A 144,179-nucleotide genomic window follows, 5' to 3' on the forward strand; every position below is an offset into this window, starting at 1 on the left:
TAGCAAGGACTTTTTCAGCCAGCCCTCAGGACAGCATTTGTAACACTAGATGGCGGTCATATTTTGATATTCTCCGTGCATTTTGGAGAAGGTTATTTGTGCATTTGGAGAAGATAAATGTGCTATTAAGATCACCACTTTCACCAAAAATGTATTTGTATGCCTAAAACATTTCAAGATGGATTCAAATGCAATATTCATTATACATGATGTTTTAAAACTTACCAAAAACTCAAAATTGGAACAAAGATTAGCATAAATGGTCACTTATATACATACATACACACATATATACATACATACATAGTTAATAATAGATGTGTAAATGCCAGGCACTGTGCTGCATATTTTATATATTATTACATATTATGGATCTAATTTTAAAAATAATTTTATGAGGATTATTACCCCCATCTGCCAATATGAGAAAACCAAAGTCTTAAAATACTAGATCATTAGTTTTCAAAATGTTGACTATGTACTAGTTTATTATGGGATAATTAATACATGCAAAACAACAAAATTTACCAAAGACATAAAGTTTAGGCGTCCCTGGGTGGCTCAGTTGGTTAAATGTTAGACTCTTGATTTCAGCTCAGGTCATGATCTCACGGTTCATGAGATCCGGCCCCACGTCAGGCTCTGTGCTGACAGAGCGGAGCCTGCTTGCGATTCTCTCTCTCCCCCTCTGTCTCTGCCCCTCCCCTCTGCTCGACTTGCACACTGTCTCTTTCAAAACTAGATAAATAACTAAAAAAATATGTGTACATATAACTTTTTAAAAAGATATAAATTTGAAAGCGTAATGAAAAGCATAATCAAAGTGAACACTCATGAATACATACCACGAACATCAGAACTAGAAGTTCATTCCTATTATCAAATACATCTATGTGTTCCTCCAGTGCTCTGTTCCTCTGCTTCCAGAGTAAATTACAATCCTAAACTCTGATTTATTCTTACAGTTAGAAGTGTAGTTATTTTCCAAAGCCAGCCTACACACTAATTTATTTGTAACTTTTTTTTTTTTAGTTTGTATAAAACTACATCAGTGTTTTAGCAATCATTGACTGGATACAAACACTGTAAGCATAATTCTCAGATTTTATACTCCCTGCTCAGAATTCATCAGTTGGCTTTGTGTTTTTAATTTAGCATTTACACATGATTTCTTGACAATCATTTCCTTTGTGCTGACTCAATGAGGAAAACTCAATTTAAAAATACACTTCAAAATAGGTTTCTTGAAAAGGTACAGAATTTGAGACTACATGAGAATAACATGAAATATGTTTTCTCATAATTTTTTACCAGTTTATTATGTTGTCAATGGGAATATTGAAAATATGATAAACCACACACAAAAAATTCTGCTGCTTATATCTCAGGACTAACAGGTTGCAGAAATCACTTTAGCTTTTACTTTGCTTACTCTTACAATATACCTGCTATTTGCCAGGCACTGGCTACAGGATTTATTAATGATAGTCTCTCATTCCATATTTTTTTATCTGGATTGTTGGTACAACTGATAAGATGGCCCTTCCTTCCTTTCCCTGATCAAATATTTATTAAACACCCAAGTTGCTGGAAACTATACTCAAATCCGGGGCTTCCATTATGAAAGAGTGTAATCCAAGATGTCCGGAGACCACACGGTATTAAGAGGATACAAACGAATGTGTTTATTTTTTAATTAATTTAATAAAACATTTGCAAAAGCAAATGGCATCCATTATGTAATGGAGTCTTCAAGAGTTTATGTAGGTGCCGTGGGTATCTGGAATTCTGGATTATGGCACTTTGTGATAGGAGCTGCTGCCTCAAGCAGATGTCTGTGGGGGGGTGAATGCTGGGCATGTCGTCTCTCCCATGTCATCCCTTATGGCTGACAATATCCACACACCAAATTACACAGATGAACGGCACTTTAAGGAAGTCTTGAGAACAGCTTCAGGCAAAGTACGCAGGGAGCCTGGAATAGCTTCTTCCAAGAGAAAGTGAGGAAGTGCTTAAAAACTGAGAGGGATTTGTTGAAAGGACAAACCTGAAGAAGAGGTCCTCCTGGGGAAGGGCAGGTACAAGCAAGATCTCAAGGAAGTGAGGAATTTAGCCAAGTAGATATCGGGTGGAAGAGAATTTCAGGCAGAATAAATATTCCTAGGGGCACCTAGGTGGCTCAGTAGGTTAAGCGTCCAACTTCTGCTCAGGTCATGATCTCACTATTTGTGGGTTCTGGCCCCACGTTGGGCTCCGGGGTAACAGTTCAGAGCCTGGAGCCTGCTTCGGATTCTGTGTCTTTCTCTCTCTCTGTCCCTCCCCAACTCACACTCTCTCTCTCTCTCTCTCTCTCTCTCTCTCTCTCTCAAAAATAAATAAGCATTAAAAAGAAAAATAACTTAAAAAAAAAGGATAAATACTTTTAAAATGGAAGCATGGCAGCTGAGTAAGGAGCCTTGTGTGTCTGGGGCGAGTGAGCAAGGGGGAAAACACTGCCAAAAATGCAGTCAGAGAAAGAACAGGACACACAGCATGTAACCCTCCCTGGCTCATTTCCAGGGACTTGGACATTAACTCTGAGAGAGGGGAGACAATGGTGGATTTAAACAGAGGGGAGTCCCGGTCTGGCATATTTTGAAAGGACTTTATTGGAAGCGCGTCAAGAGTAGACATGGGTCAGTTTACAGACACCAGTTAAGAGGTGACTGTCGTCGCTCAGGGGGCTGAAGATGGCAGTCCAGACCAGGAGGGTAGCAGTGCATGTGGTTAAACGTTGAAAGTGAACCAAGTTGTCCTGCTGTGTTGGCTGTGGAATGGGGGAGAAAAAAAGAACAGTTGAGGATAACGTCTAAGTTGGCTTATAATCATATTCCAGGAGACAGATACAGGGGTAGGGACAACGCAGCTGGGGTGGCAGGCGTGGAGCCAAAAGATGGTGAGGGGTAGGATTTATAAGAATTGGCGATTGAATCCTCCTTTTAACTTTAAAGGTATGTACTTATCAGTGTAGGGCATGTTTTACAGCATTCTACTCTATTTCAAAAGCTTCCTCATAATTAATCCTGTCCTGCAGATAGATAACTCTGAACTAGCTGTGTCATTTCTCCTACTCTGAACCATCAATTTCTTCTGGGCCTGTCTTGCAATATTGCATGATAATTACAAACGATAAACACTTGGGAATTATAAATCCTAATGTTTAAATATATTGGTAACTAAGGATGAGGGGGGGAAAAACGTATTTAAACACTCGTGAGGGGGGCGGGGTGTAGGAATATACACATTTGTCTCATTCACAACTCCTTTAAGTGAACCCCTTTCTTTTCCCAGTTGGGGACCGCACGTGACTGGGAAAACTGGGATGAATTGGTAGGGAGAAGTTTTGCCCTCTTTGTACTAACCTGGACATATTATTGTGAGTTCACCAGGCAAAAGTGCCAAGTCACAATTTTTAAACAGTTTTTCTGTGTAAGCCGTTTTGGCTTCCCCCTATTCCTTGCACCTCAGCTCTGCCACTGCTCTTTGGGAGACAGATCCTGCCCTCCAGAGCCTCTACTTCTTCCTCCAAATAAAAATTACCCCCACCCCCCTGCCCCGTCTCCACCCCCACCTCAGTGCTACAGATCAAATAAGTCATTGGTCTGATTATAGTGTTTGATGCTACCAGTGAATGAATAATCCAAAGCTGCTAGCAATGACCTTTAAAAAGAATTTGCCGAGGGCACCTGGGTGACTCAGTTGGTTAAGCGTCTGACTCCGGATTTCGGCTCGGGTCATGATCTCATGGTTTGTGGGATCACACCCCGCATCGGGCTCTGCACTGCCAGCACAGCGCCTGCTTCGAAGTCTCACTCTCCCTGTCTCTCTGCCCTTCCCCCAGCCCGGTTTCTCTCAAAAATAAATAAACAAACATTTTATTTATGCCAAAAGTAAAATGTCAAGAAATGAGCTTTCCAGCCACGGGCAACCCTTTCTTCCCATACTCCTCCTCCTCCCAGCTTATATTTTCATGCCCAGAGCCTTAGTGCAGGAAGGGTTCATGTGTCTGTTCTAATGGCATGGTCCTAAATGCCATTTTTCACTTCCCGGGGGTGTCCTGTAGATTCCGGCATTGTTTTACCCAAAGCCATGTATCCTTGCTATTAGAAGGCAACACAGTATTGGGGCGCCTGGGTGGCGCAGTCGGTTAAGCCTCTGACTTCAGCCAGGTCACGATCTCGCGGTCCGTGAGTTCAAGCCCCGCGTCGGGCTCTGGGCTGATGGCTCAGAGCCTGGAGCCTGCTTCCGATTCTGTGTCTCCCTCTCTCTCTGCCCCTCGCCCGTTCATGCTCTGTCTCTCTCTGTCCCAAAAATAAATAAACGTTGAAAAAAAAAAATTTAGAAGGCAACACAGTATTGATCGAACAGAAGGAGGTTCAGAAAGAGATGTTCGGAACTAGTATGCCATTCGGGATTTTAATGCTTTTGTTTCTCTCACTTAAAAGTAGTTTAATTTCCCTGTATCAGAATTCAATTACTACATGAAAGTGCGAAAGATTGTTTTTTCTTCTTTTGTCGTTAAAGCATGTTTCCAGCTACATCAAAATAAAACAACTGATGGAAATAATTTAGATAATAAACACAAGAAAGTGCAGTGGAATTAGGCCCTCTCCTGATTTCAGTATCCAAGAGGTCCTCAGGGCTATTAACTCTGTTCCTTTTAGTCTGGGATATAGTTAAGTGCTGGGTGGCCCCATCACAGATGATAAGATCGCCTAGGGAAGGCAGGAGATTTGTCAACATATTGATCAGAATCAAAAAAAAAAAAAAAAAAAAAAGGATTCATGGGCGTCTGACTCAGTCCAGTGGCAGACCACACTTAGATGTTTAAATTTGTAGTCAAAAATCTCCGACACAACTAACCACAGGGACTGTGAGGAAATCAGTCCCCTTGGGGAAAACGTATAAGAGCTGTAAGCTCTTGAGCAAGTGTTAAACATGTCCCAGAATTGAGGTGATATCTTAACTTTGTTTACTGTAACAGAGCAGTAAGGGAAGTGAGGGTCAGAGCATCGGGTGTTGCACTACCCCCGTCCTGAATTTGAACTGAGATGAGTGTTTGGGGGTAAACTTGCTATTTCCAAAAAGAGAAGACAACACGGGATCACAGAAACGCAAACCAAAGAACTCTAAAGTGAGCAATTAGATTCACAGAAAAAGAACTGGTTTTACAATCTATATCATACTTGGCGAGAAATGTATTTCTGTAGACCAAAGAATTTTTGGCACCCTCCCTCTTTTAAAGAATTGCTGTAATCTTCACCCTCCTAAAATCAGAACCTGAGACAGAGTCTTGGGTGCTGGTCGTTCTTCTATGGAGGGATCCAGAACCCCAGAGCGAGTTGTCCGAGCTTAGCATCATGAGTTCCAGAAGCACAAAATGAGCAAGTGGGTAGCTGGGCATGGTGGCAGAAGATGTCAGTTCTACTTCTACTCCTGATTTCCCCCATCCATGTGTGTATTCTAGCCAATGGCATTCCATATAATGGCCATTGTTTGAATACATATACCATTCCTGAAGGACAGTGCCCCAACCTTCGAGTGTCATCCCTGAGCCGGCACATTCCAGCTGGAAAATAGTGTTAGTACTTAACCAAAATCTGTCTGTAATGTCACAGGGAAGAATCACATGGTTTGGGTCAGAGCAAAACCTAGACATTTACTCCACTCAATTATATCCTGAAAACCCTCCTTATATTCCCTTCCCCCGAATTTCTTCTCCCTGCCAATCCCCAAAGCCTTATTAAAAAGTCTTTAGAGGGGCGCCTGGGTGGCGCAGTCGGTTAAGCGTCCGACTTCAGCCAGGTCACGATCTCGCGGTCCGTGAGTTCGAGCCCCGCGTCAGGCTCTGGGCTGATGGCTCAGAGCCTGGAGCCTGTTTCCGATTCTGTGTCTCCCTCTCTCTCTGCCCCTTCCCCGTTCATGCTCTGTCTCTCTCTGTCCCAAAAATAAATAAACGTTGAAAAAAAAATTAAAAAAAAAAAAAAAAAGTCTTTAGAGCTGGCTCAATTTCTTCTCAATTCTTTTATCCCCTTTTTAGCTTCTGAGTTTCAATAGGCTTTTTTGGGGATAAGCTCACTGCTCTCTTTACTGAAAAATAAATCTAGATTTTATTTCCTTCCAAGCCTCCAAGTACTTCTCCCTCTAACCGACAGAACAAAAATCCTGGAACAAGCTAGCTCCATCCTTAGGTAAAAGAGGAAGAAACACAGAGTACTATTCACGGATATGCTTCTTCTTGTCATACCTGTGTACATTGAACGAAGTCTCAAGTATACAATGAATTCTTATATTGTTCCTCTTCCTATCCAAGGAAATATTTTATATTCCTCTTCCTATCCAAGGAAATAGTGCTAACAGTTTATAAGAATGTCTATGGAAAACAGCATCTATACTTGTTCTGATACTTCGCTGAATGTTCCATGCTTCTGTCACACACTGTTTTTGCAAGAATGCCTATTTCCTGATTCAGGACCCATGCTAAGAATCCCTGATAATTCTTTGTCTACTGTTACGCATTTATTTACAAAGAGGTTATAAATAAGATTGGGCGAACGGGACGGAGATTGATTGGTATCTCAAAGACACGTCTAGTTATTCGAATGGCTGTTTCTGTTTTATCAGAACAGTAGCCGAGTTCTTACTCTGAAGAAGCCAAAGCTCATTCTCTCTAAACGTTTTTGATTTTGAAAATTTCTGCTGTCACTAGACAGATCCAAAAAAAAAAACACTGAATATTGGAGTAGCTGTGCAGGCCACCATGTTTGCTTAGCAGGGAGACCTTCCATGCGGTTGTACACATTTCATCATCAACTTTAAAATAGGGGCTACCTCTGGAGATGCGATCAGGGAGAGTTCACAGGGCCTTTGACTGCAGTGGAAACATTTTAGTTCCTAAAGTAGATGGTGGGCAAACAGCTACCTATTAGGTTATTGCTATACTCTTTCAAATTTCTAAGATATTTTATAATAATGTAACTTGTAAACTGATTAAAAAATTAAAGAACTCTGTATTTCTTCATGATTTTTCACCTGTCGCTATTCCGGTTGTCTTATTGGTTCTCTGTCCACTTACAAATGGTAATCAGTTAAACAGTATGATAGCGCTTGCAGAGATTACATTAGAGCTCTTCTATTCATTTATTTAAGAGGAAGGATTACATGATCAAGAACAGGAATTATTATGAGAGGATTTTTTAAATATGCTACTTTCTCCTTTCATACATTGTTTCCCTGGCCCCAGCCCTGAAGTGATAGGATAAACCCACAGGGCATTTCGAGGATTTAAAGATCAGACAAAATACTTGAAATGATTGAGATTTGAAAAGAGTAGTGGTTCCCACTGGGGTGATTCTGCTTATAGGGAACATTTGGCCAAGTCCAGACACAGTTTTTATTATTTGATTTGGAAAAGAGGGTATTCTTGGTACCTATTGGGTAGAGGTCAGGAATGCCGTTAAATATCCTACAATGCACAAGACAGCTTCTAACAACAAAATATTGTCTGAAATGTGAATAGTGCTCAGGTTGAGAAAATCTATTCTAAAGACAAGGAAAGTTTTCACTGGTGTGGAGGGGATGTGGATTGAAGGGGTGGGGAGCTCATGACAGTGTAGATACTGGTGAGTTCCAGAGAGAGGGACCCTGTGCTATCTCTACCAGAGGAGTGTTGGAGAAGTGGTAAACCCCAAAATGGATTTGCGAGATCCAATAAAAAGTGGTTTGCTAGAGAAGTGTGGGCAGAGGAGGCCTTAGATGGCCTCCCAGAACATAGGAATATGCCCTAGCAATGGCATGAAAGAAACATAATGATTTACTTCCTTTTGATCCCATCCCTGGAGGTGCGAAGAGAGCCACGTACCTGAGAAATTCAGGCAGATGGAAAATGTATACAGAATTGTGGATGCACACAAATGACATTGATGTGCCAAGGATTCCCATATGTTGTGTGCTGGTCCCAGCCTGTCAATAACTAATGTTGTAGCTGGACCGGCCCTGTGATTCTTAGTATGAATGCAAGATGCCCTCAGTAATGGACCATCAGGAAACTTTGGTAAAAAATAAAAGGTTTATTACTGACAAATCCTGGAAACTACATGGAGCACTTGGGGCCACACAACATACTGCCAGTCCCTTGGAAGATACTTGGCAGATAAGGTAACTCAATTACACCTGAACAGGGCATTCCAATCCAATGAAAGGGATTTCGTCTCCAGCATTTATAATGTAAATCCTACCACGCATAATAATGTCAGCTTTTCAACATCTCTTAGGTAGATGGCAACAATTTGGCAAGCATTTGGCAAGAACGATGTGTTGTTGCACACAGACACACGGACACACACATAAGGCTTGAGCCTTGGGTTCTGCTTTTATTGAGGTCAAGGGTAGGGGCTTAGGGTTTTGCAGGCTCACTCTGTATTGGTGAATTTAAAGCATAAGAACAGGAGTTTAGAGCACAGGAAGAGAAGAAATGAGTGGCCCAAACGGTCAGTTATTGAAATCAACCAAGATATCCAAAACTAGGGAGCCTCAGATTGGGGGAGGTATCTGGCTCTTTACCTAGTCATGTGGCTGGCCGCGTATTTATTGGAAACAGCCATCCCTGAAGTGGATGCCTCGCCGAAGTGGTTGCTAGGCAATCAAAGCTTCAGTCAGGCACTTGCATTACAAAAAATAAAAAACAGCTGTTAGGGTTTACACTCTACCCTGTCATCTCAGTTCTGTGTCTACCTCCTAATTTGTAAACAAGCCTCAGAAAAGGACAGAACCAAAGATCAGGTGAGATTGTGTGTCCACCACCCAGGCAGAATGGAATTAAAGGTAGGAATTGAGATGAACTACAGAATAATAGAGATATATTTATTTCTTGTACACCTGATCATGGACTAAAATTTGTTATCCATTTCACTATACATCGTGTTACCCAATTGATATTTTAATTGAAAATGTAACCAATGTTAATAAATGATGTGCATTCCCCCAAGCATTACTATACTTCTTAGTGCTCCATAGACCCCAGGTCTTACTCTTGTCTGCCTATGAGGCGTGTGCCCCTCCGGTAATGAGTGGAGGGAATGAGACTCCTCAGCTACCCGTAGTTATGTCTTCATGTGGAGTCCTTCTTTGGGGAAGTTCTATTTTTCTTGACTCTTGTATGACCTGACCATTTTCTTGACTCTTATAGTACCTGACCTCTTATATTATCTGACCAAGGTACCAAGTGAACTCTGTTTTTACAAAATCCATGCTGACCTCTCAGAAGTCTCAACATATGATTTGATTACCTCCAGGCTAAGGTTGAGCCCATGTCAGTGGGAAGCCATAGGTCACCCTTGGTTTTAGGAAGCTCAAGTTTATCCCTTAGGTTCCTGATGGATATTTTCCAAAAGAGGTGTTTGCAGAATATATGACTTCTCTTTAAGCTTCTGTCTGGCTGAGACTCCACACCCATTTTTTAAATTCATTGTGTAGATATAGGCACTTCCCCTTCCAAAGTAGCTCATTAACCTACCTTTGGCTGACCTGTCAGTATTTTATTTACTAATAGTTGGATATGTACCTTTGGACTGTCAGGAAACTATTTATATTCAAGATGATCCTCTTTGTTTATATATTTACAACCTTACCGGTCAGCTTGACTTGTCTAGAGTCATATCCTATATCAATCATAATCCTTTACTAATATGTGCAGGGCTATCTACATTCCATTATCTCTGACCATTTAATTTCAAATGTGAAATTGGCGGTCTATAATGAGTAATATTCCTACCTACGTTGCGTCTTCTTTTGAAGTTCTCAGGAGAGTGATGTGTTAATTATGGAGCATTCTAACAGGAAATGTGTAATATATTTTATACAGCCCACTCTCCCTGCCCTCTATCTTTCTGTTATAGCATCAGAATGAATATTTCACTCGCATTTATTTCAAAGTTATGTCAGACCCCTAAAACAGTTTAGCAAAAAGAAAGTGGTATAAATATTAACAGTTCTCGTAAATGACGCTCTAAAAGAAACCACTCTCTAAAAAAGAAAGGATGAATGTTTAATTCAAAGGAGACATTTCCCGGGAACCATTAGCATAGGTGCTGTGTCTTTAAATGAGGGTCATTTGGTATTACTGAAGAGCAAAAGTCTAAAGGAAATTAAAGGCTTTTCTAATGACTTCATGTCCCTGTTGGAATATAAAAACACATACCTGAACAACCACAGCATTTCCATAAGCCAGTAAAATGATGACTCTGAAAGTTAAATACCCAGGCCACAAACCACTTGCATATGAGTTTTAAGGTTATGTAAAAGTCCTATTTCTTAAATATTCATATTATTAGAAAATAGGTGTATTGTGCAAGAGTCATTTAATGCCCGATTCTTCCCTGAAATGTCTCAAGGACATTTCAAGAAATGCTGTTCTGCAGGAGATTTTTAGAGTTCCAACAGATTTCTTATGATGACAATAAACATTCTTTGCCATTTGCTTTCTTTGATGTCCTAATGCAGAAGAGAATTTAGAGAAGGACTTTTTATTAGTATGCATTCCAGCGTGCTGCTTGCAATTCAGAGATGTGTAAATCCCAATGTGTCTGACTTCATCCATATTTGTGGCCATTGAACCAGATTCCTCAGACTGTGATTTGTGTCTCTGGTTATTTCTATCGTCTAACGGTGGGTTCAAATTTCTACACATTTGAGTTAATTAATTGGGTGGGTACAGGCCTTGAGCAAAACCAGAAGAAAGGAATGAACTATGCTGTGGTTGATTCAATACGCTCATAGAAATGTCTGGAAGTGCCAGAAACACAATGTGAAGAGATCCATAGTAGCAGTATAATCTCTGACACCTAGAACACGATCTCTATTCAACGGTTATTCAGTACAAACTGATGAATGATCTTGATATTTACTATAAAACTTTGATCTCAAAATGTGTATTGTGAATGAAGAGGAAACAATTAATCTCTTCCTTTGTAGTCACTGAAATGTTAAATGAAATGAACTTCTGAACTGGATGTAGGAGTGATTTCCATCCTTGCAGGCAGGGAGGTTCTCTTCAAAATATACTTATTGTATATTTTCCACAAGCCAAGCACACCCGGGAATATAAAGATCTGGTGTTTGTCGTTGAAGAGAGAATTCATAGTCAAGAGTGAGACTCTTGACTCACTTGACCAGAGTAATTGACTCTTGTCAAGAGTAATACAGTTGCAAGGAACTCCAAAGTATCTCCAAACTACATTTCATATTCAGTAGCCTCATTATATACAAAACAGAGGAAATTGATATTGTGCAGATTAATATTGAATAGATTAATAATGTTACCCCGTCTCTAGGCTGTCGTGAAGATTAACTACGTTATTTAGGCAAAATGCTCAAACTAGTGCTGGACACATATTAAATGCTGGCAATTATTAGCACTTGTCATCATTATGGAAACTCTACACTTTCTTTGTTCTTTAGTTTCTGTAGTAGTGGCTATGATTGAATGGATGTATTGAATACATACCACACATCTTGCCCTAAGAAATATTTCATTAATCCTTCCCATAACTGTCTGAAGTGACTATTTATAATCCTGATTTATAGATGGGAAATTTAGTGTTCAGAAACTCAATAAGTTGCTCAACTGCAGCTCTAGTAAACCCAGAGCAGAAATCTGCTCTGTGGTTTGCTTCTAAACCACACCAGGAACAAAGATCATGAGTGGAGAGCTGGGATCATACTGTTTAGCTCTCTAGCAGTTTTATACTCGGGAGGACTGGCTCTTTCTGTCCACCGTTTGCCCCCTTTATGGTGAGGTAGAGATCTACTATAACTTGCCGGTACTGGGAAAATATACAGAAGCAATTCAATGACTGGGAAAGTATACAGAATGAACTCAACTCAGTTTTTCTAACATATCCTCCCTTTCTACAGTGGGCCTTTAGAGAAGATGGGAGTTTCCTTGGAGAATGAAGAAAAGGTATTTGAGCATTAGACTTCCCACATTCAGTGGTTCGTAGAAAAACCTCTATGTCACATCCATTCCAAAGCACAGAGCCATCAGGAGAGGACTGGACAAATGTGATCCATGAGGAGCAGGGATGAATGAAGTTACAGGGGAGAGGCATGCTTTGCAAGTAAACTAAGCAGGATTATAATGTTTTTTTTTTTTTTAACATTTATTTATTTTTGAGACAGAGAGAGACAGAGCATGAGCGGGGGAGGGTCAGAGAGAGGGAGACACAGAATCTGAAACAGGCTCCAGGCTCTGAGCTGTCAGCACAGAGCCCAACGCGGGGCTCGAACTCACAAACTGGGAGATCATAACCTGAGCTGAAGTCGGACGCCCAACCGACTGAGCCACCCAGGCTCCCCTATTTTTATTATTTTAAAACTTGAAAATGTATGTGTGAGTAGGTGTGTATACACACACACACGTGTTATTTGTTTTAATGACTAAAATATATGTTAACTATGTGCCAGGGACTGTTCATGAAATAATGTACTGAGTACATTATTTCATTTACTAATTTCATTTAATAATTTACATTAGGTCACTAATATTTCAAGCGGCTCTATGCGGTAGGTGTTATTATTCTCCCATTTTCACAGATGAGGAATCTGAGGCCACAAGAATTTTCAGTAAAATGCCCAAGATTACAAACCTAGTAGAATATATGAGATGGTAATGCTAGTAAAAATGAGAAGTTGGACAGCCAAATGCAGAGTTTTGATACATCATGTAAGACTGCTTCTCATGTTCTCTAGAAAATTTGGAAAGTAATTAAGAATAAATGTCATCAGCAAAAGAAAGAAATGCCACTCATAACTGCATTGTTAACAGATAATTATTATCTATATTTTTAAACTTTTGTGCACATAAAGAATATTATGCCAGTGCAAAGTTTTCATTTTGTTCATCTGATATATTGCAATGCACAACTTAAATATTTTAATTTGCTTGAATATTATGACTTTTCTTTTCTCTTTTCTTTTCTTTTCTTTTCTTTTCTTTTCTTTTCTTTTCTCTTTTCTTTTCCTTAATGGTTATTTATTTTTGAGAGAGAGACAGAGCATGAGCAGGAAGGGGCAGAGAGAGAGGGAGACACAGAATCCAAAGCAGGCTTCAGGCTCTGAGCTGTCAGCACAGAGCCCGAAATGGGGCTCGAACCCGTGAACTATGAGACCATGACCTGAGCCAGAGTTGGATGCTTAACCAACTGAGCAACTCAGGCAGCCCGTATATTATGACTTCATTTTCTATGGTATATTATATATTCAACTATTATCCTTTTTAAGTTTTTACATTGCTCTCATTTTTCACCATAAAAATATTACATTGCTATTTTTGTGTATAGTTTTTTATTCAATTATTTAAGATCGTCTTTTAGGATATATTCCTAGATATGTAATTCCTGTGTCAAAGGCATGATTTTGTTTTAAAGCTTGGATTTTCTTGAATGAAAATTTATTTAGACATTCTCATGAGAGTTTCTATGCTTTCTGCCTGTTGACTCCTTATTTTTTCTCGGTAGTGGCTGTTAACCCCAAAGAATTTCAAATTTCCATTCATTCATTCTTTCACTCTTCATTCATTCCTTTATTTTATTACAAGTTATATTTAAATTCCAGTTAGTTAACCTATTGTATAATACTTGTTTCAGGAGTAGAATTTAGTGATTCATCACTTACCTATAACACCCAGTACTCATCACAAGATGTGCCCTCCTTAATACTCATCATCCATTTAGCCCATCCCTCCGACTACCTCCTCTCCATCAACCCTTAATTTGTTTTCTATACTTAAGAGTCTGTTTCATGGTTTGCCTCTCTCTTTTTGTTCTTCCTATGTTCATCTGTTTTGCTTCTTAAATTTCACACATGAATTTCTTTGACTGACTTATTTCAGTTAGCATATTACACCCTAGCTCTATCCACATCATTGCAAATGGCAAGATTTCAAACTTTCTTATGGCTGAGTAATATTCCATTGTGTATATGCATATCTACTTTATCCATTCATCAGTCAATGGACAGTTAGGATCTCTCCATAATTTGGCAATTTGATAATGCTGCTATAGACACTGGGGAGCATTTGTCCCTTTGAATCAATATCCCTTTGAATTTGTGTCCTTTGAGTAAATACCTACTAGCGCAATTTCTGGATCATAAGGTAGTTCTATTTTTAACTTTTTGAGGAACCTCCATACTGTTTTTCTGAGTGGCTGCACCAGTTTGCACTCCCACCAACAGTGTAAGAGGCTTCCCCTTTCTCCACACCCTCACCAACATCTGTTGTTTCTTGTGTTAATTTTAGCCATTCTGATAGGTGTGAGGGGATATCTCACTGTAGTTTTGATTTGTATTTCCCTGATGATCAGTGATGTTGAGCATCTTGCCATGTGTCTCTTAGCCATCTGGATGTTTTCTTTGGAAAAATGTCTATTTATGTTTTCTGCCCCTTTATATCTGCTCTATTATTTGATTTTTGGGTGTTGAGGGTGTTTAAAAAATATTTATTTATTTTAATAGAGAGAGAGAGAGTGCACACCAGCAGGAGCAGGGGAGGGGCAGAGAGAGGGAGACAGAGGATCCAAAGCGGGCTCTGCACTGACAGCAGAGAACCTGATACAGGGCTCAAACTCATAAACTGTGAGATCATGACCTGAGCCAAAGTGAGATGCTTAACTGAGCCATCCGGATGCCCCTGGGTATTGAGTTTTATAAATTCTTTATATATTTTGGATACTAACCTTATCAGGTATGTCATTTGCAAATACCTTCTTCTATTCTGAAGGTTTTCTTCTAGTTTTGTTGATCATTTCCTTCACTGTGCAGAACTTCTTATCTTGATGAGGTTCCAATAATTCATTTTTGTTTTTGTTTCCCTTGCCTCTGGTGATGTGTCTAGTAAAAAGTTGCTGCAGCTGGGGTCAAAGAGGTTGCTGCCTGTGTTCTCCTCTAGGATTGTGATCATTTCCTGCCTCACATTTAGGTCTTCCATCCATTTTGAATTTATTTTTGTGTATGATGTAAGAAAGTGGCCCAGTTTCATTCTTCTGCATGTAGCTGTCCAGTTTTCCCAACACCATTTGTTGAAGACACTGTCTTTTTTCCATTGGATATTCTTTCTGGCTTTGTTGAAGATTGGTTGCCCATACGTCTGTGGGTCCATTTCTGGGTTTTCTATTCTGTTCCATTGATTTGAGTGCCTGCTTTTGTGGCAGTACCACACTGTCTTGATGAATACAACTTTGTAATACAGCTTAAAGTCCAGAATTATGATGTCTCGTGCTTTTCTTTTTTCTTTTCTTTTCTCTTCTTTTCTTTTCTCTTCCTTTCTTTTCTTTTCTTTTCTTTTCTTTTCTTTTCTTTTCTCTTCCTTTCTTTTCTTTTCTCTTTTCTTTTCAGGATTGCTTTGGCTATTCGGGGTCTTTTGTGGTTCCATACAAATTTTAGGATTGTTTGTTCTAGCTCTGCAAAAAATGCTAGTGATATTTTGACAGAGATTGTATTGAATGTGTAGATTGTTTTGGGCAGTACAGACATTTTAACAATATTTGTTCTCCCAATCCATGAGCATGGAATGTTTTTCCATTTCTTTCTTTTTTTTTTTAGAGTTTACTTATTTATTTCGAGAGAGAGAGAAAGAGCAAGTGAGGGAGGGGCAGAGAGAGAGGAGAGCATGAGAATCCCAAGCAGGCTTTGTACCTTCAGAGTGGAGTCAGACAAGGGGCTTAACCCACAAATCATGCGATCATGACCTGAGCTGAAGTCAGACACTTAATGGACTGAGCCATCCACGTGCCCCTCTTTTTTCCATTTCTTACTTTCCTCTTCAATTTCTTTCATATTCTATAGTTTTCAGAGTCCAGATCTTTTACCTCTTTAGTTAGGTTTATTTCTAGGTATCTAATGGTTTTTGGTGCAATTTTAAATAGGATTTATTTCTTGATTTCTCTTTCTGCTGCTTCATTACTGGTGTATAGAAATGCAACAGATATCTGTACATTGATTTTGTAACCTGTAACTTTACAGAAGTCATAGATCACTTCTAGTAATTTTTGGGTGGAGTCTTTCAGGTTTTCTACATAGAGTATCATGTTATCTGTGAATAGTGAAAGTCTGACTTCTTCCTTGCTGATTTGGATGCCTTTTATTTCTTTTGTTGTCTGATTGATGAGGCTAGGACTTCCAGTGCTTTGTTTGGACAAAGCAAAGCAAAGATAGTGTTTGGACATCCCTGTCTTGTTCCTGACTGTAGAAGGAAAGCTCTCATTTTTTTCCCCATTGAGGATTATATTAGCTGTGGGTCTTTCATTTATGGCCTTTATGATGTTGAGGTATGGTCTCTATCCCTACTTTGTTGTATGTTTTTATCAAGAATGGATGCTCTACTTTGTTAAATGCTTTTTCTGCATTTATTGAGAGGATCATATGGCTTTTATCCTTTCTTTTATTAATATGGTGTACCACATTGATTGACTTGCAAATATTGAACCACCCTTGCATCCCTGGAATAAATCTCACTTGATCATGGTGAATGTTCTTTTAATGTGCTGTTGGATTTGATTTGCTAGTATTTTGTTGAGAAATTTTGCATCCATGGCCTGTGATTCTTCTTTTTAGTGTGGTCTTTGTCTGGTTTTGGAATCAAGGTAATGTTGGCCTCATAGAATGAGTTTGGAAGATTTCCTTCCATATCTTTTTTTTGGAACAAAATTTGAGAAGAATAGGTATTAACTCTTCTTTAAATGTTGGTAGGGGTCTCCTGGGTGACTCTTGCTCTAGGTTCAGGTCACAATCTCACGGTTTGCGATTTCAAGCCCTGCGTCGGGCTCTGCACTGATAGTGCAGAGCCTGCTTGGGATTCTCTCCCTCTACCTCTCTCTCTCTGCTATTGCCTCCACATTCTTTCTCTCTCTCTCTCAAAATAAAGTAATAATAATAGTAATAATAATAATAATAATAATAATAAATGTTTAGTAGAATTTCCCTGGGAAGCCATCTGGCCCTGGACTTTTGTTTGTTGGGAGATTTTTTATTACTGATTCAATTTCTTCCCTGGTTATTTGTCTGTTCAAGTTTTCTATTTTTTCCTGTTTCAGTTTTGGTAGTTTATATGTTTCTAGGAATTTATCCATTTCTTCCAGATTGCCTGGTTTGTCAGCATATAATTTTTCATAATATTCTCTTATAATTGTTTGTATTTCTGTGGTGTTTGTTGTGATTTCTCCTCTCTCATTTGTGATGTATTTATTTGTGTCCTTTCTCTTTTCTTTTTGGTAAGTCTGGCTGGGGTGGGGGGGCGGTTATCAATTTTATTAACTCTTCCAAAGAACCACCTCCTAGTTTCCCTGATCTGTTCTATTTTTTTGTTTGCTTTTATGTAATTTATTTCTGCTCTAATCTTTATTATTTCCCTTCTGCTGGCTTTAGGCTTTATTTGTTGTTCTTTTTCTTTGAAATGTAAGGTCAGGTTGCATAGTTGAGATTTTCTTGCTTCTTGAGGTAAGCCTGTATTGCTATATACTTCCCTCTAATGACCACTTGTGTTGCATCCCAAAAGTTTTGGACTGTTATGTTTTCATTTTCATTGGTTTCCATGTACTTTTTAATTTCTTCTTTAATTTCCTGGTTAATTTATACATTCTTTAGTAGGATGTTCTTTAATCTCCATATTATTTTGGTCTTTCCAATTTTTTTCTTGTGGTTGACTTCAAGTTTAATAAACTTGTGGTCTGAAAATTTGCATGGTATGATCTCAATCTTTTTGTGCTTCTTGAGGTCTGATTTATGACCCAGTTTGTGATCTATTCTGGAGAATTTCCATATGCACTAAAAAAAAATGTGTATTCTGCTGTTTTTGGATGAAATGTTCTGAATAGACCTGTTAGGTCTATCTGGTCCTGTATGTCATTCAAAGTCATTGTTTCCTTGTCAGTTTTCTGTTTAGACGATCTGTCCATTGTTGTAAGTAGGGTGTTAAAGTCCTCTAATGTTATTGTATTCTGATCAATGAGTTCCTTTGTGTTTGTTATCATTTTATATATTTGGATGTTTCTAGTTGGGAGCATAAATATTTAAACATATTTTTTTAATGTTTTATTTTATTTTATTTTCGAGAGAGACAGAGCGTGAGCAGGGGAGGGCAGAGAGAGAAAGACAGAATCAGAAGCAGGCTCCAGACACCGAGCGCGTCTGCACAGAGCCGGATGTGGGGCTCGAACCCACAAACCATGAGATCATGACCTGAGCGGAAGTAGGACCCTTAACCAACTGAGCCACCCAGGCGCCCCGGGAGCATAAATATTTACAATTGTTAGATCTTAGTTTGGATAGACCCTTAATTATGATATAGTGCCCTTTGTCATCTCTTGTTACAGTCTTTGTTTTTACATCTAGTTTGTCTGATACAAAAGAAAGCTACTCCAGCTTTCTTTTGATGGCCATTAGCATGACAAATGCTCCATCACCTCACTTGCAACCTGCAGGCGTCCTCAGGTCTAAAATGCGCCTATAATAGGCAGCATATAGATGGGTCTTGTTTTTTTATCCATTCTGACATCCTATGTCTTTTGATTGGAGTATTAGGTCCATTTATATTCAAAGTGATTATTGATAGATACAAGTTTAGCCATTGCACTCCTTGTTACATCATTGTTTTTGCAGATTTTCTCTGTTCCTTTCTAGTCTTTGTTCCCTTTAGTCTTTCCCACTCAAAGAGTCCCCTTTAATGTTTCTTGCAGGGCTGACTTAGTATCATGAACTCCTTTAGTTTTTCTCTGGGAAACTCTTTATCTCTCCTATTCTGAATGACAGCCTTGCTGGATAAAGGATTCTTGGCTGCATATTTTTCCCATTCAGCACATTGAATATATCATGCCACTCCCTTCTGTCCTGCCAAGTTTCTATGGAGAGATCTGTCATGAGCTTTATTTGTCTTTCCTTGTAAGTTAGGGATTTCTTTTCCCTTGCTGCTTTTAGGATTTTTTTTTATCTCTATATCTTACAAATTTTACTACAATGTATCATAGTGTTGGTTTTCATTGGAGTTCTCTGTGCCTCCTCGATTTGGATGTCTGTTTTTTCCCCCATGTTAGGAAAGTTTTCAGCTATAATTTCCTCAAATAAACTTTCTGTCCTTTTTACCCTCTCTTCTTCTTCTGAGACTCCTAAGATATGAATGTTATACTTTGTGGAGTCACTGAGTTCCTTAAGTCTACCTTCATGATCCAATATTTTTCTTTCCCTGTTCTTTTTTGCTTCATTGTTTTCCATATTTTATCTTCTCTATCAATTATTCATTCCCTGCTTCTTCCTTCCTTTGTGGTCATTGCCCCAGTCGGTTTTGTATCTTGGTTAGAACATTTTTTATTTCAGCCTGGCTAGTTTTCAGGTCTTTTATCTCGGTGATAAGGGACTCCCTGGTATCTTCTATGCTTTTCTCAACCCCAGCTAGTATCCTTATTATTGTTGTTTTAAATTCTGAATCAGGCATATTAATTATATCTATTCTGATTAGATCCTTGGCTGTGAACTATTTTTGTTCTTTCTTTTTAAAAAAATTTTTTTTAATGTTTATTTATTTTTGAGAAAGAGAGAGAGAGAGAGAGAGAGAGAGTGCGAGCAGGGGAGGGGCAGAGAGAGAGGGAGACACAGAACCCGAAGCAGGTTCCAGGCTCCGAGCTGTCAGCACAGAGTCTGATGTGGGGCTCAAACTCATGAACCATCTCCCCTCATGTGTCCCAGGCACCCCTCAGACCCCTGCCTGCCTTCACCTTGTCTGTGTCCCAGCCATCTGCCTGCCTGGCAGTGCAGTGCACCTGTGTTTTATTCCAGGCAGGCCAAGTGATTTTGTTTGTTTGTTTATTTACTTATAAGACAGAGAGAGAGAGAGAGAGAGAGAGAGAGAGAGAGCATGAGCATGGCAGGGGAAGAAGGAGAGGATGAGAGAGAATCCCAACCAGGCTCGGGGCTCCATCCAAGGATAGATCATGACCTGAGGCAAAATCAAGAGTCAGATGCTTAACTGACTGAGCCCCTCAGCTGGTCCCTGATTGAGTTTTAAAACTCCAAACTTTAGAGGTGCCTGGATGGACTGAGTCAGTGAAGCATCAAACTCTTGATTTCAGTTCAGGTCATTATCTCATGGTTTGTGAGGTTGAGCCCTGTGACAGGCTCTGTGCTGATAGTGTGGAGCCTGCTTGGGATTCTCTTTCTTTCTCTCTCTCTCTCTCTCTCTCTCTCTCTCTGCCTCTCCCCCCTGTCAAAATAAATAAATGAACATAAAAACACCCTCCAAACTTTAGGGACCTAGTGTGGCATGGACCCATGCTGGACCTCTGGGGGAGGGTCTTGTCATGCTGGGGCAGGTTTGTCCCAAAAGGGAAGTCCCACCAACACCCAGGAGCTTGGAGTTTGGAATAAAGAGCAGCAAAAAGCTGGTGTCCATGTTGGCCACCCTCTGCAAGTGTCTCTGTATCTATATTAATGTGTGTGTGTGTGGGGGGGGGGAGGAGCATAATGTCACCCACCAGCTTTTTTGTCCCCAGAGAGGCAATACCAGCTCTCCCAGATGCACTTGAAGAAGGGTAAATTATCTCTCCCAGTGCATCCCAGGGCCTTCTCAGATAACACCGTCCACACCTGGGCCTCTGCCCTTGTTCCTCACAGGAGCACTGCAGTGCCTGCCAGGCTTAACATCAGCCCGGGTGTGGAATTCTAAAACCCCCATCTTTGCACTCCACTGTTTGTAAAAACTCATGAAAATCAGCTCCTCTCCTTTTCCCAGGCAATGGCCTTGGAAAAGTGTTTTCCTTGTGTGATGTTCTGTTCACTCCCTGCCCCTCCCCCCCTTCTCCTCTTCTCTCTACAATCAGGGCGTTCTGCCCTCCACAGCACCTGGGATCAGTTTCTTCCCCAAATCACATCTCGACAGCCCCTACCTTCCATGATGTGCTCTCTTCTCCTGCTCTAGTTGTGTGGTTTATTCTGTCAGTCCTCAGACCGATTTCTTGGGTGTTCAGAATGATTTGATATTTATCTAGCTGTGTTCAAAGGATGAGGCAAGTCTAGGATCCTGTTACTCTCTGCCATCTTAGTTCCTCCCCAAATTTCCAGTCATTTAGAGGACGAGTTATTTTCCAAATGGGAGCCAGCTACTTACTTCCATTGATATTAGTTTAACAAGTTAAAGTAGTGTTTGCAACTCTTGTACTGTGGTTTCTCCTAAGTCAACAGTTTTAGTCCTTAAACACGGGCTTTGGATTCTTTAGTGCTTTTCTAGATCCGGCGTTCTGTCTGTGCTTCCCCTTGCCCTAGAAAGTCCAGCTCTTCTTGGGTTCTTTCTAGTCTCTCTCTTCCAGGCTCTCATATTCTCACTGCCTCACAATATCATTGAAATATTCATTCATTCTCTATTTCCTCATTCAAGGGAGATCTATTGCTTTCCTAGATTCTCTGGCAGCTGAAAGGTTTTGTTTTTTTTGAAAATCAGATCTTACATTTGATGACAGTCCAAGTCCTCCCATGACTTCTTCTGGGTGCTGGGCCCTGTGGCCATGCTTTTACCTGGGATTGTGTAACTTACCACTTCTAGGCAGGAGGAAAAGGAAAAATCTTCCACCTACAAAACGTCTCTCAGGCATGACCTGAGAAGAATTCCAGATCCTGGAGATAAGTAGAACTGTGATGATTCTCAACACTGTAAGTCAAAACTTAACAAATTCACTGTGAAGAAATAAGCTCCACCTTTCTTTTTTTTTTTTTTTAATTTTTTTTTCAACGTTTTTTATTTATTTTTGGGACAGAGAGAGACAGAGCATGAACGGGGGAGGGGCAGAGAGAGAGGGAGACACAGGATCGGAAACAGACTCCAGGCTCTGAGCCATCAGCCCAGAGCCCCACGCGGGGCTCGAACTCATGGACCGCGAGATCGTGACCTGGCTGAAGTCGGACGCTTAACCGACTGCGCCACCCAGGCGCCCCAAGCTCCACCTTTCAGTTGCACACTGGGTCCTGAAGCCACATTGCGAACAGAAGGGAGGTTAGCACAAGTTAGTTAACTGGTAAACCAATCTCACCTGTTTAATGAAAGGACCAGAAAGTGCTCAATTTGCTGCAAACATGACCATGAAAGTCCGCAGGAGACCACTCAAGACTGACTGCATTGTCCACGACAGCTCGCATTTAGATGAGATACTGGTAGTGGCCTTATGGAAATAGAGAACACAGGAAATAGAGTCCTTACTAGATAAGCTGAGGGCCAGGAGAGAGAGATCAGAAACTTCAGGGTCTAATCCCAGCCGTGACAATGACTTGACATATTTGGACGAGTTATTTTAACTTTTGTTTCTCAATAACAAGTGATAATTTGAGGGGAATATCATTACAATACCAAGTGCTAACTGTGAGGAAAATTACAAAGCAATCCATCCAGGATATGTCAAGTTCTTGATCCGCAAACAGTAGGAATAGAACTAAGCCATTGTTCAATTTGCAAGTCATGTCATCTTTTAAGTGTGTAACATTTATAAGGTTTTTGAAATAATAAAATAATAGTTACTGTATTGTAGAATATAACACTTGAAATCATTCTAAAACGTTGGCCAAAACTGTAAGAGGCAGTAAGAGAGAACAAAGCTCTGTAAAAATATTAACTGGTGACATTGCCTCTCTTGGGTTTTTCATTTCCCGAAAGAAGAAAAATGTAGGCTCATTTCGTCAACTACATGTTGACAGATTTTTGGAAACATGGACAAAAGAGAAGCCAGTCTTTTTCAAAACACATTTTAACATTTACCTCTAGTCACTAATGAAATATCTTAGTAAAGAAAGTATTTTAACTGGGGCACAAGGGGTCAGGGAACACAGCAGCGAGATGATGGAATGCTTTAGGGACAGACAGCCAAGAGCTTGGCAAACTTAAGAATCACTGAAATGAATATAGTTTGATTGTCTAGGTCCAAACACTTGAACTTAGATAAGAAAAACTAGACTATAAAGTGGAATTAAGTGTGGGATATATTTTAATTTGAAGCCAAACAGATTAAGTATATTATAAACACCATTTTGTAATGAGATATTGTAACAGAAAGTTCCTTAGAAACTAATGCATTAGATAGCTTACCAAAGAAGCATGTCATTATTGACAGAGGGAATCCTCTTGCTTTTAGCATGCCAAGTAATTGCTATTCTAACGTGAAAGAGAAAATTAGAAGTATATCGGTAGATCTTCAAAGGTCTAGTAAATCACTATATGAAAAACTATACTGAAAAGAACATTCACGTCTTTTTCCTTGACAGAGAAATAAGGTAATGAAATATTAAGGCATGATGTCCAGTTTTGCATTTGATGTCATCAGTTTTTAACTTACAGGTAGATTATATTCTAAATTTTTGAACCACATTGGTTTGCTAGGATTTGAAATATTTTTCCTCTAGAAATAATGTTCTGAAGGCTGGATTACTTCACAGAATAACCCCTGTCCAGGCACACCCGAATACACGGTACACCGCCTCCCCACCCCAGGACACCCCCCTCCCAATCCACATTCTTTCAAATGTAAGGCAACATGATGTAGCACAGGCTTTGGTTAATGGAGCATGACAATAACCCACCTTAGTGGCCTTAGAAAAGCTGTTTAATTTCTATGAATTTCATTGTACTCATTTGAATGTAAAAATAATTATAACTTCCTCTTAGGGTGATTGGTTGTGAGCATGAAGTAAGGCAAGTTAAACAAAAGTTCTTTTTACCTTGCAATGTCCTGCAAAATGTTGATGATTAATGTACTCTAGTGCTCTATGGTTTAGTTACTCTTGGGATTAAATCGCCTTCGTAAACAATGTGGGACACAGATGCTATTTAAAAATGTCTCTATAGAAGAAAGTGCATTGTATGTCAAGACAAGCTGCAGTAGGAGTGAAAATAATGTCCCCCACCGAGCTGTGGTGTTGCCAGCCAGCCATCTGGCCAACAGAAACATTTCTTCACTGCCTCCCTTCCCTTTCCCAGCTGTAGTGATCACTGTTTCCCAGAAAGCAATGCCTGATGGCTGTTCTCACTCCTCTGGTGGGCCTTTGTCCTGTGTTTCCCATATTATCTTCTTTGTTTTCATAACCGCCATGAAACTGTCATGAAAGTTTCATAACTTCCTATTCTCTAGTTATTTCATGCATATGAGATTTGTTTCTTCTGTTGGGTTCTAAACTACTGGGAGGCCAGACCCACCTTTGTCCCTGAAGATCAGACACAGAATTGGTGCTTGGCAAATGCCAAGTAGAGAACAGGAGGGCATTTACCAGGGGATGAGAATGCTATCATAAAGAAGGTGATATGGACTTGTTGCCTTTAGTGGGTATTATCTAGATTATAATGACCACACTGACAAAGAAGGAAAGGCAGAAAGATCCAAATCACGGGGACGAGTGGTAATAAGTGGATAAAAAGATCCATGAGCAATTGTCAAGTCTGAAGACACTTGAGAAGCTAGTCACTTGATACAATTTTTTAGTAAGTAGCATCTCAAGGAACAAAGAAGTTCCATGTGGCAGAAGCTTAGAAAAAGAAAATCTTTTAAAAAATGGGAAAAGAAAGTGAAATCTAGTGGAAAAGTTATTTTCAGGAGAGTAATTTTAGGTTAATTCTAAACCAAATAAATCTATGGAATTAGGTGGTGCAGGTTTCCAGGTAGGTGTCTAACGCGTCTTGTCGTTTGCACTGCATACAGTAGATAGATAATTGCCTCCACGTTCCTGATTTTGAATGGTGTTGGCTCAGCTAAAAGAGCAAATCATGACCACAAACAATAAATATTTTTTAAGTTTATTTATTTTGAGAGAGAGAGAAAAAGAGAGAGTGAGAGTGTGTGTGTGCATGTGCAAACATGGGAGGGGCAGAGAGAGAGGGACAGAGAATCCCAAGTGGGGATTCGACATGGGGCTCGAACCCACAAACTGTGACATCATGACCTGAGCCAAAATCAAGAGTTGGACACTCAACTGACTGAGCCACCCAGGCACCCCAACAGCAAATATTTTTTAGTGTATACTATGTGTCAAGCTATTTCACCCGCTTTATATAGAGTATAATATTTAATCATTGCATTAATGATTAAACTTCAACTCAGAAATGAGGGAAAACTTCAACTCAGAAATGTTAAATAACTTGCCCAATGCTTATACCACTGATAAGTGGTGGGTCCAAGGTTTAAGCTCAATAGTCACTATTCCTAAAGCAGCTTTCTTAACCACTGTACCATAACACCTCCAAAATATGAAGAAAGCTTATTCACTTTTGGTAGTATAATTCTGTGTCTTTTGATGTGACAAAAAGAACAACAACAACAAAAAAAACCCTTTCTCTAAACTGATATATATGCTGGCCTCTGCCCCAAAGCCATTATAATCATCCATTATACTTTCAACCCTCAACTATCTCTTGGCCTTCCTTCTTTCCCAATTGTCCACATCGTATTCAGTTGAAAACATTGCACAATGGTTCACCCGGCCATTAGCGGTCTGTGGTTAATTTTGGTTAAACATCAGTGGGGAGTCAGATAACAAGAGGTCTGGCAAGGGGAGGGTTTGGGTTAGCTTGGTCCTACTTTTTTTCTCTGAGACCCATAATTCATGATGCAAAACAGTGGCTAATCTTCTGCCTGCCTTCTCACCATGATAGTCTTTGAGGCTGGACATGACACTGAGGGTCAGAATATGGCTTTGCCTCCTTAAGAGCAGATGTGAGAGGGAGTTCAAAAAAGACGGGGTGGGGGGCAACTTCTGGTATGTGCTTAGTGTGCACCAGTCTAGCTACTTCACATAAATTATTTATGACCTTCCCAACAGCCTTCTGAGATGGGCAGTATTCTAATTATCCCAGGAGAACACAGAGTGGCCTTAGTCTCAGAAAATGCCCACGTTCAGGTTTAAATGACGGAACAAGAAATCATTTTTGGTTCACCTGATTCCCAAGTTTGTGCTCTCCGTACTGTGTCAGTTGCATCCCAAGGGCTGGGAGGTGTCCGGGGTAAGGAGTTATGGGGTTAGGAGCTCTTCGCGCAAATACTTTTTGATAACAAAACTAGCCTTTTGTGAGGGATCACTCGGTGCCAGGCTCTTTGCTCAGCATTTTGCGGGTGTTATGTGCATTAATTCCTCACGACGCTACGAAATAGGTACTGTTGTTATTTCTAACTTACAGAGAAGGAAAAAAGAGTCTTAAAAAGATTAAGAGGAAATTTACCTGGGAGGGGCCCCCCGGGTAATTTGTTCCCAGCCTGCTTGCTCCCATCCCTCAAGTGCCCTTTATAGGTCTAGTGCACACTGGGTGTTTTTGTTTACCACCTTGTTACCATTTCTTTCCGAGTCCTATGTTGTTGTGTGTGTGCAAACATTTCTGTAGTGCTTGTTAAATGTCAGGCACTATTCTAAACCCTTGACATGGATTCCTTTTTTTTTTTTTTTAATTTTTTTTTTTAATGTTTATTTATTTTTGAGACAGAGAGAGACAGAGCATGATCGGGGGAGGGTCAGAGAGAGGGAGACACAGAATCTGAAGCAGGCTCCAGGCTCTGAGCTGTCAGCACAGAGCCCGACGCAGGGCTTGAACTCACGGACCGCGAGATCATGACCTGAGCCGAAGTCGGCCGCTTAACCGACTGAGCCACCCAGGCGCCCCGACATGGATTCCTTAATGCAATCCTTGCAGCAATCCTATGAAGCAGCTATCGTTATCATCCTTGTTTCATAGATGAGGAAAATAAGGCACAGTGTGGGTCAATCATTTGCCCCATGTCGCGTGGCTATCAAGAGGTGGGATTCTCTGCAGAGATCATGCTTCCATGATCCATGAGTTCAGCTGTCTGTTATCATTCACGTTGTTGCTGGAGCTCTGTTCCTAAAACTTGGGTCCAGTCTTGTCCATCCCTCTCTGAAAGACCTGCAATTTCCCACTATTTCCGACACAAATTCAAAAATATTTTGCCCAGCATTCAAGGCTCTTCACAATTTGGCTTTCGCTTGCCGTTCTACGTTCATCTCCATCTACCGTAGACCAGTTGTCAACCTTAAACTAGCCAATCGTGTTCAGCCACTCGTGGTTTTCTTCTCAGACTGGAAGACTCTTTGCCTTTCAGAATCCAAATCAGTGTTCAAATTATCTTAAATAACTCTCTTCCCTCAAAGCTTTCCTTGTTTCTTCTTCACAGAGCAACACTCATTGCCTTCTGCGCTTTTATACCTACGTAATATCGTGTCTTTCGCTCGGTGTCGGGATTACGCTGTGATGTTTGTTCTTCTCTCATTCAGATAAGACCCTGGGTCTCTGTCCCCTCACAGTTCCTAGTGTTTAGTGGAGACCATTGGCATTGTTGAATGAATGTGTATGTGTAAGTGAATGAAAGTGTTGAACACGTTTTAAACCTTGAGGGAAAAACAGTAGAATTTCTAAGTGTTGTGAAGCTGAATTAACTTTCAGAGTCAATAAAATTTACTTCTATGTTGCACGCATTGTCAGAGGCGAGTACAGCAGTATTTTCTGCTTTTGATCTTCCTGGCATGTCAGAACCGTCAAGTTGTTCAACGAGCCTTTACTGCAAAAGAGTTGTTCCTTAGTTGGAGAGATGAATAAAGTTGGTCCTCTGATGTTAGGTGGAGACAGAGAGCACTGTTTTTCAAGCTTTTTTTTTTTTTTAATGTTTATTTATTTTTGACAGAGAGAGAGTCAGAGCATGAGCAGGGGAGGGGCAGAGAGAGGGAGACACAGAATCCGAAGCAGGCTCCGGGCTCTGAGCTGTCAGCACTGAGCCCGACATGGGGCTCAAACTCACAGACCGCGAGATCATGACCTGAGCCGAAGTCGGACGCTCAACCAACTGAGCCACCCAGGCGCTTCCGTTTTTCAAACATTTTAAAAATAAAACTCAAGAAATTGATATCATATTTTAACCCCATGATTTTTTTTTTGTTACATTGCCTTTCTACCTATACTACTAACAGTATAGGATTTATCTTTGGGGGGCTATTTAAGAATAGCAGAGGCAAAACTCTCTTTCCGATAATGTTTTAAGCCATAACTCTTACCACACTTAGGAAACACCCTATATATCTCCTGGCTCCTTGCTTTTGCTCTTGCTTTTTGCTCTGTCCAAATATCCTTCATCTTCCTCGCCAAGTCCCCACAAATCATCTCATACCCAAATCTTTAGTCACAGAGGTCCATCTAAAATGTTCCCTTCTCCACAAACTTTCTAGGGAAAAATTAATCTACTCCTATTCTCTCCTACCAAAGCATGTTTTGTGGGCTTTTTGGTTTGTTTGTTTTGCAATTATAATACCACTAATCATGTTTGCTTACTTCTCTACGTCTTCTGGTAACTTGTGGGCTGATTACAGGTTGGAATCCTAGCATTTATCCTATGGAAGGCCACTTCCTCCAAGCTATCCTACCCTCCATCCTGCTCCTTTAGCATGCCAAACTCTTTACAATGTTAGGGTTTTAGAGTTTTGATTTCTGTATGTGTTACGCACGTAGGGGAAACCACAATTTCTTTTTCCCTTTTACTCAGAATATGGCTGCCTAGTAAGAGACTACATTTCCTAGTTGGCTTTTCATCCAGGTGTAGCCATGTTACAAAGCCATATGATACCAAGAAGATACGAGTGTAAGTAATTATCTCCAACGTATAGAGAAGGCACTAAGATTATCATTATCCCGCTTCACGGGGAGGATACAGGCTTACAGAGATTCAGTAATTCAGTTACTTCAAAGTTTATAATTTCAAGTTGAGACTCTTTTATGCTCCGATATCTCTTGTGAGTTTAGTTTGCCAGAGGCAGACGCACAAAATCCAGACAGTTATGGGATATCTGTAACTGAGATTCAGGTCCTCGTGAATGATGACCACACCAAGGCAGTTCGGGTAGTTCCACGATAGCCTCTCCGAACATCTGAACATTCAGTCCACTTTCCTGTACAGGTGCAATGTTCTGGTCATCTGTTTGAAGAAGTTTCTCCCAGATGGCCGTCTTCCTTTCCTTCCTGCTGGCTGGAAATGGTGACGGTGGGGCAGCGGTAGAAGTCACAGTGGAGGATGACAGAACTGCCCTCCTTAGCCCAGATCCCTAGATGATTTTACAGCAGAGCTTGACTACTGACCCTGGACTGTGAGGTGAAAGTGAAACTTTTGTTGTCTTACCCCTTAAATTTTAGAATCAGTTTATTAACCATCACCCCCAATGAATATGCCCCAGAACACCTTTCTATCAGTAGTAAATCCTACTGACGTTTCAGGTCTCAGCTTAAATGTTCTTTTCTTGGAGAGGTCTTTCCCAGTCTCTCAATCTCTCTTTTTTTTTTTTAAGTTGACTTATTTATTTTGAGAGAGAGTGAGAAAGTGTGGGGGGAGAGGCAGAGAGAGGGAGAGAGAGAGAATCCTAAGCGGGCTCCACACTGTCAGCATGGAGCCCCATGTGGGGTTCAAACCCACAAACCGTGAGATCATGACCAATCAAGAGTTGGACATTTAACCAACTGAGCCACCCAGGTGCCCCCAATCTCTCTATCTAAATGGTTTTCCTTTACATGCCTTATCATTTGATCCAGATCGTTTCTTTTAGAAAGCTCAGCAACATCTAGGTCTGTTTCTATTTATGTGATTATTTAGCTCTCTCCCTCATTAGACTGTAAGCTCTATGAGTGCAGGACCACACCTGCTTATTCACCAGCACTAATGCACTATCAAGCACATAGTTGGATCCCCAAAAAGATTTGTTATGTAAATACAGCTAATAGTAGTAGTTTAGGCAATAACTGTCACTTATTAAATATTCACAATTTTCCGGAGTGGTACTACGTGTTTTACACACATCATCTCATTTAATCCTTTCAACAACATATAGAGAAGGCACTGATAATATCACAATCCCGGTTTACTAGAAAAAAGTAGGTTTAGAGAGGTTCAATAATTCATACAAGATCACATAGTTCAAAGCTTATATTTTCAAGTCAAGAGGATTGCCTCTGTGCTTATATATCTCTTGAGAGTATGGTTAGCAAGAGTTGGGTGCACAACTTTCAGACCCTTCTACTAATGGAGAATTCCAGGATTTCTACTAATTGAGACTCAGATCATAGTGAATTATGACCACCTCAAAGCAGACTGGTTCGGTCTGAACACACCTGAACACCTAGCTGACTTTCCTATGCACCTGCAAGCCATATTCTTGTCTCTATGTAAATGCAGCAGGAACAAAGCCTAAGCACTGTTTATAATTTAAAATTATTCTCTAACCCCTGTGTAGTTAATTCAACATAAGGCATGAAGATTCTTCTGAGCTCCCAAAGGAGTGACTACAAGATTTTTTTGATTATTTTTTTCTTTGTTTGAGTCTGGGATTTGATCCGGAGTGGATTGATATTTTAGAATTATGCATGATATTTCCTTATTGCATATTTGTTGTTAAATGCCCCCCCCACACCACTCAAAACAAGCCAAGAGTATAATAGCAGAAGAAAAATCTCTAATTATAGAGAAGCTTGTGTACAAGATTGAAAATGGTATTAAATCAGGAGTCAGGGCACTGAGGATCTAGGTTTGCAGTGCCCAATATGGTAGCCTTTACCCACAGTAGCTATTTACATTTACACTGAAATTAAATAAAAATTAAAAACTCAGTTTCTCAATTGCATTAGCTGCATTTTATTTTATTATTTTATTTTATTTTATTTATTTTATTTTATTTTATGTTTTTCAATTTTTAAAAAACTTTATTTAAAAAAATTTTTTAATTCATTTATTTTTTAATTTACATACAAATTAGTTAGCATCTAGTGCCACAATGATTTTGGGAGTAGATTCTTTAATGCCCCTTACCCATTTAGCCCATCTCCCCTCCCACAACTCCTCCAGCAACCGTCTGTTTGTTCTCTGTATTTAAGAGTCTTTTATGTTTTGTCCCCCTCCCTCTTTTTATATTATTTTTGCTTCCCTTCCCTTATATTCATCTGTTTTGTATCTTGAATTCCTCATGAGTGAAGTCATACGATATTGGTCTTTCTCTGACTAATTACACTAAGCTTAATACCCTCTAGTTCCATCCACATAGTTGCAAAAGGCAAGATTTCATTCTTTTTGATTGTTAATACTCCATGCTATATATATATACACCACATCTTTACCTATTCATCAATTGATGGACATTTGGGCTCTTTCCATACTTGGGCTATTGTCGATAGTGCTACTATAAATATTGGGGTGCATGTGCCCCTTCGAAACAGCACGCCCATATCCTTTGGGTAAATACCTAGTTGTGCAATTGTTGGGTTATAGGGTAGTTCTATTTTTAATTTTTTGAGGAACCTCCATACTGTTTTCCAGAGTGGCTGCACCAGTTTGCATTCCCACCAGCAGTGCAAAAGAGATCCTGTCTCTCCACATCCACGCCAACATGTGTTATTGCCTGAGTTGTTAATGTTAGCCATTCTGACAGGTGTGAGGTGGTATCTCATTGTGGTTTTGATTTGTATTTCCCTGATGATGAGTGATGTTGAGCATTTTTTCATGTGTCGGTTGGCCATCTGGATGTCTTCTTTGGAGAAGAGTCTATTCATGTCTTTTGCCCATTCCTTCACTGGATTATTTGTTTTTTGGGTGTTGAATTTGATAAGTTCTTTATAGATTTTGGACACTAATGCTTTATCTAATATGTCATTTGCAACTATCTTCTCCCATTCTGTTGGTTGCCTTTTAGTTTTGCTGATTGTTTCCTTCACTGTGCAGAAGCTTTTTATTTTGATGAGGTCCCAATAGTTCATTTCTGCTTTTGTTTCCCTTGCCTCCAGAGACATGTTGAGTAAGAAATTGCTGAGGCCGAGGTCAGTGAGGTTTTTGCCTGCTTTCTCCTCCAGGATTTTAAGGGCTTCTTGTCTTATGTTTAGGTCTTTCATCCATTTTGAGTTTATTTTTGTGTGTGGTGTAAGAAAGTGCTCCAGGTTCATTCTTCTGCACGTCGCTATCCAGTTTTCCCAGCACCTCTTGCTGAAGAGACTGTCTTTATTCCATTGGATATTCTTTCCTGCTTTGTCAAAGATTAGTTGGCCATACGTTCTTGTGGGTCCATTTCTGGGTTCTCTATTCTGTTCCATTGATCTGAGTGTCTGTTTTTGTTCCATACTGTCTTGATGATTACAGCTTTGTAATGCATCTTGAAGTCCGGGATTGTGATGCCTCCTGCTTTGGTTTTCTTTTTCAAGATTGCTTTCACTATTCGGGGTCTTTTCTGGTTCCATACAAATTTTTAGGATTGTTTGTTCTAGCTCTGTGAAGAATGTTGGTGTTATTTTGAGAAGGATTGCATTGAATATGTAGATTGCTTTGGGTAGTATTGTCAGCTACATTTTAGATGCTCAACAGTCGCATATGTCTAGTGGCTACTGTAAGAGACAGTGCACATTAGTGTGGCTTTTGAGGCCACCAAGGCAAGTTTCCTGAGTGATGCTGTTTGGATTCTGATGGGCTGCTGTGTTGATGTGGATTCGTTTTATAGCTCCTATCAGTGCTTGAGCCGGAGCCATAATTGAAGGCAGTGGTATTAGGGGGACCTTCTCCATATATAACCTGAAGAGAAAGAAGTCACCTCTGTAGATTCAAAACAGCCTCACTCCTTCTTCACTGTAACTTCGGCCTTAGCTAGAACCAGGAATAGGCCTAATTATCCCGATATTGATCTGGACCTCATCTAGTTACTTCCTCAGCTTCGCTCTGCAAATGTGTCCCTTATAACAATCCCCCAAATGTATACTTTGTTACTGTGCTGGGAAAGCACTGTGCTTGGCATCAATGGTAGTGTGACCATCTTGATTCGGAAAGAAAGAGGAGAGGGTTTGTGAAGTCAGTCACCTATTGAACAATCATATCACTGCAAACTATCATTTCTATATAGCATGTTGTAATGGGGTTAATTTAAAAGTACTGTAAATCTTCTAAAAACCTCTACCATACTATTTTAAAAATCATTGCAAGCAGAGTCTGCCTTAGGCTAAAGTGTATATTCAGTATACTCGGGGTCTGTTCTCTCTCTCTTTCTAATTGGTGATGATGACATCTTTTATGTTAAAGAGTTATGGAAACATCCTCCCTTCTGGGCCAAGTGCCTTTCTCTGCAAAGATGTCAGATCAAAGTGTAGTAAAAACGCATCTGACCATTTCCCTCTGCATCGTGCCAAACTCACTAGCCCCAAATGTTGTTCTGTCCTGTTGGGGAAGTCCGTGCTCTATCTTGCTCCTACTAATCTTCAGAGATGGGACCTTTACAATTTGTTCCAGGTGTAGAGGCAGTGACACTAGCCAATGCAGACACACCTCAGAATTATCTGACCCTAGGGAAAGAAGTGGGGAGAATTTACCACCAGTGTCCTCCAATATCCACTGGGGGCACCAAGGGAGTCAACAGCCTCTTGCTTCTGGGTGCTCCCATGTCATAAAAGTTCCAGGGCATAAAGCAAGAGACATGCTATGTAGCTAAGGCCAAGTGCTGTCAAGTTATACCTGCTCAGAGCTGTTTATTGTATGAATGGCAGGGTACAGAGAGGGCCCAGAGGATATGAGGCAGGGCACAACCAAAAAAAAAAAAATTACAAATAACAATAACTAAAAAGTATACGGACTGTATGAGAATGTTTTCTGTTGGTGCAGAAAACAAAACTAAGTATTCTGGTTGAATTTTTCTGGCAAAAAATGTAATTTATTTGTTTGGATACAGAATGTATCCAAGGAAGTGAAATGAGCATCCAGTTGGCCAAGATTCCTCCAGTCCAATGTTCTGACTGTTTTCACATCCCACTTCTTGGTATCCCCTGCACAGCTGCCTTTGTTCCCAGTTTGTTGGTCTCTGAGAATGTGGCCAAGCAAAGCAGGTTGTGGTTTTATTGATAAAGTTTCTTACTCTCCTAATCTGATGGCTCACAATGAGTCAATATGTGGTTTTTGCTGGGCCTTTAGGTAACGCAACTGTCATTCCAATAGACTGCAGCTGCCTGCACTTTGGTTGGTTTGGATCAGTGCCTGGGTTGCTTCTCTGCTGGCTAATGGTAAAGGGAGGTCAGCCAAGTCCATCATAGATCAGGAATAAAGCTTTATACAACATTGTTGAAGGGAGGAAGCTAAGAGAAGCCAGAATAAGGGGAGAATAAAGGAATGGTCCTCTTTCTTGGCAGATAAGAAAAGGCATGCTCAGATATAGACTGGGGTTCTAATCACAATCGTGTCTAACAGGATGAGGAAGCGTGGTTACATGGTGAATTGCATCCCTCAGGGGCACCTTGATGAAGCAACCTTTATCATAGTTTTCGTGTTCTAGTACAGTGGTCTGCCTGCTCATCAGAGCCATGGTCAGGTATGCTAGTTGTTCTTTTAGGGAACCTACAAACAGGGCTCCTTACAACTTCCTGAATTATGAGTCTTGATCCAATTAAGATACAAAAAAATAAGTTAGATCAAAGACCAAAATACCAACCTTCCTGCTAATAAAGCTGATATTAAAAGTTGCAATTGGTATCTATGGGTAGATGCACTCCTTAATACTGGATGCCAGAATTAGGCAGACTTATCTACCTAGTCACAAGCTCAATTGGAAATTCTCAGACATCCCCTATGGGGTAAGCTGCTTTCACACACAATGGAGGACAGAGCAGATCACTTGCTATAGGTGGGCAGGTGGCTGTCATGGGAGAGGTAAGAGGAAGATGTTATGCAAATCCACTTGGTTCATAACAAACTCATCCATCTAAATAATCGTAATCTTCCTCTCAAAAGAAGAGAGACCAATTAACTTAACTTTTCAAGATGCCACTTCTCCGTAGGTAGATGCATCATGAGAGAGTAGAAGCAAGTTTGCAGGTAAAACACCAGCTTTTTCTGAGCAGTACATGTTGCTCAACTTGCACACCGCCCCCCCCCCCCCCCACTATCTCTTCTTTGTGGATGGGCTTGCTGCCAGATCCTGTACCTTCACGCTGTGACTCATTCTGTTGCTGTAGATTTTTTTTAATGTTTTTAAATTTATTTTTGAGATAGAAAGTGTGAGCGGGGCAGCAGCAGCAGAGAGAGAGGGGGATAGAAGTGGGCTCTGTGCTGTCAGCAGCAAGCCTGTGTGGGGCTAGAACTCACAAACCACGAGATCATGATCTGAACCAAAGTCAGACACTCAACCGACTGAGCCATCCAGGTGCCCCAGTTGCTGTAGATTTTGACTCCTCTGGGTTAGTACTGAGACTGATAAAGGATGACAAGGAAGCTAAACTTTATGAAGAAAGTATGTTTATACCCATTTGTTTACTCAACAGAGAAATAAAGCTTCAAAGATATTAAGATACATACTATATTTCAGTGATTCTAAGAACCTTACTTGATCACACTTGAACGTCTTTGAAGTCATGATATGCTTACCACTAATGGGGAACACAGATTATTTAACTGGTATTAAATGGTATGTAAAATACTGATGACTTATAATCTATAGGGTCTGAGAATCAGTAAGTATCTAATAAATGAGGAGCCTAAAATTTGTCACCTGGGTTGTGTGACTTCAAACTTCAGAATATTTTTTGGCCCACAACACTTTCTCCTGAAATATGCAGGCAATTAAGGCAACACGTGTTTCATGCTTTATGCAAATGATTTCCTCCTTTCCCCACAACACTTCACGTACTGCCATCCAAGTTGGCATTCAGTCTTGCTTGGCCACATCCGCCCAGAATTACATTCTCGTGGAGCCAAATTCCTTCTTTTGTGAAGCAAAGCTTCTTACTGAGTTCTGTGAAGTGCACCGATGATATGTTCACTATCACAAGTTGAACTAATGTTGACTGAATGTTCCAGCAGCTGGGCCTTGTTAGAAGAGTAAACTGGGGCTGACACTTTATGTCAACTCAAGTGGAATGTGAGGGAAAAGGCTGGGGAACTTTTCTTATTGCTCAAGACTATTCCCTTTTGCAATCAAGAAATGTGGGAAATAACTGAAGTGATTATTTCATAGTTGATTTCTCAAGCAATACTTTGGCATTTTTCTCAAATGCATCTTAAGTGTCTCCTTCATACAAAGTGTGAACGAGAGTATGCTACCTGCCGCTGAGAATCTGACATGACATAAAAAAGGAACCACTGAATGCACTCTTGACTAATAGAATAAGAGAGGCTCAGAGAGGTGATATGGGGGTTTGAAGAAGGAAGAAATCGCATACATATGAGAGAATTTCTCTCAAGCAGAGATGGGATCGAGACTCCTGGTTTCCTATAATGTCAGTCTCCAATACGGTGTTTGGAGACACTCTCATGGAAAGCAAATAAACGGTAGATAAAATATTTTTTAAAAATCTTTTAAAAGTTGGGGCGCCTGGGTGGCTCAGTTCGTTGAGTGTCCGACTTCTGCTCAGGTCATGATCTCGCGGTTTGTGAGTTCGAGCCCCACGTCTGGCTCTGTGCTCACAGCTCAGAGCCTGGAGCTTGCTTCAGCTTGCTCCATCTCTCAGCCCCTCCCCTGCTCATGCTCTGTGTCTCTCTCTCAATAATAAATAAATGTTAAAAAAATTTTTTTAAGTAAAACATCTTTTAAAAGTTGAACAGCCAAAAAACAATAAAGAATTATTAGATCAAGATTTGAAGAAAATCAGGAACTCAGATAAATAAGTGGAGTATAAGAGCCCCTTTGTCCCTAAAGCAATTTGCTAATTCCCCTAAATCTGAACTTTAATTTTGATGACCCACTTATAATGGCCAGTCTAATAGAAGACTGCCTTCAATAAGTTCATAATCCTGGAGACTGCACAGACAGGATGAAGAAGAACCAGGTATAAACCAGCCCTCGACCATATTTCACATTGAATGGCTGAACCCAGGTAATATTAAACTTCAACCTTGAAGATTTAAGGTGGTCCTGGACTGATAGAGATTTGGAACACAAATCAAGTTGGAGAAAGGCAATGAACAGCATATGGTCATACACCATCATCAAGTTCAATATACTTTGCTTCCACTAAGGATATGACTACATCCATGCAGACATTGACATTGTAGAAGGGTGTGTGTGTGTGTGTGTGTGTGTGTGTGTGTGTTGATGACACTATAAATTGACACTTGTAGCTATTACCACGTTTTAAAACTGGTATCTTTAATGACAAGGGATCTGCCTACCTTTGCGACTTTCTCAAATTAAGATACTGGGTGAATATTTACGTCAAAAATATCCAGCTCAATATTTTACCTGGATTACATATCTTTCTTGCCATAAAATAGTTTCTCTTATTCTAACAGTACTAAGTATTGAGTAGTGAGTTCTTTCAAAGAATTTCTATCTTCAAAATATGCTAATCATGGATCAATGTCCTTTGAGAATTTGTAATTTGAAAAAGCGATTTTTCTCAAAGCACATGACAGTAATTGGAATTATGGAAAGGTGTCACATATCTGGTGCATGCATGCTATCGCCAGCATCATTAGTCATTTGAAATATGAGTATAAAATACAAAGGATTTCTTTCCTTTCAGTCTCCATTGTTAGATCACCTTCAACTTTCTGACTCCCACACGCTGGCATGTCCCCGAGTCCATCCAGAGACCTCTTCTCAAATTTATCTACAATCAAGACCAAGGGTAACTTACTTAGGTCCATGGCTTTTATTATCACTTGTATGTTGAAGATGCTTCCACTCATGTCTCCACCTCTCATCTTTCCTCTGAGGAAAGGACGGATGTTGCAACTATTCAACGTCTCCACTTCGGTGTTTAACAGACACCTCAAACATGGTAAGACCAGAAGAGAACGCTAGTTAACCCTCCAACACAAACTTACTTATCCCTCGTCATCTCTTAATAAAAGGCACCGCCATTCACAGACCAAACCTGCGTTGCCTGCCTTGATTTTTCACTTTCTTTTTTTCACCCCCTGCCTCCACTCTATCAGCAAATCTGTCGACTTTACCTTCAGCATTTATCACTCACTCAATATTTCTTGCTCTCCTGACTGTTACCTCCTTAGTCCAAGCCACCATCACTGTCTCATAGGATGTGACAGCCACCAAACTTGCCTCTTTGCCTCCTCTCTTGCTCCACATCCTCACTGTCCATTTTCTACACTGTAGCCAGGGCGATATTTTTAAATGAAACAAAACATTTCACTCTTTTACTCTCAGCCCTTCAACGCCTTCTCATTACACCAAGAATAATATCTAAAACTTTTCCATGGCTGCAAAGTTCTTTATCACTGTCCCCATCTACCTCTTCAACTTCATTTTTGAGACCCCCCCCCCTTTTATTTATTCCACTATGTCAACCTTCCCACCCCACTTATTCCTTTAGTATGTGCCATTCGCAATTTTATTTCGGGAACTTTGCTTTGCTCTTCCGTCTGCCGGGAATGTTCCTCCACCAGATATTCACATGACTTGCTCCCACATTTTTTTTGGTTCTCTGTTCAAATGTCCTTTCCTCAGAAGAGTCTTCCCAGAATATCCTAGCAATTCCTTTGCCCCTTCATTTTTCTTCCTTGCCCTATTTAATTTTTCTGTTATAAACATCAGAACATATAGTAATGCAACCTGATATTACGCGATATATTTGTTTATTTGTTACTGTCTTGTGTCCCACGCTATGATAGGAACTCCATGAAGACAGGGCTTTACTGTATCCTCGGCTTCTGGAAGTAAGGCAGGAAATGGAGGTGCTCAACACATATCTGTTGAATTATTAAGTGAATGAATGGATGAATGCCAGTTTGCCAGTCTCTCAGATTACCTGGAGAGGAGTTTTCATTTACTACTAGGCATAAAGCTGGGTTGGTCCAAGACCATGAAAGATTCTCTTTGCTCTCCATTTTCTAGAATCTGGCCTTGGAAACTGGTTAAACTTAAATAAAACAGTTCTTTGTTTATTCTACATAACGAGATTATTAAATCTCTCCATTCCATTGTATCTGCTTGGGGGATAATAACAGTGCTTACATCACAAGATTGTTATAGAAATTTGAGAACATAGAGTAAAAAAGATATTCTAAGGTACCTGGCCTATAGTAAGTGCTCAGTAAGTATTCTCTGTTGCCATTAATGTTATTGCTGTTATTTTAAATTTGGAGTTTCCTCATTACCAGTAATGGGTTACTCTCCCTCTCCCTGCCTTGCATAGTGGAGCATTCATTAAATGTTACTATAACATTGTCACTATACGATATAGGCCACTCTGTCCTCACTTTGCACAGAAGTGTAGGGCTACAAAAATGACCATTTAAGAAATTTGTGCATACTGGAACCAGAATCATACAAAGCAAGGGCTGCCAGTTTGTTGGACTAATTCTTGCGATAGTATTTTTTTTTCCAGAATTCTGAGTCACAAGAATATATTCCTGTGCTGTACCCACTTCATTCTTCATTGCACTTGCCTTTGCGTCAGTCTAACTATGAAAGACCTTTTTATGGTGGCTGCTTTTTTGGCCTTTGCTGTATTATGTGTAAATAAAATGATCTTGTTCCTTCTCATCTTTCATTTCTGATTTTATTTATTTGGCTTCTTTCTCTTTTTTTCTTTAAAAAAATTTTTTTAATGTTTATTTATTTTTGAGAGACAGAGAGAGAGACACAGTGTGAGCAGGGGAAGGGCAGAGAGAGAGGGAGACACAGAATCTGAAGCCGACTCCAGGCTCTGAGCTGTCAGCACAGAGCCCAACACTGGGCTTAAATCCATGAGCCACGAGATCGTGACCTGAGCCTAAGTCTGACACTTAACCAACCAACTGAGACACCCAGGCGCCTCTCTTTTTTTCTTGATGGAGTCTGTAGAAAGTTTATCAATTTTGTTTCTTTTTTTTTTTTTAATTTTTTTTCAACATTTATTCATTTTTGGGACAGAGAGAGACAGAGCATGAACGGGGGAGGGGCACAGAGAGAGGGAGACACAGAATCGGAAACAGGCTCCAGGCTCTGAGCCATCAGCCCAGAGCCTGACGCGGGGCTCGAACTCACGGACCGTGAGATCGTGACCTGGCTGAAGTCGGACGCTTAACCGACTGCGCCACCCAGGCACCCCTGTTTCTTTTTTTTTAAAGAACAAGTTCTTGGTTTCAGTAAATAATCTCACATTGGAGTTTTAAAGAGGGAACTCACTTGTCCCATTTCTCCGTGAACCTGTCTAGTCTTCCACGAACCCTTTGGGAATATATCCCACCAGTATGGAATATATTTTATATACATAAAAATTGGGAAATTTTTAAGCTCTTTCCCACTTTGCATACAAGCAGTATAGTTATCTGCCACATTCACTGTCCTCACCTTACCACTCTCTCTCCATTTCTGAGATGAGGTTTTTGTGAAAAACTAGTTTATATAATTTTCTTAGAAATTCTTTCGAAGGACAATGAAAGAAACAAATCCCCAGAAAGGTGATAATTCATAACAGGCCATCCCTGAACCAAGTCTTCATTCTTAATCTTTGAACACAACCCTTTTTTGTGCCATTTTGTCAAATTTGTTACAACCAAATTTGCCATACAACAAAAATGTCCTTCTCCAAATGAATCATGTCAATACAGGTACATATAATCTTTTCTTTCTTTAACCTGACAGATAAATGCATTAAGCTCTGCTTGTACTGAGTCTTGTCAGTTATCTGAGGTTGGGTCTTCTGGTCCTATCTCCTGTTCTCCACTGAGGTCCCACACAACTTCACAAGTAAAATAAAGAGGATATCAATTCTTCCCTGCTGGCTTTATTCTGCCTTCCCTGTTTCTCTCTTCTTCTAGGCCATCCCCTCCTGCCACCCAAAAAAGATACCCATAATCACTTAATACAAGGTGAAATTTGTCAGCTTAACAGCTATACAAATAGCCTCGCAGACTTTAAAATCTAGCTTGGTCTTGACTAGAACACCTTGCTGTAGCTACTGAATAGATGGAAAAGGCACTTTTCTGAGGAACAGGATGACATTGCACATATACATATGAAAACAGAATCCCTAAATATAAGAAAAAACCGCCTGGAGTGTTGACAGTCACCAATTTTGAGTGTAAGTTAAGGGATGGAGAAGAAATGCGGTCAGAGAGCAAATTTGACTTGCCTTGGGGTGACCGTGGTTTGAATAGACAGTACTTACCTCTCAAATGTGAAGCAAGCTGGTCATTTTCTAGATCTCAGTTGGGTTGAATAGTGCATCACCTCATTTAACTGTCAGAAGGATTAGAAGTCTGGGCATAAACATCTGTTCAGAGTTATTAAAATATAGATATTTGGGGATATATTTCTTAAGACAATTCCCACACATAGGAGAGAAGTTAGCAATAGCAAAGTCAAACGGGGTGACATCCTATTATTTAAACTAACAAGCTGGGAACAAACCCTCATGAAATAACAGTCCCCTAGCCAGCCAGAATCCCCTCCGCCCAAAGAGAGTAAGACCAGTTTTTTCCTTATTTCTTCCCCTTAATTATCCACCTGCCCCTAAATTTCTTCCCCATTGCTCTGTTGTAATGCTTGAGCTTCTACTATTGCAATCATTTTGGAGGGCTAAGGCTTATTCAGTTTTCAAAATCCACTCACTGCTAAACGCCTACTTCGCCAAGCTCCCACTTACCTTTCAAATCTCAGCTCCTGTGTGACCTCTTCTTTGGATTCCACCCACCCACCCTGCCCCCTGGTTCTCCTGGGCAATTGAAGCCGCTCTGACCAGACTCTCATTGCTCCTGCCCTGTCTGTCTGAGTTCCCACTATATGAACAGCTCCTTGTAAAGTGTCTTTAGAAGGTTTGATGGGACCACAAAACAGAGAGTAAGATAAGGGGACCCAAGGGTGGTGGTGAGGGTAGGTAGCAATTATAAATAAGCTGATTGGAGTAGACTTGAGAAACTGACATTTGAACAAAGACTAGAAGAGGTGAGAGAGTTAGCCACAGAGATATCTGGAAATAATATATTCCAGGCAGAGGAAACAACCAGAGTTAACAAACATTCAGTCCCTAATACCCTCACTAACAATAGGACCTCACCTCCTGCTGGGTTCTCCTCCATCACTCTCTTCAGGCACAGTGACTTGCTTAATGACCCCTGAACAACTCATACATACGCCTGCTTTAGGGCCTTTGCGTGGCTTGTTTCTTCTGCCTGGAATATATTATTTTCAGGGGGAGACCCTGGGGGGGAGTGGGGAAGGGCAGACCTAAGGCTTTGTTGGCTATTACAAGAACTTGGGCTTTTCTGTGAGTGAGATGGGAAGTTATCAAAAAGTTTTGAGTAAAAGAATGTCATTATCTGGTCTATGTTTTAGAAACACCACTGTGGCTATCGTTTTGAAATAAACTGTGGGGGTGAGGGTGGCAAGTATGGAAGCAGAAGTCAATTTGGAGATTATGGTATCCCCAGGTGAGAGATAAGGCTAGCTCAAACCAGGGAGGTAATGGCTGACGTGGTGGAAAGTGGTCAGATTCTAGATATATTTTACAGGTAGATTCTCCAGGGGTTTCTGACAAAAATAATGTCTAATGTGTGGGTAAAAAGAAGTCAAGAAAAACTCCAAGATTTTTGGCCTGGACAATTGGAAGCCTAAATTGCCATCGACAATAATGGTGAGTTGCAGGCAGACCAGATTTTGGGGGCTGACCAAGAGTTCCATTTTGGATATATCAATTTCAAGACGTCTGTTAGATACTGAAGTGGAGTTGTTCAGTAGGAAGTTAGATGCACAAGTATGGAGTTCAGGAGAGGGTTCAAGGGTGGCGTTCTAGGTCTGGGAGTCATTAGCACATAGATGCCGTCATCGGGATCTGTTGTTTTCTCTTTCTAAACTTTGAAATTCTTTCTCTCCTTCTCTACTCATTATACTTCTTTTGCATTAAAATTTTTTTCATGTTTATTTATTTTGGAGAGACTGAGAGAGAGAGAGAAAGCACATGCAAGCAGGGGAGAGGCAGAGAGAGGGATAGAGAATCCCAGGTAGGCTCTGTGCTGTCAGCATGGAACTTGGCTCGGGGCTCAAACCCACAAACCGTGAGACCATGAACTGAGCCAAAATCGAGTCAGATGATGAGCTGTCAGCACAGAGCCTGACACGGGGCTCAAACTGACCAACCATGAGATCATGACCTGAGCTGAAGTCAGACACTTAACCAACTGAGCCATCCAGGCAAGCCCAGAAGTTCCTGTTCTATAAACTTATGCTATAGGTACACTCGTATGACTTGTATACACAAGAAATGAATACATAAATGTCACTAAATCATTATTTCTTTTTTTTTTAAGTTTACTTATTTATTCTGAGAGAGAGACAGGGAGAGAGAGAGAGACAGAGAAACATGTGCGTGAGCTGGGGAGGGGCAAAGAGAGAGGAAGAGAGAGAATCCCAAGCAGGCTCCACACTCTCAGCATGGATCCTGATGTGCGGCCCAATCCCACAAACCATGAGATCATGACCTGAGCTGAAACCAAGAGTCAGACACTTAACTGACTGACCTACCCAGGTGCCCCCCTTAAACTCTTAAAATATTTACCATGTACACATTTTCTTTCAATAAATATGACACATGTATCTATTTGCTGATGTAGGTTTGAGCCCAGAAATAACAAATTAAATAAAATTAAGTGACAGTAGGAATATGGGTCCCTTTTTTGACCAGATGGCTTCAGGGGTATCAAAATTTGAATGACACCAGGAAAAATGGGTCAGAACTGGGTCTATCCACTGTGTTTCGAAGCAAATCTTAATAATGGATAATTTTCACAAAGGATCTGATTAATGGTCATTCTTAATTATTGGCCTGCCTTATAGATGAGAGATTCATCTCATCTATCGATATCTGTGTTTTAGAACAATCACTTTGCAGTGAATAAGATGGATTGGAATAGGAGCAGACTGGAGTCATGGATACTAGTTTGGAGGTATTTCAGGGAAATGGTTGAAAGTTTGAGAAGGCCAGAATTAAGACAGCGGCAGAGGGAAGAGAAAGGAAGGCTGGATGAGTGTGGGAAAGAGTGGAGAAGAGGCAGCACCTAGAGCCTGGCTGGATGTGGGGCAGGACAAGGTCAGTCTATGATAACCCCTAAATCCCTCGCTTAGGCAGCTGGATGAACTGTATGTAATAAAATACAAAACCAGAGGAACAGTGGGTCTGGGGAAAATAACAAACGCATCTCCTTCACCTTGAGCTCTCTGGCCCATGGGGTAGGGCATCGTCATGGGCGATTGTGTGTTTCAGGGCAGGATGAGGGTGCAAGGTAAGGGGACAATTCTTTTCAGCAGTGACACGAATTGAATCTCAAGAGAGGAGAAAAATCCCTGTGTGGATGATGAGTTCTGGAAGGAGGTTCGGCTAAATTAAAATGATAGCATATTTTTATTGGCACCAAGAAGAAAATACAGAAGACAGGCAGCAGTCCAGACCAAGATTATAGCATGTGACGACCTAGTGGGGGAAGACTGCTTATTGCTGGCAAGGAGTAGCAGTCAGGATGTCTTAAACAGCCTGATGAACTGCCGTGTCATGAGGAAGAAATGCACCTCACCCAGAAACACACAGAGGGTCTCTTTCTGGAGATTTTATGTCTCAGCATCCCACAGTCTGGGTGTAACCAGGGTGGAGCTGGTTCTGTTAACTAAAGCGGAAGTAATGGAGATAATGGAGTAATGGAGGATAAAAATCAGGATTCCTGGCTTCACGCCTTGGCTCTGCCACGATCTGGTTTTATAATATCTGGCAAGTCAGTTGGTCATGTTGATTTTAAAACTTCCTCTGTGAAATAAGTTCAAATGTGAAGCAATTGGTATTTTGACAGTTTATGTAATTGAGGAGCAAATAACCCAGACTTGAGGGGGACGGAAGGGCGCCCTGGAGGAGGTGATATACAAACTAAGATCATTCCTCAAATCTTAGTTCCTTTGTATGTTAGGTCAGGTTCAGGGGACGGAGGCAGGACGAGGGGAACCAATTTAAGCGGAGACAACAGTATGAATGTGAGCTTTAAGCCAAGAAACGGAGACTAGCTTCATAGCAAGTACGAGCAATGTGATGTGGTCCCTAGAGCAGAAAGAGATGAAAGGCATTCACCTCTTTTGTTCTTTTCATTTGCTTTCTAAAATACATATTAGTGTTGACATTTTATAGAAGAAGACACTGAAATTCTGAAATGTTACTTGCCTGAAATCACTTAATCTGTAAGTGGTAGAACTAATAGGATCTATCTGCCTCAAATCCTGTTTTAACTACCGATTTTTACCACTTCCCCAGAAGAACACATGAAGAGGGGTGGGGCAGGGTGGTGGTGGGGGGGCAGTAATGAAGGTACACTTTTCTCAATACATCCAAGCAGGTTACATTCTGAAAAATTCGTTGAACCTAAGAAAATCATAGTGAAAAAATGTAACATGTGTGAGACGGTGTCAAACCACCAACATGAGGAAGTAAAAGATTTCTAGTAAAATTAGTCACATAAATGAATCACTAACCGTGGCTTCTTCTTAGGAGTTCACTGTATCCTTTAGGCATAATTAACACAAGCCAAATTCGGTGACCTTGATTCTTCATAAATGTGCACAAAAGGCCACAGCAATTTGATAGTCTTTTACAACTATTTCATCCACGGCAATCCCATTTTATTTTATTTTTTAAGTTTATTTTATTTATTTTGAGGGAGATGTATAGACAGGGTGAGTGGAGGAGGGGCAGAGAGTAAGGGAGAAAGAGGGGGGCTCAAACCCACGAAAACTGTGAGAAACTGTGAGAAACCTGAGTCGAAACTAAGAGTGGGCTGAGCCACCCAGGCACTCCCACAGCAATTCCATTTTTAAAAAACCACATACGTATTCCAAAGACGTACCGCAGGTGTGACCTTTCCTTGAGCCCTCCTTCTGGAAACACTTGCCACACGGTATAGGTCATGCTTATTCATTCTAAGGTCTTTTCTCTGTATTTTGGATCTGGCAGGTTTATTACAATGTAGTGAGGTGTGAATTTTATGTTTCTATGATGCTTAGAATTTGTTGGGCTTCTAAATATGAAAATTTCATCTGTCTACAAAATTCTTAGTCATTAGTGACAATTTCATCTGTCTGCAAAATTCTTAGTCATTATTGTTTCAAATATTACTTTTCATCCATTCTCCTCCCCTCATTGCCTGGAATTCCTTTCAGAAATAATTTAGATATTCTCAATACCAGTCTTGAAGTCTCAATCTTCTTTTTGTATATTCTGTATTTGCATCTCTCTAGCGCATCTTAGATTCACGTAAAACAGTGGTCTCTCTAGCTGAATCTAATCTATTGCTTAAGCCCACGGAGTTGTCTACCAGCTACTCCGGAAATGGCCTGCCTCATCCTGGGGTGGCTCCTGACCATGTCTCCGTGGTGTGTTTACACTCTTCTGTTCTAGGGTGCTAGACCCTGAGTGGATACATGACATAAACTGTGCCAATTAGATCCCTTTCTCTTGAAATTTGGAATTTGATATTCTAAAATATTCAGTCTTGTACTTGTGGTCCTGAGATAGTTCCTGCAGCAAGCCCAACTTGAGAGCTAGTTGTTGATATACAATACTTTATGATTTTTCACACTTCTTTTCAAAGCAATTTTATTTTAGGATCTCCTCTTAACAATCCTGGCAGGAACGAAAAGGATTTGATTTTGTTTTGTTTGCCGTGTTTTCACATTTACAATGGAGTGTAGAGAAGCGAGGATACTTGTTCAGAATTGCAGACCTTCAACCTTTTGCCCAGGGCTCTTCCAATGCATGCATATCACCTCTTGAAGGCACTAGAGTCTCTCCTGAGGAAATGTATTTTCTCATTTGTCTTTGTGTTTCCCTTTCACACATGAAGACACAACATGGAGTGATCGGATCCTTCGAAGGATTCAATTCATAAAAAGGGCACTATCCTTTGCCACAGTTTATTGGACCTCTGTGGACACCTGGGTCGATATAGCCAATGAGATCTTCTCTTTCAGGAATCAGACATTGAATCTTAAGGAAAGCAAGTTATTTTTTTGTGGATGACTTGTCATAGAGACCCAAAAATCAGAGAAAAAAGAGAAACCCCAGGCCAGCAGAGAGAGGCAAAAACATAACAGATGACAAGAGAAAGTCCTAAGGACTCCAGTGTCTAGGGACTGAATTCATTTCCGCTATGACTGAATGTTTGTGTCCCTCCAAAGTTCGTATGCGGAAATCTTAACCTCAGTGTGATCGTGCTTGGAGGTGCGGCCTTTGGAAAGTAACTGGGTCATGAGAGTAGAACCCTCATGTATGGTATTAGCGCCCTTATTTAAAAAAAATGGTCAGAGAGCTAGCTCTCTTTTTCCTCCATGTGAAGACACAGCAAGGAAATAGCTATTTGTAAACCAGGAAGAGGACCTTTTCAAGTACTTGGCCTTTCTGGCACCCTGATCTTGGACTCCTGGCTCCCAGAACTATGAGAAATAAGTTGTTGTTTAAGCCACCCCGTCTAGGGTAATTTGTTAGCAGCCCCAACTGAGAACATCACTCATCTGTTAAAACGTTTTTATTTTCAGAACGATAAAAAAAATGATATACATATATATTCTCTCAATATGGTGTTGCATATCCAGAAATTCTACCTAAAAGAAGTTAAATGGTTAAAACACAGCCTTAGTTCTGCATTTTCTATTTCATCTTTCTGAGGCATCATCCTCATGATCTTCCTTGGGTCTCAATGGTCTTAAATTTCCTTCCCTTCCTCTTCCAACCTGACGACTTTACAGTTTCCTAGGGTGGGTTGCCTCTACTCTTGGCTGAGGTTATCTATCAGGTTTGCTTTATTTAAGAGTAAATTCTTAAAATTTAAGACCAGTCTATCATACAACTGTACGAACCCCATTTTCTTCTCATTAAATGCATAGATCTTATAATGAATGAAAAATTCCTGTAAAAGAAGCATTGAAGTTTTGACAACTATAGATAAACAACCTTATTTATACTGAGATCCAAGGTTGTGGATGACTAAAATGGGGAGCAAGTTAAAGCCTTTGGAACTTAAAAGTTCAAGCAATCAAAAGGCCAGAGTGTTGACAAGTTAATCAAGAAAAATGTTGATGTCATTGGGAATAATATCAAAGGATAGGGTCAAGTGAAAAGCAGTGATCAAATGCTAGAGTGCCTTAGGAAGTTAACTGGTAGGGCACAGCATGGAAAAGGTGGACTCTACTAAGATATAGTGAGCCTAACTAGGAAACCTCTAACCTACTACATGAGTTTAGAGAGTATTCTTACAACATAATGGAAATTTCATAACCCTCCCTTCCATTATTCCCTCACAACTAGCCAACCACCTGCCTGAAAATAATGTTTAGGTTGTCAGAATAAGTAAAGAAGGCAGTTCATTTTAGTCAGAAATTAGCATAACTTGATGCTACTCTGAAAGAAACCTCTGGAGGATGTCCAAGCTCACGATGATACTGAGGGCTTCCGATATCCACAGGATGTGATGTTCCTTGTGTGACCATCAGTTAGGGGCACTACAATACAAACAGAGCAACAGGTGACTATACAGATACACAGGATTACCCATGTGTGGCCCCTTGTAAGAAAATAAGAAAAAACCCAGAAGAATAAAGAAAAAAATCTCATGTATTTGGTAAGCTAAAAACAGATAGTAGCCATAATTAAGCACTTTACATGTATTATCCTATGATAGAGCAAAGTAAGAACAAACGAAATCATGTAAATCTCGATGTTAAGTGAGTTATCCAAAATGACATAAATTATAGTTGTGGATCTGGAACACTAACCCATAGCTCTATGAGTCACAAACCCGAGCGCTTCCCACCACATTATACTACTCAACTGCCAAGGTGATCCCCTGGTGAATCATAGTTCCACATACCCTTAATTCGTTTTCCTTTTTTAAATTAATTAATTAACTGTTTTTATTTTAGAGAGAGAGAGTGTCAGTGGGGGAAAGGGGAGAAAGGAGAGGGAGCGAGAGAATCTTAAACAGGGTCCAAGCTCAGTGAGGAGCCTGATGGCGGGGTCGGGGCCGAGGGGGGCGGGGGGGTTGGTGATCCCATAACCCTGGGATCATGACCTGAGTCGAAATCAGGAGTGGGACATTCAACTGACTGAGGCGCCCAGGCACTCCCTTTTCATTTTTTAATTTAAAAACCCACAAAATTTAGTTTTTCTAATATGAGTCATAATCTCTGTCTTATGCACTGCGTTGGCTTAAAAATCCTACCATGACTTTTTTTCCCACAAGTTAATCCAAATACACTCCCATTATCACCTGCCTGTCCTTAATGTACCTTCTCCATTCACCAATTTGCAAATTGCATGTGGAGTCTAGATTCTAGAAACGTTGTGCTGGAAGTAAATTTTTTTTTTCTAAAGGGATTTTTTTTTTCCTTAAAACTTCTTTCACCAAATGTGTCTATTGCCTGCCTACCTTATCTGCATAAGATAGTGTCTAGCAATATTAGATCATTTTTATATTTAATGGGGATACTTATAACACAGGTCGACTTGGATATCATGTTAAATAGAAGGTAAGAACCAATGGTTCTCAAACTTGGTCATGCATCAGAATCTCCTGGAGGGCTTACTAAAACACAGGTGTTTGGGCCCGACACCCAGTTTCTGATTTCAGTATGTCTAAGCTGAGGCCTAAGAATGTGAATTTCTAACAAGTTGCCAGGTGATGATCATTCTGCTGGTCTTGGGACCACACTTTTGGATTCTCTGGTATAGACTCATTCTAATCTTACTGTAATTTTATTCTAATCTATGGCAGAGTCTGTATATATTCATAGATATATTTAATTAAAAGAAAAGAAAGGGAGTTCGAATATGAGAAACCTTGGCGTTAATTATACCTGTTGATAATCTTTTTGATAATAAGCATCACCCATTCAGCGTTAGGATCCAAACAAATTAATTTCCCATCTTCCAATGTGACTCTGGAAAAAATAAAGAGCATTTTGGTTAAGTAATAGTTGTACATAATTTAATAATGTTTTCAATGTATTGATTAAAATGATATCAACATGAAATTTTATACTTAAAATGGACATATGGATTTCTCAAACTACATTAATACTATTATTGGAATATGACTTTCAGTCATAACAGTATACATAATGAAATTTTAAAAATCAATTAAAGATAAAATTTTTTCGGGCGCCTGGGTGGCTCAGTCGGTCGAGCGTCCGACCTCGGCTCAGGTCATGATCTCGCGGTCCGTGAGTTCGAGCCCCGAGTCGGGCTCTGGGCTGATGGCTCGGAGCCAGGAGCCTGTTTCCGATTCTGTGTCTCCCTCTCTCTCTGACCTTCCCCCGTTCATGCTCTGTCTCTCCCTGTCTCAAAAATAAATAAAGGTTAAAAAAAAAATAAAAAAAAAGATAAAATTTTTTCTTAAAGTTTTTGAGATATCAACTATGCAGCAAACATTTAGTAGACTTATGCTACACAATTGTTAGACTGGAAAATCTACACAAGGGTAATATCTTCCGGGATTCCAGTTATCAACCACTTACTCTATATTCTTTATCATTATACCTGGGCTAATTGTGTTAGCTTTTGGGACCTCATTAAAGTCTCATTTATTACTGGGGGAGAGGAGAACATAAATTGCTTATTTAAATTAATTCTGAAGTTTAAGTTGCTTCTATAGTTTTTTTTTTAAGTTTATTTATTTATTTTGAGAGAGAGACAGCTGAGTGGGAGAGGGAGAGAGGGAGAAAGAGAGAATCCCAAGCAGGCTCTGCACTGTCAGCAGAGAGCCTGATGCAGGGCCAAACTCACAAAACTGTGAGATCATGACTTCAGCCAAAATCGGGAGCGGATGCCTAACCACCTGAGCCGCTAGGACACCCTGCTTCTATAGTCTTAAAATCTACTTCGCAGAACCACAAATCTCTACCTCTTTGAAGTTCATTGCATGAATGGAGGAACAGATCATAATAAAAATGATAATGATAATAATGTAATAATACCCCTTAGCAAATTACCAATACACAGATAGCCACAAAGCATCATACATAGTAGTAAAACCTCGAAAGTATTTCATTTGAAAGCAGAAAGAAGATAAGGATACATGCTATCACCACAGTCATTTCCACAAAGCTAGAAAGATAAAAGGCATAAAGTTCCAAAGGAGGAAAGTAAACTGCCATTATTGCCGGATAAACTACTCAAGTAAAGAGTTGGTGGTTACAAAATCAATACAAAATTTGGTCTAAATGCTAATAACAACTAGAACAAAATTTTATAAAGTTATTCTTTACAATAGCATCAAAAAATATAAAATGACTAGAAATGTGGGGTTTTTTTTAATAATACAAAAGAAATGGAGACCTTTATGAGGAAAATCATAAAACTTTGGTTCAAGACATTAAAAGAAGCCCTTGATAAAGTGGGTTTCTACGGGATTGATAAAGTGGGATTCTATGTTCTTGAAATAACTCAGAATCATGAGGACGTCAATAATTCACAAATTAATCTATAATGTCAAAGAAACTCAAAATTATGATGTAATTAGTGCAAATTTGCAAGCTGATTTTAATATTTATATGGAAGAGCAAAAATCCAAGAAAATGTGCTCTGAAGACAATGGAAGAATTTTCCTTTCTTGATGTTAAGAATTACTATACAATGTTAAAGATAGTGCACAAGTAAAGACAAATTGGTTAATGGGACAGAATAGAGGGTTCAGAATTGAGGGGAACTCAATTTATGGTAGAATTAGCACTGTGTATCAGTGGGGAAATGATGGTATTTTAATAAGTAGTGCTGGAATAATTGATGAACTATTCGGAAAAATAAAATAAAATTGAACAAATCTCTCACATCACATACTAAAATCAGTTCCAGGTGGGTTAAAGTCTTAAATACAATGGAAAAAAATTGTAAAAGTTTTAGAGGACAATATAGCAGGATATTTCTGTGAAGTCTGTGAAGGAAAGTTTTTTTGAAACAAGACACTAAATGTGCCAACCAGAAAAAAAAAAGCATATTGTTTAACTCGGTATGTAAAAAATACAAATTTACATTAATTGAAAGGACACCATAGAAAGAAGGAAAATACGAGCCGCAAATTGGAAAATGAGTTTTGCTATCCATAAATCTGACAAGCGATTAATACCCAGAATATGTAAAAAACACCTGTGAACCAATAGGGAAATGATAGTATCCTAGTGGGAAAAGAAGCAAAGAAATGAACAGAAATTTCACATAAAAGGGAACATACATGCTTATGAACACATGGAAAAAATACTCAACGTCATTAATAACAGAGAAATGCAAATTAAACGAGCAATAAAAGATACCGTTACATGCCCATCAGGTTAACGACACCAGATATTGGCCAAATGTGAAACAACAAATGGTTTTATGTAGGAGGGAGTGTTCATTGGTACTGTTACTTTGTAATACAGTGTGGCATAACCTAATAAGGTCAAAGATGTGCAAACCTTAAATGAAACCCAGCAAGTAATATGAGAAACTCTCATATACCTGAACCATATATGGAGGATGTTGATAATTGCAAAAACGTGGGTAGAACCCAAATGTGCACCAACAATGGACTGGAGAAGCAAACTTGGTATTTGTTGAGTTAGTATTCCTACAACGGGATACTAAGTGTCATTTAAACTGAATAAAGGACAGCTAAACATATCAGAATGCATGTATTGTAGAATAAAATGTTGAATAATAGAATTAAGTCAAAGAGTATATACAGCATGATACCCTGAAGTTCAAAAACAGGCTGTCTTAGTCCATTTTGGCTGCTATATATATAAAAAACACCACAGACTGGGTGGCTTAACAAATACCATTTCTCACAGTTCTGGAGGTTGGGAAGTTCGTGGTCAAAGTGCCATGGATTTGGTGTCTGGTGAGAACCTGCTTCCTGGTTCATAGAAGGCCACATTCTTGCTCTGTCCTCACATGTCGGAAGGTTAGGGAGCTCTCTGTGGTCTCTTTTTTAAGGGCACTAATCCCTTTGTTGAGTGATGAGGGCCCCACCCTCATGACCCAATCACCTCCCAACGTTTCCTCCTCCTAATAACTGTAACGCTGTGGTTTAGGATTTCAACATATGAATTTGGGGGTGCATTCATTCAATCCACATTCAATCCACGCACATTCAATTCACAACACAGGCAAAACTGTAATTGTTTTAGATTTCATACATAGATGGTATAATGGTTTTTAAAAAGCAAGAAACAGCAGCTCAAATAGTAGTTATTTCTTAGCTTGGGATGGGTATATGATTCCGAAGGTGTATTAGTTTGCTAGGACTGCAACAATATACCACAGACGGGGTGGCCTGAACAACAGAAACTTAGTATCTTACAGTATGGGGGCTTTAAGTTCAAGATCAAGGTATTGGCAGGTTTAGTTTCTTCTGAGGCCTCTCACCTTAGCTTGCAGATGGCCATTTTCTTGCTGTGTCCTCACAGGCTTTTCTTTGTGTGTGTGTGCATTTCTAGTGTCTCTTCCTCTTATAAGGACCTAGTCATGTTGGATTAGGGCCCAGCCTTATGACCTCACTTAACCTTAGTTACCTCTTTAATGATCTTACCTCCAAATACAGTCACACTCTGAGCTTTAGGTTGGTAAGACTTCAAAATATAAATTTAGAGAGGACACAATTCAACCCAAACACCAAATAGGTGTTTTGCATGTGCAGGCTTCTGATATACGAATTATATTCCAGATTTTGGCCTGGGTGGCAAGTGAACAGATTTTGTTTTATTACTGATCTTTAAATTGCATGTATATATATTTATATCCTCTTTTGTATGCATCTTAGACAGAATCCTAAGACTCACCAAGCTTTCCTCCCTTGTCTCCAGGAAGACAATGAGACATTACATCCATGATTATGTCATGTTACATGGCAAAGGGATTTGGCAGATGCAATTAAGGTTACTGATGAGTTGACTAAATTAATCCAAAGAGAGATAATTCACATGTAACCACGTGGGCCCTAAAAGCAGAGTTATCTCTGGTTAGTAGCCGAAGAGAGATATTTGAAGCATGAGATCAGATCAGTGTGGGATAGATTCTTAGTCATGGATATGGAAGAAGCTATGTGGAAGAAACTGAGAGTAGCCTCTAAGAGCTTCGAGTGACCATGAGCCAGCCAATGGCCAGAAAGAATATGAATACCTCAATCCTACAACTGCAGAGAACCGATTTCAGCCAACAACACAGATCATCTTGGAAGTGGATTCCTCCCAGATCCTCCAGACAAGACTTCAGCCCAGCTGACATCTTAATTTAAGCTTTATGAAACCCTAAGCAAAGAAACTGGTCAAGCCATTGGCCTACTGACTTACAGAACTTTGAGATAATAAATGGGTTTATTCTATGCCACTGAGTTGTAATAATTTATTACTTAGGAATGAACCAAAACACTATGTATGATATCGTTCAAAATTTTAAAAAGTTTCAATAAAATGCAGAAGTGTTCTCCCCAGCCTCTAAGCTCTATATTTGTTGATTATTTCTGATGCTTCAGAAAGATTGTCACACTGGCTTTGAGAGCCACTAAGCCATACGGACTCACTATGTTGCCCAAGTGTATAATAGAGAGATCTCTAGAAAATCAAGAATTACCCATGTATTCTTACTGAGGACCATGTAACTTTGCTTCTTGCACATGTTCTTTGACTTCAAAGGCCACTCAAAAGAGTTCACACACTAATCATGTTCCTATTTGAGAGCATTTTACTTGTTTGGAGAGGGTACATGACATTTTCCGAGAGCATAACCACTGGACAATTATCTTCCCACACTGTACATGAATCATGCTCAGGGCCCTGGTCTCTGGCACTCCCAACGTACCGTATTTTTTTAATGCAAATGTCCGCGTTGCAAAGCCCAATCCTAGAGGCTACCATTCTCCCCCACATCTTTACTACTTACATGATTTCTTTCCTGTTGCAGTGAACACCTTCGGGTATCAACTGGACATGTTTAATGAATTTCGGAGAAATAAAATCAGAATGTGTCTGAATACACTGGCATCGCAACTCTTGCCCCTCACAGAGATTGGCTGTGTAAGAAAAGAATGGCAAAACCCCGAGTAAGAACAAAGATAGCGGTTATGTTTTTCCTTTATCCATGCAGCAGGACACCCAGTTCCCAAAATAAGTACCGGTAGGCTAATTTAGAGAGACAAGCACGCAAATCTAATCACCTGCTATTTTTATGATCAACAAACGTTTATTAAGCATCTACGATGTTTGAGGAATGGATACGTGCACTAGACCAATAATTCATTGCTTAAAAGTATGCATGGTCAATAAAATGACTTATTTACAGATCCAATCAACTTGATTTCCTTCTATGAAAAGTTTTCAACATAAAAATTTTATGTGAATTCTATCAGTTGAAAGAGGCACTTTCTGTCTGTCCACTATCATTGCAATAAATACCCCTAAACTTATTTGCAGTAATGCTCCTGCTGTTATCTTAAGACAAGCACAGATCCTTCCAGTCCAATAAATCCAGGAAGCTAAACATATTTTTAAAATTAATCCAACAAGAAATTCTTTGACACCCCGCAATCTAAATACATGTTCTGCCAAGGTTTCAGTTTTACAGTTGCTATATTTTGCTCAATGCTAAATACAATCTCATCAGCTCTCGAATCTTTTCTAAATCTTTGCAATGCCTAGAAGGAAGATACAAAGGGTGTAGCCACTTTACCAAAGATGCTCAGTGCAAAGACAGCCAGCAGGAGGAATCTTCTTTGTGAGCTCTCAGCAGCCATGTCAGTGCTTGATCTTGATCCCAGTCTGAATGGTGGAATCAACACCGCAGCCCTCTTTTATGTGCTTTCTGTAGCCCTGGGAATTTTTTGTTGTTCATGCACTCCCCCTTCATTGAAGGATGAAAGGAGCAGTTTATTAAGTAGTGTGTTTGCCACAAGCCAATAAGGAAACTGGGTTTGCTTTTCGAGCATTGTTGTCGTAAGGGAAAGGGGAGGTTGACGTTTGGGGGCAGGATATGAATTCATTGAAAGGACAAATGAACCTGTTATTTCCTAGGGAGGGAAACTGCATAATTGTGAAGAGTTCCACGCCAGTCAGTTAACAGTGGCTTACACAATGGAGTAAGAATGTCTATGTACTTTTTAAAGGTCATGTTTGTACAAAGTAAGTAATTAAGATGCTTTTCCTCAGTGTGGTATTTGCTTTTAGCTTTTAGGCCTATTTGGCATAATCCCACTCAGGGTGATCATAGAATCTGCCAAGCTCCAGGCGCACTTATAGCATAAGTAACCTACAAAGAAACTGAAGTTCAGGCTATATAACTCTTGTCCTGTCAAAAATAGCAAACCACAGTTTACTTGTGGTATGAAAGCAGCAGTTTTTTTTTTTTAAATTTTTTTTTCAACGTTTATTTATTTTTGGGACAGAGAGAGACAGAGCATGAACGGGGGAGGGGCAGAGAGAGAGGGAGACACAGAATCGGAAACAGGCTCCAGGCTCCAAGCCATCAGCCCAGAGCCCGACGCGGGGCTTGAACTCACGGACCGCGAGATCGTGACCTGGCTGAAGTCGGACGCTTAACCGACTGCGCCACCCAGGCGCCCCTGAAAGCAGCAGTTTTAATGGGCTTGAAGCTGAAATAAGTAACAGTGAACTACGAGCTCCCATTTTTTTCCTGAAGTAATTTTATAAGTGACCTTCGTTGTTATTCCATGCTGGCCACGTTGTCGCGTTTTTTTGTTTTTGTTTTTGTTTGCCTGAATGAACAAATCAAATATCCAAGCATTGGCATTACTCTCCTCACTCTGTCATGACCAAGAACCACAGACTGGGTGGCTTAAACAAGAACCCATTTTTTGTCTTGGAGTTCTGGAGGCCAGAAGCCCCAAATCATAGTGCACACAAAGTCAGTTTTTTCTGAGGGCTCAGACAGAAGGAGCTGTGCCAAGCCTCTCTCCTCGGCTTAGAGGTGGTTGTCTTCATCTTCACACGGTGTTCTCCCTGTGTGATTGTCTGCCTCCGGGTTTCCCCTTTGTATAGAGACACGAGACATATTGGATTGGGGCCACCCTCCTGACCTCGCTCTACTTTGGAAAGACCTTGCCTCTCAATGAGGTACTGTGGGTGAGGACTTTAACCTATGGGTCTGGGGAGTGGCCATGAGGGGACATAATTCAACCCACAACAGCATTTAGCTGAAGAATCAGTGGTTACTGAAGGGCCTGAAGGTAAACCTAGCCTCAGTAATAATAATAAGGTGTTTTCTGTTGACAATCATCAGTGAACGTGTGTCACCTGCCAAAGCCTTTGTGGGACATTGAATAGTCAAAGAATAAAAATGGAGTGTCTGCTCTTGAGGAATTCAGAGCCTGTTTGGAGACAGACATGTAAATAGACTAAACTAGAAGGTGATCTGTGTTAACCTAGATGTATACCTGGGGCCCTCGGCAGGCAGAGGAGGGAGGACTTAGAGGCCAGAGTGGGGAGAGAAGACTTCACCCAGGAAGTAACATTGGAGTTGCTGAAGGTGAAAGGAAGTGCATCAAAACGAAAGGCTGACAGAACGTTCCAGACAGAGAAATGCATACAAAGGCACAGATCCACAAAGGGTTGCTGTGGTCTGAATGTTTGTGTCTCCTCCAAATTTACACGTTTGAATCCTAAGCCCCAAGGTGATGGTGTTAGAAGGTGCGGTTAGTAGGTTATGAGGATGGAAACCTCGTGAGTGAAATTAGTGGCCTTGTAAAAGAGACCCCAGAACTCCCCTGCACCTCTGCCATGTGAGACAAGACCAGTCTAAGATCCAAGGGAGCCGTTGCTCAACCAAGTTGGTACCTTGATCTCAGACTTCCAGCTTCCAGAAGCATGAGAAATAAATTCCTGTTGTGTATAAGTCACAGGCCCATTGTATTTTCTTACAACAGCCTGGACAAACTAAGACAGCGGTCTTCGCATACTAAGGAAGAGTAACAAGTTATTCCAATCTCAAAATTAGGTAAGTTTTAGTATCTTGACAACATTCAAGTGACTGATCAGATATTGGCCTTTATAGAAACACTATTCAGACACCATCTTGATTTCTTTGAGTCTCATTTTCCACCTGTACCAAGTGAAATGCTGTGTTATCCACATGTCTAGATATTATGATGATAACAAGGACGTATACAAAGATAAGATAGTCAACTATTGAAAGATTCAAAATAATTTAGTTTTCCAAAACTTCAAAAACAGGCTTTGGACATCATGGTTGTTAAGGGGTTTGCTAAAGACATAGTGATAAAAGATCTGGAGATCTTCCTTATCAAATATGGGTCTCTTGTCCTAGACCTGCCCAAATCCATGCCAGATCTGGAGCAAAATTAAAGTACAGTTGGATCTAGGTTGTTTGAAATGCTCAGATTGTCAGCTTCTTAAATTTTACAGACAATCTACTTTACTAGTTGAATTTTCACATGAGCCTGAGACCCGTGCACACATGTAAGTCACACACATACACAAAATCCTATTTTTAACTGTAATCTTATGTTTCTTTCTTCAAAATATTTACCTACTCTAACAGAGCTGCAGTATAATTTAATGGTGGTAACAACCACTAATTGAGTCCTGCTTTGTGTCAACACAACTCAATGAACTTTCTGTGTATTATCTGGAAACCTTACAAGGGATGCTTGTGTCTTATAGATGAGAGAATTGAATATCCCAGAGAGATTAAATAATTATGAAAGATTAAAAATAACCACAAAATTTTAAGAGCTCCTCACTTCAAGAAGTAAAATCTACTTCCCAAACCCCTTAACTCCATGCTGATACTGCTTTGGGCCATAGAATGTGGTAGAAGGGATGTGGATACTTCAGAGCAAAAATTCCAGAACCCTTGAAGGTAGGTGGGTGGGAGAAAGGGTGAAATACATAAAGGGGATTAAGAGTACACTTACTGTGATGAGCACTAAGGATTGTATGGAATTGTTGAATCACTATATTGTATACCTGAAACTAATATAACATTCTATGTAATTTACACTTGAATAAATAAATAGGAAAAAAATGTTTCCACTTCTGCCATCTTGATATGCTGCTGCCACCATAAGAACAGGGCAGAGCTCCTCTGCTGGAGACACGAAGCCCAGCCAACAGCCAGCACCAAGCACCATACTAGTGAGCAAGGCAGACCTGCTCAAGCCACAGATGACTGTAGCCACATGAGTGACCCAGGAGAGACCATCAGAAGAACCACCCAGCTGAGCCCAGTCCAGCTGTGGCATCACTTAGCCCAATCTGATGACCTACAGGGTCATGAGCCAGGATAAAATGGTTGGTGCTTTCAGCCACTACATTTTGGGGAGGTGATAGATAACTGAGAGAGTAACTCAGCAGATCACGCAATGTAGCTGACCCCATTTTTCACCTCAAATTGGCCACAATAATCATCATATTTCCTTTAGAATACCCTACAAAAACTTGTGGTGTGAATGGGCTCTTAGTTATTAATTAGTGCCCTGATACTGATTCTACAAATTTTAGAAAGCCAACCCTAGAACCACAACTAAATAAATTTAATAATAATCTAGTTAATGAAATAGTCCTGTACTAAATATCAGAAAGCTGAGTCCTAACTCATTTTGAAATAGGACGGTTCTGTGACATTTGGTAATTCCTTGGGGGTCTCTGAGCCTCCACAGTCCCATCTATAAAATGAGAGAACTGATTTTTTTGTGTGATCTCCAAGGTTTTGAACTAAACTCTTACCTGCCTGTTAAAAGACCAGTTCCTGGTTTTAATTTGTGACTTGTTTATTCCTCTTCAAACTATGTGTTTTTTTTTCAGGGAACCCCTGAGAGCTAAGGAAATAATTCCAACTACTTCTCACTTAAAAGAGAAAATATTTATCATTTTAATTTTGAGGACAAAATGTCAATAGGCATACTATCCTTTTCACAGGAGAAGATAAGGTGCTGGATGTGGGGTTGGTAGATTCTACCCCCCCCCCCAACACACACATCCATTTCAAGGCCTTATGGACCTAACTTCTAGGTTTTGACTTTTTCCCTGCCCACTTCACATTTTCCTTCCTCCTGATTCTCTGGTATTATACTCCTTACTAAAATAATTGTACATGAGTCAACACTGGGATCTAACTTCTGGGGAATCCAAGTGACCAAGTTTCCCTGAAAGCAGATTCTGATACAATCCCTTGAGTGCAGTAGTTTACCTTGGAAAGAACCATACAAAGAGCAAGTGAGGGAATGGGGGAGTGTAGGGTAGGGAAGAGAAAAATACCGATACAGTCTATGTAATAAATGAGCTGTCACTGTTAAGTAAGTAGAGACTAATCTTGCTATGGAGCCCCTGAGGAATCTTGTAAAATGTTCCTCAGAATTGTGCCACCAAGACTTTCCAGCCATATAAAAGGGAACAGTCCTAACTTCCTGCCATGAACAACTAGAAAACTCAACAGAACACATTGAACAACTGCTTTTAGACACTAGAAAATAAGCAACAGAAGACTAGGCTCCCTGAGAAAAGGAAATAAAGAAGGTCAGGTTCATGATCACCCTGGCTTTTTTGCTGGAGCAATTCTGGACCATGGTTTGGCAGGGGGTGGGGCTGGGGGGATCCCAAGCAGAGCACAGTGGTTTTGCTGACTTGAGGAGACACAGATTTGAATTAAGGGAAACTGAGGTGACTACAAGTTATAGAGTAGGGTTGCAGGAAGGAGAGCTGCATGCATGAAAACAGAGCTCTGGAAATCTATACTGAGGTTCCATTGGATCTCTCTGATCAATGCTATGCTCTCTCTGATCAATGCTCTGATCACACATGCATATGATGAAACTCCACTGGGTCAAGCAGAGAGGGGCCAGAGATCTATAAGCTGAGCAATTCTTAGACTGCATGGGGTGGGGAGATACTTGAGTTCAGACTTGTTAGAGTGGAGGGAGCTTGTGAGCATTCAGGGCATTCGGCAGAGGCACAGGAAGGGCATGACTTAGCAGTACAGCTAAACAAGCTTTGGGGCAAAGAGCTCTCTGTAGACCCCCCTAATGAAGCTTAAAAACAAGCCTCAAAAATATCAAGCTGGTTCTCTAGTAACTTAACTGCCCGTCATAGCAGAGGCCAAGATCAGAAAGGAAGAAAACAAAATCTTGACACTTAACAACATAGGATTCAAAATTTCCTGCATCCAATCAAAAATTACTAAACATGCTGGGAAGAAAAGCATGATCCATAATGGGAGGGGGGTGGTGGAGATCAGTCAATAGAAATAAAAATGACACAATGATAGAATTAGTAGACAAGGATTTGGGGCACCTGGGTGGCTCAGTCAGTTAAGCTTCCAACTCTTGGTTTCAGCTCAGGTCATGATCTCACAGTTCATGAGTTCAAGTCCCATATCAGGCTCTGCACTGACAGTATGGAGCCTGCTTGGGATTCTCTCTCTCCCTCTCTCTCTGCCCCTCCCCCTCTCATGCTGTCTCTCTCAAAAATAGATAAACTTAAAAAAATTTTTTTAATAAAAATTAAAATGAATTAATAGACAAGGATTTTAAACTAGCTACTACAAATATGCTCAAGGGTTTAAGAGAAAATGTGAACATAATGAGGAGAGAAGTGGAAAGTTTATATATATAATAAATATATTTATAAATAAGTCATTTAGCAAAGCAATGAAGTGAGAGTCCTTGCTAAGGTAGCTATGAGAATGTAAATGTTTTTGAGGAGAGAGAGTTGAGTAGCAAGGTAGACAGGAACTCCTTCATATTTATATAGTGTATTTTCCAGAATTGTCCAACCAAAGGACTGGAAAATAGAATATTCATCTACCAACTCCTGCCCCTGAATGAGTGTGGACTCTTAGGGCATTAAATCACAGGCCATCCTGCCTCTGAGCTGAGCAAACTCTCTCTGGCATGCTCTCCTCCCCACACCCAAATGGAGACAGCTCTCAGGAAGAGGATCAGAAGGACAGGGGGCTTGAGTTGGGAAGCTGTCACCAAGTATAGGTGCTGCCCATTGCAACGGTGCAACTCATTGGTAAGTAAAGGAAATATGAACGGGGGCATCAATGGTGAAGATAGGATTATTTGTGTGGGTAGTCAGGAAGAAAAGAGAAACGGTATCATCTGTTATTCTGGACTGTCTCCATTATGCCATTTCAGGTTTGCCACTTCCACCATTCCCCAATGTCCTTCCAGTTACTTCTTGAAATCTTGAGAGGACATCTCCATTGCATTCACAAAGAAGGACTCATAATGACATAATGACTCCTTTCTGGGTTTAGCTCCTTTGGTAACATTGCTCAAGAAACTTTAGTCAATGTTGCCATGGTTATTTCCTGCTGATGATCTTTCAAAGTTGTGATGTGTCACCCAGTATTCTTTTCCTACTTAAACTCATGACCACCACCTTACACCCCTTGTGTCCCATTTCCTGCCATATCACTCTTAATGGGAGACTCCCTTGTACTTGCAAAGTCTCAGGTTGATTTGGTGGGAAAAGTATAGTACATATCCACTTGATTGAGGACAGGCACTGAAACGATGTCCATAGAATTGGCCTAAGGACCAATGGCAGATTTCTGGAGCCACTGATAATGCTTAATCCCTGCAAAAACTTGAGAAAGTGTGTTCTTTTATTACCTTCATTCTGTAGCAAGGGACATGAGGCTGAGTGAAGTCAAGAAACATGCCCAAGATCGCACAGTCAACAAGTGATAGAGCTGGAATTTACCCAAAGTTTACCCAATTCTTTGAAACCTATGTCCTTAACCACCATATGAACAGAACATCTCCTTTCTCCTTTCTATGTTGTATGTTCCATACTGACAAAAGCTCAGTGGCCAGTACAGCAGTCTCAAGCCAGCATTTGAATGTAAGAACTGGTCTTAGGTGTGAGGGTGTTATTGAGCCCTCAGGGTCCCTCTTATAAATAGTTTCCAATGTCCCTTGCCTTGGGGTGAGGGAGTAAATGTTAGCATTTGTGGAGCTTCAATAATGGCTTGCATTTACAGTAAAACTTTGGTTTGCGAGCATAATTCGTTCTGGAAACATGTGTGTAATCCAAGCACTTGTATATCAAAGCGAATTTCCCCATAAGAAATAATGGAAACGCAGATGATTCATTCCAAACCCAAAAATATTCATCTAAAAATGATTACGATACTGTAATATGATACAAAATAATAAAGAAAATACAAAATATGAAGAAAAATAAATTAACCTGCACTTACCTTTGAAAACCTTTGTGACTAGTGTGAGGGAGACAAGAGGGAGGAGGGTTATTGAGTAGGATGATTTTCACTATCACTAACAGGTGTTGACTACAGTACAGTATGAATCAACTCTTGTGCTATCTGTATTTAATGTGACTGGTGATACGACCGCTGAGGAAAGGGTCTCTATCTGGAAGCAGCCTGACCTAGAATGAAGCAGAGCATTCCTAAGCTTACTCTTATATGGAAAAGCAAAGGACTGTCCATAGGTGCTTTCAAGTGACAAAAAACACACTAGTGACAGTTGTGGGCACCTTCCAACGTTCCAAAAAATCACTGATTTCTGCCAAACACCGCAGCCTGAGACCGAGCATCCGAGCATGGAAGACCATCACCTACAATCCCACAGTGTGTGTGTGTGTGTGTGTGAGACAGAGAGAGAGAGAGAGGGAACCATTGTCTCAGTTGTGATCATGTGACATTTGGCATCGCGTACTACTCGTATTGCAAGACATGGCTCATTTATCAGGTTAATGTTTGCTCCTTTTGCGGAACACTTGCAGAACAAGTTACTCGCAATGCAACGTTTTACCTTATTTACTTCTGTACGATTCACAAATTTTCTTCCTTCTTATCTCAGCTCAACTAATAACACTGCAGTTACAAAGAGGTTACCATTTTTAACTTTATGAAAACAAAGCTCACACAGGTTGTTTCTTGCTACTCAGAATCCTCATTTACCCAGCTACTTGGGCAAAGCAGAATCTGATCTTAGGTATGGAGGCTGCCAGCCCTGCCTTCTGGCCTCTGCTGAAGACTTTTACCTAGGGCTCAGGATTTCCTGAATGAGTCTTGAGTCAGAGACAAGCACACCCCACACATTGACGAGCATTCTTCCTTTCCTGGTGTGGAGTGTGGTTTCAGATCATAGGCATCTTTCCTCTCTTTACGTACAAATCTTGTTTGTCTTGGAAACATCAAGTGCTTGGTGTCATCCTGGGGCAGTTGGATACCAACTTCCAGAGGGCTTTCTCAGGCTAAACAATCTATCAGGTTCCATAAAATTTGCACTAGGAAGGATGGGAACGAATATACTCAAACCTTAAAACTATTTGATAAATTGATATAAAGAATTGGAGTAACATTAAACTCAGTGGCAGATATATGTATATTTATTTATGTTTCTATTGAGATAGAGAACACCTGAGTGGGGGAGAGGGGGAAAGAGAGGGAGAGAGAGAGAGAGAGAGAGAGAGAGAGAGAGAGACTTAAGCAGGCTTTATGCTCAGGGTCAAACCCCATCCCACCACCCTGGGTTCATGACCTGAGTGCAATCAAGAGTTGGGATCTCAACCGACTGACCCACCCAGGCACCCCAGTGTCAGTTACTTATAAATGAAGGTTAGAAAATTGAACACAAATGTCAATTAGATCTTTTCATAGACAAAGTACTCAGCCATTCACTTTTTGTGCTTCTACTGGTGACCCAACTTATTTGAGGTTTGAAGAAAAAATTCACTTTACCGCCATTTCCCTGCCAGCTTCATTAAATTGTCAATAATTGTTTGAAGACTCATTTAGCAAAAGCAATTAAATGAGAGTCCTTGTTAAGATTGCTCTAAGAATGTAAATGCTTTTGAGGAGAGAAAATTGAGTAGTAAGGTAGAGAGGAGCTCTTTGTAACAAATGGCAATAAGTATCAGTGACTCTTGCACTGAGGGACAGAGGGAAACCCATACTTGGGAAAAGCATATTCCTGGGTAAATGAAACCCAAGCATATTCCTGGGTAAATGAAATGACAGCTATCATCAGATAAAGTCAAGCATAAATTATAGTTTGACTTATCTGTGTAGCAAATTGAATGCCCAGGAGGAAAAACAATTTTTAAAAAGGTCGAGAAATATTGCTGTAAATCATCAGATGATCCAGTAAAGATAGACTTTTGCCCCTAAATGAAACAAACATTTTTTTTTATTTTGAAATACTTTATTTTCAAGTTCTTTTCAAAAATAGCAATAAATATGTGAGCCTCTCTGTTATAAGACATAGAGAAACACTGCATATTTAACAATAAATAAGGCATTATGCCTTACAGGAAAGACATAAAATGTCCACAGGATATGTAGAACATTGTAGTTCCTAAAGCTTCAACATGAGAAATGTTGACCACATACTGTGACATCATTTCAATAAATAACAGCCATTCTTTTAAACAATTACAAAAATAGTTGTGCACATACATTCCCCAGCCTGATAACAACCTCACTCTCTACTTGGATGCCCCAGCCACTGTCACAGTGGCTGGTATGCTGTGGGTTCCTCAGAAGTATTAATTTAATGACTGGGAATATGTGCAAACCTTTACCTTCAAAGTAAATACAAATCAGGGTTGAACTAAGCTGGGTTTAACATAAAATAAACAATAAAAATAACGGCATAGTGCCGCAAAGAGATTCAGTCGCAGCCTATAATTACGTTGCATGTAAAATAGTGGCAGAGAATCTCTGAAAACCAGCCCACCAACAAATAAATAAATAAATAAATAGGAGGCTTCTCCTAAGAGACGCTCAAAACGTATGAGGCCCAATTCTGGTGGCACTGGGCGCTGACGATTCCACTTTTTCCTCTTTGATTCCTGTAAGGGCAAGGCCGGATTCAGGTGCAGCCACCAGTCTGCTTCCGCCTTCCTCTGGTCAGTTGGAGCTGCCCGATAATGAGAAAAATGTCATCCTTAGTACTGATCAGGAAAGCTGGCTGGCACAGCACCCCTCTCCTGTCGCAACCGTGACGTTCCAGAGTTTTCTGAAGCTAGTTTCCCCAGCCTGGCATCTAAAAGGCTACTGCCTACATTGTGTGGCAGAGACCTCTAAGCTCTTGGATGCTTTCATTTGGGAATGTAGGTGGAGCCTGTGGTCTGGGCTCAATTATTGGATACGAACAGCCACAATGTGTTTCTCTCTGTCACACTGGGCCTCCCTTCAGCCTCATAGCAACCCCATATGGTAGTTACTACTGTTTACTCTTTTCCTGGGCCTACAGAAGCTTTAGATTCATCATCATCATCGTCATCGTCATCATCCTTGGGTCACATGGCTGATAGGTGAGAGAATCCAGATTTGCTCCTAGTACAGTGTCACTACAAAGTGCCCGCTCTTCACCTCTAAGCTTTAGAGCCTATGTTGCACAACACTGAGGATTTTGCTTTGCAGACGTGAAGCCCAGAAGGAATGGGGGGGGGGATGCCTATGTTTCTTAACAGGCGGAAAGCTTTTTAATGTAACTGACCAACACCAATAACTGTAATAAAAGCAGGTTTACCCACATTCGTTTGAATGGGGAGAAAGGGCACTAGAAATATTCTTCCCGCAACAAAGCGGATGAATAACCTGAACAGCAAATTTAGTGTGAAACAGTTTTTCAGTCCTTCAGCGAAACCTAGGTTTCCTTGATCAAACTTCCCGGACGCATTTGCCAGGATCCGTGAGCAAGGATTCTAGCGGCACGCGTCAACAGAAAGCATAACTCACTTGCTTAGCATCTTTTCGATGATTCTCTTGACCATGGGGGCTTCGGGGTTGAGACAGGCTTCGTGTCCGTTCTTGAGAGTGGCTCTGCGGAGACAAGGCAGAATCCCCGTTGGCGGGAGGCCGGGCCGCGGGGTGGGGGGCGCGGGGACGGGGGGGACGGCCAGGACGGCTGCAGCGCGGGGCGTCACTTACATGACTTCAGTGTGGGCGCAGTGGGGGCCCGACTGCGTCACCTTGACGCTCTGGATGTTCTTGGGGTGAATGCCCTGCACGGTCTGCAGGCACTGGCAGCGCAGCTCGGTGACGACGGGCGCCCCTGCGGGGAGAGCAGGCCGGGTGAGCGGGCGGCCCCGGGGCGCGCACCCCTCCCCCACCCCCACTCGCACCCGCACCCCGTCCCCCCGCGGGCTCCGGGCCTCACCTGCGGCGCGCCGGGCGGCGGGGACCAGGAGCAGGAGCAGCAGCGCGGCGCCGAGGAGCCGGGGAGCGCGGGGCGCGGTGCGGGCCATGGGGCTCAGCTCGGGGAGTCGCGGCGGCGGTGGCTGGAGCTGGACGGCTGGCGGGAGTTCTGGCGGAGCGGACTCTGTGGCTCCCCGAGCCGGGAGAACGGCTTTTATCCCTGGTGGACTCGGCGCGGCGCGGCGCAGGGCGCAGTGGGGGGGCAGGGAAATTCCCGGCGCCCCGGGTCATTCCCGGGTGCGGAAGGTTCGCGCGGCCCCGCCCCCGGGGTGGAGGGGGACCCGCCCGCGGGTGCCGGCGACTCAGAGACCGTTGTCAGCCCCAATGCGCAAAGGGGGCGTGAGTGGCCACCCCGCGGAGGCTGCCACCGCGGGGGAGGGTGCGGCGACCGTGAGCGCCCAGGGATCCCCGGTCGCTGGGAGAGGAGCTGGGGACGGATCTGTGAGCCCCGGACAGTGGTGGCGCGGCAGTTTTGGAGGGAGAGTTCTGTCTCGTTAGTGATCAGATTTGGGGGAATTAAGGATAACGAGGGGGTACATTTGCTTGGCTCTCTACCTTCCGTCTCTGTATATTCTGTCTCTGAATTCCGTCTTGCACAGGTCCTACGCCTGAAAGGGATGCTGTCAAAAATACAGCCAGCGTCTCGGATTCCAGAGAAAAATGTTCAAACTGTTTCTCTTGTATATTCTCAAATCACACTTAGATGACCTCGGTTATGTTTTCCATTTGGTGGGAGTAAGAATCAGTGTCTAGAGTCGATTCCAATGTGGATTTCAGTGAAAGGAGAGGGCTGTAACATGACCTTTTTTTTTTTCTTCTTCTTTTGTATCCTGCTGAACTTCCTTGTAGTTTCCAAAATGTTGGAATTCCCTAAATCCCGGAAAATCTCTTTTTCCATGCATGAGGGGTTCAAATTTGAGCTATGGAATACAGGACCGGCCATCAATCTCAAGCTGCAGAGGGGCAAGTTGGCCAGGCTCCAGGAATTCGCTCGTTCTGGTCTTTCCGGGGACAAAGCAGCACATGGTCCCCAGTGAGCGGGTACCTGCTGTGTGGCACCCTCACATGAACCGCCACATCACACTCAAAACTCCGTCACACACAACCCCCAGGGCTGGTCTCCCTTTCCCTAGCAACCGTGACTTGGCTGTTTTCGGACTAGGAATTTCAGTCTCGGAAGCTGACACCTTTGCTATTTTTTCACCAGAAGTTTTAGAGAAATCTGACGAATTCAATATTAGGTAGAGAGGGTTTAAGTGTAATTCTCCAGGTTGGATTCAGACCTCTTGGAGACGTGGAATCCCATGCGGGAAGGGGGAACAAACAGGAATGACCTCTGGCCCAGAGATGGGTTTGTAGGAACAGGGCTCCCAGACTGCCCAGCTTAGTGGGTAAGAGCCTGCTCGCGGCAGCCGGCCACTGAGCCCTTAGCGAAACCACCTGTCACCTGCAAGTTGTTAAACATTTCTCTGTCCACACCAAGATAGTTGTGAGAAATGAGTCAACATTTGTGAGAGGTCGTGCAGATTAAACACTATATAAATGTTCATTAAGTGAGTGGAATAACTTTTCCCAGCATTGCCTAAACAGAAACTCAACCCGTTGTAAATCCTTCCATAAAGAAAAAAACAATTGTAATGGAAAGGTTCACTCCCCAATTTTTCTTTTCACATTTAAAATGTTCTGTATTAGTGGGAATGCAAGCTGGTGCAGCCACTCAGGAAAACAGTATGGAGGTTCCTCAAAAAACTAAAACTAGAACTACCCTACAACCCAGCAATTGCACTACTAGGCATTTATCCAAGGGATACAGGTGTGCTGTTTCGAAGGGACACATGAGCCCCCGTGTTTATAGCAGCACTATCAACAATAGCCAAAGTATGGAAAGAGCCCAAATGTCCATCGATGGATGAATGGATAAAGAGGTGGTGTGTATATATATATATATATATATATATATATACACACACACACACAATGGCATATTACTCAGCAATCAAAAAGAATGAAATCTTGCCATTTGCAACTACATGGGTATTATGCTAAGTGAAATTAGTCAGAGAAAGACAAATATCACATGACTTCACTCATATGAGGACTTTAGGAGACAAAACAGATGAACATAAGGGAAGGGAAACAAAAATAATATAAAAACAGGGAGGGGGACAAAACAGAAGAGACTCATAAATATGGAGAACAAACTGAGGGTTACTGGAGGGATTGTGGGGGGGGGGGGATGAACTAAATGGTTAAGGGGCCCTAAGGAATCTACTCCTGAAATCATTGTTGCACTATATGTTAACTAATTTGGATGTAAATTTAAAAAGATTAAAAAATAAAATTAAAAAAATAATAAAATAATAAAATAATAAACCACAAACACAGGACAAAGACAAACAAATAAAAAAAGATGAAATAATTTCAATTCATATGTAAAAATGAAAATGAGCATATTTGCCTTAAAAGACTAAAACAGAGATACCTGGCTACCTCAGTTGGAAGAGTATTGGACTCTTGATCTCAGAGCCTGAGCTCGAGCCCCAAGTTGAGGGTAGAGTTTACTTTTAAAAAATAAAAAGGAAAACCAACTACCACAAGAATAGACAAAGACAAGAACAGAACAAAAATTTCTTTCTCTTTTTTCTCTTCCTCTTCCTCCTCCTTTTTCTTCTTTTTAAATACTTACTTGTTGAATCTCTCCCTCTTGGGAAGAAATAGTTACTCTAACATGGCAATGAAAACGAAATCCATCAGATGTTGTAAACCATTTGTTTCCTACACACCCAAAACTCAAAGCTACACAGTTCTCCAAGTACTCGTGAACATTTTTCCTCATTAATTTTGCTCTAGTTTTTTAAAAAAAGTCATGAAAGTGTGAAATAGGGACAAATGCGGGAAAACAGAAGGTGTTGAGTGAATATAGAGTAAAACGAAGTTATATGCAGGGATCCTGTGCCATCATGAGAACTAAGAGTTTCCAGGAACTTTTGAAGGGGGAGCAATAGCCTATAGATGTTGCTTAGTTAATTGCATACTGTATTTCATTTGCTTTGAAGTACTACTAGTGAATGTAAAATTATCTGTACCCTTATAAATGAAAATATCTTGTCTATTGCAGATCAAAATATTTTAGCCCCTCCCCCCCCCCAAATGTTCTGTATGAGGCTTCCTGAAAGGAAGGCACAACTGTACTCTACTAGGAGATACACTTACCCAGGAGTTTTCAATTTTACTGTTGAAATCTACCACTGATTTAGTTTGTGGTCCTAGTTTCAATCACTTCATCTATAAAAAGGAGTTTGACTTAAAGACTCTTCACTGCATTTGTTGGAAAAGATGACTGTCTTTAAAGACATTGTAGCCTTTGTCGGTATGATCCTGACAGGAAAAACTAGGGAAATTGAAAGATCAAAATTTGTGTTAAGCAGTAAGAAGGGAGAACAAAAAATCCTGAAAGTTGTAAATATGAGACCAGCTTATGAGTAATTGAGTCTGTGTGGGTCTCCCCTCGTTATATATAAATTGTGTTCTGGGATTTGATGGGACACTGGCCAGTAATCCAAAAGCATTCTTTAAAACTTGAAAGGTGCATTGCTTTGTTTTCTACTTGTAAATGTAAGACAGCCTCATTTTATGAAGTTTATAAAATCAGAAAGTCATGAAGAGACTATTTTTTTCTATAATCTCTTAACTTTTGTTTGTTCTACAGAATAAACTTTAACAAAGTCACTGAAAATTTGAGTTTTTATTCAACAAACATAGTAGCTAATGAATAAGAGTCTACAGGATTCTGAGTAAATACGAAACAGACCACTTCCTTTATTTAGTTGCCACATACTATGGGTTAGTTACTAAGCCTCTGCACCTACTCCAAGGTGCAGCACATTTATTTTGTGCTTAATTGCAGGTGCTTTTCTAAGGGTTTTTACAAATATTGACTCATTCAATCTTCCAAACAACCCTGTGAAATAGATATTATTATGGGACTTTAAGGTTATGTTTATGGGGCTTTAAGTTTACAAATATAAAAACTAAAGTGAAGAGAGGTTAAGTAACTTTCCCAAAGTCACAGGATATTGAGTCTAGGACTCACACTCAGAGAGAATGGCTTTTAACCATAATGCTATGATAAAGATGCTCTGTGATACACGATTAAGAATTCCTAGAGAGGAGTGATTTAACAACAACAACAACAACAACAACAACAACAACAACAACAAAAAACCCAGAAAAACAAAAAACAAAAACAAAAACAACAAAAAAAACACTGTTATCCCCCTAGTTGAGTGGTTCAAATTTAATATTTTAAACTGTGAGCACAGCAAAATAATCATACATCCTGCATGGTTTTGTTTCACTAATAGCATAATTCTCTCCTGTTATAACCTGTTCATATACGTTGTTACATTTTCTTAAATTGTCCAATTCCGAAAACCAAGTAATTTGACCGTGGAGAAATCTGGTAAACCTCCCCTTAACTAAAGGATAAAGGTTAATGGCGTCACTCGGTATTAAGTGGATATCATGTACCTCCTGATATGATATGATGAAAAGGGCACTTCAGCTCTTTGGTACTTTCCCCCAGAGTTTGTAACTCTATCTAGCCATGAGAAAACATCCTTTAAACCTAAATTGAGGAATATTAAATAGCTGACTAGAACTCTTCAAAAACGTCAAAGTCATGACAAATAAGGAAAGACTCAGAGACTGTCACAATTCAGAGGGAAGTGGGGGACATAACTCACTGAGGGTGGCATCCTGGGTTGGGTCCCGGAGCAGAAAGTGGACAATAAGTGGAAAATATGGTGAAGTCCAATCAAGTCTGGAGTTTTCATTAATAGTAGTAATAATGTGCCATGTCGCCCGGGTGGTTCTGTCGGTTAAGCGTCCAACTTCGGCTCGGGTCATGATCTGCAAGTTCGTGGGTTTGAGCCCCTCGAAGGGCTCTGTGCTGACAGCTCAGAGCTGGAGCCTGCTTTGGATTCTGTGTCTCCCTCTCTCTCTGCCCCTCCCCCACTCACGCTCTCTCTCTCTTTCTCTCTCTCTCTCACAAATGAATAAACTTAAAATAATAATAATAATAATAATGTGCCAATTTTGGTTTCTTAAGCTTTGGCAAATGTTCCCTGTTAATGTCAAGTGTTTGCAACCCGGGAAACTGAGTGAAGGGTGCACAGAAACTGTACTATTTTTACAAATTTTGTGAACTTAAAATAAAAAGATCATTTTTTTAAAAAGTTTGTTCTCTGTATCAATTTCGAACACCACCAAAATGAAATCAGTGGACATGCATGCTTTACTGGTAGCTTCTTAAAGAAAAGTGAATGTTTGTTGAGTTCGTATTTGCTCAGGTATGAAAATCTGAAATATCTGCTACCCCAGTTTGAACACTTCATCATGTTTTATAGGCTCAAATAGTTGGGCTTCAGCACAAGTCATACTGTACAAATCTCTCAACTTCATGTAAATAATAAAAAAAGAAACAACAAAGGGGGTGCCTGGGTGGCTCAGTCAGTTGGGCGTCCTTCCAAATTCAGCTCAGCTCATGATTTCAAGTCTCGTGAGTTTGGACTCTGTGCTGACAGCTTAGAGCCTGGAGCCTGCTTCAGATTCTGTGTCTTCCTCTTTCTCTGATCCTCACCAGCTCACACTCTGTCTCTGTCTCTGTCTCTGTCTCTGTCTCTGTCTCTCTCTGTCTCTCTATCCCTCTCTCTCAAAAATAAACACTTAAAAAAAATTTTTTTAAAAACAGAAAAAGAAAAACAGAAAGTGTTTTTGCTGTAATGATCTCCAGACCGACCTAAAACTGACGTAAATGAGGGTGTTCAGGGACATCAGAAACTCCAATTTATCTACAGAAGCTGCCAAAACAAACAAACAAACAAAAGTAGAAGTAAATGGAGCATGTCAAGAAGCAGCGAACACTTGTGGCTTGTGCAGAATTAAACTTCCAGGAACTATTTAATGTCGCTTGTTCTTGAAAGTGAGGTAAAAAGGAAAAGGTTCCTTTTTGGTTGTTATTTTTTCTGTAATATGCCACTTAAATCCATGAAATCTTTCTCAACCAAAATGCAGAAATATTTATAAGCACAGGACTGCTACGGCCAACTACAAGGAACAAATCCATTCTCTTGTTTGACCGTGTCCTTCTCTGAGACAATTACTTCCGCAAGAGTTAAACATCAAGGTTTTATGCACATTCGTTTTTTTTAAGTTTATTTTGAGAGAGACTGACAGAGTGAGTGCGGGAGGAGCAGGGAGAGATGGGGAGAGAGAATCTCAACCAGGCAGGGAGGAGGGGGGCGCGGTTGGTGGGTTCTGGAACTCATGAACCTTGAGATGATGACCTGAGCTGAAACCAAGAGCTGGATGCTTAACCAACTGAGCCACTCAGGTGCCCCTTTGTGCACATTGCTTTAAACCGGTACAAGCAAGACTCTTAAGAAATGGAAGAGTCTTTTTCCAAAAATGGATGCTTTGGTGGTTAAATTCCGTTTGCCCCCAGTACTTCTTATCAATCTTTCGGAATCAACAATTAGTAAAATCTAAGATGTTACATCATCTAGGCCCACTGTTTTACCCTGGTAAACGCACGCAACCAGCTGCGTGCAGGTATATATTTACAAGTCCTCGCCATAGCTGCGCCAGACGCCTTTTTGCCACAAAGTTTCTCTGTCATTGCTGTAATCTCTTACATTGCTGAAAATCTCTTGCCAATTTGGGACAGGATGCAACGATAAATATTTCCTCCTTTTTCATGGTTTAGGCAGATACTGTACATGACTTCTCACAAGATCTCCAGGAGGACTGAACCCAGATGCCTACGCTCTGTTTCACTCTTCCCAGTTCTCCCGTCCCAGCCTTGGGAACATTTCCTCGAATAAATCTGCCTGAATGGCGAGCTGATGACTCAGGTTCTGCTTTGGGGGCGGCGGGGGGCAGGTGGGCACCCAGGCTGAGACACTGCTGCCCATGCTGATTGGCAAGCAGGAAAGGGCATAGCTTGCCTAAAATGATCTCTTCTGATGTAATAATTCTGGCTCTGAGGGGAGAAGAGTGACCATGTCTGAACATGGTGTTAAATTCCTGGATCCATCCACCGCACGGGCCAAAGGCATTAGTGTGTACCAGGAATCGGGCCAACCTCTCTATTCAGTCTCCTCAGATACGGCGTGTTGGGCTCCTCTTTCTCTTTTCCCTGGTAACACACCCTAGTTTCATCTGCTCTCAATCCATGAAGTTCAGGGGATGACCCATTTCTCAGTTCCTTCCTGTTGGGGCCCACCCTCAAGCCCTGCTGATTGACTCAGAGATGGGCAAGTCACCTAAGCCCTTTCAAATGAGAAGCAATCCTTAGAATTTTTGTTGAAATAATTGAAAAAGAAGTCCTTAATTCTTCCTAGGGCTGCTAAACTGGCAACATGGGACCCAGAGGTGAGCCAGTGCTTGGGGAGAGTCTGCCTGAGAATGAAACTGGCCCGGAGGAAAGCACATGACATGGGAGAAGATTACAAAGGACGTTGTTTGGGCACCCATGGCCTCTAGGTGGCTCTGATTTATTTGTGGATGCTATCTATGTAAGCCAACATTCACTTCTTGCCTACCTGCTTCCTTCCTTCCTTCCTTCCATCCTTCCTTCCTTCCTTCCTTCCTCTCTCTTTCTCTCTTTCTTTCTTTCACACCATTTAAATTAGGTATCTGTCTCTTGCTAGTCTGGCTTAACACCATTCATCTGTCATATTTCTGCTAGAGATAACTTGCCAACACAAGTAGTTCTATTTACTCTATGTTTAACCCACTTATCCATTTATTCCTTCAACATTTACCTACCACTTATAAGCTAAGGAATAAATCAGGCTTCATAGAGGGAAAAAGATATTCTCTGTCACTACCAAACTCACAGTCTATAGAAGGAAGACAAAAAGATAAGGAGTTGCCTGGAAGTCCACGATACATGGCGATGCACAGAACTTTTATAGACACTCAGAGGAGGGGGGGGGGCGGCTCTGATTCCCTTTCTTGGAAGGGTGGAAGCTATCAGAGAAAACATTCTGGAGGAGGGTGCTACCTAAGGTGAGTGGGTAGGGGACCCATTCCAGAAACAGAGGACCAAATAAGCAAAGACATGGAAGCTGGAAGCAGTGTGGTATGACATGACTACAAAAATAAGCATTTTATTTTTTTAGGTTGGAGTTTAACATTGAAGCAGGAAGTGCAGAGAGATAGAACAGGAATTTAGGCCCGGCCCAGAAGTGTCTGCTTGTCACTCAAGAACCATTCAAATGTCACTTCCATCAGAAAGTTCATAACGCTGTCCAACGGATTATCTTGGCCCTTGGATACAGATCGTGTTGTTGGGAACCACTGGTTTACCTACTCCTATGTTGGATTATGTATTCTGCAAAGAAGCTATCATATCTCATGTCTCTTTGCATCCCATCTCCAGTATGAGTGTGGTTCATATAAAGTATTTGACAAACGTTTGTTGAAACAATGCATGAATAAATGGTTTCAGGCCACTGTTTTATGTAACCAATGTGTCCTGACATTGGGACATCAGGGAACCATCTTTGAAGGATTGCCAACAGTTTAGATTTCCTTACTTTTGCCTCTTTTGACACTCAGCATCTGAGTAAAACCTTTCTGGGGACATGGGTGAACCCAGATGGGCCAGAATTTGAATTACAGTGTAAGAATTGAAGAGTATCTTATCTGGGGGAGCCAGAGAAATGAGTCTGAACCAAATTCTCTAGAAAATTCTGAGGCCATGGTCTGCCAACATGTCCAAAAAACACAGGTAGGACCTACAAATATATTCAAAGCCAGAGCACCTGAACCATGTCAGGAATTAAGCAAAGGAGGTCCAGGTTGACTGCCACGTATGGAGTTGGAATGTGTTTGACCTTTATAGACCATCTGCTTCATGATAGATGGGCAGGTCCGTTTAATTAAAGGTACAAGATCTGGGCAGAAAGTGAATGGATAATTGCTATTTACCTCATGTATTTTTTTTTGATCCATCTATGTGTGCTAGGCACAGTGATAGTTATAGTAGGAGATATGACATTGGATGAAGTCAGTTTCTAACATAAATTTATTTATCCTGTCTGCTCTCTTCTGCAATGTAAGATCACTCATTTTTCTGTTGCTGACATGATCATCTGATGATATGATTGGTCTACAAATACTTAAAACCATTCAGTAAACACTGAGAACCATTTGATACATTAGTTTTTGCCAGGTTTTTTGAGGTTTATTGGTTCTTAAAATGTTTTTATAAATTGCTTTTTGTCTCCATTTTCTTAAAATTGTTTCCTGAACTTTCCAGAAGCGGTGCTCAGTAAATGAATGACATCATGATCATATAGTGTAACAGGAAGAAATACAGGATTGCCAAAATTGCAAAACAATAAGGAAGTGAAAAAAGTTTTCTTAGAAATAATCACACAAGGAATTTGTTTGGGAGATGAAAACACCATCATGACATTATGGTATTATGAAAACAAAATTTAGGAAGTCAAAAGATGAATGTATAAAGCATAAAAAACAAAACTGCACGCATGGCATAAAGATACAGATTTCAACTAGGAAATGTATGAATCATCATAAAAACTAGATATTGAGCATGCCGTCCACAGTATTTTCCAATATTCACTATCTACAATATTCCAGTATTCATTATCTAACATTTTTTGGCCCGAAATATTTTGTTTTTATCTTTTCTTTCTAGGCTCTGTCCACATACTCGGGTAATCTGGGAGACAGGGGATTCTGAATAATAGTTCTTTCAAAGGGGTCGTTCGGCTGATGTGTGACTGGGCTAGTTCATTGATTGACACTCCCGAAGTAGTTGAGGATGTTAAAGAAATATGAGATCCAGTTAAATATGGTGGGAATTATGGTAGAAGTGGAGAAAGGATGGCTTGGTTGTGTGTACTTTAATTATGTGTATGTTACACATCGGCTGTGAATATCTGCAGTCAAATCATGTGTAATGAGTACGGTTTATAGCATCTCTGTGTGATGGAAGGGTGCGGTTGGACAGATGAGGGGGGCAGATTTCCTGATAGCTATAGATGTGGCTCTAACTAAAAAATCATACCAAGGCACCTGGGTGGCTCAGTAAGTTAAGCGTCTGACTTCGGCCCAGGTCATGTTGGTTGAGCGTGCGTTCGAGCCCCTGTCGGGCTCTGTGCTGACAGCTCAGAGTCTGGAGCCTGCTTCAGATTCTGTGTCTCCCTGTCTCTGCCCCCGCCCTGCTCATGCTCTGTCTCTCTCTATCTCAAAAATAAATAAACATTAAAAATTTTTTAAAAATCATGCAAATCATCAATAGGGTAAATGGCATGAATGTGTTATAATGTCTATGAATGACTGGGCGAAATCTCTGAGCCTCACAAAGTCAGGTGTGGGAAAACAGAGTCTTTAATGTTGAACCCACTTTCTCTTGGCAAGATGCCTTATCCAGCACCCCACTGCACCTCTGTGTCATAGCACTAACTGCATTCCTGTTTCCATGTAGTTAATAAATATAAACCAACATTTCTTTAGCATCTACTCTGCTAGGCATTTTTCTGGAAGAGAGAATGAAGAGACGGCAAGATCCTTATTCCCTGATCTAAAAGAAGGAGCAGATAAATAATTGCAATGGAGTCTAATCATTTTTCTATTGATGAGATGGATAAACTGCTTTATTGCCTTTTTTTCCCACTGATCCCATCTTCATCCTTAGAATTACTGCAACAAGAAAACTGATTCTCCCACACAGCTGATAAGAGCTGACTCCTCCAACTCTGCTTTCAAGTTTTACTATCTCTTATGGCAACACTGGCTAATAAGAGCCTAACGCCCACGTGTCTGCTTCAGCAAAGAGATAAACATTTCACAAGGTTACAGCCAAAGTTCCTTTCTTCTGCTTGTTTTCTTTACTAAGTAAATAGTTTCGCCAGGCTCCCAATCACCAGATCTCCTGAATATTTTATAATCTTATACTTTTATAATTTTAGAATCTTATATGCTGGTTGATAAGCATTGTGGTTTTGTTATTTGATTTTCTTTTAGCTGTTACCATGAATGGAAAATACAACTTGTATCTGTCATGTTAAACTTTTTAATTTATTTTTATTTTTTTTTAATATTTACTTATTTTTGAGAGACACAGACAGAACACAAGTGGAGGAGGGACAGAGAGAGATGGGGACATAGAATCCGAAGCAGGCTCCAGGCTCTGAGCTGTCAGCACAGAGCCCAACGTGGGGCTCGAACTCATGAGCCGTGAGATCATGACCTGAGCCCAAGTTGGACGCTTAACCGACAGAGCCACCCTGGTACCCCTGTCATGTTAAACTTTTTTCTAATCTACAGTCGTCCCCGTTTATCCACAGGGGGTATGTTCTAAGCCCCCCAGTGGCTGTCTGAAACCATGGAGGGTACTGAACCCTATATATGCCGTTTTCTCCTATACATACATAACTATGATAAAGTTTAACTTATAAATCTAGCACAGTAAGAGATTAACAACAATAATGAAATAGAACAATCACTAACAATATATTGCAAGAAAAGTTATCTGAATGTGGTCTCTCGAAATATTGCATTGTATTCATCCTGCTTCTTGTGATGATGTGAGATGATAAAATGCCTGCATAATGAGATGAAGTGAGGTGAATGACATAGGCATTGTGATACAGCATTGGGCTACTATTGGCCTTCTGCCCAAAAGTCAGGAGAACCACCTGCTTTCACAGTTTTCAGACCACGGGTGACAGTGGGTAATTGAAACCAAGGAACACAAAACCACAGAAAGGGATGACTGCTCTAGTTATCTGCACCCAAACTTTGAGTTGTGGTTCTGTGCAGGGAAAGTTCTGGCTTGTTGGACATGTTCTTAATGGTTCCTTGTAAAAGTCAAGGATGTGGCCACTACTGCTTGGAAAAGATATGTGCTTTGAAAGCAAAACCCCAAGAAAAAGGGAAGAGTAACTTTTACTCATTAGATCCCAATTCTGAGTCAGACCCCTGATGGCTCCCCCTTGTAAGTGACACTTACCTTTCCCAGTTCCCTGTGAGGTGGATATTACTGCCTTTGTTTTTCAGATGAGAAAACTGAGAGACCCAGGTCACACAGTGACACAAAACTCTGTAGTCAAGATTGTCTTATACAAAATCCCACTGGGCCAAATAAAGCCAGCGACTTCAAGGATAAGGAAAAGAACTGTAGGCAAAGGAGAAATAGGTATCAAACCACCAATTAAATTCACCGAATGTGTTTACTTTTTCCCAGCCCCCCTAGGAAGTAAGGTATTTTCTGCTCTCAGTTTATTTTACATTAGGGACCAAACCAGGATGCGCAAGGCTGACGCTCAATGGGGAGTGAGTATAAGGAAGAGCCCCAAGCTGAAAAAGACAGAAAATCTCAACAATCCAGACAGTTGCCTCTCTGGCCTTACATCTTCCCCTCGAAATCTGATCCTCATGGGGTTCCCAGAGACACCAGCCCCAGGTCAGCCCTCGAGAATGAGAGCAAAAGCAGACCACAGGCAAGGAGAGTTAACTCTCCAGCTGGCCCTGAGCTTCCCATCCCTCTCCAAGTATCTTGAGAAGCATTAATTAGCGTATGGACTCCAACACGAAATGGTAAAACTTGAGTCTTTAACCAAAGAACTAGAGCAATATTTTATTTATTCATTCATTCATTCATTCATTCATTTTATAACAATGTTTTAAAACGACAAGTTATGATACATTAATGGGTTGTGAAATACTTCACAAGCTTGTCGCCAAATGTCTCAAAAATGGATAAAGGAGGATAGTATAGAAAACGAAACATCAAACACATTGTACAAAGCAAATGTAAGTATTGTATTGTGAACTTGTGTTAGGGGTATGTGTATGTGTGTAAATACATAAACACACACACAGTGGATACATACATACACAATATTTATAAATATGTAAGTGAATGCTTAATCTCCTGAGTTTGACACCTTTCTGTGACCAAGGAAAAACTTATTTTATTACCCCAGGACTTGGTTTCTTCCATGTAAAATTGAGATAGGAACCCTCCCTAACAATAAAGTAATTCCCATTTCCTTATAATTGTGTGCCGTGAGAATTTATTGAAAATTAGCAGTTCACCTTGCAACCAATATCCAATAACTAATATTTTGGAAAAAAAAAAACAGGGTAGTTTTGAGTGGCAAAATTACAGTTGTTTAAAAATTTTTCCTTATAGTTTCCACTATGTTTTCTACGTTATCCGTAACGAGCATGTGTTCATTGTTTTTTATAAGAAAAAATATGGATGTATCTTTTAAAACAACTAAACCCTCAGTGCTCCATGTACTGAAAAGGAAACTGTGGTGGTTTTTTGTTTTTTTTTTTTTTTCTTACCACAAAGGCCTTCAAAGGGAAAAAAAACAATACATTTAAAACTGCAGAGCAACTTTCAAGAGCAAAATATCTTTTGGTGGTTTTGGTTTGGTTTTGTTGATAAGGTCCATGACTGTGCAGTAAGTGTATAGTTTGTATATTTTCTGCAGGAAAAAAAAAAAAAAGTTTGAGTACATTGAATCCTTATCATTCCGTAAATATTTCAACAGCGGGAGCTACAGCAAACAAATTGCTGCCTGAATAGGAAAGTTTTTTCCCAACACCATTGCTGATAAAGGCGGCCACTTGAAAGTGTTCTCTGGCAATTTCGAAGGAAGGATTTGCAAGGCCTCTGCATGGGTTGACTTTGCAAAATTTGTTTTAGTCCTTTGAGTCCCACTTACTGACTCTAACTAAGTACACCGTTGGAGGCAACCCATAAAAGGAAAAGAAGCAAAAACAAAACAAAACAAAACAGGATCTTACCTCCCATACCTCCCATACTCCATTTACAGTATTTTCTCTCTCAAAGTTCATTTGACTTAAGGAACTTAGATTTATATTGCAACGATATCTTGCTGCTTACCACCAAGAATCCGTCTGTTAAATGCCTCAGTCTACACTCTGGACTGACGGGGATGGTACACTGAAAGCAATATTCAGAGCAACAATAATCATTATAGTTGCTGATTTTTTTTAATGTTTATTTATTTTTGAGAGAGAGCAAGCCAGTTGGGGAGGGGCAGAGACAGAGGGCGACAGAGGATACAAAGTGGACTCTGCACGTACAGCAGAGAGCCTGACAATGCGGGGCTTGAACTCACAAACCGCAGATCGTGACCTAAGCAGAAGTCAGACGCTCAACCGACTGAGCCATGCAGGCATCCTGATATAGTTGCTAATTTGTTTTTAATTTTTTTTTAATGTTTATTCATTTTTGAGAGACAGAGAGAGACAGAGCATGAGTGGGGAAGGGGCAGAGAGAGGGAGACACAGAATCTGAAACAGGCTCCAGGCTCTGAGCTGTCAGCACAGAGGCCGTCGCAGGGCTCGAACTCGTCAACTGCGAGATCTGGACCTGAGCCGAAGTCGGACGCTCAACCGACTGAGCCACCCAGGCGCCCCTATAGTTGCTAATTTTTAAGTACAGCCTTAGCAGGAGGAACTGCATTGGGTGCTTTGCCCACATCATCTGTTTGATCCCCACGGTCATCTATGAAGTAGACACTCATACTATTCTCACTCCACAGATGAGGAAACTCAGGCAAAGCTCTGGCAAAGCATTGGGTGCCAGGCTGAGGCTTTACACCTTGAAGGTTTTATGCAAAAAAGTATCTGTATTTTGGAAAGCTAATCCAGGTGGCTTGAGTGAGTTGGGCTGAAGGTAAAAACACCAGATGGGTGAAAACTTGTTGGAAGACCATCGTTCGTTCCCCATAGACACCTCGGCTCTGCAGAATCATAGACTGCCCTCCGGTCGTGCTGAGGAGTTACTGGTCTTACGTCTTTCTACTTATTTTTCATCTTGTGGCGGTTCCATTCTTCCCTTTGCCTCCAGCAAATTCCTACTCCACCTCCAAGCGCTATGCGTGGACAGTCCCTCCAGAGAGACGTAGCTAAGAGGTCAATGGCCTGTGTGAATGGCAGCGTAGAGGGATTTGGGCATCAGAAGCATCTGCTCAGCCTCTAACAAGCTGTGGCTTTGGGACATTTCTTACGTTTCCAAGACTTACCTCAATTCTGCAGTGGGAATAATAGTACATAACACGAGAAGGGGGTGCGGAAATTTGGATGACACTCTCAAACTTCTAAAGCCTCTATAAATAGAGTTTACTTAAGTCGTTTGTCATCTCAGAGGCCCTCCCCACACCCAAGGAGAATGAATTGTACCAGTCTCCTTTTTCTGTTAGCCGTCCAATCCTACCTCTACATATTGTTGTATTAGGTTGAAATGACGTTAAGTCACAAGCAAGGGTCTGTAGTTTTCTCCTGCCTCCACTAGATTCTACCTCCTTGCCCATGAATGGTTGGCTGAACAGCACTATTCTTTCCCAGAGACTTCCATGCCTTAATTCCTGGAATGTGTGAAAATGTTACTTTATATGGAAAAAAAAAAAAAAAAGAGTTTGCAGATGTGTTAAGGGTCTTGAGAGGAGATTATCCTGGACTCTCCGAATGGGCCCAATGTAATCACAGGTGTTTTGTTTTGTTTTGTTTTGTTTTGTTTTGTTTTGTTTTGTTTTGTTTAGAGAGACAAGCAGGGTATAAGAAGTGTCAGAGAGGAAATGTGACAACAGAAACAGAGGTTGGAGGGATGTAGTTTGGAGATGAAGGAAGAGACCATGCAGCACAGCACTACAGGTGGTCTCTAGAAGCTAAGAAAGGTAAGGGAACGGATTATGCCCTAGAGCCTGTAGAAGGAAAGCAGCTCTGAGGACACCCTGAGTTTAGCCTGTGAGCCCCAAATTGGGCTTCGGACTCCCAGGACCGTAAGATAATACATGTGTATTGTTTAAGCCATTGTGTTCATGGTACTTTGGTACAGAAGCAATAGGTAACTAACACGCCTATCTGGAAGCACCCTCCTTCCTCCCCAAGATGTAGTGGTGTCTTCCCGAAACGTGAAACATGTACAATCTTGCACCTCTCAATTTTCCACAGCTGTTTAACATACATTCGTGATTTCTCCAATGTCAAGGGATTCATGGAACAGTGGTAGGCTGCAAAGAAAGTTTTACCGAACGTGAGAATACCAAGGAGAACATCTGTTCAAGACATTTGCAGGCTTACAGGAGCATTCACAGCATATTAATGGGGTGTAGCGAAACCCAATTCTGTAGGTTTGACAAATGTGGGATTCACTAAAGGTAGTTATGTGGGTATCAGAACTATTTTTAACATTTCGCCTTGGTGACATGTCCACATTATCAAAGCACCAATAAAGAGTGAAATAGTTTAATGTAATTCTCTGGAAAGTATAAATATATTTCCACTAAGTAGTAGAGAATCCTAGTTTCATTTGTATTATTTTTTCTAATTCTTAAGTTGAATATAAATCTTTACAATTTTTTTTTAGTGTGCATTTATTTCTGAGACAGAGAGAGACAGAGCATGAGAGGGGGAAGGGCAGAGAGAGGGAGACACAGAATCCAAAACAGGCTCCAGGCTCTGAGCTGTCAGCACAGAGCCTGATGTGGAGCTCAAACTCACAAACCGTTTGATTATGACCTGAGCCGAAGTCGGTCGCTCAACCAACTGAACCACCCAGGCACCCCGGTTGAGTATAAATTTTAAGGGCATAAAAGCAGAGCCTTATTTATTTATTCATTTATTTCTTATTTATTTATTTATTTATTTATTTAAAAAAGCCTGTGACGTTTCAGTGTGATTAATATTTACTGGCAAAGCTAATTATAACAATATGTAAATAAAGTAATGCAATCACGTAAATATGCAAATATATATCAGTGGACGTGTCACACTAAATGAACCAGTCCTTATTAAACCCAACTTCCCTTCAAATATATTTTTTGCTTAAAATTCTGGAGATTTTCTTTTAAATGAAATTGAGTCAACACTATTTCTTTGCTCTATTAAGAAATACACCACACGTCGATTTATTTTATTTATTTAGAACTTGGAGGGCAATAAAAAAAAAAACATCGGGAGATTTTTCCACCATTAGCTTGAAAATGAATAAAACAGAAAACATGCTGCGTTGCAACTGTACAGAGTGAGGCAGCTGGTAGCTAGCTCTCCAAAAGCTTCCGGAGTATTTTCTTATACAGGGGGGCGTTCAGGTCCAGGCATATTTTCCTACCATTCTTCAGAGAAGCTCTGCCAGAGAAAAGATTTGAACGTGGGGTTAGACGCGTAGTGAAGCGGGGTGTGGAGGAACGCAGGCTAAGGCAAAGGAGGCAGAGGGTAGGGCCCCGAAGCCAGTGCAGGGACTCACATCATCTGGGGAACGGGGCAGTGGACTGTCGCACCCATCACCTCCAGGCTGCGGATATGCTTGGGACGGACTTCGGAGGTGGTCTTCACGCACACGCAGCGCAGGTGCTCATCTTCTGGGTCCACTGAGGGTTGGGGGGGGCGGGGAGGCGGTGGAGGACAGAGCGGTGAGTCAGTGAACCTTCGAACTTACCTTAGGGATCTTTTTTCATTGCGTTTGGCTTTCATTTCCTCACCCATAAATCATACCTCCCTCAGAGAGAAGTGTTACTGACAAGATGGTAAATAGTGCACCGGGCAGCTCATGGCACAGCGCCCGCACACCTAGGCAGAGCTCAGAAGATTATAAAAATTCCACCCCAGCCCTGGGGGTTCCCCGACTGCCTGTCGTCCGCCCCCGTCCCCTCCACGCCTTACTGTAGCTCTTACCTCTGGGGAGGGCGACCACAGCTGGCAAGAGCAGCAGTCCCAGGAGCAGGAGCCCCGAGCTGGGCAGGGGCCTGGGGGCGCCCGCACCCACTCGAAGCCTCATGTCCAGCAGGTGCCAGCAGGAGCCGAGAGTGCAAGGGCAGTTGGGGCCGAGGCTTTGCAGGCCAGTGGCTCCCAAGACTCTCGAGGCCTGTTTTATCCCCACTGTCAGTCCTGTCCTGTCCGGAAAACTGGGGCGGATGGTGGGGGAAGTGGAGACACTTCTGGGAAGGGTTAGGCCAGATCTGGCCAGCCAAGATTAGGAGGAAAAAAAAGAAGAAGAAGAAGAATACTGGGGTCAGCTGTTTTGGCTGGGAGCTGGGAGCAGGAGCAACACCCTCAATCTAAATTCATGTACGTGCACATGGGTGCAGTTAGAGCCAGTATTTGAACCTGTCTGTTGGCTTTGTTATATGTTACTGTAGAGTTCTCTGTGATCACTCTGTTGCCATTTATACAGGTGGCGCCTTCAGACCCTAGACAGTTTCTGTTTCTTTCCCAACTGGCAACAAACTGCCTTTTCAAGAACTGCTTATTTCTGCCAGCTGTCCTGATTACCACGGAGTCGAGCTTTGTGGCTGGTGTTAAAGGTGTGTCTTCGTAATTGTTTTCTTGCTCGTAAAAAGTTGAATTGGTCTTTGGGATGACTCAGCTCTGAATTTCACCCGAATGTGAAGTTTCCTCCGTCTCTTGAACAGGATCTACCCTGCCCTACCAGCCACCCTCTAGAAAGCAAAGTCTGTTACCCTGGTCTATCCTCTTACCCTGAGAAAAATTATGAAAGTAATATTGGAATGCATTCATTCTGTAAAAACTTGGTGCCCACATGTTACTGCGTTGGGCTTGGCCCAGAAATGAGGTCAAGCAGGAGAGTTTCCAGGCCACATTTCCCAGAGCCTGCTGTGACCTGGACAAGTGCCAGTTTAAGTCAGGCTGCACTGTGGCTGGATCAGTGATGTTCTAAGGAGGGCACAGAGCTTCTGGGAGTGGAGTGTAGAAAGATGTGGAAGAAGGGTGGAGGCTAGGTAACAAAATCCACAAAGTAAAGGTCAAGAGATCGATATGGACCATCTTCCCTTCCCTGAAAAAAGGATGACTTGGGCTCTTTTTTTTGTTTTGTTTTAAGTTTATTTTTCTTGAGAGAGAGAGAAGAGAAAGAGAGCAGGGGAGGGACACAGAGAGAGAGAGAGAGAGAGGGAATCCCAGGCAGGCTCTGTGCTGTCAGCGCAGAGCCTGATTTAGGGCTCAAACTCATGAACTGTGAGATCATGACCTGAATCGAAATCAAGAGTCAGGTGCTTAACCGACTGAGCCATCCAGGTGCCTTTACTTGGGCTCTTAAATAGGGCAAAGTATGTCCTCATCTCAAAGCCAGAGGTTTTCTGTCGCGCTGATTAACAGTGAAGGGCATCAGTGGCCCATGGCAGGAAACTAGCTGACTTCTGAATGCTCAGGAGGACCAGGCTTCTGCAGGGCTATGCAATGTCCCTCCTCCACCTACAATGTTCTTTCTCTTAGTATCCCACCACTTGCCTTTCGGCTAAGTCCCATTCGAATTTCTGGTGTCTACCTAACATCACTTCCTCAGCGAGGCCTTTCCGGACAGCTACAGCTAATTGTGTTCCCTGTTGTGTCTTGTAGCGTTCCTGCATTTGCGATCTCTCACTGATACAGATATTATACATGCAGATACATATGCATGTGCACGAGTGTGTGTGTGTGTGTGTGTGTGTGTGTGTGTGTGTTTGAAAGTGTTTAAAATGTTTTCTGGGGCGCCTGGGTGGCTCAGTCGGTTAAGTGTCCAACTTCAGCTCAGGTCATGATCTCATGGTTTGTGGGTTCAAGCCCCAAGTCGGGCGCTGTGTCTCAGATTCCGTGTCTCCTTCCCTCTCTGTCCCTCCCCCGCTCGCACTCCGTCTCTCTCTCTCTCTCTCTCTCTCTCTCTCTCAAAAATAAACATTAAGGGGCGCCTGGGTGGCGCAGTCGGTTAAGCGTCCGACTTCAGTCAGGTCACGATCTCGCGGTCCGTGAGTTCGAGCCCCGCGTCAGGCTCTGGGCTGATGGCTCGGAGCCTGGAGCCTGTTTCCGATTCTGTGTCTCCCTCTCTCTCTGCCCCTCCCCCGTTCATGCTCTGTCTCTCTCTGTCCCCCAAAAAATAAATAAACGTTGAAAAAAAATTAAAAAAAAATAAAATAAACCTTAAAAATTTTTTTTAATGTTTTATCTCCCCACATGCAAAGCTGTATGAGGTGAGCGGTCATAATGTATATCACTGTTCTAGAACATGGGCAAGGACTCAATATAAAGTACTATATTCATGAAGATAATGTTGAAAATGATGATGCTGAGGCTTTGACTTGCTCCTCTGTCGGTTTCTTCACACAGTTAGAGCAGACCTCTATATCTGCAGGTGTCCCATCAGGTTGTGATTATTTGTCAACCTGTCAGCCCCTCCGACCAGACAGTGATCTCTTCAAGGACAATTTTCTTGGACTTACATATGTTGAACATCCAGCATCCAATGCAAATGGATGATCCAGAAGGTGCTGTAACTTACACAAGTGTATTGCACTAAAACTTGAGATCCCAAATAGGGTTAGTGGCAGAGGGGATGGATAGAAGAGATGGTTTGGGATATGAATGGGTGGCATACCGGATTTTACAACCTTACCCCCAGATGTCAATGTTTACAGGAAGTAGTAAATGTCATTAAGTGATTCTTTCTCTGCATTACACGAAATAGTTTAATGCACACAAAAACGAAAGACATGTGCATCTTAGGAGGTATCGCATAGTGCAAAAAACCTGTCATGTTTCAGGAGCTGACCCTGTTGGTAGCAGGAGGAAACCACTAGAGAAATGAATGAAATGTCTGAGCTCTTGTGAATTATTGGAGAAAAACTAATGAAAACGATTGCAATCCCCACTTACTGCTTTATTATATGTTTATATATATGTGTATATATATTAACTACCATTTAATAAGTGCATTTATTTTGTAGATGAAACATGTTAAGGCACTGAGCCTATACCGATGAGGAGATAATAAAAGTAGATGTTAATATACAAAATTTGTGAACTAAATGCTTAATACGTGAGTGTTCCCCCAAAGTCCATTTACAGATTGGGGTTGGTGAACTTGCTTCTCCATATCAAAGTATGCTGCTTGCGATCAGGTCCTATTTTTGTGTGCCAATAACATCGCGATATAGGATATAATCTCTTCATTAGAGAAAGAAGAATCGGGGAACGTGGTGTGGTGGTGAAGAGCAGAGCTTCAATTACTCTGTCACCTACTTATTTATCTGATCTTGCAGCAAATTTCCTAATCTCTTTGAATTTCAGTATTCTTCTGTAGAACACTGGGAATGCTAATAGTACAACAAATAAAATAATAGCTAACATTTACATAGGGGTTCTTGTGGGGCTTCTAGCCCTTTGAATCTATTAACTCTTAATTTTCACATCGGTTGTCAGACAGGCAATATTATTATCCCATTTTAGAGATGAAGAAACTAAGGCACAGGGTGGTTATGCAACCTGTCCAAAGTTACACAGCTAGTAAGGGGTAGAGCTAATTCACCCAATTATTCCCTTTACAGAGGATGAACTCTTAACCAGATCATATCTATCTTGTGAGAATCATTTAATTCATCCATACAAAACACTTAGTATGCCAGGCATATTAAAATTTATCCAAAAATTTTCACTATTATAATAAATTAAGAATGACACACATCAGTGCCATGTGGGTGGCTCAGTAGGTTAAGTGTCCGACTCTTGATTTCAGCTCAGGTCATGATCTCACAGTTGAGGAGATTGAACCCCACATCGGACTCTGTGCTGATAGCATGGAGACTGCTTGGGATTCTCTCTCTCCCTCTCTCTCTGCCCCTCTCTTGCTTGCACGTACATGCTATTTTTTGCTCTCTCTCAAAAATAAACAAATAAACTTAAAAAATAATAATAATGGGGGCGCCTGGGTGGCTCAGTCGGTTAAGCGTCCAAATTTAGCTCAGGTCATAATCTCACAACTCGTGAGTTTGAGCCCTGCATCAGGCTCTATGCTGACAGCTAAGAGCCTGGATCCTGCTTCAGATTCTGTGTCTTCCTCTCTTTATGCCCCTACCCCACTCGTGCTCTCTCTCTTCCTCGGAAATGAATAAATGTTAAAAAAAATTTTTAAATAATAATAATAAATTAAAAAATCTAAAATTGACACAGATCATCAACTAGTGATTTTGTGTGCTATATTGAGAAATAAATGAAGTGTAAAAAAAAAAGGGGGAGGGGTTAGTAAGTCTTTTTCCCTCAACAATTCTGTTAAAATTAATAATATATGACTGCAAAGCAACAACAAGTTTTGATTTCATGTTAATACTTCTGTGAGGATAGTGTGGGTATAAATTTAAGGGATTAAGAAATAAATGACCAGGGGCGCCTGGGTGGCTCAGTCAGTTAAGCGTCCGACTTCAGCTCAGGTCATGATCTCACGGTCTGTGAGTTCGAGCCCCAGGTCGGGCTCTGTGCTGACAGCTCAGAGCCTGGAGCCCGTTTCAGATTCTCCTGTTCATGCTCTGTCTCTGTCTCAAAAATAAATAAACGTTGAAAGAAAGAAAGAAAGAAAGAAAGAAAGAAAGAAAGAAAGAAAGAAAGAAAGAAAGAAAGAAAGAACCAGAGGGAGTGGGGAGAGAATGGGCAAAATGGGTGAAGGGGAATAGGAAGTCCAGGCTTCCAGTTATCGAATGACTAGGCCACGGGGATAAAAAGCACAGTGTGGGGAATGTAGTCGATGGTGTTGTAATGATGTTGTACGGTGTCAGGGAGGTAGCAGCACTTGGGGAGCACACAGCACAAGGGAGAGAGATGGTCAGTCACTCTGCCGAAATGAATGCAACTTTGGCCATCAGCTATATTCAAATAAAAAAAAATGTAAAAAAAAAAAGAAAGCTCTGTTTCTTATAAAACAATGATTAGAAGTCTGCCAACGTGTGAATTTTTTATTTTCGTATTCGCAAGGTTGATTCCACCACAAAAATTGTAAGCAGACAGGATGTGAATGCAAATGTATACGAACATTCCAGGTTAAAACATTTAACACCATAGAGAACCTATGTTATTATTAGGATTATTATTGAAAATACTGGAGTGTTTTTAATAGAGAGAATGTTAATGCTGTTCATCATATATTTTTTTATTCTATAGTATTAAATGTATTCACTTTAAAGTAAGTAACCACAGCTTACAATACTCACATTCTACAACTTTATTATTTTTTAGGCTTTGAAGGCTGAAATAAACACTAGAAAAACCTTTCAAAAATGCTTGGAGGCAAAGTATCCTAAGACGAAGACAATGAAAAACTCTGTTAAGTCCCTAAATAAATCAACAAACATTTATTGAGCAAGTGCTCTATTCTGGGCTCTGTGTGATTCCTAATAACAATGACCATTATGGAATCTATTAATCATCATGAGTATAGCTAGTCTCACAGTCAAGTAGAGCAAGAGAGGTTAACACGCATATGAGTATTTGGAAAGAAAATTTTAAATAAAGGAAAGCAAAGCATAGTGCCACATTTAGCCAAGAGTTAGGGAACAAACCATATATTATATTTTGGCAGTAAGTTTGCTTACTGTTATCTTCTCTCTGTCGTCTATGAACCAGCCTTCTCAGAATGTCATGCGACTTTTCAAGGCAGAATTGAACACATATCCAAAGTTCAATACAATATGAGTAGGCATTTTGGATAAATAAGAACCCCAGAAAGTCGAACCTTCAAACTCCTACTCTTCTTGGGAGATAGAAAGATTTGACACAAAGCGAACAGATTAAGCCATTGACCCACCACTTTCCAAAATTTTCTGGACTATTTTCTTGATTTTGGGAGCTTCTGGGTCCAGGCAGACTTTGTTCCCGTTCTTCAGCGTGGCTCTGCAAGAGGGAATGGAATGATCTGTGAGTGCCCTGGCCTGACCCTCAGAAGCCATTCACCGGGCTGGATGGATTAAACTGCGTCGGTGGGGACAGAAGCAGAGAGTTTCCCTAATGCCCAATGAGGCAATGGTACAAAAACAGGGACTTACATCACTTCGACGTTGGCACAGTGGGGTCCTGCCCTGAGCACCTCCAAATTCTGGATGTTACTTGGGTGAATGCCAGAGACGGTTTTCATACACAGGCAGCGAAGTTCAACGAACGGCTCCACGTCTGCACGTTTAGCTAGGGTAGAAAGCGTGACTCTGTTAGTGGTCCCGATTCTTGCGGAGATCTTATCTAGTGGCTTGTTTCCTTAGCCCCTTATTTGTTAACTGTGCCGCTCTCCTAAAGTCGCTGCGTCTATGACCGTCCGATCTTTAGTAAAGTACCCTGGCAGAATGCCTTGGCACACGTGAAGTGCCCACTAAGCATACCCTCCCCTCCCGGAGGTACTGGTGTAACGGCCTCTCCAGCCCCGGGAGCGACCGTGCAGACTTTCTCCCAGGCCCTGCTGCAGCAGAGGCAGCCACAGCTGCAGAGAGGCAGGGACTCCACTCTCAGCGCTCCCGCAGTTTCTCTTACTTAACCCAGAGGGAACCAGCGTGCTCAGGAACAGCGACAGCAGTAGCAAGCCCGGTAGGACCGGAAGCCGGCTGGTGCTGGAGCAGGAGGAGGTAGGACTGAGGCCCATGGTGGAGACGACTAAGCTGGAGTCGGTCCTGGAGGCCTCGGTGCGAGGGCGAATTGCTGCCTCCAAGTCTGCGGTCACGGTGTCTCATGCTCTCCCGATGCCTTTTATACAAGCCCCTCGAGGCCAGCAGGGAGAAAAAAGATAGGGAAGAAGGGATGGTGTGTGGAAATACATGTGGGAGGATGGGCAAGTTGTGCTCAACCCAGATAAACACCAGGCAGGTCGGGGTTCCTGCTCAATTTTATTTATACTTCCCTTCACACTGTGCTCTCCGCACCCCCCTTCCCCCATTCTTAGTACCCATATCCTTGACGCGAATATAACCTTCCACGTAGGGAGGTAAGAACTAAACTGAAGTCTTACACAAATTTTCTTTGTGTATCTACATGATAACACCCTGCTTTTCCTGTAAGGCAATTTCTAGGCTTAACAGACACTTTATGACTATCTGAGAGCATACATATATGGCCCTTTCCAGGTGCCAAAGAAAGCAGATGTTCCTAACTCGGTTGCTGATAAATGTTAGGATTTGTTTGTAGTATGTGCATAAAGTAGGAGCCAATTACCGGCAAAGGCCCACTTTGCATATTAGTTTGTGGGTTGCTTTCTGTTTTCAGAATGTATTATTTTCTTCTAATGTCATCCAGAAACTAGAAGAAAAGCGCCTCCTCCCTCGTGTTGTAAAATAAACTGCTTGTTGAGTCTACTCTAAAAAGCAACACCCAGCATATTTCCTTTTTCTTTTATTTTTAATATTTCAGGGAAGTGGGTAATATAATTCAGTGTGAAAGGTTCATACACTGCAGATGTATGTGGAATAAAACATGTAAATTTCTCTTCATCATTATTCTATATCCTCACTCTCCAGTGGAAACCTTAGATAACAGTTTGATATTAGTTTTCTGTTCTGTCTACATTTATATACACACATATGTGTATATAGACAGACACACGTCACTCGTAGAGAAACACATATATCGATAGAGGTAGACATAAATTTCTTAATATAAATGGGATCATTAGATGGTTTGCTTTTGCCCTTCAAAAATACGCCTTCAGCATCCTTTCATGCTACCCCAAGGTCATCTTTCCCCATCCTTTTTAATGGCTGCGTGACGTTGTATGGCATGGGCAATCCTCAACCAACCTCTGTCTTATTGGTGACCTTGAGGGTGTTTCCAGGTTTGCAGTGTTACAAACTGCAACAAAATCTCTGTTCCTCAATTCTCAGAGAGCAATCATGAGTCTTGATCTCAAACCCTAGGTGATATAGAGAAAGCACCTGCACATCACAGGCTGACTTGTGTGTGTTATTGTCTGGATCTCGCTTTCTTCTATGAGACTTGCTTCCTCAAGTGGACCGTACACTTTTGAAGGTAGAGGCATGTCCTAGGTTTCTTTGAATGCTTTAGGGATTTTTTGGTGTGTAGGATAATACATTACACAGTGGGTCTTAAACAGTGTTGGTGAGTAGATCAATGAGTATTGTATGAAGGAAAGTTTTTAATCAGACACAATCCTCAGACCAAACTCCATCTGGTCCCAAGTACCTATAGTATAAAGAGGTGATTTGGAAGCCTGGGAATAACGGACAAGGTTCTAGCCACAAGCCGTCTTCCTATTACAACTATGTACAAATCTTACACAATATTATTTAAACTTCTCATTATTTGCTTATGTTTTATACCTTTAACATTTTGGAAGAAACTCAAAATATTCAAATGTACAAAATTACATTTTCTATCAAAAGAATCAATACAGTCAATTATTGTTTCCAATTGTTTTTTCTTTCAACTTTAAAGCCAATTCTCCCTCTTGTTTAAGTTAGACAACACCTACTTAAGTTCATCTTCCATTGTTTTGTAAATGTATTTCTCTTTCTCACCCCTTTAGCTTTCCCCATGTATCTTACAGTCTGGCAGTAGAACATATTAAAATGATTTTCCACCTCTTCCAACTCAGAAATTCATAGTCTAAGAAGCAAAGTCAAGAAAAAGGTTAAGCTGAAAATGACTATCCTTCTTAGAGCTAAGATGTGGAGTGAATAAGAGAGATTCTCAGCAGGAAACAGAGTAAGGAGAGTGAACGCCTTTCTAGTTCTTCTTGAGCGATGACTTTGTAGTCTTTCCTCATTATTGTGATTGAAATGTTATTCATTCTCTGGTCAGATATACTTTTATTCAAATGTAAGCTCAAAAGCATTTTCAGAGCAAGATATAAAGTGTTGTGGTTTTTTTTTTTTAAGTATTATAGTGTCTTTTTTTTTTTCCCCATCCATCACAGCCCCAACACATATTGTTTGCTGTATTTATTAGTTTCACTGGACACTTTTCCCTCTATACACACACTATCCAAATTTCTTTCCTGGTTCATTTAGTACCAGGAAAGCGGTAGGCATGTTGCAGAGTATCATTAAGCCATTGTCTTAATCAACATATTTGTCACAAAAGATACAACGTCAGCAAGGTTCATGAGGAAGCATTAACAAATTTCTTGAGTCACTAAAATTTCGCAAGCCTATTAGTTGGCACTTGAGGTAAATAATGTTTTGCTAGCTTTTGCTGATTCAGTAAATATTAAGTATCTAGTATGTGCCAGATGTTTAAAAGTTCTTCTCATTGGGTGACTTGGTCATTGTGCTATTTCTTTTTTTAAAAAATGAGACCTCAGGGCGCCCGGAGGCAGCTCAGTCGGTGAAATGTCCAACTTCCTCTCAGGTCATGACCTCGCGGTTTGTGGGTTCAAGCCCCATGTCGGGCTCTGTGCTGACAGCTCTGAGCCTGGAGCCTGCTTGGGATTCTGTCTCCTGCTCTCTCTGCCCCTCCCTCGCTCATGCTCAGTCTCTGTCTCTCTCTTTCAAAAATAAATACACATAATTTTTTTTTTTTTTTTTTACAGTGAGACCTCAAATACTGGTGCAAAGCAATGGGTCATCAATACCAATGTGCTGTCGTTACCACTATACTGCTAACTGTGCTAACTGTATTACCGTCATTTGCACCTGGTAGGTTGTTTTTGTTTTTGTTTTTGTTTCCATGAAGAGAAACACAATACAAACTCTGAAAAACTGGCTTACTAAGTGGATAAAAGATACTTTGAAGTTAGTTATTCAATGAAAAGAAGGTTATACAAAATAGTATGTTTAAACAAATGCTAGAAAGTTAGTGTCAAAGTTTTTGGGTTTTAAAATAACTGGGCAGCCTTTTTATGGATCCAACATTGTCACGCTGTTTATTAATTTAATTCTTCTGGTGTGGTAAGTTACTTTATCTCTTTTTCCTTTAAGTCATTGTATAAATAGCAGAGTCCCAGTCATTTAGGAAACTAGCAAGGTTTCAAAGACTCAAACAACTTATCTGTTAGCTCTTTTGAAAGAAAATATCTAGACATTTGGAGGAGTATTACCCACTAAAATAAAGCATAGATTAACTGTCATACATAAAAGATTTTGAACTGACATCTCCCAAGTATGAAGGAAATAAGCTGTCATTCGCAAATTAGTCATAAAAGCAATTAGTACAGAAGATCTTGGGGATAATGCAATTTGGGGTCTTGCTGTCAAAGCACCTTAAGTAATCAATTGAAATACTAGAGGATAAAAGATTTCCTCTATGTGCTGAAACCAAATATGTTTTCTGTATGATTCTCAGTTGACAAGAAGAACCCAGACCTTAGTTACTCTGGCACTCGGCACCCAGAGGTGAAGCCTGGGGTGGGGTGGGGTCAGGGAAGGAGTAGGAAGGGCGGAAGAATTGAGGGGGAGTGTCTTCCTGGGTGCTGTTGGACAGAAGCCCTGCAAAGGTTCGAGGAGCTGGGAATTTTCACTTTAATTTAATGCCAATTAATATTAGCCATTGAGCGTCAAATGCATAACGACCCTCTCGTGTAACAAGTCAAGCCCAAATTTAGTGGCTTACGACAATGTATTATTTCTGATGGTTCCATATGTTAATGAGTGGTACTTGGACCTCACTTAAGTGGGTGTCATCAGAGCACAACTGGAAACGCTGAGAAGTCCAACATGGCCTCTCCCACATGGAAGGGGCTTGTGCCGGCTGCTGGGGTAACTTCGTCCCCCTGCTCCTCCTTATCTTTCAAGTAGCATTATTGTACTTCTCAGGAGAACAGGAAGAATGGAAAGAAGGAAGGAAGGGAGAAAACGATAGAAGGAAGGAGGGAGGAGAAAGGAGAGCTGGGAAGGGAAAAGAAGGAAGGAAGAAAAGTAAAAAGAAAAGGTAAGACAAAGGCCCTCCACTCTCCCCCCTTCCTTCCCCTACTGTCCTCTCCTCCTTGCCCCCTCTGCTCCCCCCAATCTTTTCCATCTCCTCTCATCCCTTCCCGGCCTCTCCCCTTCTCTGACCTTTCCTCCCCCACCCTTCCCTCTTCTCTTCTCCTTTTTTCTCCCCTCCCCTGTCCCTGAAACCCGGATGCACCGCCCACACTCCTTCCCTTTCAGGATCCTCTGGATGGTGCACCACAGCTGTCTCCAGTTGCTGGAAATGATGGCTGCTGTCAGCTCACAACTGAGACCTTCTCTGGGCACAGCCCAGGGCCCCAGGGAAATGTCTCACCCAAAGTTGTCCCCACTCCCCAGAGGTAGCCCACATCTAATGACCTGTCAGTGGGAGAGTTTGGAGGTCTGCTCCCTTGCCACAATTCAGAGTAACTCTGGAAGGCTACCCCAGCCCCAAAGCTTCTCATAGGATCGCCTGGTCTTCTACTGTAACAGCAGCTCTCCTTCTCTCTGGTTCTTTACTTCCTGACAGATGTTTATCTTTAGAGCACTCCTCAGTAAACTTCCTGCATGCAAATGTCCTCTCAGGGTTTGATTCTGGGGAATCCCACCCGAGAGACCCTTTCTCTCTCTTTAAAAAAAAATCTATCCCTTATCATTCAGCTTTCGAGGAAAGCTTTGTCAGAGAGAATTCAGTATATTGGCCGCCATAAGACCTTAACTTAGGCTGAAAGCTTCCCATTTTTGTAATCTCCGTATCTCAAGAATCCTGTACTGGGTCTATTCTGTAACAAGATTATCAATAAATGGGTATTGATGGATGAATATTTATAAGAGAAAAATATACCGTATATGTTGGTAATACTAACACATGAATGACAGAAAAAAAAGACAGAGAATATGAATACATTGTTCCCAGAAGCTTCTTAAAAATGACTTGTGGAAACAAATCCTGCGCTAAAACTTAAGGATCCATGCATAGATAGAAAGAATACAGATACATTTGAACAAAATGATGGCACTTAAACTACAGAGCTCTCAGTTTTCTGACTTTAGATTAGGGAATAGGAACTAATATTTGTCAAGTACCTACTCTGTTCCAGGATCAGCCCTTAGTGCCTGTGAGACAGATATTATTACTGTACTGACTTTACAGATGAGAAACCCGAGGGATGGAGATGTTAAATGAATTGCCAAGGACAAACAGCTGGAAGTACTCAAAACCAGATTTGAAACATAATTACCCTGACTTTGTATTGTACCACAAAGTGCAAAGAATTACAATTACTGACCTCTCCAGCTGGAAACCAGTTAGCGATTTTTCTCTTTGTTCAGCCTAGAGGTGGGTCAGAAACAATCATCCCACATTTATGTGGCAGTGGAATCACATCTTTTAAGAATGTGGTTTTTGGGGCGCCTGGGTGGCTCAGTCGGTTAAGCGTCCAACTTCGGCTCAGGTCATGGTCCATGAGTTCAAGCCCCGCGTTGGGCTCTGTGCTGACACCTCAGAGCCTAGAGCCCGTTTCAGATTCTGTGTCTCCCTCTCTCTCTGCCCCTCCCCTGTTCATGCTCTGTCTCTCTCTGTCTCAAAAATAAATAAACGTTTAAAAAAAATTAAGAAAAAAAGAATGTGGTTTTTACAGAGGAGGTAGGGGTTCTTGCAATTTCTCAATATTTACGAAATAGGACTCTAGACTTCATAGAAAGAAACTTTTGCATGTAAACTCTAAGTCTCCCTATGTCATTATTTCACTGTACATATTTGAAGTATGAACAATCATTTTCGGGAATATAATATTAATTTTGCTGACTAAAAGCAAACCAGGACGGTCAGCCAAAATTACAATCATGTGCATTCTCTCTGTCTTCCGTGATTCAGTCAGGGAGGCAAATCAAAATCCCCAGGTACTCATTCTGTCTGGTAAATTTCTCAATTCGTAACATCCAGGAAAGACTTTTGAAGTTAAATACAATATGAGAGCTACCCGCAGTGATTTTCCTTATGCAAGAATTACAAGTATGATAGAAAAACAAAGCCACTAGTCAGATACCTTCAAGAATTGAAGGATTATGTGAATGTGTCACACCCAGAGGCAAGCAGGAAAAAGTGGTAAAATGAAGGGCATTAATTAAACATTGTAAATTGTCTGGAGGGGGGCAGTAACAGATATTTTAGCTGGCCTCTTGTTCAAGTCCTAGTGCTTTCATAACTGAGAGTGAGTTTCAGATAGACAGTAGAGTGAATGTGGCATTTAGGAGTTTGTGTGAGGAAAATGTATCTCTAGAAGACTTACAGTGGGTTAATTTCCCCCAGATATATTAGTCGTTGAATTTGCTAGTGGTAAGATAAATGGTAATGCTATTATTAGTGAGTAGTAACTGCCAATGAGGGTCTTGTATAGGTTATACTTCCGTAATATCATCTCTTTTCTTCATAGAACAACCAATTATAGCATGAGCATGACAAACAGAATTGCAAGAATACTACAAATGAGGTCTTACTCTATGGTCTATAAAGAAACCAAACTTGTAAGTCTTGTTTCTGGGTAAAACAAAGATCTTGAATGATGGCAAAGAAAAAAGTAATCAGTAATGTTTATTTCTTCCAGAACATACATTTCACCTCTTGAAAGGACATTTGATATGCTTTCATTTATTATTGTCAGGCACTGACTCCATGAGTATTTTGGGACTGGTATGACAAATAAGAGATTATTTAAAACACTGAAATTTATAGTTCACACATCTATGGTAATTTGATTTTCTTTCTCAATGTTTCCCTAATATTAGTATATGATATGATTCATAGGTTCAAAGGGAAAAAAGCACTATTTGGGAGAGTAAAAAGATCATGAAAGTTTAAAAATTTTTGAGGTATTTTGTTTTTTTTTTTCAATATTGCTAAAAAATTGGTCAGTAAATCATCTCTTTAAAATTTTCCATACCTTTGTATCTTCCTGTCTTTCTCCCTCTTCTGTGTTACGTAGAGCTATATTAATACATAATAATGATGTATTACTATAATTACTGTAATAATACATTAATAATATGTTAATAACATATACTAATCTAATAGGTGTTTTATGTATAAAGAGAGAGATGAAAAGATGTAGAATAATTTAGCTTAGATATAGATGTGTTAATAATATATTAGTATGTACTAATAAATACATATGCACCAATATAAGCATATATATTGATCCAGTTGGTGTATGTGTATATGCATATCAATTGGATTAGTCTCCTTCCTTTCATTTTCTTGCTTTTCCTAAGGATGAGTTATTTACATGAAATTGCTATTTTGATACTGAGAGACAGTGAGACTCCTTCAGTCCGGACCAGTCTTCTGCTTAAGCACCTACTATGGGCTAGGCAATGTCCTAAAAACAGAAACGAATGTGACAAAGGTATTCTGGCCCTCATGGAGCTCACAGTGAAGCTGGAATAGACCCTAAATAAATGACCACAGGGATATAGTCTCTATGGATTCTACAGTCATGTCAGTGACAAAATGTTATGAAGGAAAAGAACAAAGTGCTATGAGAGGATGTAAAAGAGGGCTTCATCTGGGGAGGGCAAGGATCTGTGAGGTCCTCAGTGACAGGTCAACTGACTTCAAAGGGAGAATGGAGTTGGCCACGTGAAAGTGAGGAGTAGATGTTACAGGTTGAAGGGCTACCCCAACCTACCCCAGGGCTCTTGTTAGATTACTTGTAGACAAGCTGAAGAAAAGAGAGTAAAGGAATTACCATTTATGCAACATCACATTGAGCAGGTTACTGATGTTAGGACACTGTCTAATAACCTGAGGTTCAGGATAATTTATTAATTCCTTAAGTCAATCCGTGGCAGGTATAGGGGATGCAGAGATGCATATGGTTGACGATCGAGGAGAACTCTTACGTATAAAGAATAAAGAAACTCACAAACAAACAAAAAAACCCACGATACAATATTTGCTATTCAAAAACACTGAAATATTTAGAAGATCCTTAGGAGAACATCAAAATGGAAACCACAAATTCTTCTGGGAGTGCCAAGGAAGACTTCCTGAGGGAAGCATTGTTTGAGCTGAGTTCTAAAGGATGAATAAGCTTCCTCCTATAGGCAGAAAGTGGTGAGGCCCTTCCAGGTAGAGGCCCTACCAAATGCAAAGGTGTGGACCCAGGAAAGAACACTCCCAATTAGGGAACTAATAAGCTCTTGATTGCAAGGGTGCAAAGGACCCGTGAAGTTAAAGTAGTCATCAGGAGTCAGTCAGATGAGACAGAACTGAATATGCCATGTTTCACAATTTTTATTTCCCATCTAGGAAATAGGGAACCAGTTAAGGATTTAAGGTAAGGAAGCCTTACCTTAAATTTGTGTTTTCTAAACAGCCCAAAGGCTGTTGGTGCTCTGAAGGAGTAACTGGAAGGGGACTGATCTTGGAGGAAGGTTGAACTTATACAGTGGGCCCCAGGGGGGCGGGGGGAATGAGGGTCCTCTCTGCTAGCCAGAGAGTAGCATAGTTACTTCTCAGATAATGCAGAATTAAAGATAAGCAAAGCTTTTGCAACAGTATCAGAAGGAAGAAACAACATAAGTAAATTTTATATATCTTTTATTTTTTCCAAAGAACAGAAGAAGTACCATAAACCAAGAAGACATATGATGAAAAGTAATTTTAACATCGCAGGTGTGATGCATAGGTAATTCTTTATAACAAAACGCTCAAAACCTCAACCTGCATATATTTCTTGAAAACCAAATGTGAATCTATATTTAAATGGCGCAAATACATTTTCAAAACTGCCAGAGTACAGGTCATGGTTACGTTTGCCTTTGTTGCTAAAAAATGCAAACAATGCATTTCTATAAAAACTGGAAGTAGGGAATTCACCTATTTCCTAGCTTCTTCATTTATCCAAAACATCTTTAGTGACTAGAATAATAGTACTCCTAGCAAAATGGTTAATATACACCATAAAATCAAAGTTTAACAAGTAAGTCATGACATTATGCCATACTAAGAAGACATCATATGTCTAAAGTTATAGGAAAAGAATATATTAGTCCTTATAGAACTTAAACATTTAAAAATTCTAAATAAGGAAATATATTTTATACAGATAACTGCACGATACGCTCAGCTTTCTAAGGCAATACAACTCAGCATTCCAGGTCTAAAAGCAAGGAGTTCTCCTGACATATTCCCCAAGGAACAATACTAAAATGTTTTCTATTTCATTAGGAGTAAAGATAGCAATATATCTTCACATACAGCATTCTAATGAAATACCATTCACACATGAAATCCCCAGCCTCCTCAGTAACAGTATCAGGAATATATTTTAAAATGACAAAAGTCACCTTGAACGATTAACAACCAGTGATTTTTGACTCACAGTTCAGTCAATTGCCAAAGGTTTCAATAGCACAGCAGGTAAAGTAACAGCAAATAAATAGCAGGGAATACTATGTGAAGTACTTCAGGACCGGGGCGTTAAGCTGGAAGGACAAAAGTAAATCTTCGCTCAGCCCTTCTCTCACAAGTAGGGAGTTCATGAAGAAGCCTAACTCACTAGAGAAAACCAGCCCTTGCTTTTGTCTTCACTGGGTCCTGAGACGCGCAGAAAACGGCTCCGCCAAGGAACTGGGCAATTTTTTCCAACGCATGGTCCTTTCTCTTAATCAGCCTTTTTCCCACTGTTGAGAAAAGAATTATATCAGTTGAACCGAATTTCTACACTCTCTCTACTCCAACCTGTTTTCAAAACACAGAGCTTAAGCCCGATGAAAAGCCAAGGGTGGACTCAAGGACTATACTCAAAACAAAATACATTTCAGCCATGATCTCTATGGAACCCTCTATGACAATTAGATTGGTGATAAAAAAAAGTTTCCCCAGGACTTTGCTGAACAGTCCCCCCCTCCGCCCCCTCTTCAAGGATCTTTTATCCCAAGCGTGGTCTCCAACGGGTAGGCAAAGCCAGCCGTTGCCGAGAATAAGGACCTTGAGAAGTCTACGCTCTCAAAAGAGATTACAAAGCACAAAGATCAAAGGGACAGTGTACCTGTCTAAGATTTTCTGGATGGCTTTCTTCATCACAGGGGTTTCTGGGTCCAGACAGACTTCCTTCTTGTTCTTCAGGGTGGCTCTGCAGACACACACACACACACACACAAGGATGAGCCCTCGAGCCACGGGAGCTGAAGACTCGGGCTGAGGGACTTCTCTCCTGTCAAGGTCACAGTGGACACCGCGGCGCACGAGGACTTACATGACTTCCACCTTGGGACACTGTGGCCCGGCCCCGATCACCTGCATCTTAGCGATCATTTTGGGATGAATCCCCGGTGTGGTGGTTAAACACACGCAACGCAGCTCCCTCACTATGACCGCGACGGGACCGGCTGGGGCACAGAGACAGAGGGAGAGAGACACCGTTATAGGGCAGGTGGGAGGAGAGCTCTCCCCGCGCCCGCCGGCCCGGGGCACCTCCCCGCTCCCGGGGCGGCCGCGGAGGCTGGGCGCGCCGCCCTGCCCGGGTGCGTGCCGCGTGCCGTGCGCTCTCACCGCTGGCGAGGGGCCCCGGCGGCGTCAGCAGCAGCAGCAGCAGGAGCAGCGCGCACAGCGAGCCCGAAAGGCGCGGGGCGCGGGCGGCGCGGCTCGGCGGGAGGCTCATGGCGGCCACGAGTGCGGCGAGGGGTGCGGGTTCCAGAGGCGGGAGAGGAGCCCGGATTTGAAGCTCCCTCGCACTGTGGCTTCCCCAAGTTCTCCGCATCCCTTTTATCGGCACGGGCCCCTTCCCTCCCTCCGCAGGAAGCTCAAGCCTTGGGATGCTTGGGAAACTCCCTGGAGGAGGGGGGCGGGGAGGGGGCTGGGTGGAGGGGGGCTGAGCAGAAGGAGTTGAGGAGGAGGGGGGCTGGGAGGAGCTCCCTGCACCGGTGGCGTGGTGGGTGGACTTGGTAGCCGCGCCCCGTGGAGGATGGAGCTGCTGCTCCCGCCGGCGGTGGGGAGCGATCCTGCAGGGATTTCATCCCGTAGGCCAGCCAGGGCTAGCGCAGGCCAGCTTCTCCTGGGGACAGAGCCCTTTGCGGGTTGTCCCTGGTTTCCGGCTGAAGAGGAAGACCGGAACCAAACTGGCAGGTTTGACTTCAGACAAATTTCTGAACGTTCTTGCTTATTTATCATCATCACCACCATCACCACCACCATTCAGGAAATGTCAGCGGTGGTGGAAACTGCGCTGAACTGAAAGGCACTCCTCTCCTGCCTTCAGGCGGGTCATTCTAGGTTCTTCGAATCAACTTACGATCCTTTGGACTTCGGCTAGCTTCAGAGGCCAAGATACTTCGATGGAGGTGTCTCTACTCCAGCTTGGCGTCAGTGGCAGGAAGGGACTCCCAAAGCAATTCTAACTGGAAATGCCACCCTTGTAGTTTGCAGCAAGCATATGCGCGTCCGGGTGGTCTTTAAAAATCTTCAAAAATCACTCAGCAAACTGGCCTGGAAGATAGTGACTTGCTTTCCACTGTTCAGTACGCTAGTGAAGCCGAGGAGGTATGGTCTTTGGGGATGTGATGGGGTTGGGTGAGCACAGACTTAAGCGGTGACAGAGAGCTGAGCCTCGTCCAGCTCCAGACTCTAGCCAAGTGTGTAACTGACCCAATTTGGCCAAGCTGTGGCAGGCTGCCAAGTCTGAGGGATTCTTCTGGGAGTTTGGTCTGGGCATTTGAATCGATTTGTTAGCAAGACAGCACCCACTCTGGCCTCACTCAACTTCACAGAAGGGAAGGGGGATCAAAGACATTGGCTTCTGGAATGATTTAGCTTCATGGTTAGTGGCTGCTTTAATGCACAAGCTGCTTTAATCAAGTGAGCTCGGAGCTGCCCCCTGAAGTTAAGGGGTGAAGTGCCTTCCTCACCCTCTCTCATAACTGTGGAAACAGTTAGAACACCCAAGTATTAATGGCCAGGCCTTTCATACGTCTACCTCCGTGCAAGGCATGAGTATGATATTGGAATGACACCTAGATTTTCTTTCATGGCAATCTAATTAGATCCTCTTCTGGATTGTTCTCAGTACCCTTGTCCTCACGGTAGTCCAGCAAAGGCAATGGGTAAACACGATGGCAGTTGGAAGCTACTACTTTCCTTGTCCCTCAAGACCCTGGGGAGTTGCATTGACTCCTCCATATACCTTCCTGGGCAGAACATCACCACCATTGGTGGGCAAGGGGGAAGTCTCATACACCTTTAGAACTTTTGGTCTGGAAGGAAACTTAAAAAATTCTCTAGTGGAGGGAGGCTGGGAGGCTTGGCCTCACTTTGTGGGGAAGCTAGATGGGAAGTTCGCTATCCTGCACAGCTTCCTGATGCCATCAGCATCAGACCTGACTCAGCTGATACAACCCTTCATCCTTCTAGGGAGTGGTAATCTGGGAAAACAGCCTGCAGATTTTTTATATTGACTTTTTAGAGATTAGACTGCATATAAAGACCAGAGGTAAACCTCACTGATTCGGAGAAAATAAAACTTCAAAAATGTGACTACAAATCGTGGGCAATTAAATTCAACTTGACCGAAGCGGGGAAACCACAATATGATAAGACTCTGGGGGAAAAAACCCACCATAATGGCATAGGTTATTGAGGGGTGTGTGTGTGTGTGTGTGTGTGTGTGTGTGTGTGTGTGTGTATTTAGGTTAGTTCCAAATGATCTATTTTAAATATAAATGAACATATGACTTATTTTGGCATGAAATGGTGAGTTTGGAGAACGGTCATGAGACGTGATTTCCAGTTCCTCCTGATACTCTTATAGCTTTTCTTGCTTCACTTGGTTTGTACTCTGAATCAACTTGCCGTGGATTATTTGTGAAATATAAGGCAAAATTTTTTTTTTTTTTGCAGCTGGCAAGCAGATAATAGAAAGTCCCCGCTAGAAGTGGGTTGTTGGGTTGCCCAGCCTAACCAGGAAACAGTGTGCAACTTAACCTGGGTTCTCACTGAAATCATGCTGGCCCTTTGCCCATGTGTAACTCTTGTCTAGGCGTTGCTGGTGTGGGCCTTCTGCAAAGACATGGGGATAAGCATGGGGATGATCCAAAGACTCCCTGCAGTTGGGAATGAAAACACCAAGTACCATAGGAGGCAGAGTTCTTTAAAAGCGGTTGTTTCTTCTTTCTCATGGCCAGCCAAGCCATTTGCAGCAACGTGGATGGAACTGCAGGGTATTATGCTAAGTGAAATAAATCAGTCAGAGAAAGATAGATATCAGATGGTTTCACTCATATGTGGATCTTGAGAAACTTAACAGAAGACCATGCGGGAGGGGAAGGGGAAAAAAAAAAGTTACAAACAGAGAGGGAGGAAGGCAAACCATAAGAGACTGTTAAATTTTTTTTTTTAACATTTATTTTTGAGAGACAGAGAGAGAGACAGAGCACAAGTGGGGCAGGGGCAGAGAGCGAATGAGACACAGAATCCGAAGCAGGTTCCGGGCTCTGGGCGCCCAGAGCCCGACGCGGGGCTCGAACTCACAAACCATGAGATCATGACCCAACTGAGCCACCCAGATGCCCCAAGGAGACTCTTAAATACAGAGAACAAACTGAGGGTTGATGGGGGGCGGAGGACAGGGGAAAGTGGGTGATGCGCATTGAGGAGGGCCCTTGTTGGGATGAGCACTGGGTGTTGTATGGAAACCAACTTGACAATAAATTATTTAAAAAAAAATAAAAGCAGTTGTTTCTTTATTCCCCTTTTAAGGGGAAGCCATTTGCCTTTCCGGCACTCTGTCTAGGTAGTGGAGAAAGGCAACATGATATTTTTGTCCCAAACTATAATAAAACAATCTGCAAAATGACATTGATATCTTGATAGCCTGAAAGATTTATTTGTTTGACAGAAGCAATAGATTTTTGGGGACACCTGGGTGGCTCAGTCAGTGAAGCGTCTGACTTCGGCTCAGGTCATGATCTCACAGTTTGGGAGAACTTGAACCCACAAACCGCAAGCTCGTGACCTGAGACGAAGTTGGACACTGTTGTCTCTCTGTATGTCCTCTTTGGAAAACTGTCTATTTAGATCCTCTTTCCATTTTTTAAATTGGATTTTTTTGTTTGTTTTTGAACTGTATGAGGTCTTTATATATTTTGGATATTAATTCCTTATGTAACAGATAAGGAGTTGCAAAAATCTTCGTATGATTTGCAAAAATCTTTTCCTATGCAATAGGTTGATGATGATTTCTTTTGCTGTGCAGAAGCTCTTGGTTTTAACGTAATCTCATTTGTTTATTTTTTCTTTTCACAAAAAAAATGTTAATGTTTTTCAGATTACAAACCATGTTCTACACAGTCACTAGCAAATACCCCATGGCTGTTCACATCTGGTTAACCACTTGTATTGCCCAACAACCATATTTTAATCTGTTGAAATCCTCAATCTGTGTATTCCTAGCCCTTGAAGCAACAATGATGTCAAACATCTGAGAGATTTCCAGGTTCACCAGCCTGAAACCATCACCTGCTTTCCAAATTCCTCTCTTCCTTCAAGACCTGTGTGAAGTCCCATCTTCTTTGAGAAAGGTTTATCCTGATAAGCCAGTTAATATGTATTTTTTTCATCTTCAGCCTTTGAACATCTAATATACTTGTAATAACTATCTGATTAACAGAATTTACTTTTTCCTTAATTTTGCTTTTGTCTCTTTCCAGTCAACTATAAATCAGGGACAATGGAAGTGTTGAATCACTACATTGTACACCTGAAACCAATACATTGTATATTAACTAACTGGAATTTGTTTTTTTTTTAAGTTTATTTATTTATTTTGAGAGAGAGAGAGAGAGAGAGAGAGAGAGAGAGAGAGAGAGAGAGAGATTGAGCACAAGCAGGGGAGGAGCAGAGGGAGACAGGGAGAGAGAGAGAGAATCTTAAGCAGGCTCCATACTGGAGCCTGAAACAGTGCTCGATCCCGTGACCCTGAGATCATGATCTGAGCCAAAATCAAGAGTCGCTGAACTGACTGAGCCACCCAGGTGCCCCTTAACTAACTTGAATTTAAATAAAAGCTTAAAAAAAAATAAGATCAGTGGTAATGTCTTACATCTTTCACCTAATCTCTGTAAGTTCCAGGTTCAGTAACAGTCTAAGAACATTTAATGACAGATGATGATAACCTTTTATTTTGCAGTATTCTTTGAATTACAAATGGCTGTTAAAGTCAAGGAGAAAAGAATAGGGTGGTTTGCTGCCATTAATCATTTGAACTCCTCACTTTTGACTTAGCTTTGTCTGTGTTGGAAATTGTTTCTTGGTTATTATTAGGGACAATTCAGATGATATTTTCAGTCTTTGGAACTGGAACTAGTCAAAAGAATGTTCAGAAACCAGCAGGATATTTGATATTGAAAGAAAACAGTATCAACAGTACAGATACAACTACAGTATCAACCAAATTACATATTTTCTGGGACTTAGAGATTGTTGGAGATAAATGATAAGGGAAATTTCTGGTTAAGTTATACTGTATTGGATGTTCACAGTGGGACTATTATTCTAAATTGATCTCTTCCAACATAATCAAAGAGAGCTTTAATTGTATGATCATGCCTTAGGCCTTGTAAAATATTTTTCTAAGTTTCTATTGTTCTTTATTTGTACTACTCTTTATATTACTTTTAAGAAATGCTATATGCCTTACAGTAATTAAAGATGTAGACATATAATTGTCAGGTTAGGTGCATCAAGGATATCGGTATAAGAATTTCTCAATCACTAAGAGTTTAAGTAGAGGATAGAGTTACTTGCTTGCATGCAAAAAAAAAAAAAAAAAAAAAAAAAAGGAAGAAGCCAGCTACATCTTGGGTTAACTTTGCAATATCCATGCATTCTGTCTGCTTCCACACTGGCTTGGCAGTCCCATGAAGAAACAGTATTATGTAGGGAACGGCATTGCTTCAAAGTTGCCCCAATCGCACTGTGAAATGTCAGGAATGTTTTCCCTTCTATTGTCCATTATCTAATTTGCCTTGCTGCCCATTTCAGATGAAATCTGCTTGAGAAAGGAGTATATCAACGAACCTTAATTGAATCCAAACTCAGCAGGACTCCAGAGAACCCTAAGGGAACATTTTCTTGAAATTTCCTGGTTGGATGGGGTAGCTAGTAATTTTTTGTTCCTCTGTGCAAAGGCTGCAAATGTTTTGTTGACAAGAGAAGATACAAAGATGAGGATTAAAAACATAAATGTTTCGAAAAGCCCTGGATTTCTCAGAAATAGGAAGCATTCATTACTTTCTTCAGAAATTTGGTCTGGCCTCAGCAAAACAACAAAAGTCTTTTAGGGGTTTAGCTATTTTAAATAACTTTTTCGAGATGTCATTTATCTGATAGTGACTGCGGAGTCCTTTATGAAAAATTAGGCTTCTAATGCTTGCATAATGATGGTCATTTACTATACTGTGTTTTGACTATCATTTACCTTCCTACCTTTTCTTTTTTAATTTAGGAGAATATCCATTTCTTCATGAACTCACAATATCTTTCATTCTCATTTAACATGTAGTAGAATCTCCTTGATTGCTGATTTAGTAGGAATAATTGTGATGTATTTGCATGTCTGTGGTTTATATACTCTGTAGATAATCAAAACCCTCTCTGTTGTCTTCCTTTGTCATCACTTGAATAGATGATGTCCATGAACTTAAAAGTCACACACACACACACACACACACACACACACACACACACTGCCACCACCAACGGCAACAATACTCCAGTCTAAATGTTTGTGCTTCTCTCCCCAAATTCGTATATTGAAATTCCTAACATTGTAGGATTGTAATAGGAGGCTAGACCTTTAGGAAGTAATTAAGTCATGCAGGCAGATCCCTCATGAATGAGATTAGCGTCCTTATAAGAGAGTCCCCACAGAGCTCCTGCACCCCTTCCTACCAAGTGAAGACACGAGTGAGGTGCCATCTATGAACCAGGAATCAGGCTCTCACCAGACACTGAACCTGCCAGCACCTTGATCTTGAGCTTCCCAGTGTCCAGAACTGTGAGAAATAAATTTCTGTTGTTTATAAGACCAAGGGAAAAATAGGAACAGAGCATATCTTATAGTTGATTTCTTGCCACAAATTTTTTCGTAAATCTGATTATGAATTCTTAGTGAATAACTACTTGTATGCATTTTTCAAACATTGCCAAAAAGGAGGGAGTGGGGGTTAAGCAAAATGCGTGAAGGAAATGGGAGCTTCCAGTTGTGGAATGAATAAATCATGGGGATGAAAGGTACAGCATAGGGAATATAGTCAATGGTATTGTAATAGCGTTGTACGGTGACATATAGTAGCTACATTTGCGGTGAGCATAGCATAATGTATACAGTTGTCCAATCAATATGTTGTACACTTGAAACTAATATAATGTCGTATGCCAACTATACTTCAATTTAAAAACATTTGGTTAATTAAAAATTTACCAAAAAAAAAGAAAGAAAGAAAGAAAGAAAAAAACCCTTTCTCCCTGGCCACAGTTAATGGGTCAGAATGGACACATAATTAAAACAAAATTGTTTTAAGAATTGAGAATTAGGAAATTGATCCCATTGACATAGAAGCATTGCAATGCCAAAGCAAGTCACAAAATCCTAGAAATTCTGGCTATTGCTGAACTATGAGTACCTTATTAACAAGTTGAGATTTTAAAGCATGGCTTCCTGCTGGAGAGTAAATCGACAAAACCACTTTACCAGAATGCTTTGCTTTGAATCATTTTGGTTTCCCAAAAATTCAGTATTAGTAAATCAGATGGGAGGTCATTTTCTTTGGAACAGGGTGTCCTTTTGGAAACAATTTAATTTTTCCTGATTTAAATTTGAGAACCAGAATGACAAATGCTATGACCAAGGACTATGTCATAGAAAAGAGAAAAATAGTATCTCTAATGTACTTGAAGAAGACCAACACTGGTTTCTTTTGTAATGTCCTTATGTGAAAGTTAGTTTTTTGTAATAAATGAAAGTTATGAAAGTTGTATATGAAGTATACCCAATTAGCTTTCTATGATGGTTTGAAAATAAAATCGTAATGTAAATTGAGGCAGTACAATTGGTGATGGAAAAACTTGGCAGTCTGAGCTTTAGTAACATTAAAATTTTCTGTTCTGTAAAGACACTACCAAGAAAATGAAAAGTTGAACCACAGGCTGGGATGAAATACTTGCAAAAGACATGTCTGATAAACGACTGTTGTCCAAAATAGGCAAAGAATGCTTAAAACTCAACAATAAGAAAACAAATGATATGATTGAAAAATCGCACAAATACCTTAATAGGCGCCACACTCAAAATATATATACAGATGGCAAATGAGCATATGAAAAGATGGTCCACATCATATATCATCAGGGAAATGCAAATTAAAAAAACAATGAAATATCACCACACACCTATTTGAATGGGCAAATCCAGAATATCAGTAACCAACAGCTGGTGAAGTCATGGAACAGAAACTCTTATACATTGCTGTTGAGAATGTAAAATGGCAGTTTCTTACAAAACTAAACAGTACTCTCCAGCAATCATGTTCCTTGGTATTTACCCAAAGGAGGTGAAAACTACGTCTGCCTTTAAATCTGCAAACGGGTATTTATAGGAGCTTTATTCATAATTGCCAAAAGCTGGAAACAAGCACAATGTCCTTCGTTAGATTAACAGATAAATAAACTGTGGTACATTCAGACAGTGGAGTGTTATTCAGGGCTGCGAAGAAAAGACATGGAGAAAGCTTAAATGAGTATTAATGAGTGAAAGAAGCCAATGTGAAAAGCCATACGATTCCCACTATAGGACATTCTAGAAAAGGCCGAACTGTGGAGACAGTAAAAGGATCAATGGTTGCCAGGGGGTTAGGTGTTAGAGAGAAGGAGCACAGAGGATATTTAGAGCAGTGAAACTACTCCGTGTGATACTGTAATGATTGATACCTGCCATTATATATTTGTGCAAATCCATAGAATATACAACACCAAGAATAAACACTAATGTTAACTGTAGACTCCAGATCAGTTGTAACAAATGCACCACTCTGATGGGGGAGGGTGTTGAAAACAGAGGTGGCTAAGCATATATCAAGGAAGGGAATACATAGGCAATCTCTGTACCTTCTTCTTAATTTTGCTGTGAACCTAAAACTGCTCTAAAAAAATAAAGCCTATTTTAAAAATTTAAAAATTAAATTCTGAAAAGAAAAAAGACATTTCTTCAGTCATTAATTATTGCCTTGTTTGGATTCTATCTATTTTCTATGCCACTAACTTCATGTGTAATCTTAAAAAATGTATCACTTCTTTAAATGAAACTACCAATACCTTTTCGTTTTTTCACAAGGCTATATTGAAAGGAACAAACAGGATAGCTATGATGACTTTTGAAAATATTTTCTTAATTTTTATGTTTTCAACTGAGATAAAATTTGCACAGTGAAATGCACACACCTTGAGTATAAATATATAGATCGATGAATTTTGAAAAATGAAAACAATTACTTAAAATATAGAGTGTTTTCATTGTCTCAGACAACCTCTACCTTTTAATTCAATCTATCATTCCCAAAGAAAACTACTATTCTGATTTTTAGTTTGGTCTACACCTGACTTTGCATAAATGGAACTCTCCAATGTGTATTCTTTTATGTTTGGTTCCTTTTGCTAAACTTTGTGAGATAAATCCATGTTACCGTGAATAATAGAAACATATTCCTTTTTATTAAGTTGAATATGCCTTGCATTATTGAAGTGAAGTATTCAATTATTCAACTATATGAAAATGTGTTTATCCATTCATTTGTGGATGGACATTTGGACCATTTCCAGTTTTTGGTTAACGATTTGGCTATTATGAATAAAGCAGCTAAAAACATTATAAAATATTTTTGTGTATTGTTGACTAAAGATAGCCATAAATCTGTTGCCTTTCTTCTCAGTGAAATGTGGCATCTATTTTTTATACTCATCATGTGAACTGTGTCTCTGACTCATTTTTTTTAAATTTTTTTTTAATGTTTATTTATTTTTGAGACAGAGAGAGACAGAGCATGAATGAGGGAGGGTCAGAGAGAGAGGGAGACACAGAATCCAAAGCAGGCTCCAGGCTCTGAGCTGTCAGCACAGAGCCTGATGCGGGGCCCGAACCCACAAACCGTGAGATCATGACCTGAGCCGAAGTCGGACGCCCAACCGACTGAGCCACCCAGGTGCCCCTGACTCATTTTGATCAATATATTTTGGCAGGAGCAATGCCGTGTGATTTACGAAAGTATGTCTTCAGCTTTCACCTTGGTCTTTTGGTGGAATGCTCCTTGGAACCCAACGGCGATGCCGTGAGAGTCCTGAGCTGTGTGCAGAGACCATATGGAAGAGAACCCAGGCACACTACCTGATATATTCAGAGACCATATAGAAGACACCCAGGCACTCCAGCTGATATCCATTGATATCAGCTGAGCTCGCAGCTAAAAGCACAAATTGACAGTCATGTGAGAGATCATCTTGTACATGGCAGCCCAGCCAAGTTTCAGACAGCTGCAATTTTCATTTTCTTTTAAGTTTATTTATTTATTTTGAGAGAGAGGAGAGGGAGAGGGGCAGGGAGAGAGAGAGAGAGAGAGAGAGAGAGAGAGAGAGAGAGAGAGAGAAAGAGAGAGAGAGAATGAGTAGGGAAAGGGCAGAGGGAAAGGGCAGAGAAAGAAGGAGAAAGAGAATCCCAAGCAGGCTCTGCACTGTCAGCACGGAGCCTGATGCAGGGCTCAATCCTCAAACCGTGAGATCATGACCTGAGCTGAAATTAAGACTGGGATGTTTATGGACTGAGCCACCCAGGCATCCCAAATTTTCATTTTCTTAAGAAAGTTTTTGAGGAGAAGTTTTAAATTCTGATGAAGTCCAATTTACCAAATTTTTGTTTTATGATTAATTTTTTTTATGTCCCCTCTAAGAAATTACTGTCTACTCCAAGGTTGAAATAGGTTCTCTTGTGTTTAATTCTAGAAGCTTTACACTTTTAGCTTTTATGTTTAGGTATATGGACTGTGACAAATTAAATTCTTATGACTCATTCAAAGTAGTGGGTGAGTTTCATTGCTTTATTTTTGTTTCCATATAGATATCCAGCTATTCCAGGAAAATTTTCTGAAATCTTTTTCTATTGAGTTTTGTAGAAGCCATTATCAAAACTCAGTTCATGGTATACATGTGTGTCTATTTATGTACTTTATTTGGTTTCATGGACCTATTTGCCTATTCTCATGTCAATACCACAAGTGCTCATTAATGTGGCTTTATAAGTGTTGAAATCAGATGGTGTGATTCCTCCAACTTTGTTCTTCCTTTTTAAAATTATATGGGCTGTGATAATTCCTTTGCTTATCTATATAAATGTTGTAAGGCATGTACCAATTTCTCTAGAAAAATGCTTGCTGGAATTTTTGTTTGATATTGCACTGAATATACACATCAATTTGGGGAGAATTTTCATTTCCACAATATTGCATCTTCTAATCTATGAACACGGCATAAATAGCTTTCCATTTATTTAGACCTTTTTTGTGTATGCTCTGTTTTATAATTTACAGTGTAGATTTTTTATATCTTTTGTTAAATTTATTCTTAAGTAGTTTATAATTTTGTTGAATTATAAGTGATATTTTATGTCCAATTATTTGCTGCTAGGATACAAAAGTAAACTAGAGTTTAATATATTGAATTTATACCCTGAAATCTTACTATATTCACTTATTAGTTCTAACAAATCTGTCTCCCCCCCACTCTTTATATTAGATCCCCCAGTCGCATTTATCTCATAACTGGAAGGTTGTACACTTTGGCCAACAACCTCCACTAGTTCTACCCCTCAGCCCCTGGCAACCAACACCATTCTACCATTCTATTCCCTGTTTCTATGAGTTTGGTTTTTTGTAGATTACACATATAAATGATATCATACAGGGACACCTGGGTGGCTCAGTCAGTTGGGTGTCCAACTTCAGCTCAGGTCATGATCTCATGGCTTGTGAGTCAGAGCCCCACGTCAGGCTCTGTGTTGACAGCTCAGAGACTGGAGCCTGCTTCAGATTCTGTCTCAGTCTCTCTCTCTCTCTCTCTCTCTCTCTGCCCCTTGACTGCTCACCTATTCTCTCTCTCTCTCTCAAATAAACATTAAAAGAGAAATTTTAAAAATGATATCATGAAATGTTTGTCTTTAATTTATTTCACTTAGCATAATGTTCTCAAGATTCATCCGTGTGGTTGCAAATGCTAGGGTTTGCTTCCTTTTTGTGGTTAAATAGCATCCCACTGGATATATACATATATAACACATTTTCTTTACCCATTCATTTGTCAGTGAGCACTTAGGTTGTTTTCACGTCTTGGTTAGTGTGAATAATGCTGCAGTGGGCATGGGTTATACAAATATCTCTTTGAGACAGTGATTTTGTTTCTTTTGATGGAAGTGGGATTGCTAGATCATATGGTAGTTGTATTTTTAATTTGTTGAGGAAATTCCATATTGCTTTCCTTAGTGGTTGCACCAATTTTCATTCCCTTTAACAGTGAAAAAAAGTTTCATTTTCTCCAGATGCTTGCTAACACTTGTTATTTCTTGTCTTTATGAAACTAGCCATTCTAACAGGTGTGAGGTGATAATCTCACTGAGGTTTTCATTTGCATTTCCCTGAAGATTAGTTATGTTGAATAGCTTTTCATGTACCTGTTGGTCATTTGTATGTCTTCTTTGGAAAAATGTTTATTCAAGTCTTCTGCCTATCTTTAAATTAGATTATTTGGTTTTTGTTTGTTTGCTATTGAGTTGCATGAGTTCCTTATATATTCTAGATATTTATTCCTTATCTGATACACAGTTTGCTAACATTTTCTTCCATTCCATATGTTGTACCTTCATTTTGTTGATTGTTTTATTAGAGTTTTCCACACAAAAGATTATTTAATCTGTAAATAAAGACAGTTTTACTTCTTCTTTTCCAATCTTTTATGCCTTTATTTCTTTTCCTTGCATTATTGCACTGGCTAAAACTTCCAGCATAATGTAATGTTGAAATCGTGAGACTTACTTCCTTTCAAGTAGGTGAAGTTGATTAATAGGGTTGTTGAAAACGTCTATTAACAGATATTTTCGTCTGCTCCTGTCAATTATTAAGTGGTACTAAAATCTCTAACTGTGATTGAAGATAAGTTTTGTTTCATGTAATTTAAAGCTTTGTATTAGGACCATACATATTTAGGATTGTTATATTTTCTTTTTTATTAAAAAAAATTTTTTTTCAACTTTTATTTATTTTTGGGACAGAGAGAGAGAGAGCATGAACGGGGGAGGGGCAGGGAGAGAGGGAGACACAGAATCGGAAGCAGGCTCCAGGCTCTGAGCCATCAGCCCAGAGCCTGACGTGGGGCTCGAACTCACAGACCGCGAGATCGTGACCTGGCTGAAGTCGGACGCTTAACCGACTGCGCCACCCAGGCGCCCCAAGGATTATTATATTTTCTTGATGTATTGTCTCTTTATCATTATAAAAATGTCCTTTTTTAAATCTCTGGTATTCTAGGGTGAAAAACTCCTTTAATTGAAGTATATTTTGGCTAATTTTAGTAAGACCATTCTAGGCTTTGTATGATTACTTATTACATGGTATGGCTTTTTTGATCCAATAACTTTCAATGTATATGTGCCGTTATATTTAAAGTGCATTTCTTCTGGATAATTTGTAATTTTGTCCTGTTGTGTTTATCTAGTCTAATAACCTCTGCCTCCCTCCTTCCCAAGTTTTAATTTAATTTCCAGTTAGTGCACATACAGTGAAATATTAGTTCCAGGTGCAGAATTTAATGATTCATCACTTTATACAAAACACAGTGCTCATCACAAACTCTGACTTTTTACTGGGATTTTTTAAAAAGTAATTTCTACACCCAATGTGGGGCTTGAACTTACAACCCCAAGATCAAGAGTCACATGCCCCACAGATGAGCCAGGCAGGTGCCCCTACATACTTGCAATCTTAGCACACAAATATCAAGGAGGGAATAAGCCATACCCAGTCATGGAAGGATGGCAGTTTTCTCTAGCTTATGTGCAACTTCTACAGAATTGTCCTTAAAATATTGTAAGTTTCAGTTGATTTCCATTAATGTAATTATTGATGTGGCTAATTGTAAGCCTATCGTATTGTTTTTGGTTTACTAATTATATTTTAAGGTTTTTTTTTTTGATGTCTGTGTCCTACTTCTCATGCTTATTTTGTGATTTCTAATTTTGTACTTTTTAGTTCTAAAATTTCCATGTTTTATAGTTGCCATTTTCTTATTGATATGTCTCCTCTATTCACTAATTATGATATATTTTTTAATTCTTAGAAATATTCATAACAGCTGTTTTAAAATCCTTGTATGCCAATTCCAACATCTGCTTTAGCTTCAGTCTATTTTAAGTTACCTCTTTCCTTTTTGCTTTTGTCATATTTTTCTTCATATGTCTAGTGATATTTGACGATATGCAGAACATTGTACATACAACATTGTCAGGAGTTGGAATAATGTTGTTTCCTTTTAAAGGGTATTGACTTTTGTTCTGAATAGTATTACAGTGTCAGTAGATTATTTTGGTCCTTGCAGGATGGGTTATTTTTCTATTTGGTTTTGTATTTAATCCTGGGATCTGTCCTTGATTTTAGGGCACACATCTTAGGGGCTTTGGCATCTCACTTGAATAATGGAGATATTCAGACAAGGTCTCTACTCTGTCTAGGCCAAAGTTGCAACATTCCTAGCGTTGCTATATTCCAGATATTACTATCCAGCTCATAGTCACATAGCAGGCTGTATTCTCTAAGCCTCAGTGCCTCACCCTGTAGCAGCCTTTGGCCAGGGAACTGCACTATTCCATTTTCCCCAGTTCCCTGCCACACCAATTGCAATTACTTCAGAAATCCACTCTGCTTGAGCTCTATTTGGTTTCCTCCTCCTCGAAGGTTAAAGACCCCTGAACACAGAATGGAAGAATGATTGAGGAGTTCACATGATGTGTTTTCCTTCTTTCAGTGATTACGATTCTTCACTGCCTCTTGTGCAGAGTCTGAAAGCGATTGCCTAATGAATTTGGTTAGATTTTAATTGTCTTTGGCAGAAGGGCAAATTTAGTACTAGTTTTTCCATCGTGGCCATGAAGGAAAGACCTGGAAAGCTTTTAATAAAGTGTAAGGAGCTAAATAGTGTTAAATATTACGGCAACTATTACTGTGTGGTGGTAAAGTTAAGTAAGATGATATTTCAGTAAGAGTCTTACAGAGTAACTTCATGGGTTCAAAGTTAATTTCATTCATTCATCTGACAGTGAACCTAAATATTAAATACTCCTTCCTCTTTGCCCACTTTTTAGCTTTTTTGTCTCTCAACTCTGTGCAGAAGCTTCTAGGAAGAATGTCTCATTTTATTGCCTTAAAATTTAACTTCAGTTCCATCACTAGCAAGAGATTTTCATTATATGTACATTTCTTTTCATCTTTTCTTCTTGCAATGTACACAGATTATATGCCATACTCATGACTCAGAAGGGTGAAATTTTCCCATCACCAGCTATTTTATACCTATTTACTACTCCTCAAATTCTATAAATGTTCAGGGTACAGCCAATGAGTTTTACAAAAGGACTAGCTTGCTGCACTTGAATCTATGCTCAATTACTGGTGCATTGGTTACAGTCCATAGCATTGACCAATTGGGATGCTTCCTTCCTATTTTTTAGCTGTTTTAAATCTCTCCCTTCTTTTACCTACATATTTTTTGAGCATCTAGAATCTCCACCGCATATGAAATATCTGTAGGCAGCCATAACTCTTAACCAAGTCTCAAAAACAAACATACAAAAACCAGAAACAAAACCAGGAGCAGCATTATTAGGAGCATTACAAGTATAAAAAAATTAGTATAGACGTGTGTGTAGCAGTGAGTGTCACCAGTCTTGTGACTTGGGATAGGAGGAGAATTTCAGTTAGTTTCTCTTTAGTTCTGCCCCACTACATATTCAGGCTTTCCTTTCTATACTATCATTAACACTCTAGAAATATTTCACTTTTCATTTTGAGATTATATATAGGTGGGATCCTGAAAACTGGGTTGTCTACATGGCGTAATTTAGAAAGGAGCTGAACAAAGTTTAGATGGATAGTCATGATTACGTCTTGATGCTCAATGAATGGCATACCAAATGATTCTTTGGGTATGTCTTCAATAGTGGCCACCAGAAGAAAGTATATATTTCAACAAAGGTCATATATAGTGCTCATTTGAATGGAGATTTTCAGGTTTTAGGTTAGGTTCCAGATGGCTCCCTGGGAGTGACAATTTTGGATAGAATTTGCTAACTGCTACTGTTGGCAGATACGAGGGGAACACATTAGTTAATATTTCAAAATATTATCCCCTTGCATAAACCTGTTTCAAGATTGCAATAGCTGACTCTAATAATCCCTTAACTTTGACTTAAGTGTATATGAACTACAAGACCGAATTAAATCTCCTTGGTTTTATATTCAACAGGCATGTTTCACATTTGCATTGGATGTCTTCTGCCATTGGGGCCAAAGAATCAACCACGCCAACCTGGACTCATCCCAGTTTTAGATTCCTTTCTCTTCCTGGATTATCACAATTGTAGAGTAATACTATTAGAACAAAAGATAATACTTCTGGGAGCAAAATTAGTTCTGATTTATTTATCTAAAATGTTGCTTGGAATGCCTGTTTCTTTTTTAATCCTTTTTAAAGGATTTTAATCCTATTTTGGTTCAGATTCTTGAATCATTTATTTCTTTGAGAATTTTTTTTTTTTTTACTGAAAAAGTTCTTCAGCCTTCTTTTTGCCATCATCTGACTTTTAGTATATGCTGAGGCTACAATCAGTGGGGTTGCCAAATACCTTTGGCAATACCTCCATCTATGTTTGCCTTTGCTCTGGTAAGGACACAGGTATGAGAGGAAGTTGTTGTCAGTTCATACTTGACATATTCTATACTGGACATATTCTCCCTGAAAACATTTGTTGTTGCTTTCCTCAGAGGAAGAGATCTTGGCATGTTGGGTCAGTAGCTGATATATTTTTTTGAGGAAAAAATTCGTAAACTCTTCTTCCTTTTTATCCTGATATAATAAATTCATAGACCCTCAAAATTAATATTAGAACGTAAACTAAAGGAATTGTTTACAGTCCAGCAATGGCAGCCCAGGGTCCTTTATCAGTTATGCACTAAAACCTTATATCCCTAACCACAAGCAAATCCCAAGACAACAACAACAAACATATCCTTATAAGCAAACAGGCATCCTTGCCTTCTACCCACAGAGACTGAGGAGTTAAAAAGACAGTCTAACTGACAAGTTGCTCTTGAAATTCATACAGAAATGCAGGACAACCAAGAAGAGCCAAAAGCAATCTTGAAAAAGAACAAAAAGTTGGAGACCTCACATTTCTCGATTTCATGACTTCCTACAAAGCCACAGTAATCAAGGCTATGTGCTACTGGCTTAAAGGTAGACAAATAGACCAGTGCAATAGAATAGAGAGTCCAGAAATAAGTCCATAATAAATGTGTGATCAACTGGTTTTCAACAAAGGTGCCATGCCAATTAAATGGGGGAGAGAAAGCCTTTTCAGCAAATGGTGGTGGACAACTGGATGTGCATGCACATTCAAAAGACTAAAGGGACCTCTACTTCACCTCAGACACAAAAATTAATTCTAAATGAATCAAAGACATAAATGTAAGTGCTAAAACTACATGACTCTTAGGAGAAAACATAGATACCATAGATGTTAGTCTTCATGACCTTGAATTAAGCAATGGTTTCTCTTTAAAATATTATTTAAAAGAATTTAATTTTTATTTATTTTTGAGAGAGAGAGAGAGAGATAGAGTGTGAGTGGGGGAGGGGCAGACAGACAGGGAGACACAGAATCCGAAACAAGCTCCAGGTTTTGAGCTGTCAGCACAGAGCCCGATTCGGGGCTTGAACTCACCAGTGGTGGGATCATGACCTGAGCTGAGGTTGGACACTTAACCGACTAAGCCACCCAGCTGCCCAAACAATGGTTTCTTAGATATGACAACAAAAGAACAAAGAAACAAGGAAAAAAATAAATTGCACTTCATCAAAATAAAAGACTTTTATCACAGGACATAATAAAGAAAGTGAAAAGGCAATCCACATAATGGTAGAAAATATTTGCATATCATACATATGATAAGCATCTAGTATCAAGAATATATAAATAACTCTTACAACTCAATACTAAAAAGACAAATGACCCAATTAAAAATGGACAAAAAATTTGAATGTACATTTCTTAAGAGAAAATGTACAAATGGCCTTTATTGTTCTCTGATTGACTTATTCTGTTTAACGTAGTACTCTTTATCTCTATCTATGTCATTGCAAATGGCAAGATTTCATTCTTTTTTGTGGCTGAGTAATATTCCATTGTGTATATACCATATCTTCTTTACCCCTTCATTAGTCAATGGACCCTTGGGCTGTGTCCATTATTTGGCTATTTTAGATAATGTTGCTCTAAACATTGATGTGCACGTACCCCTTTGAATTAGTATTTTGGTATTCTTTGGGAAAATACCTAGTAGGGCAATTGCTGGATCATAGGTTAGTTCTACTTTTAACTGTTTGAGGAATCTCCATCCTGTTTTCCAGAGTGGCTGCACCAATTTGGATTCCTACCAACAGTGAAAGACCATATGATTTCACTCATATGTGGAATTTAAGAAACAAAATGAACTTGCAAAGAGAAAAAAGAGAGAGAGAGGCAAACCGAACCATAGAGAACAAACTGATGGTTACCAGAGGAGAGAAGGGTAGGGGGATGGGTGAAATAGGTGACAGGGACGAAGGAGGGCACTTGTGATGAGCACCAGGTGTGGTATGGGACTGTCGAATCACTATATCATACACCTGAAACTAATATAACACTGTATATTATCTAACTGGAATTAAAATAAAAGCTTTTTAAAAAGAGGCCAATGGGAAAATGAAAAAGTATTCAACATCATTATTGTTTTAGGAAAATGCAAGTAAGAAACCACAATGAAATGCTAATTTATACTGACTAGGAACACTGTAATCAAAAAGTCAGTATTGTGACTTTTGTGAGTGTGTGGAGAAAATGGAACATTCCTACTTTGCTGGTAGGAATATAAATAGTGTGGCACCTGCAGAAAATAAGTTAGCAGTTCCTTAAAATGCTAAATATAGAATTACTATGTGAACCAGTAATTCCACTCTTAGGAATCTATTGAATCTATTGAATCTATTCAAACATATTGAAACAATATGTCCTCACAAAAACTTGTCCATGAGTGTTCATAGCAGTATTGTTCGTAATAACAAAAAAATGGAAACCACCCAAATGTCCATCAACTGACAAACGGATAAACAAAAGGTGGTATATCTATACAGGAGAATATTAGTTAGCCATTGAAATGACTGTTTTATGCTACAATGTGGATGAACTTGGGAAATCTTATGCTAAGTGAAAGAAGCCAGACACAGAAAGCTATATAATGTATGATTCCATTTATATAACATGTCCAGAGTAGATAAATCCATAGTGGTGTCCTGGGGCTAGACAAAGGGAGGAATGAAGAGACACTTCTAATGGGTATGGAGTTTCTTTTGGGAATGATGAAAATGTTCTGGAATTAGTGGTGATAGTTGCAGAACTTTGTGGGCATACTAAAAGGGACTGAATTGCATGCATTAAAAGGGTGAGTTTTCTGGTATATAAATCATATCCCAATAAAAAACTAAAAAAAATATTTGGGGGCCTTGCCCTAGCAGTACTATATAAGAATTGGGGTGGTGGAGAGGTTGCTAGGGATTTGTGTTTTAATAAGCTCTCCAGGAGATTTTTGTGTATACTAGGTTTAGAAGCACTATTTTAATTTTTTTTTTAACGTTTATTTATTTTTGGGACAGAGAGAGACAGAGCATGAACGGGGGAGGGGCAGAGAGAGAGGGAGACACAGAATCGGAAACAGGCTCCAGGCTCCGAGCCATCAGCCCAGAGCCCGACGCGGGGCTCGAACTCACGGACCGCGAGATCGTGACCTGGCTGAAGTCGGACGCTTAACTGACTGCGCCACCCAGGCGCCCCTAGAAGCACTATTTTAAAACATTAAATAATTAGGGGCACCTGGGTGGCTCGGTGTCTGACTTCGGCTCAGGTCATGATCTCACGATTCATGAGTTCGAGCCCTGCATTGAGCTCTGTGCTAACAGCCCAGAGCCTAGAGCCTGCTTCATATTCTGTGTCTTCCTCTCCCTCTGCCCCTCCCCTGCTCTCTTTCTCTCTCTCTTCCTCTCCGTCTCAAAAATAAATATTAAAAAAAACATTAAATAATTTTTAAAAAAAAGACTAGCAAATTAGTGCTTAGAATGCCCTTTTTGGCACTTTTCTCTTATCAAGGGTTCAGAATATACCCTTATAGATCTTTGTAAAAATAAAAAAATTTCATAAGCCTATAGTAATAACAACAATAATGGCTACCACATGTCAAGCAGATTTGTAAAAATCATATACTCATTCAGATTATAGCACTTCATGTTCTCCAGATTCTTTCTGCTGATGCAATGCCATGTAAAAGCTTTTATTTTCTCTTGGTCAGCTCTTTCTCCTGTTCCCCTCAGCAGTAGTTTAAAATTTTCCTGACCTGTTCTCTTCAAGTGCTCTTTCTCTGGTAGAAAGTTCCTCAACTCACATCTCCCTGTCTTCAGACCCTTCTATATTGGTCCCTAGCTTTGTCTGGTTCTAATTCATTCATTCTTCTGTTGTTGATTTGAGCCATTCTGACAGATGTGAGGTGATATTTCATTGTAGTTTTTATTTGTATTACCCTGATGATCAGTGACTGTGAGCATCCAATTCTTCCTTCCTCCCTTCCTCCCTCCCTCCCCTCCTCCCCTCATTTCTCTTTCTTTCTTTCTTTCTTTCTTTCTTTCTTTCTTTCTTTCTTCTTTCTTTCTTAAAGCTTTTTAAAAAATGTTTATGTATTTTGAGAGAGATAGAGAAAGTGCAAGCAGGGGAGGGGCAGAGAGAGGGACAGAGAGAATCCCAAGCAGCCTCCATGCTCTTAGCACAGAGTTTGATGTGGCACTCGGTTATCATGAACCATGAGATCATGACCTGGGCCAAATCAAGAGACAGACACTCAACCAACTGAGCCAGCCGGGCGCCCCTAATTCATTCATTCTTATACTCAACTTGTATTTATTGAAAAATCTCCATTGTTCATCGTATACAATGATGAACAGGGTGGTCAATTTATAATCCAGTGAAAGAGGTCAAAATAGAACATCAAGGAAACAAGATAGAAATTGCAATACGTGATAGATGCTATTTCATAGCTTGGTAAAAAGGAACAGGGACCGGGAGTGCTTACGTTAGAATAATGGCCACTGAGGAGATGACATTTTAGGTCGACATCAGGAGCATCAAAATGGCAGAGCTCTGCAAACAGCCTAGTGAAGAGGGCTTCAGGCAGAAAGAAAAGTAAGGACAGAGGTAGGAAAGCGCTTGTGTTTTAATAAGTAAAAGGAGGCTGGCAATGGCTGGAATTTGGTTAGAAAGAGGAAGAGCAGTGTGAGTTGGGTCAGAAGGATAAGTGAGCCAAGTCATACAGAAACTTCTAGGCCAAGGAAAAGAATTCACACTTTATTTTATTTGTAATGAAAAGCCTTTCAAATATTTTATGTTGTAAGAAGATAGGAGTTGTTTTATGTTTTAAAAAACATCTGGGGCGCCTGGGTGGCGCAGTCGGTTGAGCGCCCGTCTTCAGCCAGGTCACGATCTCGCGGTCCGGGAGTTCGAGCCCCGCGTCAGGCTCTGGGCTGATGGCTCAGAGCCTGGAGCCTGTTTCCGATTCTGTGTCTCCCTCTCTCTCTGCCCCTCCCCCGTTCATGCTCTGTCTCTCTCTGTCCCAAAAATAAATAAAAAACGTTGAAAAAAAAATTAAAAAAAAAAATCTAACTTCTGCATGAAACAGTAGTGTGAAATTTGGACACAGAAACACAAACTAAAAGGCAATTCTAACAGTTTAGGAGAACAGTAGGCAAGCTGTCATTCATGGGTCTACCACATGTTTTTGTAAATAAAGTTGTATTGAAACACAGCCAATGGTGATTTTCACGCACATTGCCTATGTGCGTGCTACAGTGACAATATTGAATAATTTTGACAGGGACCATACACCCTACAAAGCAAAAATATTTACTGTCTGGTCCTTTACAGAAGTTTGTCCACCCCTGCCTGGATGAGAAGTTTGATGGGAATATCAAATGGAGATGTAGAGATGTTGGAAGATTATGAATATATTTGGAGATGCAACCTTCCATACATGCTGATGGATTGGATGCAGGCAAAGCAAATTCAAGAATTATTTCTAGTTGTTTGATGGGAAAAATTGAGTGTAAGGTAACAATATTTACTTAGAGGTAAAAGACTGGCGAAGGAACATGTTTAGATGGTTGTGAAAATGAGAGTTCTCTTTTAGGCATAGAAACATCCAAGTGGAAACATCAAAAAGGAAGTTGTATGTGAGTGTGAAACTCAGGAAAGCGGTCTGTGCTGGAGCTGTTGTGTGAGTGATATCAGCATAAAAAATTACTCATGGAATCCACCTTGTGGGAGAGCTAGAAAGAGGCCCTGGTCTAGAAAAGTGGCTCGAGGACTCCAATATTTGGTGGTCTCCAGTCTGAGAGTATTTGTCCTCATGTTTCAGTCATTTCCTTCTTTTCTGCATTTCTGATCCCTTCTCATCTTCTCCAGGATTTGGCTCAGTACTTTGTATTGATTTCTATCATTCCTAGAACAGCCTACAAAACAAATGCCATTATTCTTTGAATACGTGTAAGGAAAACACAGTTCCGGAGAGCTTGATTGTCTTGCTACCTATCTTGTAAATGGCAGTTTCTGAGCCTAGGGCCATGCTGGTTCCTAGAGAAAGTCTTTATGCCATATTTAGTGGGATACTGCTAGACAGTGCTGTCAGCTGTCACTTCTCGTTGCTGTTCACTCCCTCCTGGAGTGCAGTCTGCTTCACATTGTACATAAAAGCTTCACAAAGCTGGCCCTTTTCAGAGATCTGTTCAAAGTGACTTCATGCAGACGCTCATGTGCCTCTAATACCTTGCTAAAGGCAAGGGCGTCATTAGTTACAAATAAGAAATAACAATTTAAACAGAAAAGACGTGTGTTAAATAGATGCAGCAAGGCCAAAGAGCCAGTCCAAAAGATACATGCCAAGAAAAATGTCTAAAACCACACAGCAGAACCAGGCTGGTGCAGACAACATAAGCTTCCCCGATGATCATGGACACCACTGTTTGCTTTACTCCTTGCGATGCTGGACCGTGGGCGCTTTCATGAGCACTGCTGAAGCTGCAACAAGAAGTATCCACTATCACTGCCACCGCCCAATGCTGGAGCACCCTACCTTCTCTAGAGAGTCTCACCACTGATAATTTCTTCAGTAAGCACTGAAACCTATCAGGGGCTTCTGAGAACATCTCCTGAGACATCTGTTTAAATGCATGAGAAACCTCACTGAGGAGACAAAGGTGGATTTTCCTCATTTTTCATCATCTGCTGGCACCCAGTAATAGCATCTTCATTCTAAATACTAATTTTGTAACAAGCCAAAAAATGCATCTTGCTTGGCATGGGGGCCAGCTTTTTGGCCAACCTTAGGTAGACAGTTAACAGTATCATACTCAACAGTTATTCACGTGATATTTTCCAGAATTATTTTTCAATTGGTGAGGCATTTGGATTGTGGGATCCTATTATAACTCTCTGGGCAATTGTTAGCCAACAACTCGGTAACAGATGCCTTCAGGTTACTAATCTTTAATAAAGCAATTATCCCATGTTTATTCTAACACTTTCATAGTCGTTTAACATTTTGATGTCTTATTTGCCTTGTGAATAGCCAATATTCATTTCACATAAAGTACATTAACCCTGGCCATGAATTCCCCTTTGATACATTCTACTATTCATAGATCATTTAGTTTTCATCGACTAAAAGCTATTTGAACTCAATTCCTGGAGTCTTCTAAAAAGGATCCTCAAAAGAAAAAGAAACAATCGATCATTTTCTTTTCTCCCCACCTCTAGTTTCTAGTAGGTGCGGTGACTGATTTTTACCAGAGTACTCTTGTGATAATGTACCAGGACATGAGAGAGGATAAAAATCGTCCTATCAATGTCATTACTACTATAGTCCATGTTGGACTCCCATGCGATATAGTATTCATATGATCCGTTCCTTTCTTGTTACAATATCACGATTTTGAAAATTGAAGTATAATTAACATACAGTGAGCTACACTAGTCGTACTAGGTTCAGGCATACCACATAATGAGTAAACAACTCTATATATTATTCAGTGCTCATCTATATAAGTGTCCTCTTAATCCCCTTTAACCAATGTTGAATGCCTCACAAATTGGCATGCCATCCTTGCACGGGGGCCATGCTACTCTTCTCTGTATTGTTCCAAGTCTAGAAATATGTGCTGCCAAAGTAAGCACTGCGATTTCACAATATAATCAAAGAATTTCAATCTTTCCATAAGGTAACCTTGCTTGAAAAAGCACCAGGACTCAAACCACAAAGACCCGTTTTTCTGAATGAACTTATTAATGCATTCATTCCCTGGACATTACTGATCACCAACTGTAGGAGGGGCGAGGCTGTTGTCGCATAACAGTAAGTGATAGGAAGGGCAGATGGTAATCAGAAAAAGGTCCCAAAATTTTTCCTTCCTCCCTTCTACCCTCAGTTTATTCTCTGATGGAGGCTTAGCAGTAAGAGAATAGATTTTAGTACTTCAGAGTCTAGTTTGTCATGAGGAGACTAAGTCTCTGTACTATTACTATCCCTGTGTCTCTTCTCTGATTCTGAGAGGCGATTTTCTTAGTTCCAAGCAGCGGTCTTCTGGTGGGTAACTAAGTTGCCTCAGGGTGGTAGCAGAGATGCAAATATGTCACTAGGATCTTGGTCTTTCAAGGACTGAGGATGTGTAAGCTCTACTCAGGGAAGGAACCTTGGCTAGTCACAACCCCTGAAACTTTCAGTGTGGAAGACATGATTTCAACATGCTGTCATGACCACATCAGTGCCTATAACCAAGGTATGAGTTGAGATCCCATGGATGCCTTTGTAATCTTCTCCTTTTGTCCCTATTTTAAGTCTCAAAATACCACTTCCCTATCTTGCTTCTCCCCAATTCTAGCTACTGCCACCAAAAATTAGGGTCACTCAGCATTCTCAGTTCACCTATGTGTACACAGAAGACCAACTTAGCTTCAGCTAGTATCTTCTCATATTTTCTTCTTAAAAATTTAAAAAAATGTTTATTTATTTTTGAGAGAAAGAGAGTGTGAGCAGGGGAGGGGAAGAGAGAGAGGGAGACACAGAATCTGAAGCAGGTTCCAGGCTCTGAGCTATCAGCATAGAGCCTGATGTGGGGCTCGAATTCACGAATAGTGAGATCATGACCTGAGCTGAAGTAGGACGCTTAACTGACTGAGCCATCCAGGTGCCCCTTCATATTTTCTAAGTGAACGTTGATCTTCCAGAATCTGCTCCATTTATCCTCTCTCCACGATCTTCAGAAATAGGTTTTTCAGAGATTTCTGTTTTCTCCTGTCTTTTGGTGGATTTAACATATATATCCTTCTTTTCCATTCATTTCCCTTCCCTTCCCTTTCCTTTTCTCTCTTCTCCATATTCCAAATATCTGCTCAATAATCTTTAACAGTAAGACTACAGTCTCAGAGATATTCATAATCTTTGGTCATTGAACAGCCCTCAGAGGAGGACCTTGTGTTCATTAGTCTTTTTCTCTTTTAGCTGATTATTTCAGCTATATTTTTCCAAGATTATTTAGCTTCCTGCCAGAAAGATGTAGTCCTGTGACTACAAACACAGTTTTTGATACATCAGAGAGTCTATCATGAACATTAAGACCTATCCAATCACTGTTCCTGAATTATAGCCCAAACCTCAGAGAAGCGTGCCTGGAAAACTAATAAAAAACTGGAGCTTCTACTTATGGAAAAATTCCCTCTTTTTACTTTGTTTTTAAACTTGGATAACTATATAGGTTACTTAGAGATTACTGATTTACAGATTAGTTCCTAAGGGAGTCTCTTTCTTTGCCACCTTGGACAGTTCCCACAAACCCTAGGCCGATGAATTCACGCTTTCTTGTAAAGGTTATGTACTCATCTAAAGGCTCTGATACAGCAAGAAAAGTGGTGAAACAACTGTTCCATCATCTGCAGGTGGTATTGTCAAGACCAGGAGACATAGGAAGGGTCCATATGAACTCTTCAGTTTGTTAGTTTATACAAACCCTTAGTTCACAATTTGGGAAGAATGCCCCCACTAATTCTATCTAGGGAGTGATGTCTGAGATGGGGAAATGTGTGATTCCTCTCTCTTCCTCTGCACGTGACACATCAAACGTGCCTGAAACACATAATATTTAATGCCTTAAACATAAGTGTCGAGGCTATAACAGGCTAGGTGGGCTTTTGCCATATAAGATGTTATTAAGTTATGAAGTCTGTTATTCTCTAGAAATGGCTCATGCATTTATATATTCCCCTCACCCCTAAACCATTTTCAGATGTTAGTTTCCAGACGTTGAGAAGTTGCCCAGTTATAGTTGATTTATCATGATCTGGAGTAGCACTGGCTAGAGATAATCTGCTGTGACAGCATGTTTCATGCTTGCTTTGTGCCTTGCCTTTCTAGCACCTGTCCATGGCTCAAGTACTAGGCCAACATTCTGCCTTTTATGAGGAATTAAAGAGCACCAGAGACTTTTCCTCCTGATTTATCATCAGTGCAGCCTCATTCACGTCTTTCTTTGTCTTCTTCTTATCACAGAAAGGCCTGGCAGGCAAGTTGATCCACTCAGCTGTAAGCCTGGGTCAGACCTCATCCTGGTATAGCCCTAGTTGGTTGGTTGATAGTTGTTTTGTTTATGCCACAGGTGGCCACCACAATAGGGACTTGTATCAGCCTTCTTTCTGTGTGGATGGACACACAGGGAAAGCCTTTCCAAGATCTACTTAATATCTATCCTCAGAGCAGATACCTTTCCTCAGAATCTCAAAGCAGATGTGATTTAAACCTTGAATTTTACACTAAGACATTTGTTTCACACTCAACAATGAGACTATTTTGCTTCAATGTTTTACTTAAAGATTTATTTATTACTGGTCAGCTCATCAAACATTAGGGCTTATGGAAAACCCCTGATACTTAATGACAAAGGTAAGAATGAGCTGTCTGTTGATTTAGCAGTATGAGATGTTAGAGTGCCAAATAGGAGATTCCCAATAAAAACAATATTAATGCCCAACTGCGCATTTCCGTTTCTGAGATCAGTCATCTCTGAGAGAGGTTTCCGCAATCTGGTTGCCTTAATCATGTTGATACTTGTGATACAATAATCTTAGTATTTAATGTTTTGGCAAATACTAAAATTGTGAATTTATCTGAGACTATTCAAGCATGTTTATGAATCATAGAAATCTTAAATGCTATGATTGGATGTGAACTAATATTTGGATTTACCAACCTACTAAAGGTGTATATATTGGGGAAATGGGGAGAAAGTAGAAACGACAGAGTAAAAATAATAAAACACAGAGCTTTTTCTTTATTTATTATTGCGATTGAATACAAAAATATAATTCTGTATCTACACAATGCTACAATTCATCTATCATTTTTCCACATGCAGGGATTATAAAGAGATCTCTTGTTTGTACTTTTCTTCATCATCTGATGGCCATGTTAACTAAAGCTGGAGTTAGTGGCCTCTGGCAATGGTTACTGATGTCGAATAAATTAGTCCTAACTCTCATTATGCTGCTAGAACACATGGTAACTAGTTAACGGCTGACAAAAATAACAGGATATGGTATAACATGACGCACTAAATCCTCTGCTGAATCAGGCCTTTTTGTTTTTCTTGACTGTCTTCCTCTTTTCATCTGGCATTTGATCTAATTATGCCTTACCTCTGTTCATGAACTCTAAAGGTCTAACTAGGTCAGTACTAGAAAGATTGTGACTGTTGCCATGCCATTTACCTCTTACTCTAAACAAGCATTCTAACAGGTGAGAAATACCTTGGTTATCTAAATATTTGCTGTAGAGAAAGCCCAGTGTCTTGGCTCTTCTGATCCTTTTCTCTTTCCTTCATTATTTCACCATTAGCCAGCCCCACTCTATCATGTAATAATAAACAGCAGCTAATAGTTAATGACAACAACTTTGTGCCAAGTACATTTTATGAATTACCTTTATTTAATCCTGCTAACAACAAACTCCTTTAGCCCATTTTTAGAGAAGCACATAGAAGTTTAGAGAGGCTGAGTGGCTTGGCTAACATCACACGGGAACATGGTGGAACTGTAGTTCAAAACCTGACCTTCTGACAGCAGACCCAATTCAGATAACTGATGCCTGATAACCTTCCTTGCCTCTCCTAAGGCCCACTTTGCACGTGCACAACTTTACCTGCTGAGGATGGAATTTGACTTATTTCAATGACAGGGCAGGTGTGTCAAAGATGCCATCATGAACTTTCCATGCTCATGCCACCCATCCCCATCCATGTTTTATATGTCTCACCATCTCTTCTCTACATTTATGCATTCATCAACTATTTTTTGAGCTTCTCCTAAGTACCAAACAATGCTCCCAGCACTGAAGACATAACAAGAGATCAATCAACTTTCCTCTGTCAAGGAACAAGTATTATACTGGGGGTGACAGTTGATGAATAAGGGGGAAAAAGTGTGTATGGATGATGCATCTGTATATATGATATAGTGCATCCTAAGAAAGACTCTAATGCAATGATATTTGAACAAAAAGCTGAAATAAGTGGACAGACTTTAAAGGCTTTGGGGAAGAAAAAAGTATTCCAGGCAGAGAGAACAGCAGGTGCAAAGATCCCAGCATGGGAGTTTGCTTACTATATTTAAAGACCAGTGTCTCTGAGCATTATTAGTAAGTAATTAGAGTATGGTAAGATTGGAGGATTTGTGACTTGTAGGGTATGATGAGAACTTTGGATTTCCTCTAGGTGAATGACAGAGCCACTTGGAGGATTTTGAACAGAAGGTTGAAATAATCGCTCTTACTTTTTCAAAGTTTACCATGTACTATGTGGAAAATAGAACACAGAGGAACAAAAAAAAAGATGAAAAAAGATCAGTGTGAAAACTTTTATAACAACTTAGGTGTAAGATGATAATACCTTTATTTATAGTGGGATCCTTAGAGCTGGTGAGAAGTTATTGAGTTGGGATGACTTTGAAAGGTAGAGTGTTAGCTCTAGGACTTGATGAATTGGATTCAAGGTATGACACACGTGATGCGTTAAGAATGGCTCTGAGATTAGCCTGAGCAGGTGGAAGCATGAAGTTGCCATGACTGAAATAGGAATGTCAAGAGGATTAGGTGAGGAATGGCTTCAGATTTAAAGTTTTATTTTGGTCATGTTACTGTTAAAAATTCCTATTCGTTTATTCAAGTAAACATTTCAAATATTCAACAGTTGGATGTAGGAGTGTGTAGTTGAACAAGAGGTTTGGCTTGCATGATGTAAATTTGGGAGTGATTATCACATGGATGGTATTTACCATCAGAGAACTGGATTATGTCCCTTATGGAAATGAGTCTACAATGAAGAGGACAAGTATCCTCTGAATAGTTCCCTATCCTAGTTGCACATCAGAATCCTCACGGGACTTTAGAATATATATACATATATCAAAGCTCCACCACAGGCTCGTCAAATCAAAATCTTTGACAGCAGAACCCAGGAATCTATATTGTCAATTTCTCCAGGTGATTGATTCTGCAGAAATTGACATGTGTTTGGAAATCAGTATTATAAGCCACTCTGTTTGTGTTATAATATGAATTAATTTTTAATGCTGTAAAGACTCTTCTTTCCATATCCACTGTTATCTACTTAAATCCAAGCTATGGTTGTCCCTTACACTAAGTGTTCTACTCACATTCATCCTTACCCTTATTTTTGTACTATGAGCTCAATAATCTTTTCAAAGAATAAATCTTCAAAGCCATCTCATTGTCCTCAAAGACAACAATCCTTAACATGGACTGCAAAATCCTGCCTGGTATTGGCTACTTGTCTCTCTACCTCATCAGACACCAGGCACCTTGCTCTCTGCCTTGCAGTCAGACACTTCCTTTCCTTCAGTCCCAAGGACACATCTATTTTCATTGGCCTCAGGTTTTACACCTGCTGTATCCTCCCTTCTTTCACCTAATTAACTCTTACTCATCCTTTGACCTTGGCTCAATCATCATGTCCATCAGGAAGCCTTCTCTGACTTTGTTGACTAAGTCAAATTTCCTACCCTGCCCCCCCTCCCCCCCCCCGGTAGTAAGTTATTAAATAAATTTAGGAATTTATGACTAGCATTTAAAATTTTTAAAAAATGTTTCTTTATTTTTGAGAGAGAGAGAGAGAGAGAGAGAGAGAGAGAGCTGGGGAGGAGCAGAGACAGAGGGAGACACAGAATCCGAAGCAGGCTCCAGGCTCTGAGCTGTCAGCACAGAGCCTGATGCGGGGCTCGAAATCACAATGTGAGATCATGACCTGAGCCGAAGTCGGACGCTTAACTGACTCAGCCACCCAGGTGCTCCTGACTAGCATTTTTAAAAAAGGAAATAGAACAGAATGGAGTAGAAGAATGTCAGAGTGGGTTGCACTTAATAAAGGTAAGTATTATCTTATAAACTTTTGCTTCTATGTGTACTAATAGGATGATGTTTCACAGTTGCAGGTTTTTGGTGTGTGCAATTACTAGCTTATCATTTGTCTTTCTCATTAGGCTGAAAGTCCAATGTGACTAAAAGACTGTTTCTTCCTGTTTTCCACTTGATCCATAGTCCCTGATCAAATGACTAGCCTTATGTAAGCACTTAAAGCATATTTATGGGAAAGAGGAAGGAAAGAAGACAGATGTGGGAATTTACATTTAGGGAAGGTAAGCCTGTACCGTCACACCTTATAGTGTGACCATACTAGCTCTGCCAGTGCAAAATCTGTGGGTTCATTGACTTCATATATGAAAACAACAAGGCTTTCCGTAATGTTTATTTATTTTACTAGTGTTTAAATAAGCAATGAAGTATCTTCATTTACAAGTGTTAAGTGAAATGGCAAGTTCAAAAAATAAACTTGGTATTACTATAGGTTGTATTATTATTTTTAAAATTTTTTATGTTTATTTATTTTTGAGAGAGAGAGAGTGCGCGCGCGCACGCGCGCACGCGCGCGCATGAGTGGGGGAGGGGCAGAGAGAGGGAGACACAGGATCTGAAACAGGCTCCAGGCTCTGAGCTGTCAGCACAGAGCCGGACTCAGGGCTTGAACTCATAAACCAAGAGATCATGACCTGAGCTGAAGTTGGACGCTCAACTGACTGAGCACCCAGGCGCCCCTATGTTGTATTATTATTTTTTTTTAATTTTAATTTTAATTTTTGAGACAGAGAGAGACAGAGCATGAACGGGGGAGGGGCAGAGAGAGAGGGAGACACAGAATCGGAAGCAGGCTCCAGGCTCTGAGCCATCGGCCCAGAGCCTGACGTGGGGCTCGAACTCACAGACCGCGAGATACTGACCTGAGCTGAAGTCGGATGCTTAACTGACTGAGCCACCCAGGCGCCCCCAGGCGCCCCCGTTGTATTATTTTTTAAAAGGACCTTTAGATATCAATCCAAGCCTTCCTGAACTACAGTAGGAAAATCTATTTTTTTTTTTGCCTTCTGGAAGTTTCTGGAAAATTTAGAGATGATATCACAGTTAATAAATTAGTGTCTCATCAGAGAGCACTCTTTAGTCCCCAAAGTAATGACTGTTTCTTCTTGAACTTCTGATTCACTTGTCCCCATGGCACACACAGTACCTTCTCACAGAGTAGGCTTTTCTTAAATTAGATCTGTGCAGCATTTAAAATATAAATCCTGTTTTTTAGACTATATGGTTTTACCAAAGTTTTATATGGATAACTTGTCATCCAAGTATATTGGAATTTTTTGATGACTGCATGGCTACAAATTGTATTCTACTTTTTACAGTCATGGAATCTTGATCTTGTCGCACAAGTCTCCTCCTCAGCCTTAATCTAGGACTACAAGTTCAGGACTGCAAATTCAATCCCCATCTTTTACATCTTCCCTTCTAAGTTGCGTAGGATTTTACTTTTTTAACAAAGTTTAGCCGCCTTGAACTTGGGATCAAAGGTATTTCTGGGAAGAGGAAGAATATTTAGCCTCAGAGAGGAGGGAGTAAAGAAAAAGTCCTAAAGAGTAGTGAGAGGAAAGAAATCTTACGTTCCCAGAAAGGATAAGTAACTCAAATTACAGACTCACAATATTATCATGAAAATACACTTAAAAATAATTTAAAACTGCAGCTCAGACCTAAAGTAATAAAGTGCCTAATGAGTTATTTAACTCATTATTTAGAAAAGTAGAGGGATGATAAACACTGGTTCAAAGAAAGAGAGATGTATGCAACCATTGGAAAAGAGAATGTCGAAACTAAATTGCAAAACTAGATAAAAACTCATCAGGGTTTCACAGGGTAATAAAGCTATAACTTTGATGTTATTTTTTCTATTGGACAAAAACAATTTGTACTTATCAATCCTCTACAAATTGACCTCTCACCGCAGAGGATGGACACAATTATAGTAAATGCAAAATCAAACAAAATCACATCCACTATTATGTCGTATGTTGTATTATGTATTACACCCATCATTATGTTGTACACCTGACACTAAAATAATGTTCTATGTCAATTATATCTTAAAAAATACAGTGGCAACAACAAACTACATCGCCTAGAGAGAGAGAGAGATTTAACTTACATAGGCTTGTCAGATAATACTCTACTAAGGCTCTGAAAAGTTATGCAGTCATCTTCTTTCCAAATTTTGAATTTCTTTTCTTAGCACTATAAATTGACAAAGACAGCTAAGCGCCTAGGTTGGAATGGAGAAGATACAGAAGGGCTGTTTTCAGCTCCTAGGAATGGAGGAATTTATGTGTCACAGGACAGGAAAAGTTGGAAAGAGAGTAGTCAGTTCTGTTTCCATCTGTTGGCCTCACCAAACTGAAAGCACAGCTTAGCACTGGGCCAGCTGATGCCAGAAAGACCAGGAGCAGAGACCTTTTGGGGGGCTAACTAAAACACTGTGCCTGCCCCATTGAGATGGCCTGTTACTAGGGGATCACTAAAAGCTTTAAACCCATAAGCACACAGTGTCAGCAGAAGCTACCTGACAAATCAATTTATCCTAGTGAAGTATTCCCCTGGATTTATCATCCCCTTCCCAGCAACTCCCAAAATGAAGGTGTCATGAATCAATAACAGGTGAATGGGGAAAAATATTCACAGACAGGCTGAGGGGAGGAAGCCCTGTAATTTGTAAGTTGCATAACCAGGTTAACTCTCCGCTGCATCCGTGGATCAATCTCTGCTCTTTATATAAATGATTTACTACTTCAGAAGCTTTGCAATCTATGTCTAGCTGAAAAATGAGTTTTGTTTTCAATCTATCTGTGGCAGTATCTATAGCATTTCTTGGTACTTTCTGATCTTTCGTTCTTACTGAAGCCTTGCCTAACTTTCTTCTGAGGCTGGGAATTTCCTCAAGGACTTCTAAAAATAGCAGAGACATGACTATATGCAGTTGTTGGCTATTATGGTAAGCATCACCATATTTTAGTTGCAAAAATCACCTCCACAACCTTCATTCTCAAAAACATAAAAGAAGCGTTCAGGCCATCACTATACCTAACATTGCATCAAATATATTTGGGGTTGGGAACTCAAAGATCTTCACTGCCTCTTTGAGGATATGGTAAATGCAGAGATGACTCTTCTGTGTATCACACTGATGTCCCTCCCAGAAGAATTCCCAGAGGAAGGGCCTTAAGATTATTGAAAATATATATTTCTGTTAACTTTGTTTTAAAAAACAATTCTGTGCTTTTTTTAATATAATTTTTTAATGTCTATTTATTTTTGAGACACAGAGACAGAGCGTGAGTGGGGGAGGGGAAGAAAGAGAGGGAGACATAGAATCCGATGCAAGCTCCAGGCTCTTAGCCATCAGCACAGAGCCCGACACGGGGCTCCAACCCACAAGCAGTGAGATCATGACCTGAACCGAAGTTGGATGCTAAACCAACTGAGTCACCCAGGTGCCCCAATTCTGTGCTTTTTTTTTGAAACAGTAGAAAACTATGAGGTGGACAGGCTCCTGGGTGGCTCAGTCGGTTAGGCATCTGACTTCAGCTCAGGTCATGATCTCATAGTCTGTGAGTTTGAGCCTCGCGTCGGACTCTGGGCTGACAACTCAGAGCCTGGAGCCTGCTCCAGATTTTGTGTCTGCCTCTCTTTCTGCCCCTCCCCTGCTCATGCTCTGTCCCTCTCTGTCTCAAAAATGAATAAAAACATTTAAAAAATTAAAAAAAAGAAAACTATGAAGTGGAGAATAAAGGAACATACAAAGATGGGAGTTGCTATAGCAAGTCTGGCATCCTGGGGACCAAAGATCTTTTCTTACTGTCTGGTGTACACTTTATAGTTTTCCTCAGTTTTTCATAGCCATTTTGGCATCTTAATCATGTATCAAAACTGTCTTGACCTCAAATATTTATAAACTGTTTGATGTTCTCTTTAAAAACACAAATGAACGAATAGTATATACTAATTTCTAGGGATTTCCAGAGACGATCATTCTTCTGTGTTCCTACAAAAAGAAGATTCTCTACCTTAATGGCAATAGAATATATATGGAAGAGGTGATGTAGCCCAAAGACCAGAAATGAACTTTTAAGAATATCAACTGTTTGCCCCTATTGAGTAATCATAGATTTGAAATGGCTTTTCCAAAACTCTATTCTGGGAATTACCATAAAGGAAGGAATTATTACTTAAGAATTACCTGTTTCCTCGAAGTTTAGTCCATATAAAATATAATGCCAAGCCACACCTGTGTATTCTATCTGCTTAACTTCTTGTTCCACCCAGGGTGGGCAAAAGTGTGTTTGCCTTTTGAAATGCTAATGTTTCACTTCTGACACTAGATAGGTTGGTAGATAATTGGCCATATGTTCCTCGGGTGAAACACTAGGGCACCACAGTGAAGCCAAAAGTAGTGATCACAAAAGTTAATAGGCAAGGCTAGTTCATGATCAAGCTATGAGGGAGGGGACCTTTCTTCCTCTTTACCTAACTATCATCGCCAAATCTCTCCCTTTTCCTTCTAGCACTTCCTCATCATCAAAATATTTTTTTCTGAGATAAAAGATCTGATCTCAGTTATGCACATCTTACTATAATTGTTTACATCTGGCTGAGAGATAGAGCCATGGTTTTTGGCATTTTAATCCAAATGCCTAACGAAGAGCAAAGGTCAGTTATCCCCAGAAAAGAATTTCAGGCATAGGAGTGTACATAGATGGGGAATTTGAGGGAGAAAAGAGGTACTTTCCAGTCAGAGCCTAGAATTGCAATTATCCTGCCCATAGAAAATTAGCAGTGCCTGTGCTCTGAATAGGTAAACACTGTTTAATGGTGTACAAAGTTGATACTTAACAAATCCAGATGGCTTAATTATGATCATAGAATAGAACATGACACGCAAAATTTAGGAGACTGTACTATCAGTCTAATATCAAAACATCAGTGGAAAGTCAATTAAAATGTATAAAATTTAAAAAAATCTTGATTCAAACACGTTATTTAGAGATAGGCTATTGTCTACCAAAATAAAACCGGTTTGTTAAAAGGGGCAATGTTTCCCGACACTTTATGTTTAAAAGAGGGAAGTTCTCAAAATACTTGGCTTGATGTTTAACTTTTTGAATTTGTATATTTCAAAGAAAAGAGAAGTGAATACTTCAAATGAAACAAGTTTTAAGCTGTGACCTCTTGAATATTTTGTGAAATCAAATTTGCTTATATTACAATTTCATTTCACAACATACATACCCATGTCACAAGTTCTGTGAAGCTTGTTATCAGGAAAAATATGGCAACTCTGTATTTTGATTTCATAGAGCAAAGTCCTTTGTAAAATTCAAATGAAAATTCTAGAATGAGAGAGGTAAATTCACTTAAGAAAGAGTCTCTCAGTTTCTTCTTCTTCTTCTTCTTTTGGTGAAATTCTCTGGAATGACTTTTGCTAATCCAATCTTTCAGCTTTACAATCCCAAAGGTAGAGAAGGACTAGCTTTATTCAAAGGATTTGTAAAGCCATACTACTTCTAAGATAACAATACCTATTCTGCATCAATTATTAATTTCATTTCTTTGTTATGAAACCTTGATCATCTGAATCTATTTTGAGCTGATTATCTTAAGCTCTCAGAGAAATATGACACACAAAAGAGATACCTGAAATAAATATTTAAAACATAAGAGTGAATTTTTCGGTTGGAATAACTTTCTTTCTTTCTTCTTTCTTTCTTTCTTTCTTTCTTTCTTTCTTTCTTTCTTTCTTTCGTTAGGTTATTTATTTATTTTGAGAAAGCACGGGAAAATGGAAGGGGCAGAGGAAGAGGGAGAGAGAGTATCCCAAGCAGGCTCTGTGATGTGAGCACGGAACCCAATGTGGGCCTCACCAATCATGAGATCATGACCTGAGCCAAAATCAAGACTTGGATGCCTAACCCACTGAGCCACTTAGGCACCCTGGTGGGAAGAACTTTAGGAATTACAAAGAGTAGGATTGTATTCCCATAAAATTGCAAATGGCTTGGTAGATTTCTTTTTTTCTTTCACATGTAAGCATATGAAAAGTCAACTTATTGAAGTGTGAATATTTCCCCAAACTTATGGAAAGAATTCAGATTCGTGCTTTTTAAGAGAGTCAATGTAGGATTGATAGCACCAAAATAACAACCTAGGAGACCCCAGCTTTTGTCTCCCCACAAAGGTCAACAACTAGATAGCTAGCCACAAACAAAACATCTCTGGAAGAGCTCTGTAGTCCTCTTAAAAATCCAACAGAACAAAAAATCTGAGAATACCTCACACAAAAAAGAAGGAAGACAGTTTCATTTTGCCTACATTATCCTACCCTCCAAGTCATCACTGGGGGGTGCCAACAGAGAGCTCTCCTGTAGAAAAGTTACGCTTACTGGGAAAATAAGAACACAGTGAGTGAACAGCTGCTCTAGCCTTGCAGAGCACTGTACAAAGGATTCACTTTGGTTTCACCCAACTCAGATCAGCAAAACTAAGAGATACAGAGATGGCAAGGAACAAGGAAGAAAAGCAGGGGTTACCAGTAACCATAGGGATGGCAATCACAGCTCACAGTGATCTGCTGAGCAGACAAATCCAGCATCTTTTGCCACTGAAAAAAACCAGTGACCAGCAACTTGCCATGGACTATCCCTGAAAGATTTCACCAGCTTTCAGCCCACAGACATTCACACTCACTAATGCCAATCGCCTAAGTTTCTCCCTGATTTCTCCCCCAGGAACCACACTGGCAACCAGTGCAGGTCTCTGCAGCTGTAGAGTGCAAGACATCAGCTGAGACCCTATGAGAGACTCTCACCACTGTACACACACTCAGAAGTAGTCCTTCCAGCTCTACACAGCTGGCCTGACATCTGTACACGGCTGGCCTGACATCCATTGCCACGTATTTGGCTAGGGAGACACTGTGCAGTCATGGGAGAGCAGCACACCAACAGCTAGGGCCCTGAGCTGCTGTGGGCTTGGATCAAGCCTGTCTTCTGTCACTGCATATGATCGTACACAATGGTCAAACAGGATTTATCCCTGGGACGCAGGGATGTTTCCACATACTCAAGTCAATAAATTACACTACACTACATTAATAGAATGAAAGTTAAAAATCATATGATCATCTCAATGGATGTAGAAAACACACTGGACAAAATACAACATCTTCCATGATAAAAAGTTCAACAAATTGGGTATAGAAGGAAGATATCTCAACATAGGAAAAGCCATATATGAAAAGCCCATGGCAAACATCATACTTAATGATGAAAGGTTGAAATCTCTTTTCTTGACATTAGGAACAAGAGTGTCCACTCTCACCAATTCTATTCCACCTAGTACTGAAAGTCCTAGACAAAGCAATCAGGTAAGAAAAAGAAATAAAAGACATCCAAATCAGAAAGAAAGAAGTAAAATTGTCCTTGTAGATGATATAATCTTATATAAAGAGAATCCCAGACTCTACCAAAAAATTGTTAGAAGTAATAAACAAATTCAATAAAGTTATAGAATACGAAGTGAAGATACAGAGATCAGTTGTGTTTCCATATTCTAATAAAGAAACATCTAAAGAAGAAAGAAGGAAAGCGATCCTATTCACATTAGCATAAAAAAGAATAAAATATTTGGGAATAAATTTAACCAGGGAGGTGAAAGATCTGTACACTGCAAATGCTGAGACGTTGATGAAAGACATCGGAGAAGACACAATGGAAGGATATCCTACATTCATGGATTAGAAGAATATATATTGCTAAAACAGCTATACTACCCAAAGCCATCTACAGATTCAAGGCAACCCCTATTGAAACTCCAATTGTATTTTTCATAGAAATAGAAAAAAAATCTTACAAGTTTTATTGAGCCACAAAAGACCCCCAAATTGTCAAAGCAATCCTAGAAAGAAGAACAAAACCAGAGGCATCACACCTTCTGATTTCAAGCTATACTACAAAGCTAAAGGAATTAAAAAAGTATGGTAGTGCATAAAATAGAACAACAGAACAGACCAATGGAATGAGAGCCCTCTCAGAATCACGAGCCCAGAAATAAACTCTTGCATATATAGTCACCTAATATTTGAAAAGGGAGTCAACAATACTCAATGGGGAAAGAATAGTCTCTTCAATAAATGGTGTTGGGGAAACTGGAAAACCACATGCAGAAGGATGAAATTGGACCCTACCTTATGCTACTTATAAAAATTAACTCAAAATGGATTAAAGAGTTAAACATAGGAACTGAACCCATAAAACATCTGGAAGAGAACAATAAAAAAGCTCCTTGACATTGACCTTGGCAATGATTCTTTGGAGATGACACAGAAAGCAAAAGCAACAAAAGCAAGAGTAAGTGGAACTACATCAACCTGAAAACCTTCTGAACAGCAAAAGAAACAATCAAGAAGACATGTAGGTAACCTTCGGAGTGGGATAAAATGTTTGCAAATCATATGTCTGATAAGGGGTTAATAGCCAAAATTTATAAAGAACTCATATAACTCAACAACAAAAAAATAAACAAACAATGTAATTAAAGTGGTTGAGGACCTGAATAGACATTTTTCCAAAGAAGACATACAAATGACTACAAAGTACATGAAAAGGTATTTAACATCACTAATTATCAGGGAAAAGCAAATCGAAACCACAATGAAATATCACCTCATACCTGTTAGTACAGCTATCATTAAAAAAAGATAACGTGTTGCCAAAGGCTCTGAAGAAAAGGGAACTCTTTTGCTCTGTTTGTGGGAATGTAAATTGTTGCAGCCACAGTGGGAAACAATACAAAATTTCTTCGAGAAACTAAAAGTGGAACTACCATAAGATCTAGTAATCTCACTTCTGGGTGTATAGTTGAAGGGAATGCAAACAAGATCTCAGAGAGACACTATACTCTCACATTTATTGCAGGAGTATTCACAATAGCCAAGATATGGAAACGACCTAAGTGTCTGTCAATGGTTGAGTAAATAAAGATGATGTGGTATATGTGTATAAAATGGAATATTATTTAGCCACAAGAAGGAAGGAAATCTTGCCATTTGCAATAACATGGATGGAACTTGATGGCATTGTGCTAAGTGAAATAAGTCAGAGAAAGACAAATACTACATGTGGAATCTAAAAAAGCTGAAGTCCTAGAAACAGAGAGTAGAATTGTGGTTTTCAGGGGCTGAGAGTGGGGCAAATGGGAAGATGTAATCTAGAAGTACATCTAGTTATAGGATGAATAATCAAAGATGATTAATATCTGGGGCTGTGATATACAGCATGATGATTATAATTATTATAATTATTAACAGACAAATATTAATTATGAGTAATTATATGTATAATCATTAATATAGTATACACTATTATATAACATACTATATAATTATTATATATTAATATAATATAAAATATATAAAATTATATATAATTATAATGTAAACACAGTATAATTATATAGTAATATCATATAATATATTAATATTACTTATTAATATATTATATAGTAATATATTAGTAGCATTGTATATTATTAATATTAATATAACTATAATTATATTTAATTATTAATTAATAATATATAATTATTAATACTCATGTTCTTGAAGACTTCTAAGAGAGTAGATATAATAGAGTAAATGCTCTAGTAAATTTTCTCATCACAAAAAGAAATAGTCATTATGTGATGTGATGGAGGTGTTAGCTAGTGCTATGAGGGTGATCATCTTGGAATATAATCAGTGTATTAAATCAACACCTTTTACACCTTAAACTCACATTATATTATATGTCAATTATATCTTTAAAAAACTGGAAAAAATAAGAAAGTCAATGTGCTATAGTCCAGTGAGTTACGAACAGAAGATCAAATGATTTAGGTTCAAATCAATTCTGCCACTGACTTACATGTGTAACCTTGGACAAGTCATGTTACTAAGGGCCTCTTGACTTTAGCTCTTTCTCTTATTTTCGCCTGGAATAAGATACATAACCTAGAACTTGCCATGGTTAAGTGATTTGCTCAGTTACCAAACTGTGGCATTGAGACAAGATTTAAATTCAGAGAGTCTAGTTCCCAGGGTCTGAGTTATTAGACAATAATCTTTAGAACATACATAAATGGTCAATTGATTTTCTGTAAAGGTGCCAAGATAGTTCCATGGGAGAAAGATAGCCTTTTTAATAAGTGGTTCTGGAACAACTAGATATCCACATGGAATAAAATGAATCTTGATCTCGTTATGCCCAGAATTCGTGATCCCCAAAGACCACCAGGGAGCCGAGTCGGATGTAAAAGCAAAAGAGCCTTTATTCGAGCTAGCTCGAGCTCAGTCCCCTACCTGCACCAACGCAGTGGTGAGATACCAGTGGTGAGATACCGGGGAGAGAGAGCGAGTTTCAAAAGGACAAAGGTTTTATTGGGGCCTAGGGGCAGTTGGTGAGGTAATGGCTGTGGCCTCAGCCAATTGGCTGGGGAAGGGTTGGAGTCCTGTTAGGCAGGTGAGCAGGAGGTTACTCAAGGGGAGGAAGCATGGTCAAGGTGAAGGACACAGAACAAGATGGAGTCGGCGGTGTAGGCCCGCCCTTTCATTCCCCCCTTGTCATGTAGCTTATGGACCCAATCATGGGACCGGCTGCATTTATGGTGACAAGGGGAACAGAGTTTGGAGGTTTATGCAAAGTTCTGGGAACCAAGTGTCCCTGGGGTGGCTCTGGGAGGTCTGATTAAGTATTGTCCCCAAGCTGGTGTCTATGATCTGCCAGGTGATGTTTTGGGGGCATGGGGACTCCCAGCAGCATGAGCAATGACACGCAGAGTTAACAGAGTTACCAATATTAGGTGGGTCGAATGCACTGTAGCTTGAGCTTGAGCGGGTTGTGTTGGTCCTGACTGATGGCCCATCGCGTGAAGTCCTTCCGGATCAAGGAGGGGTCCGCTGGCTGAACGTGGGTGTGATGGACCCAGGTCACGATGCTGTCTACTTTGAGAGCGGTGGGGGTTGTCAGCACCACGATGTAGGGTCCCTTCCAGCGCGGCTCAAGGGTCTCTCGGTGGTGCCTCTTGACATAGACCCAGTCTCCCGGCCTGTACTGATGAGGTGTCGGGGTCGGGCCAGCCTCGTAGATGGCACGGAGGCGCGGCCAAATGTCCTCGTGCACCCTCTGGAGCCCTCTCAAGGAAAGAAAAAGTTCTTGATCTTTAAACTCAGCAAGAAGTTCAGCCCGAAGGTTGGGAATAACAGGGGGTGGCCTGCCAAACATGATCTCGTAGGGAGTAAAACCCAGAGTGTAAGGAGTGTTTCTAACCTG

At 40.3% G+C, this 144,179-nt stretch overlaps 5 protein-coding genes, 4 long non-coding RNA genes and 1 other non-coding gene across 11 annotated transcripts; 4 read left to right on the forward strand and 6 right to left on the reverse strand.

Moving 5' to 3' along the window:
- Window positions 1-47,525: 47,525 nt before the first annotated feature.
- Window positions 47,526-55,953, reverse strand: LOC101093854 (interleukin-8-like). The gene is made up of 4 exons (XM_023253051.2): window positions 55,712-55,953; window positions 54,926-55,055; window positions 49,867-49,950; window positions 47,526-48,513 (listed from the first exon to the last, which is right to left on the reverse strand). The coding sequence occupies exons 1-4, from the start codon at window positions 55,773-55,775 to the stop codon at window positions 48,501-48,503; spliced, it is 291 nt and encodes a 96-aa protein (XP_023108819.1). The 5' UTR covers window positions 55,776-55,953; the 3' UTR covers window positions 47,526-48,500.
- Window positions 48,498-54,373, forward strand: LOC123385040. The gene is made up of 2 exons (XR_006597010.1): window positions 48,498-48,632; window positions 53,851-54,373. It is a non-coding gene; the product is annotated as an uncharacterized LOC123385040 (long non-coding RNA).
- Window positions 55,954-65,659: 9,706 nt separating the features above from the next.
- LOC111560178 (growth-regulated alpha protein-like) lies at window positions 65,660-67,351 on the reverse strand. Its single transcript, XM_045056225.1, has 4 exons — window positions 67,155-67,351; window positions 66,926-67,049; window positions 66,734-66,817; window positions 65,660-65,909 (listed from the first exon to the last, which is right to left on the reverse strand). The coding sequence occupies exons 1-4, from the start codon at window positions 67,240-67,242 to the stop codon at window positions 65,900-65,902; spliced, it is 306 nt and encodes a 101-aa protein (XP_044912160.1). The 5' UTR covers window positions 67,243-67,351; the 3' UTR covers window positions 65,660-65,899.
- LOC123385041 lies at window positions 66,101-74,098 on the forward strand. The gene is made up of 2 exons (XR_006597011.1): window positions 66,101-66,306; window positions 73,959-74,098. It is a non-coding gene; the product is annotated as an uncharacterized LOC123385041 (long non-coding RNA).
- Window positions 74,099-74,603: 505 nt separating this feature from the next.
- Window positions 74,604-75,713, forward strand: LOC123385239. Its single transcript, XR_006597434.1, has 2 exons — window positions 74,604-74,769; window positions 75,379-75,713. It is a non-coding gene; the product is annotated as an uncharacterized LOC123385239 (long non-coding RNA).
- An 8,462-nt stretch (window positions 75,714-84,175) lies between these two features.
- On the reverse strand, window positions 84,176-105,323 carry LOC101094096 (platelet factor 4-like). 2 transcript variants are annotated; one of them, XM_045056226.1, is made up of 5 exons: window positions 105,318-105,323; window positions 88,816-88,821; window positions 84,947-85,101; window positions 84,519-84,642; window positions 84,176-84,400 (listed from the first exon to the last, which is right to left on the reverse strand). In XM_045056226.1, the coding sequence occupies exons 3-5, from the start codon at window positions 85,047-85,049 to the stop codon at window positions 84,313-84,315; spliced, it is 315 nt and encodes a 104-aa protein (XP_044912161.1). In that variant the 5' UTR covers window positions 85,050-85,101; window positions 88,816-88,821; window positions 105,318-105,323; the 3' UTR covers window positions 84,176-84,312. The 2 variants fall into 2 exon arrangements, with proteins under 2 accessions (XP_044912161.1, XP_011280030.1); XM_011281728.4 differs by lacking the exons at window positions 88,816-88,821; window positions 105,318-105,323 and having other exon boundaries at window positions 84,947-85,187.
- On the reverse strand, window positions 89,971-91,782 carry LOC101094344 (pro-platelet basic protein). Its single transcript, XM_003985329.5, has 3 exons — window positions 91,547-91,782; window positions 91,072-91,207; window positions 89,971-90,919 (listed from the first exon to the last, which is right to left on the reverse strand). Exons 1-3 carry the CDS (start codon window positions 91,653-91,655, stop codon window positions 90,817-90,819), a joined length of 348 nt encoding a protein of 115 aa, XP_003985378.1. The 5' UTR covers window positions 91,656-91,782; the 3' UTR covers window positions 89,971-90,816.
- Window positions 95,832-96,714, forward strand: LOC123385042. Its single transcript, XR_006597012.1, has 2 exons — window positions 95,832-95,890; window positions 96,112-96,714. It is a non-coding gene; the product is annotated as an uncharacterized LOC123385042 (long non-coding RNA).
- On the reverse strand, window positions 100,476-102,697 carry LOC101094593 (alveolar macrophage chemotactic factor). Its single transcript, XM_003985330.6, has 4 exons — window positions 102,449-102,697; window positions 102,153-102,285; window positions 101,946-102,029; window positions 100,476-101,577 (listed from the first exon to the last, which is right to left on the reverse strand). Exons 1-4 carry the CDS (start codon window positions 102,654-102,656, stop codon window positions 101,559-101,561), a joined length of 444 nt encoding a protein of 147 aa, XP_003985379.3. The 5' UTR covers window positions 102,657-102,697; the 3' UTR covers window positions 100,476-101,558.
- Window positions 105,324-126,449: 21,126 nt separating the features above from the next.
- LOC111560290 lies at window positions 126,450-126,557 on the reverse strand. The gene has a single exon (XR_002742047.1). It is a non-coding gene; the product is annotated as a U6 spliceosomal RNA (small nuclear RNA).
- Between the last annotated feature and the right edge of the window lie 17,622 nt (window positions 126,558-144,179).

This window comes from Felis catus, chromosome B1 (genome assembly GCF_018350175.1).
Source record: "Felis catus isolate Fca126 chromosome B1, F.catus_Fca126_mat1.0, whole genome shotgun sequence".
NCBI classification, from domain to species: domain Eukaryota; kingdom Metazoa; phylum Chordata; class Mammalia; order Carnivora; family Felidae; genus Felis; species Felis catus.

Bases quoted from the DNA above. Each gene is read 5' to 3' on its own strand.
- LOC111560178 (XM_045056225.1), bottom strand. From the start codon at position 67,242: ATGGCCCGCACCGCGCCCCGCGCTCCCCGGCTCCTCGGCGCCGCGCTG. The intron at 67,050-67,154 runs GTGAGGCCCGGA...CTCTCCCCGCAG, and splicing joins CGCCGCCCGGCGCGCCGCAG to GGGCGCCCGTCGTCACCGAG. The intron at 66,818-66,925 runs GTAAGTGACGCC...TTGTCTCCGCAG, and splicing joins TGCGCCCACACTGAAGTCAT to AGCCACTCTCAAGAACGGAC.
- LOC101093854 (XM_023253051.2), bottom strand. From the start codon at position 55,775: ATGGCTGCTGAGAGCTCACAAAGAAGATTCCTCCTGCTGGCTGTCTTT. The intron at 55,056-55,711 runs GTAAAGTGGCTA...TTTCTTACACAG, and splicing joins CTTTGCACTGAGCATCTTTG to CCAATCTCTGTGAGGGGCAA. The intron at 49,951-54,925 runs GTAAGTAGTAAA...TATTTTTTCCAG, and splicing joins TGCAACAGGAAAGAAATCAT to AGTCACATTGGAAGATGGGA.
- LOC101094344 (XM_003985329.5), bottom strand. From the start codon at position 91,655: ATGGGCCTCAGTCCTACCTCCTCCTGCTCCAGCACCAGCCGGCTTCCG. The intron at 91,208-91,546 runs GTAAGAGAAACT...TTTCTACCCTAG, and splicing joins GCTGGTTCCCTCTGGGTTAA to CTAAACGTGCAGACGTGGAG. The intron at 90,920-91,071 runs GTAAGTCCCTGT...TCCCTCTTGCAG, and splicing joins TGTGCCAACGTCGAAGTGAT to AGCCACGCTGAAGAACGGGA.
- LOC101094593 (XM_003985330.6), bottom strand. From the start codon at position 102,656: ATGCGGAGAACTTGGGGAAGCCACAGTGCGAGGGAGCTTCAAATCCGG. The intron at 102,286-102,448 runs GTGAGAGCGCAC...TCTGTGCCCCAG, and splicing joins GCCGGGGCCCCTCGCCAGCG to CCGGTCCCGTCGCGGTCATA. The intron at 102,030-102,152 runs GTAAGTCCTCGT...GTGTGTCTGCAG, and splicing joins TGTCCCAAGGTGGAAGTCAT to AGCCACCCTGAAGAACAAGA.
- LOC101094096 (XM_045056226.1), bottom strand. From the start codon at position 85,049: ATGAGGCTTCGAGTGGGTGCGGGCGCCCCCAGGCCCCTGCCCAGCTCG. The intron at 84,643-84,946 runs GTAAGAGCTACA...CCCAACCCTCAG, and splicing joins TGTGGTCGCCCTCCCCAGAG to TGGACCCAGAAGATGAGCAC. The intron at 84,401-84,518 runs GTGAGTCCCTGC...TTTCTCTGGCAG, and splicing joins TGCCCCGTTCCCCAGATGAT to AGCTTCTCTGAAGAATGGTA.